At 43.7% G+C, this 144,179-nt stretch overlaps 2 protein-coding genes across 3 annotated transcripts; one reads left to right on the top strand and one right to left on the bottom strand.

Annotated features, from left to right (window-relative positions):
• Positions 1 to 51,486: 51,486 nt before the first annotated feature.
• LOC147443835 (ABSCISIC ACID-INSENSITIVE 5-like protein 5) lies at positions 51,487 to 117,924 on the top strand. 2 transcript variants are annotated; one of them, XM_086526631.1, is made up of 4 exons: positions 51,487 to 53,224; positions 53,515 to 53,586; positions 85,993 to 86,019; positions 117,506 to 117,924. In XM_086526631.1, the coding sequence occupies exons 1-4, from the start codon at positions 51,896 to 51,898 to the stop codon at positions 117,611 to 117,613; spliced, it is 1,536 nt and encodes a 511-aa protein (XP_086382757.1). In that variant the 5' UTR covers positions 51,487 to 51,895; the 3' UTR covers positions 117,614 to 117,924. The 2 variants fall into 2 exon arrangements, with proteins under 2 accessions (XP_086382757.1, XP_086382758.1); XM_086526632.1 differs by having other exon boundaries at positions 85,993 to 86,022; positions 117,510 to 117,924.
• Positions 97,833 to 105,284, bottom strand: LOC147443836 (uncharacterized). Its single transcript, XM_086526633.1, has one exon. The coding sequence runs from the start codon at positions 99,356 to 99,358 to the stop codon at positions 97,853 to 97,855; it is 1,506 nt and encodes a 501-aa protein (XP_086382759.1). The 5' UTR covers positions 99,359 to 105,284; the 3' UTR covers positions 97,833 to 97,852.
• Positions 117,925 to 144,179: the final 26,255 nt, after the last annotated feature.

The raw sequence follows: 144,179 nt of genomic DNA, 5'->3' as shown, positions 1-144,179 counted from the left end.
ACAGTGTATGTGCACCTTTTTTTAACATTGATATCGACCTCGACCTCGACCTCGACAAATTTCCTCGACACCGGCTTCGAGCATAGGTGTCTACGGCTATTCGCCTAGCCACTCCTGTTTGGCGACAGGGGACGACACCGACATCAATGATTTACTGCTCCGCATCGGCACATCAATTTTTGACACCATTTGTAGCACACCGGCTCGACATTCTTACACATTGTGGCGAATTCCTAGATATCTAACCTGACATCGATTTCACGCGGACAACTTTTTTCCGTGATCGACAATTGTGCTTGCCACACACACAGGTGAGGTACCTCTACCATAGAGGAGTGACACCCGGCATCGACACCAAGCGCACCAACTGCGCTCTACGGCATGGTTTTTCGCTATGACCTTTGGCGGCTATTCTCGCATAGCGACACCGACACGCAAGTTACAGGTTACATGTTACAGGGGGGTTTTTAGCTTGTTTACACAGCAAATTCTCGAGGTTTCCAAACAGAGTGCTTTCATAGGCGATTTGGCAGTCATTTTGACAACAAATTCTTTGCGGACAGATGCGTTGGCAGATGCATTTTTGTGTGAGCCCACCTAGTGCTATTTAGCTCTTTTGAGAGTAGATATCCCCGCACAGATCACTTTTATTGCATGCAGCAGTTCTTGATGCATGTTTGAGCGCGGTTCACTCATGTATGTTCAGTTGCGGACACTACCCACTGTACACGTGTGGAGCCATTTTTTGGATATTTTGGCAGTTTCTCCCGGTCGTTTTTGAGACTCGGACCGGAAGAGCCCTTTATGAGACTGTGGCTAGTCCATTTGTGTCTGCACTAGCCTTTCAGAGGGTCGATAGCGTGAGGTTTTCTTTGAGCTGGGGTGTGCTCGAATGTTGAGACACCTTCGGTGATATAGGTAGCTGGAGTTCCCCTTTACGGTACCCTCGCCATAGGATATGTATCTGGAGAGTTTTTTGTGCTCTTGACACTGAGTTGGTAGTCACACAACAATGGTTTTGTGCCGTAGGTACCCAGTTAGTGCACCTGGCACATTTATGTGTATTTTGAGTTGAGTTTTGACTCCTCATATAAAGGAGACTTTGCCCAAATTTTTGCAACTTCTCACCATAGTTTGGCACCTTTCAAACCCTCTTGTTAACCATGTCTTCTTCTTCAAAAAAGGAGGAGTATTTCATTTGCAAGTTCGATGGCAGCAACTTCACCATGTGGAAAGAGCGCATGAAAGATGTTTTGACAAACAAAGGCCTATCAAAACCATTGAAAGAGCGTGCAGAGGATGATGACTATACGCAAGCTCAGTGGGAGCTTTTGGATGCGAGAGACATGGCTACAATACGTCTACATCTAGCCGAGTTAGTGTTCTGCACTATCATAGGGAAGACAACAACCAAGGAACTTTGGGATAGCTTATGTTCAGTATGGGAGAGCAAAAGTGCATCCAACTAAGTTTTTCTCATGAAAAAACTTATGAAGCTCAACATGAAAGAAGGTAGCACAGTTTATGGTCACTTAAATGAGTTCAACTCCTTGTTCAGTCAGTTGACATCTTAGGGCTTTAAGGAGTTTGACAGTGAGCTAAAGGCTATATTCTTGTTATGCTCTCTACCCAGTTCATGGGACATCTTTTGCACAACCATTAGCAATTCGGCTTCGAATGGCAAGTTAGTGTTCAATGCTATCACATATGTGTTGCCCACTGAAGAAATTCGTCGTAAATCTCTCGATGGTGCTAGTCATGGAGATGGTGCTAGTCATGGAGATGCATATACGGTTGGCAGTTCAACAAAGGCAAGAGACCGTGACAGGAACAAATCCAAAAGCAAAAGTAGAGAGCAAAATCCTCGTAGTCCTAGCAGACACGGGAACTCAAGTAGAGACTGCAGTACCAAAAATGTCAAGTGTTACTATTGCCACAAGAATGGCCATTACAAAAACGATTATCGCAGTTTCCTAAGAGATCAGAAAAACATGCAAAAGGATAATATTGGCAAAGGCAAAAGTAAGGTAAAGTTTGACGAGCTCAATGTGGTTGAGTCTCCCATACCTACCACTACAATAGAGGATGCTCCTCCTCCAGTGATGATCATTATACCAACAAAGATTCTTGCAGAGGTGATAATAGATCCCTCAGATGTTCTCATTTTCACTTCAAATCTCACTCCAGATGCTTTGGTTGCACAGGATGAGGGTTATGCACAGAGTTGGATTCTTGATTCTGGTGCAAGTTTTCGTGTCACACCGCATAGAGAGTGGTTTTCCTCTTATGCATCCATGCATGGCATAGTCAAGCTTGGTGATTCCTATGAGCTTGACATTATTGGCATTGGTGATGTGAAACTTCAGATGCATAATGGCACTACTTTTGTGTTGCAGAATGTCAGACATCCAAGCTTACAAAGAGCTTGTTTTCTATAGGGCAATTGGATGATCTTGGCTACACTACAATTTTTGGTAATCGTTCTTGGCTGATCCGAAAGAACAACCTTGTCACGATGAAAGGTCATAAAAATGGATCCATTTACTGTATATTTGTTTTGAGTGTCGATGAACACTCTATCTATGTTGCCAAGCTGCTGTCTTCTGAGTTGTGGCATAGCCGGCTAGGGCATATTAGTCAAAAGGGAATGAAAACCCTGAAGGAGTACGAGCGGAAGTGCGACGCGAGAGAGAGAGTGTGTGAGAACAAGAGCAGGACGATATGGTGAACTCGCTCTACTGTAATGTGTAGAGCATAGTGAGTTCTTATTAGGTTTTTACAAAAGAATATGTGTACATACCTGGCGGCCCGCCCACTTACCTGGGCAACCACATTGGGCTTTATACCCCAACAACCTCCCACTTAAAGTCCAATGTGGTACTTTAAGTGTGAGAGAAGCTACTATACAAGCTAATATACAAGAGATGTAGAGAAGTGATGTACTACCCTACACCTATCTGCTTGCAAAAATGCGCAAAGCTCTCTGAGGGAAGTCCTTTTGTAAGTAGATCAGCAGGATTTTCTGTGGTGTGAACTTTGACAAGCTGAAGTTGCTTATCCTCGAGCATTTCCCTGATGAAATGATACTTCACATCCACATGCTTTGTCTTTGAGTGATAAACTGGATTGCGAGCCAATTGTATAGCACTTTGACTATCACAATATAACACAGGAATCTCTTCTTTGATTCCCAAATCTGTTACTAGTCGATTAAGCCAAATTGATTCTTTGCATGCCTCTGATGCTGCAACATATTCAGCCTCTGTAGTAGACTGAGTAACACAATCTTGTAATCTAGAACGCCATGATACTGCTCCACCAGCCAATGTAAAGACATACCCTGACGTAGACCTTCGGTTGTCTAAGTCACCTGCATAATCTGAGTCTGTAAAACCCTTTACACTTAGCTCTTGACTCCCATAGCATATACGCATACTCTTTGTAGCTTTTAGGTATCTCAATATTCCTTTCACTGCCTCCCAATGTTTCTTGCCTGGGTTTGACATGTATCGACTTACTACTCCCACTGCAAATGCAATGTCTGGGCGAGTAGCAATCATTGCATACATCAAACTACCCACTACAGGCGCATATGGAATCTTATCCATTTCAGCTTGTTCTTCCTTAGACACATGACAATCTTGTTTGCTAACTTTCACATATGGTGGCAATGGAACACTCAATGCCTTTCCCTTCTCCATATTGAAACGTTGCAAAACCCTGTCAATATACTCTGTTTGAGATAACCAAATCAACTTCTTTGATCTGTCTCTCTCAATGCGCATACCAAGTATATGACTTGCCTCACCCATGTCTTTCATGTCAAACGATTTTGCCATCTTTGACTTCAAAGCTGAAATTTCTTCCAAGTGCTTGCCAGCAATCAACATGTCATCCACATACAAAATAAGGATCAGCCAACTGCCATCCTTAGCCTTCTTTGTATATAGACAGTGATCGAACTCACTACGTTTGTAGCCTTGAGAAAGCATAAACTTGTGGAATTTATGGTACCATGCCCTCGGTGATTGTTTTAAGCCATAAAGACTCTTTAACAACTGGCATACCCAATCTTCCTTGCCTTTCTCAACAAACCCTTCTGGCTGCTGCATGTAAATTTCCACATCTAAATCACCATGCAAGAACGCTGTCTTGACATCCATTTGGTGCAACACCAAATCTAATATGGCAAACAATGCAAGAAAGCATCTCAATGTAGTCATCTTGACCACCGCAGAGAAGACTTCATCAAAGTCAATGCCTTGTTCTTGCTTAAAGCCCTTGGCAACAAGCCTTGCTTTGTACTGTGGCTGACTATCATGAGCGGTGATCTTATACCTGTAAACCCATTTACAAGGTAGAGCCTTTTTGCCCCGTGGTAATTTAACTAGCTTCCATGTCTGGTTTTTATGCAGAGCTGTCATCTCTGACTGCATGGCCAATTGCCAATTCCCGAAGTCCTTCATTTTCACTGCTTCCTTGTAACATGAAGGCTCATTGCAATCAGTCAACATGACATAGTTCATAGATGGAACAAACCTATAAGGAGGTCGCGTGACACGTCCAGATCTACGCACAATAGGTGGCTCAAGCTCAGCCACAACCTCTGGTTCCAATCTATCCTATCCTTGCTCCTCTTGAGCCCTGACATTTTGTCTTGCACGTGCAGGTCCATCTTCTTGGAAGACAACTCTTCTAATCTCCTCAACCCTCTCTGGTTTAGTATGATATTTGGATTCATTAAAGTGAACATCATTGCTGCGGACAACCTTTTTGGATTCGGGATCCCAAAGTCTGTACCCCATCTCACCAGAATTACCATAGCCTAGAAAGATTCACTTTCTACTCTTTGGCTCAAGTTTGTTCCTAAATTCCTTTGGAACGTGAGTATATGCCTCACACCCAAAGACTCTGAGATGCTTGTATGAGGGCACCTTGCCTGACCATACCATCTCTGGCACTGAATCCTTCTACAAAACCTTGCTAGGAGATCTATTTACAAGATGAACAGCTGTTGATACAGCTTCAGCCCAAAACGCATTTGGCAGCTGTGCATTAGACAACATACTTCTGACCTCTCTTGTATGGTCCTATTCATCCTCTCAGCAACACCATTTTGAGGAGGATTGTAAGGAGCAATAAGTTCACGTTTTATACCTTTTGACTCACAAAAGTCCTGAAAGGCCTTTGAAACGTACTCTCCACCATTGTCAGTGCGTAAGCATTTAAGCTTCTTGCCACTCTGATTCTCCACAAGTGTCACAAACGATTTGAAAACACTAAACGCTTCATCCTTGTGCTTGAGAAAGTAAACCCATACTTTCCTCGAGTAATCATCTATAAATGTCATAAAGTAAGAAGCTCCCCCTAGAGATAGGTTAGGCATAGGTCCACACAAATCACTATCAACAAGTGCCAACTGTGTATCTCTTCTACTGCTTCTATGCTTATGTGGCTGCTGTGTTTGCTTACCATACAAACAATGTTCACAGAATTCAAAATCATTAAATGAAAAGCTAGGCAAATAACCAGAACGAGACAAGATTTCCATTCCCTTCTTGGACATATGTCCTAACTGGCTATGCCATAAAGAAACGTTCGGCTGTTCGGTTACATTTATTACATTTTTAGAGACATTTGATACATAAATCATGTAAAGTCCTCCATACTTTACTCCATGTGCTACTGTCATAGAACCCTTGGATATCTTCCACATGTTCTGTCCAAAAGTGGTGACGTAGCCAGCATCATCAAGTAAACCTGTGCTGATCAAGCTCTTTGTAATTGCGCGAACATGTCTCACATTCTTCAGCGTGAAAGAAGAGCCATTCTGAAACTTCAATTGAACATCTCCAACACCTAAGATCTCACATGTCTGCCCATTGCCTAGCCGAACATGATCTTTAGTGGTCACATAAGAGGTAAACCACTCCTTGTTTGGAGACACATGAAGTGATGCCCCTGAGTCTATAATCCAGTCACTCAATGCATTTCCATCAGATGTTGTAAGAAGAGTTGAGTCCATTGTATTCTTCGAGAAGTAGATGTCTCCTGACACTAGACTGTCATCCTTTGCAACAACGTTTGTCACATTTATTTCTTGAATCTTCACTGAGGACTTGTTCTTCTCACTATGGTCTTCAGCTTTCTCTTTGCCTTTTTCTGCTTTCCATTCTCTGCAGTCTCTTTTCATGTGACCCTTCTTGCCACAATGGTAGCATTCTATGTCACTCTTGCCTTTAGCACTGCGGGACTTGCTACGAGACTGATTCATCTTTCCACCTTTGTACTTTTCATTGGTCCTTCCCCTGACAACTAAGGCTGTTCCTTTGCCTTTGTCCATTGTCTTTCTATTGGTTTCTTCAGTAAGCAGACTTCCTTCTACACCTGCTATGTTCAAACCATCTGGAGGTGCAGAATTACTCAAAGCTCTGTGAAAAGTGTCCCAACTTTTCGGCAATGTGATCAACAGGAACATAGCTCTAACAGGTTCATCAAACTTGACACCTTGAGCTGACAACTGACCGTAGATTGTGTTGAATTCATTCAGATGATTGGACATAGGTGTCCCTTCTTTCATCTTCAAGTCAACAAGCTTCTTAAGCCAGTATACCTGTGAAGCTGCACTCTGCTTCTCATAAAGATCACTCAGCTTTAACCATGCTTGATAAGCCGACATCTCGTTTGCTACATTGAAGTTAACGCTTTCTGCCAAAGTCAGCATAATGGTAGAAAGTGCCAATTCATCCATTTCGCTCCATTCATCTTCGTCCATATCTTCTGGTTTTATCTGCTTATTTTGTACCAACACGTGCCAAATCTGCTTCTTCCACAATGGGAAATTGGTTCCATCCAGCTTCTTGATATTGTAAAGAGGAGTGTCCTGTGATCCAGCCATAGCTACGCTTCACAGTAGTTTACTTTCCTGGGAAAAATTCGGCAGAGTTTCCCCTGTAAACTGACCTCTGAACCAATATCAACCTGTCAAATGAAGCAAGAAAGCTTCAGATTCTGCATAAATTTCGGCAGAGTCTCCTTTGTAAAATGGCTCTGGTGTACTCAAAAACAGACAAAAAAACAGCTCAAAAAACACTGTCTCTCTGACACTGTAAGCTGTGGGTAAACCTGTCCTGCACCTGTACTGTCTCTGACTGTCCTGTCACTGTCCTATAAGCATAGACTGCGACAATGCCTCAACGGCAGTAAAGCAAAGATGCAATCCCAACTGTCTAACTCACAGTCAATACATCCTAGCTGCCTATCTAAGGGTGCTCGAGGGATCGCTCCAAGACCTGTATCACCGAAAGGATCTCAACATTCGAGAATCCCCCAGCTCAATAAAACCTCACTCGACCCTCAACAAAGGCTGCAATAAATCTGACAGTACATAGACAACCCACAAAGTCATACATCCACAAATTTCCCACTATATGTTGTAACCGCTGCGGCGGTTGTTTGCTGCGTGACTCACAGCCAGCAAACCCTCAACAGACATACATCATCTCTGACAATACATCCCATGTGGAAGTACAGTCTGTGTGTAGATGCGCCCGTGTCGTATGTGACACGCCTCCAAGAACTGTGAGCCGTCCTTCGATGTGTAGACAACCACAAATCAACACTCTGGGAGTGTCGATATCCTCAGCACCTGCAGTCGTAGGCCGAAAACCCCAAATTTGCAGAGTCGGATCTGCACCCGCCGAGACCACGTAGTCGAAAATGGCCTGCGCAAGCCCTTGTCAAAGCCAAACGGTGACCGAGATGACCTCATAATGAAATTCTGAGCACACCAAGCCCATCGGGCTTGCCCACGAGATTTGGAGCCGTGTCTTCGCCTGTCGAATTTCACTCCAATCTGAGCTGGTGACTCTAGCCTCCTGCAGTGCTGCCCCGAGCCTCGATCTGAGCTCTGATACCAGTTGAAGGAGTACGAGCGGAAGTGCGACGCGAGAGAGAATGTGAGAAGAAGAGCACGACGATATGGTGAACTCGCTCTACTGTAATGTGTAGAGCATAGTGAGTTCTTATTAGGTTTTTACAAAATAATATGTGTACATACCTGGCGGCCCGCCCACTTACCTAGGCGACCACATTGGGCTTTATACCCCAACAAACCCTTCAACATTTTGGCTACTTATCTATGTTAGATTACACGAACTTTCCATTGTGTGAGCATTTTCTATACGGCAAACATACTAGTTTGACATCTTTGCCATTGAACAAGAAACTAGGCAAACCCCTAGATTTAGTGCACAGTGATTTGTGTGGTCCAATGTTACATAAAACTCTAGGGGGGCCAAACTACTTTCTCACGTTCATAGATGACTCTACCAGAAAGGTGTGGGTGTATCTCCTTAAGCGTAAGGAAGAGGTATTTTCTACGTTTCAAAAATTCCTCGCCATGGTTGAGAACCGATCAGGAAAAAAGATCAAAGATTTTTGCACAGACAATGGTGGAGAATACGTCTCCACATAGTTCAAGGATTTTTGCAATCAAAGAATCATTTATCAGCAGTTTACTGCTCCATACACACCTGCAAAAAATGAAATAGCTAAAAGAATGAATCGCACGATTCAAGAGCAAGTTATCTCTATGATGTCTATGGCAAAGCTTACTCCAGAGTTTTGGGGGGAAGCTGTTCTGACAGCAGTGCACATCATCAACGGGTCACCTAGTTCTGCTTTGAATTTCAAAATTCCATAGGAATTATAGACTTGGAGGACGCCAAGCTATGAGCATTGACGTGTATTTGGATGTGAGACATATGCACATGTGCACAAAGAACTTCATCGCAAGTTAGATCCTAGGTCACACAACTGCATTTTTATCGGCTATGGTCAAATGGAGAGATGGGCTATCGTCTCTAGCAATCAAAATCCTGCAAAGTCATTCATAGCTCACACGTGATTTTCAATGAATAAAAAATGCACAAGCAGCCCATGAAAGAAGTTAAGTACATACGTGTTCGTTTTGAGGATGTATCCTCTAAACAAACTCAGTACAGTAGTGTTGCAATTAATCCTCAAGTGCAAGATACTACTATTGCTTCGGAGAGAGCAAAGTCCAGCAGTCAGGCACTGAGACGCTCTGTAAGAGTATCACATGCACCCGAATGGTTTGAGCCGGGTATACACCACATTTTGGTCACTGACAGTGGAGAGCCAACCTGCTACAAAGAAGCTATACAAATGGACGATATCGTTAAGTGGGAGCAGGCTATGCAATTAGAATACAATTCGATTGTGGCTAATGAGACATGGAATTTGGTTGAATTACCAAAAAGAAAAAATTCTTTCCCTTGCAAGTGGGTATACAAGAAGAAGTATACAACAGAAGATCCCGAGCCTAGGTACAAGGCTCGTCTAGTTGCCAAGGGATTCAAGCAGCAAAAAGGTGTGCATTTCGATGAGATTTTCTCTCAAGTAATCAAGATAACTACACCGCATTGTGCTTGGCTTGGTTGTTATCTAGGACATGGAACTTGTCCAAATGGATGTGAACACATCATTTCTTCATGGGGATCTAGATGAATATGTCTAAATGAAACAACCAGAGGGTTTCGTATGTGAAACCCAAAAACCAACGAGGGCAAAATTGGTTTGTAGACTTAAAAAGGAACTCTATAGCCTCAAGCAAGGTTCAAGACAGTGGTATTAAAAATTGACAAATTCATGCAGTCTCAGGGCTACATAAGAAGTCAATAGGATCATTGCTTATACACAAAGAGGTTGAATGATGGTTCTTTAATCATCTTGATCTTGTATGTAGATAATATGCTTATCGAAAGCAAACAAATTTATGAGATCAATCAGTTGAAAAAGATGATAAGCACTTAGTTTTCCATGAAAGATTTGGAAAATGCCAATCACTTTCTTGGTATGCAAATCAAGAGAGACAAGCAACATGGAATTCTTAAATTATCTCAAGAAAATTACATCCACAAAGTCTTGCAACGTTTTAGTATGCAGGGGGGGAAGTCACTGAGTACCCCAATGCAAGCATATTCCAAACTTAGCAAGGAAGATTCTCCCAAGACAATTGTTGGGAAAGAGGAAATGGCAAATGTTCTATATTCTTCAGTGATTGGTAGTTTGATGTACGCTATGGTAGCCACAAGACCAGACATTGCACATACAGTGGGAGTGCTTAGTAGGTACATGGAAAACCTTGGCAAGAAGCATTGGGAAGGAGTGAAGAAAATCCTCACATACTTGAAGGGTACAGCTAGCAAGTGTTTACGCTTCAAAAACAATGATGCATCTATTGTAGGTTACACGGATGCGAATTATGCGGGTTGAGTGGATCGTTGAAGATCCACATGTGGCTATGTGTTCATGTTTACAGAAGCAGCTATCTCTTGGAGATCGTGTCTCTAAGACTGCACATCTTCATCTACCACTAAGGTAGAATATGTTGCTGCATCTGACACAAGCAAGGAAGCCATATGGTTAGCTCATCTAGTGGGAGATTTGGGCATTCACAAGGTTCTAGTACTACATCGTGATAGTCATAGTGCCATTGCTTTGGCAAAGAATCTGGTGTTTCACTCAAAGTCAAAATACATAGAGGTCAGATACCATGTCATACGAGATGCATTGGTTGGCAAGCGCATTGAGCTTGTCAAGGTTCACACTGACAACAACCCCGCAGATGCTCTCACAAAGAGCCTAGCCTCGGAGCAATTTACACCTTGCATAGAACTTATGGGTGTAGGATGAAGCCTAGATGATGCTTCATCAACTTTGTATAGACTAACTATACTGATGCCACTATTGACCACCATGACCTTCAAGTGGGAGGTTGTTGGGGTGTAGGCTAAGTGGCCGTGTGAAACCACCCTTAGAGAAAGTGAGAGAGTTGACTTACTCTCTCACTTTCTACTCCACTAACCGACAACGCTATGCAACTTCTCCTTCCTCCCCAATTCCCCCTTACACACCCTCCCTTGCTAGTGCACCTACGCACACACGCATCCGCAGACAGGCACACTCCACACCTTTTCTTTGAGCGGTAATAAAAACCTGCTCAATTGCACGCTATCTAGTCCTGTTTTTTTGGGAAAGTGACTCTTGCAACAACAATGTGAATAATGCATCAACTTGACAACCTTTGGATTTCCTTGGGTCATAAGTCTCTAAGTGTCAGCAAAAGTCTGGTAAGAATCTAGCAAAGCATCAAGAACAATTTGCACAAGGGAACTATCAGAAATGACTTCCTGCAAAATAAGTTGCTCATTGATATCCTTGACACTGACAAGAAAAGTGTCTATATCATCTTCCTCATGCATAATCTTTGACTCTAGCTCTTTATGCAACAATGCAATTTTTGTCTCATTGTGTCTTGCATAGAGACCAGCCAGGTATCCCAAGCCTGTTTTGCAGATTTTGCTAAACAAATTTGGGGAGTAATAGTGCACTTCATACACAATGCAATCATGCATGAGCCTGTGCATCTTTTACATCCCAAAAAGCTTGTTTAGCCGTATAGGCAAAACAACTCTAGTAGCAACAACCCTGACACCAAAACCTGCAACATCCTCAACATCGCCTACATCCTTGAAACTAGGACGTACATTAATGCCTTGCACAATATTCCAGACACCCTTTGACAGAAGGACATGTTCCATCATATAAGCCCACATAGGGTAATTGTCCCCATCCAATCTATCCTCAGGATCAAACATCTTGAACACATCTAAGTTGTTGTCAGCCATGGTAAATGCTACACCTGATGTGAAAATTGAAAACTTCTTGAAAAGAGGAGAAACGAAGCGGGAACAACATGTGTTATATAGCACAAACCGTAGAAGATTATAAGGGACCTGTTATGCAAAAAACGGCACTGACATAATTTTTGCACAAAATGAAAAAATAGTATGCATAGTACTACTTGTAGTAAAAACGGAGGCCAAAATGAGTCTAAATAAAAAGTTTGAGCAGACCATGCTCTACGAGCTCTCTCAGGAATATATGTCGACTTACAAACGCTCGCCAAAGCTCACAAAAATTGGAGAAAGTGAGCAGGCGTATCATAAAAACTAATGTCTAACCAACCCAAATGATTTTCTCATATTAAACTAATCATTTAATGTGGGAGAATAAATGGGAACAAGGGTTAGAATATAGGTATGTGCTTTAGATGCATCTCAGCACGGGACCAAAAGTAATGGGTCCAAACGAGAGATGGTCTATCAAAGAGCAATGCTAATGGAGCTTAAAGACCCTAGGGTTAGCTTCATTAAAGACTTCCAAAGGTTTGTGTTAAAAAGTCCTTTGACCTTAGGTAAGCTAGGGCTGAGCTTGAGGTGGGAACCCGGCCCAAGCTTGAGGTGCTTGTCATGCTTGATGACTAAGGTGCTTGAGGTGATTGTCTTGCTTAATAACTAAGGTGCTTGAGGCGCTTGAGGTGCTTGTTGTGCTTGATGACTAAGATGCTTGAGATGCTTGTCGTGCTTGCCGACTAGGGAGCCTGAGGTGCTTGTGGGAACACTACCCAGGCTTGAGGTGCTTTGTCATGCTTTCTGACTAAGGTGCTTGGGGGTATGGTGTCCAAAAAGTAAGATCCCATCCCTACAAGAGAGGGGGCGAGCCCTAAAGCTAGGGGGATGAGAGAGAACACACACACCCTCACACAAGGCAAGCTTGGTACAAAGAAAGCAAAAGGGACACTTGTCAAGCTCCTCCTCATGTTGCCTCATGATATGCCTTAAGCCTATTGGTTGCCTCCCAAGGGGTCCAATGACAAATTAGTTAATTTAATTAATTATTTTTTCATTTATCAAGTCTTCTCTCTCAAAGGGGAAAGGGGGACACTTGTCCCAAGACTAGCATGCCTTCTTGATATGCCTCTTGCTTGTGATTGGCTAGGCCTAGAGGGGTCCAATGAGCCTGAAGCATGAGCTACAAGGGGGGGTTGACCAAAGCAAGATAGGGGGTTGCTTGAGGGGTATACTCTCCCACACACACTCACACACAGCCTCATTGTGTGAAGTGCAAAGTGCAAGAGCTCCATGTCCTTCTCCAAGCAAGTAGAGAAATTGAGATCCTACACCAACACTCTTGGCTATGGAATGCAAATCCAACCAAGAGCCATGCTTCAATGCTTAAGCTTGCCATCTTCTCCATATTCATTACTATGCTATTATGTATGCTAGCAAGAAGAGTGATGATAAGTGAGGAGCTAATTCTTTCTCCTATGAAATGCTTCTTTTTCCTCTTCCCTACCCTCATTCCCTGCTAGCTCTCTCCACCTTCGAAGGTATTTGAGGTCTTGGGACTGAGGCTTGGGATAGTTAATGCTTTCCACAAAGTTTATGTTATGCTCGCAATGCATGAGGCTTTCCATCTTCATTGCATCACCTAGGTCTCAAGGAACACAAAAGATTGTATTGTACCAAGTCTCTCTTGATGGGAGAAACTATAATACAAATGACTATTGGAGGGGGGACCGGCTCCACATAAATCCGGTCCTCAACTATTGTCATGTTCTCCAAACTTTCTCTGTTGCAAAAGTATTGTTCATGTCAAGTTAACTAAATGCTATGTTTGTGTTACTACCATCAATTAAATTCACCCTCTATGCTCACAAAGTAATTTCACAAAAGTACTTTCTCTAATTTTCGCTACTCTCAAAGTTAATAGGCGATTTCCATTACAAGGCGTGTGCTAGAGCTGCTAACAACTAAGCTTTGGAGGACACAACCTTCTCTGATACCAATTGTTAGAATTAGGTTTGCAAGGCAACACACACATCTTGGAGAAGATGAAGGAAGCTCAAGGCACACAACAGAGAGTGTATTACTTAGTGTGCAATGGAAAGATGAGATAGCCCTAGAGTGATGGGCGTCTATACAATGAACCGGGGAAAAAACCTCCTAGTGAGGGAAGAAATGCCTAGGCGGTCCTAAGTGTGTTCACACACATCACTACCACATGTATATTGTAACATCCCCATTGTATAATCACAAATTCATTCCCTAGTTGGTTGATATAATAGAATCTCTCTCTCTCTCTCTCTCTCTCTCTCTCTCTCTCTCTCTCTCTCTCTCTCTCTCTCTCTCTCTCTCTCTCTCTCTCTCTCTCTCTCTCTCTCTCTCTCTCTCTACTTGTTGATCATAAGGAGAGGATAGTGATGTGAAGAGGAGGTGACGACTAGTAGTTTTTTGGGTCTAATAGCTCTAATGTCTAAATGCCTGGTGAAAAATTGGCTCTAGGGTGCTCATGATTGAGCAAACACCGTGGATCAATCTCTCTTAGAGCGCTTCCCAAACGACAAAAGTCTCCTCCTTGTAGTGATTTGAAACGATAATAAGAACGTCATACAACACCAGTGTTTCATATGCGTTTTGAAATGCAAGCTTTCCAAACAATCTTGGGAGATGTTGTGTTGGTATTTTTTGGAGGTACATGTGGAAAACATTTTAAAACACTATAGCCATCCATGACTAGCGACAAATTTTGGCCTCTTGTTAGCAATGTTTTGAAACACTAGAGCAGTGGATTGTCATTTTGTAAGAAGGTTTTGGAAAGCTATCAGAAGAGAATGCTTGAAGCTGCATTTTTTAAGGAGTGCTTGGCAATTGGTGACCGGTGTTGTTGGCTTGTCCTCAATATCAAAATAGCTCTATGCTTTTTAACACAAAAGGTGAACCACGTAAAGCTCGCGGCTATGGAAAGTGACCTCGCTAGTACTCATTTTGTTGCCTTCGGAGTCTCAAAGTCCTCAAGTGAGAAGAGGCTCAATTTGTTTTGGGATTGTAAAGCCAAAGGTAATTGCAATAATGCAAAAAGACGGCGGCAAATGCAAGCTTGATGAGCAGATAGTGTACGCTTTGATGTACGTGTCAAAGCTAGGAACTTGAAGGATCCTGTGCTGCGAAGAAAAAGGAGCCGTCGTCGATGCTGTGCTCAACCGCCTTGCTGCCACCGATGCGGCCACAATGCTGGATCTCTCTCTCTCTCTCTCTCTCTCTCTCTCTCTCTCTCTCTCTCTCTCAAGCATACACACACACACACACCTATGAGCACAGGAGATACAGATGGAGCAAGAACACTTCTTAGCTTACACCTCAGAGAATGAGGATTTTTAGGTCAAATGGACCTTTTATAAGAGTTTGGCCCATTCACACATGGGCGCCCACAGTGGTCGGTCGTTGCAAAACTACTGTAAAAATAAGATAGGTGGTGTGTCTCTTAATGGAAATCACCTACACACCTATTCGACCAACAAGTCTAGTCATGACTCAATCAAATAAATAATATGCATCCATCGAAGGTGATAGTGTTTCCGTGAGGGTTAACATCCCCCCTTCCTCATGTAGATTCCTTCCTCGGAAGCTATTGAGATGAAGCCCGATCATCGAGGTGGAAGAGCATCCGAGATTGAATGTCCTTTGCCTTCTTCAATCATTGCAAAATCAACCAAAATTGGCACAGTAACTGCATTCTCATATACAATTGAAAAGCATATGCAGTTGTAGGCAGACAAATTGATTGGTAACAGAATATAATTAAACAATTTGTCAGCAATAAGTATTAAACTATAATATAATCAAACGCATAAACAATTATAAAGGTAAAAAACTAAACAAGTTTGGGGTTGCTAATATAATGGCCGAAAGGCACTAGTGGTCAACTATTAATACCATGGGCACGCTTTTCAATTTTCTTTGGTCACTTAAACTGTTTAATCGCGCGAGAGCCAAGTATTTCATGTCCAAGGGCTGACTAGAGGCTGTACCTAGAGGACCTTGTAGTTAAGCTACAATAAAAGGAATTTCTCATAAAATCATCGCCTGACTTATTTCCTTTTCTTTGACCCCCCAAAGTCTTTTCACATTGATTCAATTTTGATGTGTGTGCTTATTTTGATGCCTTGGGTTTTTTGCTTTTCAAGGAAAAGCGCCCACACTGGGAACCTTTAGGGCTCTAGTACCATATGCGATACATGTGAGTGAAGTACCAAGTCAAGCTGGATTTCTCTTCCAACTTAAGATTTTACATTATGGCACTTTTGATTTTTTATTTATTTTTGTTCGTTTTAGCATTTTAATTTTGTAACTTTGGGGGGTCATATAACACTATTATCCTCCCTAGGCTCATCACACTAGTAAACTCCCTTTATAATACTTAAGCTAAAGGTCAATAGGGACTAAGTCACTAGAAAGCCCTAGTACATTGCACACGCTGCTGCCTAAATTGGATTAAAGAACCTAAAGTAACCATTGATTATTACGAAGGCATTCCCCATGGTATTAAGAGAAGATCTCTAACTCCTAACTTGGTTGAACTAGCGTAGTCAAACTGCTTGATTCTGAAACCTAGATAAGGGATTATGACAAAAAATTATATAGAATCTACTGTTTAATCTAAGAAAATGTGCGGAATATTATGCTACCAATCACATTTAAAGCAGACAAACATGGATGCAAAAACAAAGACAAGGGGAAATGCTAATGGTCAAGAAACACATGTTTGTGTTGATGATCGTGCTTGATTTGAAGAGTGAACGACAGAAAGATTCCATGAAGGTCCAAATCCTAACAACAACAACACGTTCCTATATTCACTAGGAAACCCAAAGAATACCTCTAGGAGGCACAACAGTGGAAAGATGCACCAACCCTTATTGAACACAATCAAACAACATAAGGAACCCTAACCTAATTATTTGCACTCCCCCTAGAGAGTCAAGGGAATAGGATATTGTAGAGGTTGGGAGGTAACCCTAAGGCTAAACCCCTATCCTCGTCATCATCAAGAAAAACGAAGTCATCATCCGTGAGACCATATGTGCCATCCATGTAATCATGTAACTCTTCCTCATCATTAGAGGCACACATGTTCTCTAAGAACATCATTAGACGTCTATAGTCATCTTGGTCAAGAGGGTAAGTTTGTGCAATCGAAGAGACGTCCTCTACTAAGTATGGATCAATCATGGTCAAGAGATGTATCAGCCATTCTAACTCCTCAAAATTCCTCTCACATGCTAGCGTATCTATCAAATCCCATTCACAAGTAAGCACCGGGTAGACTATGTGAAACACTTGTGCAAAGTAAAGAGGGTACCTCTCACCCAAGGTAGGAGTGGATAACTCTATCATACTAGCCATATCTGTACACACAAATAGATGATGGTTAGAGTGAAAATATTATAAGGGTCGTGTCAAAAGGTCGTGTCATTGTGCATAATGTGTTTCTATGATTTTGGGTCATGTACTAGAACTCGTAGGTTTCTAGATTTTTTTTTGGTGGCTCTTGCTCTTTTACTTCTTTTATTTTTGTTTTTTGTGAGTATAAGGCTTTATAATACATTCCCCAAGATTGGGAGATTGAGAGGTCAGAGAAGAAGGTTGAGAGGGGAGTGAGTGAATGATGAATGTCAGCAAACACTCCCCCCTTCCTTGAGTAGATCGTACCTTTTGGAATGATGTTGTCACCTTTTGAAACCAATTGTTCCAAGTTTTCTTGGGTGAAGACTTTGACCAATAGTTTTCGACCGCCCCCTGCATTTCATCTAGTTGCAAGGGCGGTAAGGTACTCTCCCACGAATTTATTTGCAACGTTGTTGTAGGTGGTGAACTTACAACGGGAGGTGAAAACTCTTTCTTGTTTGTATGGATATATACAATGGTAGGTGGAGGTTGTGTCAAAGCTTCTATTTCCGTATAGGAACTACATGAAGAGCAAGAAGCTTCATTCATTTTTTCTATGGTTGAGATGAGCGAAACAAGCCTTTCTCGCTTGGGAACCCATACTAGCTCCGGATCCGGTGTATAGTGTTTTGTGTTTTTTCCTTTCCCACAATCTTCCATCGGCCTTGTCGTCTCACAGGATTTGACTCACATGGGTCAGGTGACAGGTAAGAACACAATTTACGTTTTGGCACCCAAATTTGATCATTTCCTTGATAGTAGCCTTGGGCTTTCAATAGTCATTTAGGACTCCAATGCCACATTTTCTTACATTTCTGGGAGCAAGTGGGGCGTTTCTTAAAAGACTCTTGTTTTTTAGCATCATCCATGGTTGCTAAAGAAGCTTTAGGGACTCGTTTGTATGTTTTCTTCGCTATATTAGGGTGTGTCTTCTGTGTCTTAAGCTTTATTTCAACTACAAAAGTTGAAGATTTAAAGAGTTGGGCTATAGGGACATATGGTTCAACCTCCTGGACATGCATTGTTTTGGGTTTTATTTCCTCGGAAGTAATATGTCAGGGACTATGCTTGAGTGACAAGGCTAAGAGTTGGTTGCTGCATTGTGACACTCCCAGTCTGGGTATCAATAGTGCATTTGGTGGCTATCATCCACGTGCATCCCAAGTTTATATGACCGTCTATAGTTCCAACAGGCATGACCAAAAACTCTTGAGCTACAACCCCGTTATCATAATTGACAAAAGTATGCCAGAGACCAAAAATCATAGTTTTTTTCTTGTTGACACCCTTGACTTGGATAGTACTCTTAGACAGGGATGGCTTTCCCAACTGACACCACACTCCGTATAACTATAGATTATATTTAGCACCCGTGTCTAATAAGGCGTTATATAGCACTTTACATAGGTGCTATTTAGTTCAACATGGTATCTTAGAGATGTGTCAGAGTCCAACCAATCATCCTCTGTTTCAACGTGGAATGCATGTGTAACTCCAAGGTTGGTCTCTCATTGGCGTCTTATGTATTGTTGTTGCTCGTTAGCCTCAGCTTGAGCTTGTTTCTTCTTCAACTCTATCTGTGCCTAAGCTGCCTTTTTCTTATGGATGGCTTGTAGCTCCTCTTGGCTTAAAGGATCATAGTATCTTTTAAATTTGCTCCCATTGACGAATCCAATGGTTTCAACTCCATCAAGAGTCTCCACACGAATGGTTCCTTGTGGGGTGATTTCACATACTGTATATGGTCCTTTTCCTGCATATTTCAACTTTTTCTTCTCGTTTTGCACTCCATACATAAGGACTTTATCACCAACATTGATATCTTATGTTCTTTAGATGACGGTCTAACCATTTCTTCCTTCTATCTTTCTCCACAAGTGCATTTTGCACAGCCAATTGTCTTTCTTCATCTAATCTCTCAAGTATATATAACCGCTCAACTAAAGGGTTACCATCCCAAGCTTCTTATGAAGCTACATGCAGACTAGGAATTACAAACTCCAATGGCATAACTGCTTCTTGGCCATATACCATTTTGAATGGTGTACAATTAATAGCAACTTTGTAAGAAGTTCGGTAATCCCATAGAGCTGATGTCAGCTTCAAATATCCCAATCTGTGCAATGATTTTCCACTGTTTTGGTCAAGATAGAAATTAAGGTCTTGCTAGTGCTCTCAGCTTGGCCATTTGCTTGTGGGTAATATGGTGTAGACTTCTGGTGAGCTATCATGAAGTTTGTTGTGAGTTCCTTTATCAGTCCCTTTTTCAAATGAGTACCATTGTCACTCACAATTTCAAAGGGACAACCAAATCTTGTAATAATGTTCTCAAAGAGAAACTTAGCAGTTGATTTTGCATCAGCCTTACGTTTCGCCCTGGCTTCCACCCACTTTGTCACATAGTCAGTGGTGGCAGTGATAATATATAAAGATTAAGTGCTACGAGTTGTTGGACTAATTGGGCCTACAAAGTCTAAACCCCATTTTTCAAATGGTTGAGTCACTTTAACATGATGACAGGGCATCTTATCCTTTCGTTGTGTGATCTTGTAACGTTGCCATTCATCACATCCTTTTGCAAAAAGTGATGCATCCTTGAATAAGGTAGGCCACCAATAGACTAATTGCAACACCTTTCTAGTAGTTAGTTCTCTTGATAAATTTCCTCCGACTATACCCATGTGGGCTTCTTGCACTATGTATAAATACTCCTCCTCATGGGCACAACGTCTAACAATATTGTCCTTTCCTAGCTTGTAGAGAGTTTCTGCAATGAGAGAATAAGGTTCACGTTCTTTTAAAAGTTTTTGAGCTATATCCTTACGAAGCTCCTTGGGTGGAAAACCATTAACTAGAAAGTTCACAATCTTCTCACTCCATTCAAGCATGGTCTCGACTAGGAACAGGGAAGTATCGAGCAATTCATCATCAATTCCAGTAGGGCTTCACCATTGGGTATGCAAGAGACAAATGATCCGCCATGACATGTCTATTACTAGGTCTCACCACAACGGTGAAATCAAACTCGAGAAGAATTAACAACCATCATGTAATTCTTCTCATGAAACAAGGTTTATTTACTAAATACAAAAAGGCTTAATGATCAACATAGAAAACAAACTTGTTGGCAAGAAGGTAGTAGCAAAATTTCTTCACTGCATAAATCATAGCTAAACCTTCTGTCTCTGTAGTGGTGTAGTTTCTTTCAGCATCATTTAACTGGCAGCTTGCAAAGCTAATGGGGTAGTCCAGTTTATGTTCTCCTGGTTGAGCTAGAACACACCCAATAGCAAAGTTTGATGCATCAATATGTACATGGAAAATTACATTCCAAAAGGGCACTCGTAGAATGGGAGCTATTGTCAAGGTCTTTTTCAATGACTCATAAGCATGGTCACACTCCGCAGTCTAGTGGAACTCAATAAGAAGCTTGTACAAAGGATGAGCTATCTCAACAAAGTTTAAAATAAACCACCGGTAATAACCAACATGGACCATGAACCTTTGAACTTCTTTATAGTTTGTAGGTGCTGGCAATTCAGCAATGGCTTTAATTTTGCTCTCGTCTGTGGAAATACAACTTTTGGATACTATATGCCCTAAAATGACTCCATGTTTAACCCAAAATTGGCATTTAAAACGGTTTAAGGAGATGCGATACAATCTGCACTTCTCAAACACTTTTTTGTAAACATGATAGATGTTCTTTCCAAGAAGAATAAACACAAAGGTCATCTAAGAAAGCTTCACAAAACTCCCTCAAATATTCTCTAAAAGCAGTGTTTATTAATCTTTGGAAGGTAGCAAGAGCATTGGTTAAGCCAAAAGCCATGACACGAAATATGAACACTCTGAATTCAGTTATAAAAGCCGTTTTAGCTTGGTCCCTAGTGCGATTGTGGTTTGATTGTATCTAGAGTACCCATCTAAAAAGCTATAAGCTTCCTTTCCTGCAACTCTTTCAAGCACATGTTTTGAATATGGAAAGGGGTAATGGTCCCTCCTAGTGGCGGCATTGACCTGCTTAAGACCCACGCACACTCTAAGTTTTCCATTCTTTCTTGACACAATCACTATTGGAGACACACATTATGAGTGCTCAATAGGGTATATGACTCAGCATTTGACAAGCTTTTCAATCTCTTCTTGAACAATCTTTGCATACTTAGGATTCATTGGGTAGGGTTGTTGCTAGACTGGTTTTGCTAGGTTACTCATGGGGATTGTGTATTGCACCACGGAAGGTGGAACACCTTTCATATCATGATATGTCCAAGCAAATATATCTTTGAATTCCTTGAGAAGTTCTTTAAGTACATACTCCTCAGTCTCTGTCAGATCTTGGGCAATGAAAATAGGTTTGGACTCTTCTCCTAGGTCTGCTAACTCTATCTCCTTAACTATCACTGGACCGTCATAGACTCCATTGCTTCCATCAATAGGTTTTCTTTGAGCCTTGGTATACACAACCTTACGCTCCTCCGTGGTATAGGATTTGAAATGACCAGGTGCAGGGTGTAAGTCTGTGGGGTCTTGTTGTTCTCTGGACTGTGATTTCACTTCCGCTTCCTTTTGTTGTTGAGCTAACTCTCGATTTTGTCATCTCCTTACGGTGCGGCTCAAAATTTGGCTTCTTTGTAGCCTCTAGTTGTGCGATGTCAATGGGTTGTGGACTACATCACGTAACGCTTTGAAGGTATTCACCGTAGTTATCTACCAACTTCCAATGAGCATCACATGCCCCTATATAATTAAGCCATTTTGCAGTAGATTTCCTTTCATTTATTCTAGCACGCACATTTTCTCAATAACACCACCTCTTATATCTCTTACTCTTCTTGTCTAATTTTGATTATGATTGATCTCTAGTGAAGAGTCACTAGATGAATCGCTACTTGTGTCTTCTGCTCTCTTGGATAGATTGTTATCTAGGGTACCACTAGGCCCTGAATAGTTTGTCCCCACATTTGCATTAAGATTTAACTCAGATTCTTCGTCCTTAGAGTCAATTTCAATTGATGATTCTGACTCCGAATTGTGTGGGCTAAAGTCTTGTGAGACGCTACTGGTTCCAATGCGAGTGAAGCGTTCATCTTGTAGGTTATCAAAAGCTATATGCATTTCTTCTAGCATATTTAAGGGTACGAGTTGTGGCATTTCATCCCCCTTAGGTGTTACCCAGGTCGTCCCCCTATTTCCCCAAGTTTCTCTGGTTGCTGCTAGGTGGACCCAATCCACATTGTCAGACTCAGTCATCCCAGGTAGAACATCCATATTAGGAGAATCTTTCCCAACATATTGCAATGGGGCGAGTGAACTATGGTGTCAGATCTATGATCAATTATAAATATGTTGCCTAGAGGATGTGCTCAACCAGTTACAAGATCCACTTGAATGAGAGAATCTGGGAACTACAAGTAGACATGGTTCTTAGACCAGTTATGCACCATTTTTGCTTTTTCTCATGAAAGGTTGTCCTAAGATCATCTCAGATGACAAAGTGTGCTTAGAGAAATCTATAACAATGAAGGTATTTCTTATTTTGTGTCCAAAGACCTTGATCTTGAGATCTTCTAGCATCCCAATAGGTTTCACAATAGAACCATTGGCCATCTTTACTACTATGGTTGTGGTCCCAAGGTGAAGTCTTCCCATAGTTTCCCAGCAATTTTTAGTCACAATGCTAACCCCAACGCCACCATCAAGGATTCCTTTCATAGTTAATCCCTTGGTAGTGATTGGTATGGTCGCATTTGATTCATTGCCCTCAAAGTATTGTCCCACCTTGTTAACATGTATTTCTACAACAGGGTTCTCATCTAGTTGAGTTGTGGATCTAAGTGTTCCTCCTCTATTGGCATCTGCCTAGCTCCATCCATCTGTGCAAATTGTGGTAGCCCGACTTTCAATTCTCCATTGAGGAAAGCTGGAAGAGCTAAGAATAGCTCGGGGTCTCCATATAGTTTGGACATGATGGTGGTTCTAACTTTTGAAGCCATGAAATCCATCAATTGGCAATATTTAACGGCATCTTTTAAGCTTTAGTCCTTTGACATGGGAAAGATGGGATCTCCATTTATTCGATAGGGTTACGTAGTCCCTCTGTAAACATTCTTTCCAATAAGAAGTGAGTACGTCCACTTTCCCATGACTTTAAGTCATTTTCTTCTTGGATGACAGTAGGTATGGGTAGGGGTCTATAGACTTTGTGAGTTTGTTGTTGCATAGGGAACATTGTGTCTGTAATCTGGATCTGCCTAGGTATTGGCTCTAGATCCCTTTGAGTATTTTCTACCAAACTCTTTAATTGCTTGACTCGCTCGATCTCCTCTGTAGGGTTTGGGTAATTTCCTATCTTCTTCTTGGGTCCTGGCCATTGTAGCTCATGACGATCTTGGTCTCCATGGTTTCACCTGAATTAGAATCCTCTTCAGTGTCGTTCATATATATGTGGTCGCCAGTCCCTATGATGGTCTTTGAACTAGGGTCTGACTTCGGTGCTTTTTGTGATCTCTTCCTTCGTGTTTTCTTCTTCTTCTAAGATTGGGTAATCAATGCTGTGTCTCTTTCTTCAAGAATATAATTTCGTTTTTGGAGCATCAATCGTGTGAGTACATTTACTGGTACCATAGGTGTACTTTGTGATGGCTCCTCGATAACCTCAATCAAGTTTATGGCTTGATCTTCGGTGTGTATGGAATTTGGACATTGGGCAATCAAATGATCTATGCCACATCGATCATACATGAGTATGAGCATTGTAAACGTACTCGCTTGATTGGTTTGCATTAGTTTAGCATTCTTTTATAGCCTAATAGGACACTCGGCTACACGATGTGGACCTCCACACTCATAGCATTGAAGAGGTGGTCTCTTGGCAGTATATTTGATATTTTGGTCTCTTGTTGCAAGAGCATCTACTTGATAGACATGTTTGACTTGTCCACAATAGTCCTCCATGTAGTATTGTAGACTTTCTTTAAGTGCATCAATCCCATAGGCAATATTATGGTATATATCTTCCTCACACCTTCCAAACAAGCAATAGATGGCTCACAACCCACTTGATTCACAAAAGTGATTCTCGTGTGTGGCGGTTGCAGTCCTAGCACTAGAGGTGGCAAGGGTGTTGTTTAAACAACATTTTGGACCCTAGGGACCATGTGTTGTGACGTTTGTTTAAGAGGTGGAGCCGGCATCAATGCAGGCACTCGAAGTGTGTCCTTCCATGCCAAGGTTGGTCTATTGGCCATCGCGTGTTTAAGTACTATGCAATCCTTAGCTTGATGACCATACCTGCCATAGGCATTGCAATTTCCATTAAATGTTACTCTAAAAGTAGGGCGTTCATTGGTACTATGCGGACCATAGCAAATTGAACACCATTGTTGCTCCCTTCTTGGATACATATGATTGTTTTGTGGAGCATGATTATCTCTAAGACTCTCTTGAATGGCCTTGGTGACATCTGCTAAAGTCATCTCAGATATCTTTGGCTCCTTAGCAATAGGCTTTAGGGTCATTGGCCGACGCCCCGATGCTTGCGAGCTAGTAGATTTAGGCTCAACAGACACTCTTTCTCCTTGAATCATTAAATTATCCTCCAATTGGATCGCATTGGTGGTGACTACTTCCCAAGTGGTGATACCTCTAGATGACTAGACCATTGTAGATATCCTCATGTCGTAATCCCCTAATGAATCTATCAAGCAATTGGTTATTATTGAAGTGCTCATTTGGATTGCAACGATAATTCAAATGCTTCAAGAGACTAATAAAGTCTCTCACCGACTCTCCTTCCTCTCGTTGGGCTTTCTGGAGTTAAGAGGCTACACCCCAAAGCACTCCCTCTCGTATGTATTCTTTCAAGAACGGTCTCCTAAGAGTAGGGTAAATCGTTTTTTCTTCCACCCTTAGGGTTTTATACCAATCCCCACCCTTCCCACTTAAGGTCAGACTTAAAGCATTACTCTCATGTAGGTCATTGTGTTCTCCTAGGGAATCGCATATTTGCTTAAACGCTTCGATATGCTTTCTCACATCCCCATCTCCACTAAATTTTTGTGTGAGCTTGGGTATTTGTACCGCCTTACTTCTAGGCTCTCTATCAGACATGTTACGCATATTCTCAGCAATAGATCATTCAATAACTTTAGTAAATTTGCCAAGTCACCTAAGTGAGCAGGCATCGTGGGTGAAGGTTCTCCAGAAGACTACAGGTGGAGTAGGTATTGGCATTGGGCTTGGCACATAGGGAGACCTTGGGTTCCATGTTTGGTACGGTGTTGTGCCATGTGGTAGCCCAAAGTTCATATGTGTGGCCCTAGGCATAGCACTTGGCCTAACCGGCCATATGGGGATTTATCCCAACACCTCCCACGTAAAGGCCAATGTGACCGTGAGAGAGAAAAGAAAACCGTACAAAACCTATACAAGGCCATCACAAGTATGACCTCAGCCAACGCCCACAGGCTCACTGAATCTGTGTGCATCCAACTCTAATCGTAGAGAAAGTATACAGCAATCGACACCATACTCCTCACCAAAGAGGCACACATCCTTCTTGTATCTCACCATACATTGAAAAGTGCCCCTATGCTCAAGGCCAACGTAAGTCACTGCATGACTAACTGCTCCCACTGTAAATGCACCTACCACAAATGCAATCTTGTGTCTCAAGACGAGTATCTGGTACATGAGAGTCCCGAATGATGATGCAATCCTAGCAATATCTGCCAATTTGACCATCTTAGTCAAATCTGGCTCAGATTTTCACTCATGGAAATCACCCTGACACCCAAACTACGATCCCTAGAATCCATCCTCGTGTCCATCGCATGTCACATGCACACCAAGAGCACCTGTCTGTCCTGAACCCTGTGTGGTAAGAGCAATGCCTAGCTCTAACTCACACACGTCAGCCTCTGTCCTAAGCATATCCATGAATGAGTGAATCACGGTTGAATCCTCAACACTCAAACCATCCATATCCTTCATCATATCCACAAATGACATGCCCTGCTACACAACTATCTGCACAACTGGCTCATCATGCTCACAAACTGGAGCATCATGCAACCTATCCGCAAAGAGACATGCCTCGTCTCTCTGCATGGCTGCGTACTCACAAAGACTGTGTCGTCTCGTACGTGACGTACTCGCATCACATGAATCGTGCCAATACTAGCACCTCTCACTATGACTAGATGTCCACGATGCAATCTAAAACTGTGCTCATCCAGCACTACCTGGCATCTGTTGTCTCGTAACTGACTCACAAAGATCAAGCTCTACGTCAAACTTGGCACATGGCGTATGTTAACCACCGGTATCCACTTCTAGTAGTCATGGTCCGCGGGCTTGTCGATCCAATAGGAAAAGGGTAAGAGTGATTGTCGATGAGAGTTGCACTCTTACTGGAACATTCAAGGGTTAGTTGGCTAAGCATGGGTGCCCAAGTGTGAATGGGTGAGCTCATATAAAAGTCACCTAAACCTAAAAATCACTCATTCTCTCATTTGTGCAATTGAAGAGTGCTCTTGCTCCATCTCCATCTTCTTCTTCATCCCATTGTGTGTGTGTATGTGTGTGTGTGTGTGTGTGTGTGTGTGTGTGTGTGTGTGTGTGTGTGTGTGTGTGTGAGAGAGAGAGAGAGAGAGTGTGTGATCGAGCATTGCGACGGCACGGCGGCAAGGCGGTTGAGCGCGGCACGGCGGTAGCTCCCTCTTCTTTGCGGCGAGGAATCCTCCACAAAGGCGAGCGTAGGGAGGTGAGTGACACACCCTTGATCTCTTAAGCTTGCTAGGTTAATTTGGTTGTGTGATTGCAGCCATTTGTGGCTCACACACAGTGTACGGCAAGTCCCTTGCTTTGACACGTGCGACATATGCGCACATTTTTGGCACCGTTGCCGAGGAGATGCCCTGCACACTAAGCTCGAATAGCACTCTATGTTGCTTTGTGGTGCAATATGAGATGTAGGAAAGGTAGAGAAAGAAGGTGTGTGGCGGTTGAGAAGGATTTGCGAACTTTTTTGCTACAGTGTATTGTTGTCTGTTAAAAAGGTGCTATATTTTTTTTCTGCAATGTACTGTTTTCTGTTGATAAGGTGTTAGATTTAAGGTATTAGATCTATAATGTTAGATCTGTAAGGTACAGTAAGTAGATCTGTTAGTTAATTAGTTGTTGTAGTACTGTGTTAAAGAGTGTGTAACAGTAGCTCTGTTAGTTGCAAGTAGGTAAGTTAGGTGTGTGCGAGCGCGGCACGGCCGCGACGACCTTATCCAGCAATATATATTTATATTTATTTATTTATTTATTTAAAAGGAAGGATCGAGATCGAGAACATTCCAGAAGCCCAAGCCCAGGCTCAGGCCTCAATCACCCTTTGGACTTACTTATTTTAGCCTCACGCCTGAATAAAAATTGACCCTTTTGAGGACCATCGGAGCTTCGGATAACCGAACGCTGTGCTGTAAAGCACACCACGACCTCCTAAGCAATATGCTTGTTTCGAGCTATCACACACTCTAATCCAAAAACCGATCATAAAAAGACATTAAAAATATCAAAAAACGAGTGAAAATGGGTGCAAAACGCCTAAAAAATCAAGCGGTTAACCTTCAAGGGTATTCGTCGACGCTTGTAGGGTGCCAAAGGCACATGCATCTACGCTCTGGTCATGTGCTAGAGGCCAAGCAACTAGTGAGCACTTAGACTTACGCGGGTTCTCAATACCCACCTACCTTAGGTTCCAGGCCCTCGGCGGGAACCCAAGGTAGTACAACCCAAGACGTGGGGCATACCATCTAGCAATAACATGTCATATCCGGCACCGGCTATGCCTAGCACCTATGGACTTTGGACCACCACGTGGTACATCACCATACGAGGTATGGGACCCGAGGACCGCGCTTATGCCAAGGCCAAGGCCAAGGCCAACTCCCATCCCACATGTAGTTCGAGGAGCACCTGCACCTGTATCCACTATACCTGCTTATTTAGGAGATTTGGCAGAATTTTCTCAAAGCATCGATCGATCTATTGCTAAGAATACGTGTAACATGCCTGATAGAAAGCTTAGAAGTAAGGCAGTACAAATAGCCAAGCTCACACAAAAATTTAGTGGAGACGGGGATGTGAGAAAGCATATCAAAGTGTTTGAACAAATATGTGATTCTCTAGGAGAACACAATGACCTGCATAAGAGTAATGCTTTAAGCCTAACCTCAAGTGGGAAGGCTGGGGATTGGTATAGAACCCTAAGGGTGGAAGAAAAAACGATTTACCCTACTCTTAGGAGACTGTTCTTGAAAGAATACAAATGAGAGGGAGTGCTTTGGGGTGCAGCCTCTTAACTCCATAAAGCCCAATGAGAGGAAGGAGAGTCGGTGAGAGACTTTATTAGTCGCTTGAAGCATTTGAATTCTTGTTGTAATCCAAATGGGTGCTTCAATAATAATCAATTGCTTGATAGATTCATTAGGGGATTACGACGGATATCTACAATGGCCTAGTCATTAGAGATATCACCACTTGGGAAGCAGTCTCACCACCAATGCGATCCAATTGGAGGATAATTTAATGATTCAAGGAGAAAGAGTGTCTATTGAGCCTAAATCTACTAGCTCGCAAGGATCCGGGCGTCAGCCAATGACCCTAAAGCCTATTGCTAAGGAGCCAAAGATCTCAGATGACTTTAGCAGATCTCACCAAGGCCATTCAAGAGATTCTTAGAGACAATGGTGCTCCACAAAACAATCATATGTATCCAAGAAGTGAGCAACAATGGTGTTCAGTTTGCTATGGTCCGCATAGTACCAATGAATGCACTACTTTTAGAGTAAAATTTAACGAGAATTGCAATGCCTGTGGGAGGTATGGTCATCAAGCTAAGGATTGCATAGTATTTAAGCACATGATGGCCAATAGACCAACCTTAGCATGGACGGACACACCTCAAGTGCTTGCATTGATGCTGGCCCCACCTCTTGAACAAACGTCACAACGCATGGTCCCTAGGTCCAAAATGTTGTTCAAACAACACCCTTGCCACCTCCAGTGCTAGGACTGCAACCACCACATCCAAGAATCACTTCTGTGAATCAAGTGGGTTGTGAGTCATCTATTGCTTGTTTGGAAGGCTGTGAGGAAGATATAGAGCCAAATATTGCCTATGGGATTGATGTGATTGAAGAAAGACCACAATACTATATGGAGGACTATTGAGGACAAGTCAAACATGTCTATCAAGTAGCTACTCTTGCAGCAAGAGGCCAAAATATCAATTACACTGCCAAGAGACCACCTCTTCGATGCTATGAGTGTGGAGGTCCATCGTGTAGCCGAGTGTTCTATTAGTCTACAAAAGATAGCTACACTAATGCAAACCAATCAAGCAAGCACGTCTACAATGCCAATACTCATGTGTAATCGATGTGGCATAGATCATTTGATTGCCCAATGTCCGAATAATCCAAATGCGCCAAAGATCACACCATTAAACTTGATTAAGGTTATCGACAAGGAGCCATCACAAAGTACACCCCGGTATCGGTAGACGTACTCACACGATCAATGCTCCAAAAACAAAATTATATTCTTGAAGAAGGAGACACTGCATCAATTGCCCAATCGCAGAAGAAGAAGAAAACACGAAGGAAGATTTCGCAAAAAGCAGCGAAGTCAGACCCCACTTCAAAGACCAACATAGGGACTGGTGACGACCTTGTATATATGAACGATACTGAAGAGGATTCTGATTCAGCTAAAACCATGGAGATCAAACTGACCACCACTAAGAAAGAAACCAACAAGGAAGATCGTCATGAGCCACAATGGCCAGGATGATCCAAGAAGAAGATAGGAACTTATCCAAGCCCTACAAAGGAGATCGAGTGAGTCGAGCAATTAAGGATTTTGGTAGAAGATACCCAAAGGGATCTAGAACCATCACCTAGGCAGATCCAGATTATAGACACATTGTTCCCTACGTAACAACAACCTCACAAAGTTTATAGACCCCTAGCCATACCTAGTGTCATCCAAGAAGAAAGTGACTTAAAGTCATGGGAAAGTGGGCGTACTCACTTCTTGTTGGAAAGAATGTTTACAGAGGGACTACTTGACCTTATCAAAGAAAGGGAGATCCCATCTTCCCCACGTCAAGGGACTGAAGCCAAAAAGGTGTCGTTAAATATTTCCAAATTGATGGATTTCATGGCTTTAGCTGAGGTATGCTTAGCTCTTCAAGCTTTCCTTAATGGAGAACTGAAGGTCAGGCTACCACAATTTTCACAGATGGATGGAGCTAGGGAGATGCCAATAGAGGAGGAACACTTAGATCCACAAACCAACCTAGATGAAAACCCAGTTGTAGAAATACATGTTAACAAGTTGGGACAATACTTTGCGGGCGATGAATCCAATGCAACCATACCAATCACTACCAAGGGATTAACTGTGAAGGGAATCCTTGATGGTGGTGTTGGGGTTAACATTGTGACTAAAAATTTCTGGGAAACTATGGGAAGACCTCACCTTGGGACCACAACCATAGTAGTAAAGATGGCCATTGGGTTTATTGTTAAACCTATTGGGATGCTAGAAGATCTCAAGATCAAGGTCTTTGGACATAAAATAAGATATACCTATATTGTTATGGGTTTCTCCAAGCACCCTATGGCATCTGAGATGATTTTAGGACGTCCTTTCATGAGGGAAGCAAAAATGGTGCATGACTGGTCTAAAAACCATATCTACTTGCAGTTCCAGGACTCTATTATTCAAGTAGATCTTGTAACTGGTCGAGCACATCCTCTAGGAAACAAGTTTATAATTGATCATAGATATGACACCGCAGTTCAATACAAAAGAAAAGTTCCCACAATTACAATTATGAAGATGAAAACAAAGACAAGCAGCTTATCAACATGATTAAGTGTAATGGAAATGCCTATGAACTTTGAGAATAGCGGAATTAAGAGAATTAGAGTGAGAATTTTTGTGAGACTACTTTGAGAACAAAGAGGGTGAACTTAATTACCGGTAGCAACATAACCATTATACCTAATTAACTTGGCATGAACATACTTTTGCAAGAGAGAGAATTAGAGAACATGACAACAGTTGAGGACCCGATTTATGTGGAGCCGGTCCCCCCTCCATTAGGCTTTCGTATTATAGATTCTCCCATCAAGAGAGACTTGGTACAATACAATCTGTGTTTTCCTTGTGGCCTAGATGATGCAATGAAGATGGGAAACTTCATGCATCACAAGCATAACATAATCCTTTGTAAAAAGCATTAACCATCCCCGGCCTCAGTCCCAAGGCGTCAAACACCTTCAAAGGTGGAGAGAGCTAGTGGGGAATGAGGGTAGGGAAGAGGAAGAAGAAACATCCATATGAGAAATAAATATCTCCTCAATTATCATCACTCTTCTTGCTTATCATAGCATAAAATAGCATAGTAACAAAGATGGAGAAGATAGCAAGCTTAAACATTGAAGCATGGCTCTTGGTTGGATTTGCATTCCATAGTAGCCAAGAGTGTTGGTGTAGGCTCTCAACTTCTCAACAAGCTTGGAGAAGGAGATAGAGCTCTTGCACTTTGCACTTCACACAATGAGAGAGAGAGTGTGTGTGTGTGTGTGTGTGTGTGTGTGTGTGTGTGTGTGTGGGAGAATATATCCCCCAAGCTAACCCCTAGCTTCCTTGGTCGACCCCCCCCCTCGTAGCTCATGCTAGAGGATGATTGGACTCCTACAAGACTATCCAATCACATGCAAGGTGTATATCAAGCAACCATGCTAGCTTTGGGACAAGTGTCCCCCTTTACCCTTTGAGAGAGAGGACTTGATAAATGCATAATCAAATAAATAAATCGGCTTAATTACCATTGGACCCCTTGAGAGGCCAACAAATAGGCTTTATGCACACCATGAGGGCAACATGAAGAGGAACTTGACAAGCGTCCTAGTTACTTCTTTAGACAATGCTTGACTTGTGTGAGGGTGTGTGTGTTCTCTCTCTAGCTCCTTCAATGAGGGTTCACCCCCCCTTGAGTAAGGATCATGTTGACTTTTGAGAACACCTTGAACCCTTCAAGCTTGGGAAAGGAGTCTCACCTCAAGCTCAAGTCTATCAAGCTTGGAGAAGGTTCCCACATCAAACTGAGCCCTAGCACCTCAAGCACGACAAGCACCTTAGTCATCAAGCACGGCAAGCACCTCAAGCTTGGACCGAGTTCCCACCTCAAACACATCCCTAGCTTGCCTAAGGTTAAAGTAATTCTTAACACTAACCTTTGGAGGTCTTTAATGAAGCCCCAATGAAGCTAACCCTAAGGTCTTTAAGCTTCATTAGGTAGCATTGCTCTTTGACAGACCATCTCTCATTTGGACCCCTTTAACCTTGGCCCCATGTTGAGACAGATCCATAATCACATGTCTATATTCTAACCCTTGTTCCTATTTACTCTCCCACATTAAATGATCAACTCTATATGAGAAACTCATTTGGGTTGGTTAGATATTAGATTTTATGACATTAAGCATACTTTAGATGCTCAAGTCAAGACAAAACTAAACAACTCCTCTAAAAAGGTATTTTCGTTTATAAAGCATGATAGGAAAAATGATGTACTATGCTTCTCTCTTGGTTATCATCCTTGGAGGATTACTTTCAAGGAGAAAAGTTCACCAAAGGAGACAAAATCAAGTGTGCAATAAACCAAATGACGGAACGTGCTTCTCTTTGGTGGAATGTAACTAATTAATGACACAAAATTGAACAAAATTTCAAAGAATGGTAATGAATACTTTCTTCCTTCTCAATACAAAGAGAAAGCTAGACATGCATAGGATAATCTTCATTTTAAAACATGGGAAATTGTCAGACAGTACACAAACAAAGTTTGGCAAATTCTACTTGCTCTTCAAAATATCACTCTACTTTCAAATGTAAATATATTGCCAGTTTAGAGTATTTGCATGTTATCCATGTACATTGGAAAAAGCTACTGCAATGTTACCATATACATGTGGTAGTGATGTGTGTAAACACACTTAGGACCGTCGGGGCATTTTTACCCTTAGTAGGAGATTTTTTCCCTCGTGCATTGTATATACTCCCATCACTCTAGGGCTAACTTATCTTTTCATTTCACACTAAGTAATATTACTCTCTACTGTGTGCCTTGAGCTTCTTCATCTTCTCCAGGATGTGTGTGTTTCCTTGCAATCCTATCTCCAACAATTGGTATCAGAGCAAGTTGTGTCCTCTCGGGCATAGTTGCCAGCATCGCCAGCACCCATCTGCTCACTTTCCCAGATTTGGTTGAGCTTTGGTGAGCATTAGCAGGTCAACAAATACTTTGGGTAAGCTTGTAGAGCTTGATCTATTGAGTATTTTGATTCAAGATCATTTCAGATTCCATTTCCACTACAGCCAGTACTACGCAGACATTTTTGTCCTTTTGTGCAGAATTTTTATCAGTGCTATTTTTTGCATGATAGGTCCTTACAATCTTCTTTGGGTTGTTCTATATAGCACGTGTTATTCCCGCTTTGTTTCTCCTCTTTCTGACAGTTTTCACATCAGATGTGCAGGCACTTGCCATGGCTAACAACAACACAGATGTGTTCAAGATGTTTGCTGCTAAGGATAAATTTGATGGAGACAATTACTCAATGTGGTTTTACATGATGAAACATATTCTTGTGTCAAAGGGCGTTTGGGATGTTGTGCAAGGCATTGATGTACGTCCTGATTCTATGGATGTAGGCATTGTTGAGGATGTTGCAAGTTTTGGTGAAAGGGTTGTTGCTGCTAGAGCTGTTTTGCCTACAACTGAGCAGGCTCATTGGGATGTTAGAGATGCACAGGCTCATGCATTAATTGCGTTATCTGTGAAGCGCACTATTACTCCTCATATTCGCTCGGCTAAATCAGCTAAATAGGCTTGGGATATTATGGCTCGTCTTTATGCAAGTCGCAATGAGGCTAAAATTGCATTGTTGCATAAAGAGATGGAATCAAAGATTATGCATGAGGAAGATGACATGGAAAATTTCCTTGCTAGTATCAAGGATATAATGAGCAACACATTTCTATAGGCAAAGTCATTTCAGGAAGTTCCCTTGTGCAAATTGTTCTTGATGCATTGCCAGATTCTTATCAAGATTTTGCTAATATTTGGAGACTTATGACCCAAGGGAATCCTGATGTTGTTAAGTTTGATGCATTATGCACATTGCTATTGCAAACAGAAGTCACTTTCAGAAGAAAAAAAATAGGGCTAACATCGTGCAATTGAACATGTTTTTATTGTTGCTCAAAGAAAAGGATGTAATAGCAATGTAGCCACTTCGCATGGTTCTTGAACGAGTAAAAAATCACCTATTCCTAATGATTCTACTGGCACCACCTCGTCTAGGAATTTTGGCTAAAAGGTCAAAAAGAGGATGCATTGCCATTATTGCAAAGCTAATGATCACTTGATCAAGCAGTGTCCTAATTGAAGGCAAAAGAGGCCAAGAAGAAAGAGGCAGGTTCTACTACAAGTGCAACTATTGTAGAATATTTTGTGAAAGGAGATTGTGATGCTGAGGTACAAAGCACATTACATCACATCATGAGTTGTTTACCTCTCTTGAGGCTGCCCCTCATGGGAATACAGTCACTTGTGCCAACAATGCCTCTTATCCGATCCAGGGATTTGGAAAGATTGTGCTTATTGTTGCATATGGTAATTCTTTCACACTTGTTGATGCACTTTATGTACTCGAGATCAAGAAGAATCTTTTGCTTGTATCTACACTTGCTAGACTTGGTCTTGTTGTGAAATTTGTGGGTGACAAATGTAGAATTCATGATCTCAATTTTTGTGATGAAATTATTGCATATGGCATTTTGTGTTGTGGTCCATATAAGCTCACTTTGTATGACAAGTGTGGGAAGAATTTTGCACATGTGGATTCAAAGGTTGTTTCAGATGCAAAACTTTGGCATGCATGTTTTGGGCATCTGAACTTTACCAGTTTGCTACGTTTGCAGAAATATGATATGGTTGCTTCTTTGATGCTTCTTGAAGCACTTGTGAAGCATGTTTAAGAAGGCTGTATTTTGGGTAAGATGCAGTGTTTGAAGTTTCCAAAGGATGGTTGAGTTAGGGCCACATGCAGATTGCAACTTGTGCATAGTGATGTTTGTGGGGCCTATGCAAACTTTGTCCTTGGGCAATTAGCTTTACTTTGTGACTTTCATTGATGATTACTCTAGGCATGCATGGGTGTATCCGCTTAAAGCTAAGTCTGAAGTATTTATGTGCTTCAAATAAATTTTGGCTATGGCTGAAAATGTCTCTAAATGTACTATGGGCACCCTCTATTCAAATTGGGGGTTGGGGGGTATATGTCTCATGAGTTTAATGCATTTCTGGCTAGTCACGGGATAAAACACCGATGTACAGTGCCATATACACCTCAAAAAAATGGTGTTGTTGAAAGAAAAAATAGGTCTCTTATGGAGATGGCACGACGTATGGTCAAGACTCAAGCTTTACCACATTCGTTTTGACTTGAGGCCATCATGTGTGCTACTTATGTACTCAACAGGTGTCCTAGAGAGTTACATGAAACATTCTACGAGCTCCCATGCTTGTTGCTGCTGCCTGCACCCTCCCCTGCGCAACACCTGCACACCCACTCTCTCTCGCCATTACTCTATCCCCCCTCGTGCTGCCCTGCCCTGCACAACCTGTTGTCTTCCACCCAACACGTAGTCAACCCAGAGCCGCCCGCCCCAGCCCCTTGCACCTCAGCTTGCCACCTACCCCTGCCTCGCGTTCCCGCTTGCATTCACCCCCCCCCCCCCCCCCCCCCCCATCTCATTTCTTCGCACGCAGGAGTCTGTCTTTGCAGCATTCTGGGAGTTTCATGTCACTTTTGTCTTCCTCGACTCAGCAGCAGCAGACACAAAATAGCGGCTTCTGCTCCACCACAAAGGGACTCCACTGTAGCCCCCTCGCCCAACATCGCGGAGCCGACCCTTTAACTTGCTCTTTTGCCAAAAGAGCAAGCAAACTTGATGGCCGAAGTGGAGTGCTTGCAAGCCACTTTGGTTATCGGTAAGATCATTGGCACTCGGCCCAGTTAGGGCGAGGTTCAGGATTTACTACATGCCTGTCTTCTCTCCGATGTGGGCAAGATCACCGATGTCCAGATCCTCAGGAGAGGGTACTACAAGGTAGAGTTCAAGTCTACAGATATGACGACCAAGGTAATTTTGATGAGCCCAATCGGCATCCGAGCAGCTCGAGCTTGCTTCCAACGTTGGCATCATGGTTTTGACCCTACTACAAATGTGCTTGAGGAGCAGGCAGACTTGCCGATTTTGGTATGTTTCCCAGGCCTGAGGTGAGAGTACCTCCCCCTCCTCCCCAGGATTGGTTTCATGTTTGGGAGAGTTCTGGAGTCTCTGTGCACTGCAGCTTCAATTGTGGCCAAGGCCGCAGGTTTACCTACTGTGCGGGTTCTTGTTCCCGACACACACTCCCTATCCAAGGTGGTACTGCTGCCTTGGGTAAATGAGGCATGGATCAGACAAAGTGTGGAGTATTTGGGTCTCCCAAACCAGTGTTTCATTTGCAGGCAGATGGGCCATTTGGCAAAGACCTGTCCTCACAGGAGACCTCGACCCACAGCGCATGCGCAACCTCCCAAGGCTGAGCATGCCAAGCGGCCAGATACACAGGATGCACAGGCTGGTACCTCGACAGAGACCAGTGATCAAACAGCTGACGGTTGGCAACAGGTGCTTGGCCGCCATCGACAGGGGCGGGCTCGCCCCACTGCTCCCCTTGGTGGCCGACCTTCTACAACTCAGTAGCACTGGGTTCCGACTGGGAACTGTTTTGACCCCTTCAGTAGGACTAGCCTGAGGAGGATCCGTCCACTTCAATTCCTCCACCTTTGCCTCCTCCTCCCTCAGACACTGTCGCTTTGCCTCCCCCGCCTCCTCTCTCACTCTCCCCCCCCCCCCCCCCCCCCACCACCTCCACCTTCGCCTCTCGCCCCTCCTCTCTCCCCGATGGGGCCCACAACTGCATCTCACAACCCCTCCTCCACTCCTCCTGAGACACAACGAGCCGTGTGGCTCAAGAGGGACAGCCCCACGTGAGGGTACCTTTCTTGGTGGAGACTTCTCCCTTTGCAGCAGTCCCTAAAGGTTTGACTAGTTTCGACATTCGCAGATGCTGGGACTTCTTTAACTACAGCTTCACAAGGTTTGTGGGTGACTCTTCTCCTAACCTGGAGGAGGCTAGCTTTTGAGTACACATCCTCTTTCTTGCAGCTAGAGGCATTGAGGCCCTGGATAGAGTGGTGGGTTTCTCCTTTCCGCTGTGTGGTAGGGATCTCACAGAGTGGACCCAGCATACAGTCTTTGACTAGCTCCAGATTCAGGCTACTGAGTTCTCACACCACACAGGGGACTTAGCGGTTACAGATCTGGTGCAGACACTTTGGCCTCTTGCCAAGTTCAGTGTGACGCCTCCGGATGCAACGCATTGCAAGCACACTGTGGCGCATTTGTTTGTTGACACTTAGTGCCCTCCTTGTTATGTATTTGTGCATGAGGATTCTTGGATAAGTATGTAGCCCTTCAGGCGGCACGCTCACCTTCGGCCTGGGCAAGACAGTCACTTCTTTTGCGCTTGTTTAGAGGTCATTCAGATGTGGATTACTCCCCATCCAAACCGGCCTAAAAAATAGCGAGGTTGGCTGCGACAACATCTGTTTTCTCTCATTAACTCCATGAAGATCATCTCATGGAATGTACAGGGATTAGAAGGGCCCCAATTTCAGCGTCAGAGGGGTCGGCTGTGTGAGGAGATGCAGAGATTCCTTGTGAGTGGTGAGATTGACATTCTTATGCTACAAGAGCATCACCTTTGTGAGAGCCGCATTCAACGATGTGGTCAGATTTTGCGTGGTTGCTATGAGACGTTTTGGTCAGCTACATTTGGACCTGGAGGCATCCAGGGTGGGGTATGTATGACTATTGTGGACTCTTTGCAGCAGGCCATTGTGGACAGAGGGATTATTGTGTCAGGCAAGGCTTAGTGGATTACTATGCAGCTTCAAGGTTGCCTCATGGGCTTCCTGGACATCTACGGCGAGCGCACGTGCAGAGTTTTGTGCTCACATAGTAGAGTCTCTACCGCAGGCAGAGCAATGGTGCATTGGGGGAGACTTCAACATGTTGGAGGACCCCACTGACAGCATTGGAGGTACCCATAATTTTGTGCATGGAGTTGACTTGGTAGCTTGGGAGAGGTTATGTATGACTTTGCGGGTTTCAAATGTGTGGCAGCTTTAGCTTTGTGAGGCCACCTGACAGCTGTCTCGTTCGGATTGTAGAGTGGGAGGAGTAATCTATCTCGGATTGATCGTGTCTACACTAGTGACCACTTCTGTGACTTGGGTGGGACTGTTGGCAATTTGGCTGGGACTTCCTTTTCGAACCATGCACGAGTGATCCTTACAGTGATGACTGATAGGCAGAGGAGGGAGAGCACGATGCTACGCATCTCTGAGAGGGTCTTGCTGGACTTTGCGCTCAGAGAGAGAGTGGAGGCTCTTTGGACAAAGGGCTTAGAAATGCAGGATTCTCCTGCTAACAGAGTGGCCGCCTCGGAACTTGCTCAGCTTAGTCGACTCTTTCTTCATGAGTCTTCGGCTTGCGTGGCTGCAGCGATATAGGAGGAGCAGTGTCTCTTACGAGGTGTTGCTTCCTTGCAAAGGATGCAGGAGCAGCATCCAGACAATCCTTGGTTGAAGGAGCAGTTGTAGCAGGCTCGCCAGGAGCTTGTCAGCACAGAGGAGAGGCGCCATGAGTTTGCTTTCCATCGACACGCATCTCAGTGGACCCAAGTGGGTGACAGAGTGTCAGACGCTTTCTTTGAGGCAGTGGACCCCGGCATATGCATGCCAACATCAGTCAGTTGAGGAGGCCCGATGGGTCAGTTGCTTTAGAGCTAGAGGACATGTGAGCATTTGTTGCTACTTACTTCTATCGTGATCTACTGTTGGAAGAGCCTCAGTCAAAGTGTTAGGATGCATGCAAAGAGCAGGTGTGGGCACAGATGCCTTGTCTTGTGACTGAGGAGATGCGCCAAAGGCTTGAGCTACCTCTTCAACTAGAGGAGATTCACTCGGCTTTTAGCGCACTCCCCCATGGTAGATGTCCAGGTGAGGGGTTTAACTCCCATCTTTTTCTTGGAGTACTAGGACTTGCTTGGCTCAGATCTCTGCAGTGCTTTTCAGTACATCCTACACAGAGGAGAGATGCCTGATAGCATGAGTGAGGGCTTGATTTACCTCATTCCCAAGGAGGGTGGCTCCTTGGATGAGATTCGACAATGGTGACCCATCACCATCCTCAAATCATCCTACAAAATTCTTGCCAAGGCTCTGAGTTTGAGGATTCAGCCACTTCTTGAGAGCATTATACATGGGATAGAGAAAGGTTTTGTCAAGGAGTGTAGTATCGTTGACAATATCTTTACTTTTTGGGAGGCTTCTACCCTTGCGCGGCTCTGTGGTAAGGATCTGATGACTTCTTCTCGATTTTGACAAGGACTATGATAGAGTTGACTAGACTTTTTGGAGGGCACTCTACGCAGGATGGGCTTCTCAAATGCTTGGATAAAAGGTGTTTCACCTCTGTACAGACAGGAACATTGTCAGGTTCTTTTGTCAGGAGGTAGAGGTGATTGTTTCATGCTTACACATTCGGTCAGACAGGGCTGCCCTCTTGCCCCCTTCCTCTTTCTATTCTATGCGGAGGCGATGAGCAGGTTTTTGGTTTCACAGTAGGTTTGCTTACGTGGCTTAGCACTCCCTATTCGGGGAGATGAGCTACTAGATGCTGAGTTTGCAAACGACTCAGCCTTGTACTTGGATGGCCACGAGGACAACCTTCACAGGTGTGAGCAGGCTCTTGAGACTTTTTGTTGTGCATCAGGCGCACTGATCAACTGGAGAAAGACAGTGGCTTTCTCAGTTGGTAGTGCTCCTATGCCTGATTGGATGCCAAGTGAGGGTTTTGAAAGGATTCCCCCAGGGACTGGAGTTCGATACTTGGGCTGTCAGGTTGGCTTGGACTTGTCTCCCAAGCAGCAGATTTCTCCCCTGCTCTTGTCCATCAGGAGGAAGTTGTTACATTGGAGCTCTGCACGACTTTCTCTGGCAGGCAGAGTTGTAGTGGCCAACCAGGTGTTGTTGGCTACTATGTGGTACATCACTTCTTGTTGGATCTTTTTGAGTTCTTGCATCAGCCAGGTAGAGAGGCTGATCAAGAACTTCCTTTGGTCAAGGCGTGACACTCAGATAGCCCGAGCCAAAGTGGCATGGCAGGTCATCATTCTTCCTTCTTCTCAGGGAAGGTTGGGGATCATAGACCCAGCACAACAGAGCAGAGCCCTTCTAGGGAAGTTTATCGTCATAGGACTTCTTCGAGGAGGGGAGCGCTGGAAGGAGTTCTTGCTTCAATGGCTTAGTGCTAGAGTGCCTCAGGCTGGAGGCCCCTGGTGACCTTCGATCAGATGGATTTTCACAGAGATGCGCAAAGTTGGCTTGACCAGGAGACTGGAGGACCGCTTCACTGTGAGTCTGCTCCAATCCTGGGAGTAGCTGCGGAGAGGCCTGGAGTAGCATCAGCCTACTTGCACGAAGGAGCGCCTGAGACAGCCCCTTTTTTGGAACCCCATGCTTAGCACTGAGAGAGGCCACTTGGTTGGTAGTAGGCCTCATGTTTCCTGGGGTCCCATGGCAGAGGGTCCATCACGCACTTTAGGTGACTGGCTACAGTTTTCAGGCTTGTCTGAGGAGCTTCAGGGCATTTAGCTACAGAGCATGAGAAGGGTGCAAAGCATGTGTCAGGACATCTTAGAGGCAGTACCAGCCGAGTGGCTCACACCTCTCGAGTTAGCAGCGCCCAGATGGATGGGGGCCTTCATGCGACTGGAGGTTCTCATCTCAGTTTGGGCTTGTTCAGTGACTGTACCCTCCCTGTTTTTAGAGCTACAGGGTGAGGGACGCTTACACCCAGTTGCAGTAGAGGCCCAACATGTGGCAGAGTGTTGTTTTCAAAGGATCCAAGTGGTGGGCATATGCAGGAGGACTTGTGTCATAAATTATGACCCAGCAGCTCTTGAGACTGGCCACTTGAGATTGTGGGCTTAGGAGAGTTGTCCACTAGCACGAGTACAATGGGATCTTGGAGAGTGGTTTTGGAGGGACCCTTTCTCCTCAGCAGACCATACAAGTGTCCCTTTGTTTCAGTCCATTGTTCCACTGGGACACCACATACTGGCAGTGTAGAGAGAGGCTCGTCTTGTTGCAACACCGCATTGACAGGAGGAGGGTCTCACAACTGAGTTCTTGGCAGCTTTTTGGGAGAGGTTGTGGGACTCTAGACAGTCGAGGCGAGTCACTAGTTCCAGTTGGCTGGTTGCACACCGAGCTACAACACTTGGGAGATGGCTTGTACATAGTGGTCTCTCAACAGCATGTGCAGCTTGTGACCATCTTGTGGAGAGTCGGAATCACTGTCTTTGGGACTATCCTTTGGCAGAGCAGGTTTGGCTTCGTGTTCTTTGGTTGGCAGTACACTTGGGGGGCAGCTGCTTGGTCCACTCTTACGGGCCCGACACTTTAGTTTGAGCTATCCTCCACTAGCAGGATGATAGTGATGCAGGGGGATCAACCTACACTCTAGCCTGCTATAGAGCTTACTCCACAGGAGTGGTCCAGTGAAAGAGAGGAGTGTTGGGAGGAGCTCATCTGTAGCCTGGCACTCTGGTTCATCTGGTGGGCCCGCTGCTTCCGCATCTTTGAGGCTCGCCTTGTACCACCAGCAGAGACTGTTCGGGATCTTTGGCTAGAGCTGATCCATACTCTCAGAGGACAGTTTGAGAGACTTCAAGGCAGCTCTGACCGCATGCGAGAGCACAGAGAGGCTTTCCGTCGACTCTTGCGCCCTGAGCCTTTTTTCACCATGGTCCAGGGTGTGCTCAGATGGCACTACCGTCCACTTGTGTGGCTTTTCCCTCCTCCCATCTCTTGATTTAGCCTCATTGTACATATGCCATTTTTTCATTGGGAGAGTCTCCCCATCATGATTGTTATAGCCCTCTCTTGTAGAGGTGGTTGTAGCCCTATGCGCAGTTTCATTAACTAATAGAAGGATCTTTCTCTCATTAAAAAAAATAGGTGTCCTAGAAAATCTTTGCACTCTATGACTCCATATGAAGCATGGCATGATAGAAAGCCTTCTATTGATCACATGCGCGTATTTGGTTGTTTAGCTTATGATGTGGTGCCACAAACCGTATGCAAAAAATTGGATGACAAGGTTGTTAAATGCATTTTTATTAGTTATAGCACTAAAAGCAAAGGTTACAGGTTGTATCATCCAAAAATAAAGCGTATCTTGGTTTCATGAGATGTTGTGTTTGTGGAAGACTTTGTTCAACCCTTGTTGTCATGTACTACAGACAATAATGTAAGCTCACATGACATTTATGCCAGTTTATTGCCTCTTTTTTGTGGTGGAAATTTGAATCTAAATTCGAATGAGGCAAATATATAGCCTACAGAAGTTTCACAAAATCATATGCATCAACCTATTACTAATGCAGATATACATGATGTACTTGATGTGGAAAGGACTAAGAATGCGCACGCTAGAGGTATGCCAAAATGTCCGGTGCATACTTTGTGTGACAGTAAATTGGATGCACCTTTTTCTAGTCATTATTCAGGTTCTCACCATGCATTTTATGCATCAGATTGTTATGCTTTGGTTGTTTCTAGTTTATGTGATGTAGAGGAACCTCTGTCTTCTGATGAAGCACAAAATTCTAAATATTGGATGGCTACCATGCAATCAAAATATGATGCATTTTTAGAAAACAACACATGGACTTTTTGTGATTTGCCTCCTAGCAAAAAGGTAATTGGTACAAAGTGGATTTACAAGTTGAAACAAAACCCGGATACAGATTGATTGCTATAAGTCTTGACTTGTTGCAAAAGGCTATGCACAACAGAAAGCATAGATTATGAAGAGAATTTTTTCCCACTTGTCGTATGATTACTGTGCATTTTCTATGTGCATTGGCATTACATTTTGGATGGGATGTACATCAATCAGATATTGTTATTGGATTTCTTGAATGGTGATATATTTGAGGAAGTTTATGTGACGCAGCCTTGCAGTTTTTTCATTAAAGGGCAGGAAGATAAAATGTGAAAACGTAAAAAATCTTTGTATGGGTTGAAGCAATCTCCTCATGGTTGGTGTGAGAAAGCTGACACTCATTTGGTTAAAAGAGGCTTTCGTAACAGTCCAGCAGAAAGCACCTTGTATGCAAAGCGTGTGGGTGATGTACTTCTCATTGTTGTTCTTTATGTTGATGATTTGTTGATCATTGGACCAAATGAGATACATATTGCTAAATTTTAGGCTAATTAGAATGCTAATTTCAAGATAAAAGATTTTGGGATGTTGCATCATTATTTGGGCATGCAGTTTAAGCTGTGTGATGGTGGTATTGCCTTGTGTCAAACAAGTTACATAGAGACATTGCTATGTAAGTTTGGACTTGAGGACTGCAAACCTATTGCTACTCCCATGGAAACAAGGTTGAAGTTGAGTCTTCATGATGTTGGTGATCATACTGATGTCACTCTTTACCAGATGCCTTATTTATGTATGAAATACAAGGCCGGATATTAAGTTTGCAGTCTCAAACGTCAATAGATTTATGCATAGCCTAGGGTCTAAGCATTGGCAAATTGTCGAGTGGACTTTTCCCTATTTGAGTGGGACATTGCATCTTGGCTGGTTTTTTATCCCAAGGGGGATCATTGCCACTAGAGTTATATGCTTTTTCGGACTCAGATTGGGCTAGTTGTTTTGACACGCAAGTGTCCACAAGTGGTTTTTTTTTCATACTTGGCAGTTCATGCATATCATGGTTGAGCAAGAAGCAACCTACTATGGCCACTTCCAATTGTCAGGCTAAGTAGAGGGTAGTCTTCACAACTACAGTTGAGTGTGTATGGCTTAGACGCCTTATGAGTGATTTGGGTGTTTGCCAGGACACTGCCAACATCATATAAAATCATACTTAGAGCACATTAGGAGTTGCAAGGAACACAATTTTTCATGATCGCACAAAGAACTGTGAGGTGCATTATCACTATGTCAGGAGAGACTCTCACCAAGAGAGATTAGCTTGGCTTATGTGTCAACACAGGAAAACCTTGTAGATCTGTTCTCAAAGGCATTGCCTCCATAAGCTTTTCGCAAAGCTTTGGGCTTACTCCCTTTTGTGAATTGATCATGCACTCAGGGCATGGCACTTCCCTTTACATTATGTGCCAATGATTGTTCATCGCATCACTCCCGTGGGATATATGTTACCATATGCATGTGGTAGTGATGTGTGTGAACACACTTAGGATCACTCGGGCATTTTTTCCCTCACCAGGAGGTTTTTTCCCCCATGCATTGTATATACAACCATCACTCTAGGGCTAACTTATCACACTAAGTAATACTACTCTTTGTTGTGTGCCTTGAGCTTCTTCATCTCTCCAAGTTATGTGTGTTTCCCCGCAACCCTATTTCCAACTTGCTTAAGGTAAATATTCAACCTCAAAAGTGCCACCAACCAGAAAGAGTTATCCTTCTTTTCCACCACGATGTATAAATCCTACTACTCTTCATCCAAAGATCAAGGACACCAATGGACAAGGGTGGATGCAAAACTCAATCAATATCAACCACATTCAAGCAATTCCAATCAAAACGGTTTTGGGCAAAGGAGGGTAAATAGCAATGGTTCAAGTAACGCTTTTAAACCTTCATTTGTTCCTTTCTTGAAGTCACAAAACAAGGCTCCACAAAGTCAAACAACAACAATAACATCAACAAGAATAACGGAAAAGTTGATATGCACAACATGGATATGGATATCAACATTGACAACACTTTTGATGATAGAAATCAAGAACCTCAAGGTAACTCAGACTACCAAGATCACACATGTACTCCTGCTTCTCAATTACATAGTCTCTTACATATGCAAGTTATGTGAGTGCGTGAATGCGATGCGAGGGTGGAGAGAGAGAGAGAGAGAGAGAGAGAGAGAGAGAGAGAGAGAGAGAGAGAGAGAGAACACAAGATGTGGGTGGAGCAGCTCACTACTCTGTGTGTGTGTGAGAGAGAGAGAGCCCCTTATTCTTCTAACTAGTAAAGAATAAGGTGTGTACAAGTAATGGGCGGTCGGACGTCTCTGACGCGTCCGCGACTGAGGTAAGAGGCACACTGCCTTTACCCCAACAATCTACCACTGAAAGACGAATGTGCCAATAAGTGGTACTACAATAGGACCTAGTAGTATGTATTGTAGGTAAGGGAGAAAACTCGTCTCTCTATTTTTCATTATGCGTTTAATCACTAGGCAATCCTTAGCTTAATGGCCATACCTACCATACACATTGCAAGTCCCATGCTCTCTATCAAGCGTGCTACGCATATTTTCAACAATAGATTGACCGATATCTTGAGCAAATGTTACCAAGTCACCCAAGGGAGCACGTATAGTGCAGAGATGCTCCCGGGATTGCATGTGGAATGGGGTTTGGCATATGGGAGATCCTTGGGTTCCAAGCTTGGTATGATGTTGCACCATGTGGTGACCCAAAGTTCATATGTGTGGCCCTAGGCATAGCAGACGTAGGATGTGACATGTTAATGCTAGCTGGTATGGCTCCACTAGAATAAGGGCTCGGATAGGGTGGTCGTGGAGCATAAGTTGTCAAAACAATTAGGGGTGTAGGAGCTACATGGGCATGAGGACCATGTATATATGATTGATATACACTTGTAGGTATTGTTGTAGGCACTGTGCTACTAACGAATGAGGTCCATGGTGTACTTTTTTCCATGCTCATTACTGGGATATGCATAGTATCCATAGTGTCTTCAAGGGAAAGATGAGATAAATCTGGAGAGTAGAGGTATGGAGAGAGCTTTTTGAGGGAGCTTTTTTTCTTCATTTTTACTTGCAGTAGCAAAAATAAAAAAAATCTCCCTTAGAAAGGTCCCTCAGAGAGAGCTTTTGGAGGGAGCTTTCTCCCTTCTCTCTCTCTCTCTCACTATATATATATATATATATATATATACTCATGAGGTGAGCGTTAGCGCTCATCTCATGAGCATGATGGAGATGGAAAGAGAGAGAGAGGGAGAGGGAGAGAGGGGGGAGATGGTAGATATATATATATATATATATATATATATAAATTCACACACACACACATAACTATATGTATACACACACACAGAGATATATACACACACACACACACACACACACACACACACAAGGGAGAAAGCTCTCTCCATGAGGGAGCTTAAAAAAAAGCTCCCTTAAAAAAGCTCTCTCAATTCCCATCCCCAAATTTGAAAAGGTAAAACTATTGCTTGTGGGCTTAAACTGTATCGAGACTCCAAGCGAAACAACATATGAAAGATCCATGGAACTTATTCAAGGAGTCTCCATTTGTGATAGGGTCGGTTGTTTGGCCTTTTTCGTATCCAAGAATCTCGTACGAGCCATCGGAGAGATGTTAATTCCCTTGTTTTGCCTCTCCAATTGGACAACCCCATGGATGACATCACAGACCATCCATTGCCGCTCCTCTAGACTTATGGCACTAGATGTGGATTGTACAACCTCTAACCAACCCACATGGTATGTGTAGCCCGTGTACAAGTCGGTCAAAGTCTCGGTTTGCAGGTCATACTCCCAATTTTCATTGACCCCCTCTAAGCTTGGCGTGTTGGAGGTTCCCCTTGAAGTGGAGGATTGAGCTCCTTATGGTCTAACTCTGAATAAATTGCTAATTTGGGAGCACTCGGTTGCTTGATTGGCACGATTGTTATCATAAGAAACTTTGCTTTCATGGCTCGGCGTTGTTCAATTATACGTAGGCTCTCAATTTCCCTCTCTCTAGCTGCCTGCATATATCATTCGACCTCTTGTACTTCAATAAGACTCCTTCCATCGAACTTTAGAGGGTGATGGCTTGGTAGGCTCTCTAGTGAATGCATGGGATAGGATATCGACATGGACACTCTTGGGGAGTAGGGTCTACATGAGAAGTGAAAGGCGAATCTATCTCCCCGTCGCCTTTGTTTACTTCACTAGCTGTAGGCTCCGAATGAGTGACTCGATTGATGGTTTTCATTAGGTGGCTAAACACACTAGCACTTGGTTGTGGGGCCGAGACAGGTACGTTTTGGTTTGTATTTTTTGGGTATGGGGTAGGGTGTCCCTCCATCATGTCAAAATCAGAGGAAGAGTCACTAGCCACTGTGATGTGTGGGTCTTAGGTTGCACTACATTGGGTCCCAGCCGAAGGCTCGGAACCTAACGTGGGTGGATAATGGGTGCCTTTGTAATTTGAGGCACTCTCTAATTGCTCAGACTCTAGCACTCGTCCAGAGCGTAAATACATATGATGTGCGTACCCTAAAAGTGTTGACAAGTACCCTTGCCACTAGCGATTTTGATTGTTTTAACTTGATTTTTCTTGTTTTTTCTCATGTGCGTGATGTGGAATAGGTCATGTGATAGCTCAAAACGAGCGTATCGTTTAGAGGAATGTGGAGTGCTTTACATCACACGATTCGACTATCAAAACTCTTGTAACCCCCAAAATAGTTGATTTCTACTTGGGCGTGTATGCACAAGAGGGAAAGTAAAGGAAACTAGTGGAGGAAAAAGGTGAAGTCTAGATCCCGCATGCTTCCTTTTGCCCTTGAGAAGTGGGGTATACATATAACATGAGACAAATTATTCCTTCACTTGAAAGGAAGCTATGAAGGACCCTACTTCCTATATATATAAATCAAGACCGAGGCCGGAGCCAAAGGGGCTCTCTGTTTTTCTCGCCAGTGCCTAGTTGGAGTTGTTTTTTTTTTTGTATGTGTCAATTCAAAAATCCCAACCAGTTTGCAAGGCATTTCTGTCTTTTGTTCGTTTTTGTTTCTTGGGTTTCTTTTTTTTTTAAAAAGTTGACCTCAACAAGAACGTATATTTACTGAAATACATTTGCAAAAAAACTGAAATTACCACGCCTTAACAAAGATTTGTAGAAAACAGAAAATAGTCGATTATTGAAATACAAATAAACTATGAGTAGAAATGCTAAATAAGAATCGAAACACAAGACAACATATTGGGCATCAACCATCCCCCTCAGTCAATATGAATGAGTATTCGCCTTCCACATCTTTATTCATCTCATGGAGCATGAATTACAATACGATAAATATATGAAAGATAAGAGATCATAAGCTACGTAATCAAAAGAGTGTATCCCATGATTTAGAGATAAAATTAGCATAAAAGGAGACAAAAGTGTATCTTTTGTAGCTTAGCTCTAATCGAGATTTTGATGGCTCTGTTGGCTTCGAAAGGGGGGTTAAACCGCAGGTCACATGTTCATGATACTTTTAGAGCACTCGTCTTCCTCGTGGAGGGTCAAGTAAAGTGTAGTGTGTACGATGACACAGTTCTCTTTCTATCTTCATCACTTGCATTGCATACACACACCCAAAATAGAAATGATTGCTTTTCACTTAAACTCTCAAAATAGTAGGTAAAGGAAAGCTCTATCTACATTGCTTTTTTTGAATGGTTTTTGAGAATAAAACACAAGCAAAATTTGATAAAATATCCAAAAGTAGTAATAGTGTAGTCTTCCCCAATGTCCTAGTTGTGGAAAATACTCAAGAGGGAACTTCCATCATAATATTCTGAAAGGAGAAAACCAAAAAGGTACATGCAATCCATCTATCAAAATATCTACAAAATTGAAAGAGATCTTTATTAGTTGGCCCTCTAACAAAGACAAGAAGAGCATGACAACAATGAAAAGCAATCGCCTTTTACACTATTAAGAGAGAAAAAACCTCAATCAAGTATTGCTCTAAATGATGCAATGAATAGTTGTTAAAGGGTGAAACTCACTTATCAAATACCACTGAACAAAGGCCAAACCTCAGCATCAAATTACCACTGAATGAACAATCAAAGGACAAACTTCAAGTATGAAATACCACAGTCATTAGCTAAAGGGCAAACCTCAAGTAAAGAAGAAAAACGTTTAGCTTTTAGAAGTTTGATATGCTTCCATAGGATGAGAGCAAAAAAACCGCTTTAGCATTTACTTTGCACTTCCAACGCCATGATAATACTTGTGATGAAACATACCACTGGGTGTCAAAGTGTCTTGATGGCCTATGATGGTCTCACATACAAGAATTCAAGAATTTTCTTCTAAAAGGGATGAATCATCAATGATAGGGTGATGGTAGAGAACCTTTGAAAGGACGAAAAAGACGTGTGACGTGTTTTGAATTTTTCAAGAGGAACCAAAGAACTAATTGAAAGAAATTAGCATTGATGTGATTAGTGCTTTTAAAGAGACCATAATACTGTGGTACGGGCTTAACAACAGGACTGGACTCTACGCTCTTAAGACGTCTCTTTTTAATGCGAAGGATCACAAAATCTCCCTCTTTAAATTTGTTAACTTTATGTGTCATCCTTATTATTATTATTTGTATTCAATTATGGATCGGGCTTGTCAGTCCCGTAGGTCTATAGTCTAGGGCTGATGATCGTTGATGAGAGGCACACTAGACTGCACACTAAACTAGTTTAGTGCCAATTGGCTCAATGTGGGCGTCCGTATGTGAAAGGGATGGACCCGACCCATAGATAAGGTTGTAAAACTGATTTTTTAAATCATTCTAAACGTACGAAGCTTGCTCTTGCCTTATCTTCTTGTTATGTCTGTCTGAGAGAGAGAGAGAGAGAGAGAGAGAGAGAGAGAGAGAGAGAGAGAGAGAGAGAGAGAGAGAGAGAGAGAGAGAGAGAGAGAGAGAGAGAGAGAGGGGGGGGGGGAGAGGGAGGGCATATGTGATCGAGTAGCGGGAGTACGACGGTAGCGAGGAGGGTGGTCAGTAGCGTGGCGGCTTCTTCCTCTTGGCACGCACACGGATTCTCTCAGCGACAGCAGGTAGGAGGTGAGCGACCCACCAATCTACAGTCGTAGAGCTTGCATGTATGTGCAAGTTGTGTGCTTGCAACCCTGTGGCTCGCACACGGTGTTTAACAAGTCCCCCAGCAACAACTAACACTTTTGCCACCGTTGCTGGGAAACTTCTCTACGCCAAGCTCCAACCGCAACATGCATGCTGTGTTGAGGTCATTTTTTACATGTTAGAAATGTTGGGAAGTGGGTGTGTGTTGTTTGTGTGTGCATATTTGGATACGATGATATCAAACAGTTTGCTGTTTTTGGTTAATAATTTTTATGCTTCATTTTTGTTCAGTGTTTGTGTTGAAAGTGTTGGTAGATATCAGGAAGCCAACTCTTAGCCCCCATTGTATAATCACTAATTCATTGCCCAGTTGGTTGGTTCAACAAAATCTCTCTCTTTTTCTATCTCTTATGCTTTCCCTCCCCTCTCATTGTACGCTTCCGCATAGTCAACTCTGACAATTTTCCCTTATTTTATTTACACTTCAAATATAAAACACTGCTCCCTAATGTGTTGTGTCTTCTTAATCTAGCTTTTAATTATGGTGATTTATAAGGACATACTAAATACCATCTACATATACATGTACATATAACAACAAACAACAACAACAACACACACACACACACACACACATCAATACACACATTTCTTTATACATAGTATTCATATGCATTTTAGTGTGCATACTTGAAATATATGGGGGTTTTCATTTATAGTACACCTAGAGCACAATGCTCTAGGAATTTGTGTGGCGAGGCTACTATCCTCGCATGGCTTGCATGATGTGTGCAGATTGTAGTCTTTGATCAACAGTTTTACTGCTGGCGGGGCGCTGGTGTGACCGGAGTCTTCTAAATTAGCACAATACCGTAATATAAGGTGGTGTGCGTTCATTGTCATTGGGTAATAGGAACGAGATTAAAGAAAAGCAAGGCAAGAAAGGAAGAACTGCCAGGTGTCTCTTTGTAGAAGCAGCTATTTTACAACATGATGGAGACAAAGATTCAAGTGAGACTTTTACAGAGTTGCCACTACTCGCGCTCAAAGGCTTTCTCAGGTCGCCATCGCCATTTTCTTGAAAGTTCCAAATTGCAGAGAAGAACAGTGTTCTCTTGTTCTTTCATGGGTAGGCAACTGCACTCCCCTCATTTTGCCTAGCTTTTCACGTGCGCATTTTCAACAACGGCCGGTAGCTTATCAGGAAGCTTGTTTTCAGTGCCCACGTTATCTGCGCGTTAGGGTTTTTTTCAATTTGATCTTCTGAAATGATTTCCCCTTCTCATTGTTTTTAACTCCAATTATTTGGCATGGCACGGCAGCGCGCCTGGTTGACAGCGTACTGTGCAGATTTTGGAATAGTGCGCGACCATTGATGGTTAAATTTGCAGATTTTGTGCAATACTCTTAGATTTCTCATAGCAGAAGACCTTAAACGTTTTCATCCGGGAGTGGCTTTGTTGTATACTCCACAGTAACATTATAGACGCATTTTACGCAACTAGCAGATCGATTGTGATAAACTCACTAGCTTTGCCCTAAAAATGGCCTCTTCGAACTATGGGAACCCTGAAACACCGCTGCTCAGAGGTGGGAGCTCCCTCTATTCCCTTACTTTTGAAGAATTTCAGAATGTTTTGGGAGACCGAGGCACTAATCTAGAATCAATGAACATGGATGAATTGCTCAAGAATATCTGGACTGCTGAGGAGAGCCAGGCTATGGCAGCTGCGATGAATTCTGTTGAGGGGCTTAATGGTGGCCTGGCCTCCCAATTTTCCTTACAGAAACAAGCCTCCCTGTCTCTTCCAAGAACTTTGAGTGCCAGAACTGTCGAGGACGTTTGGAAAAGCCTACAGCCCCAACAGCCTGGTGCAGAGGCTGTTCCGAGCAGCATTAACCATCAAAGGCAGATCACCCTCGGAGAAGTTACATTAGAAGATTTTTTGATGAAAGCTGGCATTGCTAGGGGAAGGCCACCCCTGAACCATGTGCCCTCTAAGCAAGTGCCCAAGTCTGAGGTGTTACTGCCCTTCAATCAAGTGCTCAAGTCACCCACCATGCATAATGCAGTGCCCTCCAGTCAATTACATCACGGTCCCAATATTCGACCTCCAACTCCTTCCAATTTTATGCATGAGGTACTCACAGGCCAGACATTTTCGTCCTCCAATCAGATGCATGCCCCTGCCCAGCAACAGGCACACCCTAACCCAGCAATTGTCGGTCTTGGCAGAAATAGGAATACGGCGTTTCCCTTTGCAAGAGCCGATGGAATAAGTCAAAATGAGAAACATCAAAGTTGTACTAGTGTGTTGAACAATTCTATCCCAGCTACAGTAGACACACTTATGTGTCCACCCTCTTCAAATGGAACACGTTTTGATGCCCTTAATACAGGTTTGCAGGGACAACAAGGTGATTGGGTGAATAATAGCTGTCTCACGTACCAGAGTCAGCAGGGTCCACAACCTGTGCAAGGGAAAGACATTGTAGACACTACACATAGTTTTGGGAATTTTTCAAATGGTACTAATCACCCACTGGCAGACGCCTCTGCAGGGCAGTTGTCTCCTTTACATGGGGGTCTAGGATCTGTTCTAGGAACAGGAGGTCTAGGCATGAATCTTGGAGCTAACCCAGGTTCTACCAGAATAAGCTTTGGAGCAGGTTCGCCTCTCAGCCCTGCTTTTGATGAAGGTAGCCCTGGGACCAGTAATTTCTCATTGTCATTGATGACTGACTTTGGGAATGGGCAACAACAAAGGAGAAAAAGGTGTGCGGAAGCCCCGGTAGAACGGGTGATTGAAAGGCGCCAACGAAGGATGATAAAGAACAGGGAATCTGCTGCTCGCTCTCGAGCTAGGAAGCAGGTACTATCGATTGAAGTGATCAGACATTTATGTTGTGAAGTGCTAGTATGGATGATAAATGGCTACCGAGTATGCTATAAGATTTTGGAGTAGAGAGGGCTAACAAACCAACAATGTCTGCTCGCTTTAATTATAAAAGGCAAAGCTTATGTGGTCTGGAGTTCTCCTGGTTTCTTCCTTTTGCTTTTGAGCTTAATTTTCCTTTCAAACTTCTATCAAAATTGCAAGATCTTTATTGGCCTGGATAAAACTCCTGAGTATGATCAAAGCTAAAGCTGCAACTTTTTCAGGCTTATACTGTGGAGTTGGAAGCTGAGGTTTCTCAGCTAAAGGAAGAGAATATGAAACTTTTACGGAAACAGGTATGCAATCTGTATGTAGGCTTTGGGTATGGTTTATGAGTGATTTTGTGGTTTTAGCATACTTGATGCATTAGCAGGGAACTTTTTATGTTTCTATGGTGTTGGTGCATGTGGGTGCACGCACGTGTGTGTGAAACGGCAGCAGTTGGAAAGCAATCTATCTTTCAGAGAGAGAGAAAAGAAAGACAGAAAGCTTTGTTAACGTCTTCTCGAGGTGGAAGTGGACCTAGGAGACAGAATGGTGTACATGGATCCTCAAGGTATCCCAAAAAAAGGACAAAAAGCGCTGAAAATTAGCCTGCTACATTATAAAATAGGCTGACATGTGGGTGTGTGCATGTGTATGAGGAATGAGGGGGAGAGGAGCTCTAACTTTAATGGATGCGGAACTATATGCATAGGGAAATACAACCATGATATACAAAGGACTAGCTAGCTCCTCCTGTACCAAACTGGAGGTGTATTATGGCATGCATCCGCAGCATAGCAGCAGGGTGCGAGAAGGCCCGCCCTCTGTCTAGTGACTAGTCTGCTCATGTCATAGCCAATCTCCTAGATGGCCTTGTGATCTATGCTTTGGGTCTGGTATCCTTGTACTGTAAAGCGCCTAGCGCTGCCTATGGGCTTGGAACAATTTCTGCCTGTTGTAGCTCGATCCCTCTCCGAACGTCGGTGGGTGGAGCTGGGGCAGCTTTGTAAAAGAGGTTTGTGACCTGTGGTCGTTGCCCTCCTCTAGTGGGTGTGGGTGAATGGAGGAGAGTCTCCCTGCGTCTTTGAATCTTCAGTAAGAAGTGGGCTGGATGAGGCAGAGCAGCCCCCGGATAGATCTCTTGAAGAGGTTACCAAATCAGGATTGGGAAGAGGCTGTAGAGAGCTCAGGACCAGCCTAAGGTGCCCTAAGATATGTGAATTCAGCAGCCTTTGGACTCTTTGGAGATCCAGTCGCGCAGGTGCCTCTTTCAACAGGTTCTATTGGGGGTGAGTATCTTCATTTAAATGAGGAGTTGACTATTCAGCAGGTTTTGCATAACCGACAGATGTTTCGAAATTCGATATCCAGGATCTCGCCTGCCCATTACTTTGCGTGTGCTCCATGGAGCTTTCCAGATGTTTCTTTGAGGAGTGGGCCACTATGTGTGTTATGCGCAGCGGAAGCGAGTGTGTGCTCAGAATTAGTGCTCAATGCGTACTCAAAATTTCTTTCAATGAATGGGATAAATTTTTTTACGTCATGAGAGTTGTGCAATAGACTTGAAAGAAGAGAGGGTTTGAGAGAGAGAGAGAGAGAGAGAGAGAGAGAGAGAGAGAGAGAGAGAGAGAGAGAGAGAGAGAGAGAATGAAATGAAATGTTATATTAACAATTTCAAAAGCCCAAAATGACCTATGAGACCAGAGCGTTACAATGTGGTGGATCTGATACAAAGTCGGTAACAAAATGAAATGACAAAATGATGAGAAAGAAAGAAAGAAAGAAAGATTTTTAACGTCTATGTCAGGCCGAAATCGGCCTATGAGACAAATCAAATGTACATGGTGTGTATGTCATCCGTCTATCGGAAAGACAAATGAAACAAAACTGATACAAAACTGAACTGAATGTAGGTAGTGGAGTATCTGAGGAGGGATGGAGCTCTATCTCTAGGGGTATATGCATGTCTATATGCTCAAGTTAGTACAATCATGAGAATGCATCAAGCTATCTAGCTCCATCCTGTACTAATGGGGGGATGTAAGATGTGGTACATGGGCGGGTCTGGTGCCAAGGCTACCCGGATGAAAGCTGTCGGGTCGGCCCTCATCTGAGCCACTCGCTCCTCAGTGGCACGGCGCTCCTGGGCTCGGATCTCCTCGATCTGTCGGTGGTGGGAGCTCGCGCCCCTGTAGCCTGTGACTCGTGGTCGTCGTCTAGCTCGGTTCACCTCCGCCTGTGGGAGTGTCACTCCCCTCTGAGTGTCTGGTGAGGGAGGGGCGGAAATCCTCTGAAAGAAGTCTGTGAGCTGCGACTGTCTCCCCTCTGTCTGTGTAGCTGTGTGTGGCTGTAGTAGTGTGTCCCAATGGCTCTGTATCTCTAGTAAGAAACGTCCGAGCTGTCTCTGATCTCGAGATTCCATGATCTCTCGGAGAGTGGGCTGTCCTCTGAATAAGGCCTCATACTTGCCTCTGATCTCAGTGTATGCTCTGCATCTACATACAAAGTGCTCCTCACTCTCCACCTCCTCTGTGCAGGCTCTGCAGACTCGCTCCTCCCTGGGAACACCAGTATGTCTCCCGATCTCAATCTCTAACCTGTGTGAAGCCACTGTCTCCCGATCTCAATCTCTAACCTGTGTGAAGCCACTCTCAGCTGACCAATCGCCACCCGTGAGCTATGTGGCATATATGTGTCCATGTAGCGTGGTCTCTGTATGAACCCCCCAGACAATATGGTGAGAAACTGGTCTCTGTAATCTGACATCCTCGTCCCCAAGCCAGGTGCCTCCCAGACTCTCCTAGTGTATAGCTGCCACAGATCCTGTCTCAATACCAAGTTCCTCTCACTGCGAGAGAGGTGAACATATGGTGAATGGGGGTCGTACTGGAATGGTGGTAGGCTCTCCATGTCAAGACCGTGTCCCTCAAACCATGCTCTGACCTGTGAGTACCATGCTCTCTCATGCCCATTCTCTGATAGCTGTATAGCTGCCTCAAATGCTCTACGAGTAAGTCTGTCAGGAGGTAGCTCTCTCATCCTTTGGATGAAGCAAACTGTCTGGAATAGTGCCTCTACAACCATAGGTGGTGTGGCGAGCTCGGCTCTAATAATGTCATGTGGCACTGTCTTCTTGCTGCGGAGCAAGCGTGAGATCATACATACCTGTGGTCTCTCAAGCTGTGTCCACTGGTTAGCTGTCAATCCTGGTGCCCATACTGCCGCCGAGTACATCAAGGCCGGGGTGACTAAGGTGTCGAAAAGCCACCCCTTCGTGCAGGGCTCGTGAAAGTGTGCCTGGTGGCATCTCCGCTCTAGCATGGCCAGAGCTGCATATCCTCGGGTGAGCCTGTCAAGAGCTGCATATCCTCATAGTGAAGGGTCCTGGTAGGCTGGTGAATGTGATGCCAAGGTAGACATAGGAGGTGACTACATCAACCTGTCCTCCTGCTGCTGTGAAGGTGGCGGCGCTCCTCACTGCACTGGATGTGTGAAAGATCATAACCTTGGTTTTGCCAAGGTTCACAGTCAACCCCCTGTGTGTGCTGAATTCGTCCAAGGCCTCAAGATGGCGTTGCAAGCCCTCGGGTGACTCTGAAATCAACACAATATCATCAGCATATAACATGATGTGGACCGGAGTACCTGCCAAGTCGCTCCCCTCTCCCCCTGCTCGCAGTATGTAATCGGAGATCTCGTCGATGTAGAGCCCAAAGAGTGTCGGGGAGAGTGGGCATCCTTGCTTAACACCAATGGTGCTAGCAATGGTCTCTGAAAAACCGCCTGGGCAACGAACCCGACCAGTCACCCTCTCATAGAGAACATATATGGCCCAAATCATCTTTGTTGGTACCCCAATGCTGTGAAGGCGCTGGAAGAGTCTCTCGCGTGGGACTGTGTCAAAGGCCTTGCGGAAGTCCACAAAGCAGCAGTAAAGCCTCTTCTTCCGCGCCTTTGCCCCATCAATGAGGCAGCGCAGAACGAAGATGTGGTCAGTGGTGGAGAAAGCTCGTCTGAAACCTGCCTGGCCTGGAGCTCGTAAACCCTCGATCTCTGCGTAGCAGCTGAGCTGTGCCTCAAGTACTGCTCCATATAGCTTGGCCATCGTGTGGCCAATCATGATAGTCCTGTAGTTCCCTGGGTCCAGGGTGTCGCCAGATTTGTGGATAGGCACTATGGTGTGTTGTGTCCACTCCTCTGGGAAGCCTTCCCCTATAGCCCGGTTGAAGACATGTGCAATCAACGGGGCTATAGTGGAGGCCGCATAAATGATGTGCTCACTTTGTAATCCAGTATGGTCAGCTGATCGTCTGTGCTGCATGCGGCGTATGGCTCTCTCTACCATCTTTGCTGTAAAGAAGGAGGAGCACGTGGGGCGTGGCCCGTGTGGCTGTGGGATAGGAGGCTGCCCTGGCACCTCATAAAGTCGCTCTGCATAATCATGCCATATCTGTGGATCCTCAATAGCTGTAGGCGGACGTGGCTCGCGCAGGGTGCGCCATGCCGTCGCGCTATCCATGCTCATGAATAGGCGGTATAGCTCAAGCTCCTGTGCCTCTTCGAATGCTCGTCGCTTTTGGCGTGTCAGCGTCTTCATATGCCGTCTGGCCTCTCTCTCTGTGATCTCTCCTAAGGCTCGCCGTGCACGGAGGCGTCGGTATAGCTCTCTGCACTCATCATCATACCAGCGGTTCTGAGGCATAGTCCCGGGGGGGGGAGTGCGTCCTGTGTGAGTGGTGTGTGGAAAAGAGCTAATAGCTGAAGTGTGAAGAATGGAAGAGATATGTGATGTGAGAACTGAGAGTGGTGTGGATGGGTGGAGGAGGCATAGGCCATGTTCGACCTTGGCCGAGTAAAGAGAGGCTAGCTCATGTGTGAAATGGATGGTGATGTGTGGAGTGTGTGCTGTGGAGCTGTGTGGGATGGTATCTCCGGTGATGGAGAAAGAGAGGTATGTGTGGTCGGCTCCGATGGGTATGGGTGGAATGGTGAAGGATGTGATAAGGTGTGTAGCCTCCCTGGGTCCCAGAATATAGTCGACTGTACTCCCCCCTCCCTCTGCAACTCCATGTGGTATACAAGTCAGGCCCCCTGAGGTGGGCCACTGGACCATCCCGTCATAAATAACGAGACGGTGCTGGGAGCCAAGTCGAAGTAGATGTCGTCCGTAGGCTGTGACTGGAGCTCTGTCTGCTGTATCTCTCATAGTAGCCTCCTCATCTAGAGTGTGTAGTGCCTCTGGGTCCTCATGGTCATATGCCTCACACTGCTCACTGCGCGTACGAGCATTGAAGTCTCCCATAAGGAAGACTTCACCCAGTGTGGAGTACTCCATAATCTCCTCCGTGAGGCATGCGTACGGTGACTCCTGCTCAATAGGGGCAAATCTGGAGCCTGTGGGAGCAAAGTAGCAAAGGGCAATGTAGACGATCCTGTCTCGTGAGAGCTCGAGGCGAATCCACATGTAGCGGGCCTGTGGGTCCCGGGCAACAATCTGTAGTCTGCTGTGAAGCCCCTGTCTAAATAGTATGGCCACTCCTCCTGAGCCGCGAGTGGTGTGCTGGCGCATACATCCCTGATGTAGAGACTCCCATTGGAATCCATGTATCCGTGGTAACCCTCTCTCCGGGCTCTCGTGTGTCTCTGTAAGTAGAATGATGTCTCGACCTCTCATCACCTCCTCAAGTCTCTCTGGGTGTGTCCATAGGTCTCCATTGCAATTCCAAACCGTGACATGAATCTCCTCGTGTGTCCCACAGGCCGCGAGTCCCTATGCGATGGTCTTGCCATCAATGATAACCCTACCATCTCGATATACTGCCTTCTTCCCTTCTTTGCGGGCTTGGTGGACTCGAGGCATGCACGCGCGACGGTGATCTTGTTGCATCTTTGTGAGGTCATCATCAAGATAAATCGGGGGGCCTTCTATCCCTCTCAAGATGACCCTCTTTCGGAGGAAGGAAGTTCGAGACTCCTCGGAGGCGAAATGGAGGATGAGAGCTCTCTTCTTTGGATCTTTGCCGGCTCTCCAAACTTTGGAGAAAGGGATCTCTTCTTCCTTGTATCCCACTTTCTTGCATAAAGCTTTCCCATCGCTCTCGGGTGTAGACCCTTCTTCTTCTTTGATGCCGGTCACTCGCACATTGAGACGGCGAGCTTGTCGCATCTTCTCCTCTTCGATGGTTGTGTGCACGATGAGTACTTCATCTTTTTGGGCTTCCTCTCTTGCTACCTTCTTGATGTTCTTTTTGACCACTTCGACCCATCCTTCTTTGGTGGCCTCTAATTTGTCCTCAATGCTTGCGGTGAGGGCTTTGGTGATCTCCTCCTTGAGGGCTTCCTTAGCCTCCTCTTTAATCTCTCCTTCCTCGGGGGTGAGGGATGTGATGGAAGCATGAAGGAGATCGATTTGTGCCTTCATCTCTTCTTGCTCTTTCCTCCATCTCTCCCTCTCCTTCTCGTTCTCCCGTTCCCTTCTCTCCTTCTCCTCTTTGAGATTTTGGATTTCCGCTCTCATGTCCTCCTTCTCTTCGTTCCATAGCTTGATGAAGGTGGCTTTCTCCTCCTTCCATATCTCTCTCTCCATCCGCCATTCTTTCATGTCCTTCTCCAGTTGTGCAAGCCTCTTGTTCGTGAGTATGAAGGTTGTCTTCGTTGTCGGCGTCGGCGTCTTGATGATGGGGGAAGACATGGTTGTCTTCGTAGCTACCCTCTCTTCATATTTTGAAGAAGAGGGGAGAAGGGGAAGAGAGCACTCAACGTGTGTGTATGTGTGTATGTGTGTAGTGTGTGTGTGGGTATGTATCCGTGTGTGTGTGTGTGAGAGAGAGAGAGAGAGAGATGGCTGCGGGTACGGCAATAAGCAAGACGGTCAGAGAGCAGGGGGCAGCGGGCAGGGGATGGGGATGGGGTGTGTGTGTTCAGTGGATGGGCTGGAGGTAGCGCGTTGGCCGTCTTGGCGTGCAGGCCCCAGGGAGCAGCGCACCGGGGGGGGGGGGCAGCGCGTAGGAGGGAGCAGCGCGCAAGGGGGGGGCAGCGCGTGCAGGAGAGAGAGAGAGAGAGAGAGAGAGAGAGAGAGAGAGAGAGAGAGAGAGAGAGAGAGAGAGAGAGAGAGAAGACTAACACCAGTTGGGGTCCCAAACCCCCCTCCAAGGGCCCCCCTCTCTATTGCTAGGGAGGTATTTGCTTTAGATTGCACAAATGCTGACACAATGGTCCTAGATGCTACTGGGATCTTGGTAGATGCTTGGATCTGCGAGGCTAAGGCTGGAATGCCAATACGCTAGGGATTCCGGCTGAAAAACGCTGGCTGATGATGGGCTGAATTTTAAAAACGCTGGCTGATTTGGTGCAAAAATGCCAGAGAGGTGTTGAGGTATTGTGTGTACTGACTTATGGTTGAGAAGTGACCCCTAGGGTCACTTATATATGGGATAAAAACTGGGTAGGGCAATGCCACTTAAAAATCCCACGATTTCTAAATGATGCAAAAATGTTACTTATCAATAAGTTGATGAACTATAAATAAGGGGTGATTCACATGCAGATAAATACCTAGGCTGGGTACTAATGCAACTGTATGGGAACACTCCCCAATGCCTACATGTAGCAGACATTGGCTATGCTTATGTGCAATCAGAGGGTATGCAATTAATCTAAAGTGCCTGGATATGAATGTCCTGCGTAGAGGCTCATAAGGGTGCGAGAACACTTCCTAGGCTGTCCTAAACCCTAGAAATGGGAGTTAGCTTGTCCATGTGCACATAGGGCTAGATGCGCATGTGACATCTCTCTACCTTTTCAAGGTGAGGTATTGGTACCGAGTTGCATGGCTTCCGTGTAGTCCGCCAACAACTCCGGGGAATCTGTGAAGAAATCTTTATCGGCCCACTCTAGTGCGTGGGTGTTGCGATACTTGAACTTCAAAAAGGAGTGCAATGCTTGCTTCTTTGGGTTGTGCCGAAGCGATGCACAATAAGCTGCTCAAGCTCCATGCCTTCAATTTCGTCTACAATCTTGTGTTCGTCCTCTTCAAGAATCTCCTATGGGAGATCTCCTTGAAACAACCTCAACCACAATGATTGGAAAAGGACTATGCTTCCTAAAAGACTGTGGATGGAATGCAGATGAAAAATGTGGGAATCTGTGAAGAAATCTTCGTCCGCCCACTCTAGTGCGATACTTGAACTTCAGAAAGGAGTGCAATGCTTGCTTCTTTGGGCTGTGCCGAAGCGATGCACAATAAGCTGCTCTAGCTCCATTTCTTCAACTTTGTCTACAATCTCGTGTTCGTCCTCTTCAAGAATCTCCTTTGGGAGATCTCCTTGAAACAACCTACAACCTGAGAAGCATTTTCTGCATGATTGAGATTTAATTGTTAGTAAGGATGATCAAGCCTTCAAGTGGCTCTAGTTTGTAGCGAGTACACCTTGAATGACCGTCAAGCTCGATGTTTCCAGTCTTGTGAGCAATTTGGTGGTTTGATTGATTATGTTCCTACTAAAGCTAACCCAATTGCAGATACGATCAGTCACGAAGGAAATATCTTGGCTCTCAAGTCGAGGCCCACAGTACCCATTCAAGGAGTATCTTTTGTTCGCATGAATAGTCATTATGCATTTTTTGAGTCTCTCATTCGTGACGGTCTCTTGTATTTTCTTCACCGTCTTTGTGTATTACCTTTTCAAAGGAAAGCCATATTGCACGATGCACATGATTCACTCACAGATGAGCACGGAAGCATGAACCGCACCTTAGGAAAGGTAGAAAGTTTGCATTCAAGGAATACACAAAGTTTCACCATGGTAGGTCATGTCAATAAATTTTGCATGCTCATTCCTTGGCAAGACACACTCACCCCAAAAGCACTAGCACGATTGTCCATCAAGCATTGGTATTTCCCTTTATGGTTTGCGAGAGTCGATAGTTTTAGGTAGAAAGGTCCAGTGAGAGAGAGAGAGAGAGAGAGAGAGAGAGAGAGAGAGAGAGAGAGAGTTTTCTTTCCAATTAACTTGTGGATCAAAATTTTTAAACCACTTCATGCCAACATCCAGATAGTGAAGAAATGACAAACTTAAGACGAAATCCTATGTTTTGAACTAAGACTGTGTCACAAAGACGGAAGTGTAAACTAACGTTTAAATGAAAATCTTATATTCAAGAGAACTGAGAACTGAGAGAAAAGTTTGACACTTCATTGGGACCAGAAGATGGGTTGGTCCCCCCCATAAAGAGAATATATTTATTACTAATGGAGAATCTTTACAAGCACAGGAACGGGACAAACATCCATCCTCAATTCTTTCTTGTTCTATTCTTGCTATTGACTGAGAAAGTGTACCCACTCTCTATGTGCTAAGAGGAGTCTCCTCTTCTGTGAGACCTTTTGAAAGTTCTAATTAAAAGAGTCTATCTTCGAGAGTATCCTTGGAAGCTCTCATAAACGAGAGTCTATCTTCCAAAAAGCCTTCTCGAAAGCTCTCATAGAGAGAGAGTGAGAGTCTGTCTTCCGCTAGCTGGTTCCTTAATCATTCATGCAATGAACACAAGAGAGAAAACTTGCTGTAATTTTCTGCACATAATTTGAAATTCTTACCTGTGCACGTTCTAATGCTGAAACGGAGGCCTTTCTCGCGATGGAATTGCGTCAAACTTTGTGTATGTGTAGGATAAAGAGGGAAAGGAAAACTGAAATTCTATGTGTAAGGTGCAGCGGAAGTGAATGTTGAACTTTGCCTAAGATGAGTGCTCCGAAATGTGCTCAAGGTTCATTTTACTTACGGAAGGGAGAGCCTTCTATTCCTTTAGTGAGAGAGTGCAATGGACACAAACAAAGTGGTGAACACTGTGAATGAAGGTGTTGAGACTGAGAGATAGAGAGAAGAATACGACACTAGAATGTTGCCACTCTCTACGGCGAGAGCGGTCTACTATTGATTGCACAAATCTCTACAATGCTTGGACTTGCCGACGATGTCTACGACGACGAGACGGGCTGAAACTGAAAACGCTAATGGCTGAAATCTGCAAATCTTTATCTGCTTAATTCTGACTCTGTGTTGGTGACGACGACGATGACGACGCGCTGAAAACGCAGATGTTGAAATCTGCGTTTTTCGGGCTGAAATTGCAAACTTCGCGGGATCTGACCGTGCGGCGAGGATCTGCTGTGGGAAGGTGAGATCTGCGAGGTTCGGGGTCTTTCCTGCGGTGTGCCTATGCTGAAAACTGAAAACGCTGTTGTTCTTGATGGTCTTGTCGCGATGGAACTGCAAAACGCTAAGGGCTGAACTGCAATTCAAAAACGCTGGGGCTAAATGTCTTCTTGCGAGGGGAATCTGCTAACGTTGGGGCTGATCTGCTGTGGTTCTGTCACCAGGCTGTTGCAATGCAAAAACGCTAGCTGATCTGGTACAAAAACGCTAGGCCTTTTGGTGAGTGAAAACGCTAGAGTTGTCGCGGGGGGGGGAAGTCTTACTGAGAAGTTGCCTGATGAACACCGGGTTCCTGCTGCAGCCTGCCTCTTCTGCCAGAAAGTGCTAGCGCTAGGTTTTTCTATATACAAACTTAGTAAATTTGCCCTACCTAGTTTCCAACAAAAGTCACTTAAAAATAATAAGTGAAAATGTCAAAAATAGGGAAAATAGGTCTATGCACTGTAGAAATGCTCTTGATTGGTTCTGATTGTAATCTGATGATCATGCTGTGTGCAACCAAAGGATATGCATCTAATCTAAGTGTCTGGACATGCACGGTCTGCGAATAGACTCACAAAGGTGCTAGATCACTTCCTATTCTAGACTGACTTGACTGAACCGAACCCTGGTCATGGTGTAGCTTGTCCACGGACACATAGGGTTGGATGTGTCACGTGACATCCCCTCCTTTTCAAAGTGAGGTACTGGTACCGAACTGTATGGCGTCGAGGGAGATCGCCAACAGGGTCTGGAATCCTGGAAAGGATACTTTGCCGGCCCACTCTGATGCGTGGGTCATGGGATACTTGAACTTCATAGAGGTTTGCAACGCTTGCTCCTTCAATGCTTCAACTTCGTCGAGAGTCATGCGTCTACCTTCTTCAAGAATCTCCGAGGTTGGAAATTCTTGAAACCACTTCCAACACAAAAACATGAAAATACCCATTCCATGTAAAGTGAGTGGAAAAATTCTTTTCTTCTTTAAAGCTTGTGCATGCAATGTAAATGAACATAGAGACGGAGTGCCAAATCGTTCATCAAACACATGCAAACAGTGGGGTCGAATCTTGACTTTCTGATCTAAATCAATCAACTGTCGCAAATCACAATGGAAATGCCTATGCTTGATGCTCAATCTTTCTTGTGCTCTTTCGGATACTGTGTCATGCCAAGGAAGAGACATGAAATGTGAATTCCTTGAATGCAAACTTTTCATCTTTCCATGAGTAATCCGCATACATCCGTGCTCATTCATGAGTGAATCGTGCTCAATGTACAAAAAGGGATCACATAAAGACGCTGACTAAAATACAGGAAACGGTCACGAATGAAACACTCAAACAATGCGTGCTGACTAATCAGTCATATAAATAATACTTCCTGTGAGGGTTCTGTGGACCTAGGCTCAAGGGCCAAGATCGGTTCTCCCTGAGGGGGGTCTTTGGACCTAGGCTCGAGAGCCAAGATCGGTTCTTCCTGATTGGTCGAATCTTCCTGTGGGGGTTTGTGTGGACCTCGACTCGAGAGCCAAGATTGGTTCTTCGTGATTGATCGAATCTACAATGAGGTTAGCTTCGCTAGAGAAAGTATCAACTAACACGTCATTCTTGTGAACAATTGTCACAAATTGGTGACGTGTCAAAGCCTAAAGAATGGAGCCAACTTGCAAATGCTGGCCGAGGGGCCTAAACCCTAAGAAGATCAAGTAATAGAAGAAGTCCTACCAACTTATGGGGACCCCGTTCGATGGGGCCCCAAGTGACGTAAGGATCAAAACAAAGCAGGACCCGCACACACGCAAAAAAAACTGATGACGTGGTAGATTGTACGGATTTCTGCGTTTTGTGCTGGCTAATGATGTGGCAGGCTGTACGGATTTCCACGATTTACGCTGGCAGCTTTTTGGCTTTGCTTTTGGACCAGATGCTTTTGAGTTTGAAGACTGTAAACTGCTTTTGGGGCCTAGGGCCTTTAAATATGAGGTTAGGGATCATTCTCTAGCATGCCCTGGAGAAGGTGCAGAGTCTGGAGTACCGGCTTGTACTATGTTGATGCAATATAAAGAAATACTGAAAGGGGTGCCAAGGTTTGGGGCTAATACTTTTTTGGGGTGGAATTCTGCTACTCCGTGTCGCGTGTCGTCTCTCGCTCTCTCTCTCTCTCTGAGTTCAATTGTTATTAAAGTGCCAAATGTCTGTTTCAGTCCGTTCTTTTCTATTGGCACGTGGTGTTGCCTGTCTTGTGACAGTGATATCAGAGCCAGGTTTCGATCCTGGGACCTGTGGGTTATGGGCCCACCATGCTTCCACCGAAACCATGGGCGAATATAACCAAAGGTTTCTCGACGTGTACCTTCCGGTGTCCTCCTTTAGATCTGTTCCCTTGGAGGCCCAATGCGAGCGATATACCATTGGACTACCATCACCATTGCAGGAATATTGTCTATCCAAGCAAGTCTCTACCATGCAAGAACTTATGGACCATGCAGCGGTCGGCTACAAACTGATGAAGGAAAAGCTAGAGTTTACCACAGAACAATCTCCGGCCACGAACCACAACTCTCGCCAACAAAGAACAAATTCTCGAGAGTCTCGTGAAAGTCAACCACCAAGGCCTTGTTTGACGCCTCAATAACGAGACACCTTACTATAAGAAGGCCGATGCTTTGGATGCTTTCAAACAAGTTATAATCATTCTAATTGTCCCAAACGCAGTGATAGACCAGAGGAGCTGACGCCGGCACCAATGGTCGACAGAACCCCAACGCCTCCTCTTGCGATTACAGCATATTTGCAAAACAACTCAAGTTAGCTCAAAAATTTCTGAGGGACATTCCGAGGGACAATCAGTTTGCTCTTTTTGTTAAGAAGTTAGCTTCTCCTTTCGGCTCTTTTGATCAAGGAGTTAGCTTCTCCTCTGGTCCAGATCGGAACTCTTGATATTCCGGCGTAGTAAAATTAGCCATTACACCCATACCGTATTGATCTTCCACGGGTGTCTTGATGCACTAAAATTACATACCCAGGCAATCTCATCCAATTAGGAATATTCAGTGGTTGGCACATCACAATGCAACACAAATGCTTACATATGCATGTTACAAGACATAGAAACATAAAGTCGCCGATGAACACTCCTCCCGCATAACCTAACAAGGTCCGGGCCGGGAGATATTCAACGACTCTCTCATCACTCCTCCCGCATAACCTAAAAAGGTCCGGGCCGGGAGATATAGAGGTCTTTTACAACCAAACGCCCCCCAGACCGCAGCCTGCGTCGTTTGGAAGTGCTGAGAGTAACCACTGCTCATACTTCTTAATACTTCTCCCTCATAACCATCCAGGTCCGGGGCGGGAGTCACAACAACAATTATTTTACAAGCATACAACCAAACGCTCCCCAGACATCCCGTCTGCGTCGTTCGGAGATTCAAACAATAGCAAAAAAACATTTCTCAAAATCACCAATCATTGAAACTAGTATTAAAACCAGAGTCAAACATTTCAAATCGGCACCAAGACAAGTTCAAAACAGATACCATCCATTTCAAACAATACTTTCTAGCTATAAAGAACAAAAAACAAGTAGAGAGTTCATTCGAGGTTTTGTTCGCACAACCGAACTTTAAGGACGACTAGCTTGTCCTTCTGAATCACGATGATGGTTTGGTTCTGAACCTAAAGAGTCGCATCATTCTTGTCGTGCCAAGGCATGCCCAAGAGAACGTCGCAATTGCCCAACTTCATGATGTGGAAATCAACTTTGTCATGATAATTTTGAATAGTCACGGGAAGAGCACAAATGAGCGGTACCACTTTCTGAGTTTGCCCTGTGGCTAGCTCAGCTTCAATTTCTCCACCCTCTGCATCATAATCAAAGTGCATCTGCTTTAAGAATTCTGGATGAATGAAGTTCTCTGTAGCTCCGGGGTCAAAGAAAATAAGGGCTTTGAAGCCATTGACTTTGCCATCTGCTCGACACAATTCATTTGGGTTTTGTTGACCATTGGTGCGGGCGACCGCAACAAGCAAAAAAAATTCTTATGGTTCTTTCCTTGAGTGATAGAGAACACTATCAAAGCTCTGATACCAATGTAAGGTGCAGCGGAAGTGAATGTTGAATTTTGCTCAAGACGAGTGCTCCGAACTGTGCTCAAGGTTCCTTTTACTTACGGAAGGGAGAGCCTTCTGTTCCTTTAGTGAGAGAGTGCAATGGACACAAACAAAGTGTGAACACTGTGAATGAAGGTGCTGAGACTGAGAGAGAGAGAGAGAAGAATACGACACCAGAATGTTGTCAGAAACCCTCTCCGAAGGCCCCACTCTCTATGGCGAGAGCGGTCTACTATTGATTGCACAAATCTCTACAATGCTTGGACTTGCCGACGATGTCGACGACGATGACGAGACGGGCTGAAATCTGAAAACGCTAATGGCTGAAATCTGCAAATCTTTATCTGCTTAATTCAGACTCTATGTCGGTGACGACGACGATGACGACGATGCAACGACGACGCGCTGCAGATGCTGAAATCTGCGTTTTCCGGGCTGAAACTGCAAACTCCGTGGGATCGGACCGTGCGGCGAGGATCTGCTGCGGGAAGGTGAGATTTGCGAGGTTCGGGGTCTTTCTTACGGTGTGGTGTGCCTATGCTGAAAACTGAAAATGCTGTTGTTCTTGATGGTCTTGTCGCGATGGAACTGTAAAATGCTAAGGGTTTAATTGCAATTAAAAAATGCTAGGGCTGAACGTCTTCCTGCGTTGGGAATCTGTTAACGTTGGGGCTGATCTGTTGTGGTTCTGTCGCCAGGTTGTTGCAATGCAAAAACGTTGGCTGATTTGATGCAAAAACGCTAGGCCTTCTGGTGAGTGAAAACGCTAGAGTTGTCGCTTGGGGGGAAGTCTTGCGGAGAAGTTGGCTGATGAACACCGGGTTCCTGCTGCCTCTTCTGCCAAAGTGTTAGCGCTAGGTTTCTATATATACAAACTTAGTAAATTTGCCCTACCTAGTTTCCAACAAAAGTCACTAAAAAATAATAAGTGAAAAATGTCAAAAATAGGGAAAATAGGTCTGCACTGTAAAAATGCTCCCGATGGGTTTTGACTGTAATCTGATGATCATGCTGTGTGCAACCAGAGGATATGCATCTAATCTAAGTGTCTGGACATGCACGGTCTGCGAACAAACTCACAAAGGTGCTAGATCACTTCCTATTCTAGATGACTTGATTGAACCCAACCTTGGTCATGTTGTAGCTTGTCCACGGACACACAGCGTTGGATGTGTCACATGACACTATGAGTGCTCTTCTGAAAACTGCCCTATTTGAGATGATTGGGGGACTGAAAACAAAGAAATTGCAGCCACTACGCTTAGGAAGGGAGCGTCTGTTGGAACTTCTCTTGACAAGGCTTCTCAAGAAGGTGGCTATGGTTGTGAGAGCCCTTGTTCTGGACAATGGGGGCTCAAAGCTACCACATATGTCACAAGGGGCTGCTCTCAAGCTCTAATGGAGAGCTCCACCGCATAGAGCACGCTCACATTCTGCGGGGTAGGAGCACTGCCAACCCCTAAAGAGGGAGGGGTGCTGCTCTTAAATAGACAGGAGGGAGAGAAGCAGGCGTTAGCAGATGAGAGAGAGAGAGAGAGAGAGAGAGAGAGAGAGAGAGAGAGAGAGAGAGAGAGATTGCATGAGTAAATGTGCCAATTTTTAAAACCCTTCAACTTTTAAATTTTAAAAGTTCTCAATTCACTTTAACAATGTGCAACTAACTCACAAATGTTAATAGTAATTCTTTCCATGAGAACATCAAAAGTTTCCCGACACAATGCCGCAAAGGCACTTCTCTTGCATTACCTGTTCACACTTGTGCGGCCACTTGCCCGAGCATAAATAGTGAAAGTTAATTTAACTTGCTTATCCTAAGGCCTTATTAAAAATAATGAAGGCTACTGTTCTAAGTGTTAAAGTTTAGGCATCTCAAGTGAACTGCCCAAGTGATCCCATTATTTAGTTTGGCTTTTAGGTATTTATTTTACTTATTTGTCAAAGCTTGGGTAGGGCAATTCATTGGGATTGCTATATAAGCAACCCCTTGCCTCCATTTGTATACACATTCAGTTTTTCATTGCCAAGGTTGATTGGTTCAGGAGACTCTCTCTCTCTCTCTCTCTCTCTCTCTCTCTCTCTCTCTCGTGCTGACTCCCCTTGGTCTCTATGCTTCTGCATCGTCGACTTTGACGTGGTATCAGAGCAACTCAGTGTAGCTCAGTGATTCAAGAGCCTTGGTGGAGGTGCGTTGCTTGAAAGAAGAGAAGAACCTCGAGAAGTATCCCACTGTCGCTGTTCCACGCGTTTTAAAACGCTGCCCAAAATCGGCACCGAAATCTCCCCTCGCGTTGGTGTTTTGAAATGCTCCTGCTGGCGCCCTCTACTGTCAGAACCTGCCCTGTTGACAGCCCCTTACCCGCCTGCGTTTTGAAACGTTGCTGTGCAGCGGCACCGGAACGCCCCCTCTTTGCTCTTCTGCGTTTTGAGACGCCAACGGTGCCCCCTCCCCAGCCCTTTGTGCGATAGCGTGTTGAAACGTTGCTCCCTTGCCTTGCTTAACGGTGACGTTCCATCCCATCCAGCGTTTTGAAATGCTGCGCCAAGACAACGAGCCCCGCGACCCTCCCTTGGCGACGACCTCCTGCCCGCCGACCCCAATGTTTTGAAACCCTGTGCCAAGGCAGCAAGCCCACAGTGCCCATCCCCGGCCCCCTCTTTTTGCCACCGTTTTAAAACGCTGTTTAGAGAGGTTAGGGGCAGTTCTCCTTGGGTAGAAGGTGCATTTGCCGGCGACCGCTTCTGTGGCGTGGCGAGGTGACAACCAAGGTGCAAAGAGGGAGAGGTTTGGTATTGTCTCAGTGGCTTGTACGAGATCAGTACGTATCAGTACCAGTACCCCATGCCAACAATCCCTACCAAGTACCCACAATACAATGTCACGTGACACATCCAACCCTGTGTGTTAGTGGACAAGCTACAACATGATCAGGGTTCAGTCAGTCCAGTCAGTCTAGATTAGAAGTGATCTGGCACTTTTGTGAGTCTATTCGCAGACCGTGCATGCCCAGTCACTTAGAATAGATGCATATCCTCTGGTTACACACAATATGATCATTAGAATTCCCATCAGAATCCATTAGAATCAGTTAGGGGAATTTTCCAGTGCATTTAGCCTATTTTCCCTATTTTTGGTATTTTTCACTTATTATTTTTAAGTGACTTTCCAACAAAAGTAGGTAGGGCAATTTTGCCAAGTTAATATATAAGGAAACCCAAGTTAGCATTTTCTGGCAGAAGAGGCAGTAGGAGCACATGCTCAACAGGCACCTTCTCAGCAGAACCCCAATAGGAACCCCTAGCGTTTTATATCCCCATCCTCGCCACACATCAGCCTCAGCGTTTCCAGTTTGCATCATCGCCATCATCAGCAGATTGCATAGCGTTTTTGCATACTATCAGCAGTACCAGATTCCCAAGCGATTTCAGCCTCCCCATCATCGCCATGATCCCAGCATGCTAGCGTTTTTACTAATGCTACCATCGGCCCCCAGCGTTTTGGTTTTCAGCCTGATTTGAAGTAGAACAGCAGCGTTTTCAGCCTTCTTGGACAGCAGACAATTCAGCCCTAATTGGTTGCAGAAGAACCCAAATTTTCAGCCTTAAAAACGCAGCCAAAACAGTCATTTTCAGCCACCGAAACAGTCCCGAAATTCAGTAGTTAGAAGACCCCATATTTCAGCCCTAAAGTCGTCGTCGTCATCGGCATAGTCCCAGGTTGCATCAATTCATTGCATACGCATTGTACCACTTTGTGCAATCATAAGTAGACCACTCTCGCCGACGAGAGTGGGGCCTTCGGAGGAGGGTTTTACAACGTCTCTGGTGTCAGAGCTGCACCTTACATTGGTATCAGAGCTTTGGTAGTGTTCTATATCACTCAAGGAAAGAACCACAATAATTTTTTTTTGCTTGTTGAGGTCGCACGAACCCAAGTTCGCTTGGGCGAGTCGATTCCTAATCGTGTTTTGTTGAAGAGTGACAGGAATCCCAAGAAAGAAGGGCTTGTCTAGCCTCCCGTTGTGTCTCTTTTCACTCATTGAGAGCGGACCGTGCACTTAGCGGCCGACCAATCGACATGAGGTGGGAAAAAGCAACCTTGGCGTGAGCGCAAGGCCGCCAAGGGGTGCGCCCGCGGAAAAGAGTAGAACTCGGGTGAAGAGAAGATCCTTCTCCAACACGGTTTGCAAGCGAAAGAAAACCTCAAGAACCTCAAGAACCCAAGAACCCAAGACTCTCTAGAATCCAAGTTCCTCGTTAACTTAAGAACCAAAGATCATAGTGCATGGTCGTCACCCGATGCGGAATGGATACTTCGCATATAGGTGATGAGCATGAGAGAGGCGGCGAAGATTTCTCCCCACCAGGAGATTTTTCCAACCCTCCCTCTTCGCCATCTACGCCACGAGTTGTACTAACTCCTATGGAGATGATGGTCAAGTCAATGATGGAGATGATGCTGGCACAACAAGAAGCGACTCGCATTACAATGGAATGAAATGAAAGAAATGCAATACAACAACAAGAAGCGAATCGAGTTGCCTTGGCACAACAAGAAACCAATCGCTTTGCTTTCGAACGCGTGCGTGATGAAAGAAATGACCGAAAAGCAGAAAGGGGGGCCGAGCGTGCCGCTCAAAGAGAGCTATGCACTCAAGAATTGCTTCGACAAGTGCTAGCCTCGAAGACCGAACCACCCAAAGATCGTGGGAGTTCCTCAAGTGGTGCAAGCCACGATGCGGATTCCAACCATCCAGTCACAGAGAAGTTGACTTTCAGTAAGTATGACGGTAAGATGGATGCTACGGTTATTCATTCTTTGTTGCATCAATTTAATGCTTATTTTGCGACAACTAAGAAGACAGGAAATAGCAAGGTTTTGACGGCAGCTATGTACCTTGCCGGTGATGCCATTAATTGGTACCAGGCATGGCAAGAGGCACAGCTAGCCGCACACCAAGAGGAAGCAGACGGATTCACGCCCCTTTCCTTCGATTGGGCTGATTTCCAAGACAAGCTCAAGGCGCGGTTTATGCCACCTCAGTACCTCGCACGATTGAAGGACGATTGGCGCTCTCTCAAGCAAAATGGTATGCCAGTCATATCTTTTTCTAATTGTGTTTTGCAGCTAGGTACTCAATTACGAAAATCGGATGATGAGCGCAAAGAGGCTTTTCTCTTTGGATTGGACGAGTATATCAAGTACGATGTCGAGGTTTTCGATCCAATCGATCTCAACAAGGCGGTAGCGATTTCTCTCGCACAGGAGATGAAGCACAACAAGGGAAAACCTAAGGAGAACAAGACTTCCACAAGTACCTTGCAGACTTCTCAGAACGGTAAGAACAGTAACTCTTCTAACCAATCTTCCAACAGTCTCTCAGAAAAGAATTCGTCCAATGAATCTAAGGGTAAGGCTAACACAATTGCTAAACCTAAGCTTACTCTAGATGAAAAGGTAGCACAAGGAATTGTAGGAGGATACATCACGTCAGAAGAGCAAAGCACTTATTCTAAGGAAGGTCGTTGTTTTCATTGTCACATTAAGGGTCACATAAAAAGAACATGTCCTAAGCTTGAATCGAATGAATCTAAAGAATTTACAGAACCCACTTCATCTGTCAATGCAATTAATGATAACACGAGTGTGCCCCAAGTTTCTCAGGACCCTCCCATTGATGATTCTCTCATTAAATGTTATGGTCGTACGTCGGGGCACCGTTTTGTCATATTGTTTGACCCAGGTAGTATGCATGATGCGATCAGTTCCTCTCTTGTTGAGAAAGCCCGCCTCGAAGTTAGTCCGAGATCTCCTATCGAGGTCTCTGGCTTTCGTCCCGGTATGGACGCTCTCATCACGGAGGAGTGCCTTGATGTGTTGTTTGCAATTCAACAAACTGCCTTCACTAGAAGATTTGTTGTTTCTCCTCTCTCGGGATGTGATATGATTTTGGGCATTCGATGGTTTCGTGATAATGACGCTCTCATGAAATTTGCGGCTAACACTATGACTCTCAATGCCGACAACGATTCGCCTATTGTCCTTCATGGAGAGGACATTGCTCATTCTCCATCTCTCATTGCTAATATGTAGGACAAGATTGAAAGGATTCAGGAGAAGGAGACTCTCTCAGTCTCTTTTTCTCCAAAGCATGACACACAGGATTTACATGATTGTGAAAAGCATGATGATTTGGATGATAATGATGAGCATGATGATTTGCATGATCAAGATGCGATTTCTCACAAGCATGATGAGTTGCATGAAGAAGATGTGATTGTTCACAAGGATGATGTGTTAGTGGCTGCTTTTTCTAGCGAAGCTAACCTCGTTGCAGATTCGATCATTTACGAAGAAGCAGCGATCTTGGCTCTCGAGCCTAGGTCCAAAGAACCCTCACAGGAAGTATTATGTGTTCGCATGATTGATACGCACGCATTGTTCGAGTGTTTCATTCGTGATCGTTTCCTGTATTTTAGTAAGCATCGTTATGTGATCCCTTTTCCTAGGCATGACATATTGTATGTTGAACACGTTTCTCTCATGGATGAGTACGAATGTATGCGGATTTTTCGTGAAAAGCTGAAAAGTATGTATGTAAGGAAGTCACATTCCATGTCTCTTCCTTGGCATGACACAGTTTTCGAACGAGCACATGAAAGTGTGAGCACCAAGCATGGGCATTCCCGTTGTGAATTGCCACAGTTGATTGCTCTAGATCATAAGAGAAAGATTCGATCGCATTGTTTGCATGTGTTTGATGAACGGGTTGTCACTCCGTCTCTATGTTCATCTACATTGCATACAGTCTTTAGAGAAGACAAGATTTTTTCCCTTCACTTTACATGGAATGGGTATGTTCATGGTTTTGTGTTGGAAGTGGTTTCAGGAATTTTCAGCCATGGAGATTCTTGAAGAAGAAGGAAGCATGACTCTAGACGAAGTTGAAGCTTCGAAGGAGCCACAAAGGACTTTGTGTCGCTTTCGGCGCGGCCCAAAGAAGCAAGCGTTGCAGACCTTTATGAAGTTCAAGTATCGCACGACCCACACATCAGAGTGGGCCGACGAAGAGTCCCTTCCAGGATTCCGGATGCTATTGGCGATCTCCCTCGACGCCATACAGTTCGGTACCAGTACCTCACTTTGAAAAGGAGGGGATGTCACGTGACACATCCAACCCTATGTGTCAGTGGACAAGCTACAGTCACGTGAAACATCCAACCCTGTGTGTTAGTGGACAAGCTACAACATGATCAGGGTTCAGTCAGTCCAGTCAGTCTAGATTAGAAGTGATCTGGCACTTTTGTGAGTCTATTCGCAGACCGTGCATGCCCAGTCACTTAGAATAGATGCATATCCTCTGGTTGCACACAATATGATCATTAGAATTCCCATCAGAATCCATTAGAATCAGTTAGGGGAATTTTCCAGTGCATTTAGCCTATTTTCCCTATTTTTGGTATTTTTCACTTATTATTTTTAAGTGACTTTCCAACAAAAGTAGGTAGGGCAATTTTGCCAAGTTAATATATAAGGAAACCCAAGTTAGCATTTTCTGGCAGAAGAGGCAGCAGGAGCACATGCTCAACAGGCACCTTTTCAGCAGAACCCCAGCAAGAACCCCTAGCGTTTTTGATCCCCATCCTCGCCACACATCAGCCTCAGCGTTTCCAGTTTGCATCATCGCCATCATCAGCAGATTGCATAGCGTTTTTGCATACTATCAGCAGTACCAGATTCCCAAGCGATTTCAGCCTCCCCATCAGCGCCATGATCCCAGCATGCTAGCGTTTTTACTAATGCTACCATCGGCCTCCAGCGTTTTGGTTTTCAGCCTGATTTGAAGCAGAACAGCAGCGTTTTCAGCCTTCTTGGACAGCAGACAATTCAGCCCTAATTGGTTGCAGAAGAACCCCCATTTTCAGCCTTAAAAACGCAGCCAAAACAGTCATTTTCAGCCACCGAAACAGTCCCGAAATTCAGCAGTTAGAAGACCCCAGATTTCAGCCCTAAAATTGTCGTCGTCATCACCGTCGTCGTCATCGGTATAGTCCCAGGTTGCATCAGTCCATTGCATACGCATTGTACCACTTTATGCAATCATAAATAGACCACTCTCGCCGACGAGAGTGGGGCCTTCGGAGGAGGGTTTTACAACGTCTCTGGTGTCGTATCTCTCTTCTCTCTCTATCTCTCAGTCTCATACACTCGCACGCACAGTGTCCATTCACTTTGTTTGTGATCATAGCACTTTCCATTAAGAACGGAAGGCTCTCCCTTCCATAAGAACTAAAAGGAATCCTTGAGCACAGTTCGGAGCACTCATCTTGAGAAAAGCGCAAACAATCATTCCGTTGCACCTTACATACAAAGCACCAAGTACCTGCAGTACCCGCAATACCAAGCACCAAGTACTCGCAGTACCCAACACTTAGCCTCTCAAGTACCAAGCACCCACCGTAGGTCCCCTTAACATCTACCGCAATACCCTTCAGTTTCTCAGTAGTACCAAGCATCTGCATCAAGTACCCATTACCATCGCAGCATCTCATCATTTAGCATCATTGTATCAACATTTGTGCAAGTAATAAAGTAAGTACTTGCTTTGGCAATAGAGCAAGGGGCCCTTGAGGTGATTGGGACCTGACATGCAGTGTCGTCTCTCTTTTCTATCTCTTTGCGTCTCGTTCATTGTGTTCATTTCAGTTTCTCTTTTTCAAGTGAAGTGAAGTAACCTTGTGTTTGTGCGGAGTACTAGATCTGAGCTAAATCCTTAAACCACCTAACACCCGATTTTCCAATCACTAAAGCTTTAGGGTATTTTCTGCTATGGTCTCCCTGAGGTGTTCTAGCCTGCATTTAGGCACACTTGAGGCCCTAGAACTACTAGTTCTATTTTGATTTGCACATAACTAATTAGATAATTATTTCTGGTAAATAAATTTATTATTTACAAAAATTATTTTCTAGTAAACAAATTAATTAATTAGAAAGACTGATATTGTTATATCCCTCTTGGTTCTAAACAGTTACCTCAAGTGTAGAGCGTCAACATAACTGTGCAAGATGTCTAGGTAATTCTTGAGATTTGACTCAGTCATCCACTTTGCAGCTAAAGGGGTGTAATTTTTAAACTTGACTAAATACTTGCGATGTGATCTCCCGGACTTTAGTTGTCTCTCTGAGTGGTATATTATCTGTTCCGGCTGAAGGATTTCCTCAGTCTTATCGACTTCTGGAGGATCTTCTTGTATTGGAGCCACGGGAGGAGAACCAACATATGGTCATGGATGCGCCACATTATTGACTTTATCTGTGATTTTGAAAGGGTCGTAAAATCTATTGGAAAGTTTAATAGCTTTTCCTTTTCTGTCATTCTTTTTCAATCTAGCTTTCTCAAACTTAAGTAGGACATATTGTCCTTTTTCAAGATTGAGATTCCTTCTGTGCTTGTTTGCTTTTTTTTTTTCTCTTCTGCTTCTCTTGAGAGCAAAGATTCGCTTGTTTTACTTGTTGATAGGCGGTATCAATATCATTCACAAATTCATCTGCGGCAAAGATGTTTTCTTTGGTAACTAAAATAGGAAGTAAAAGTTGCTTCCCATAGATAATTTCGAAGGGAGCTTTACCAGTTGAGGAATGTATGGTATTATTATGCGCAAACTCAACTAATGGTAAGTACTGTTCTCATATAGATCGTTTTTTTGAAACATAGCACTTTGAGAAGGTCTAAAACAGCGGCATTAGCTGTTTCTCTTTGACCATCTATTTGTGGATGATAAGTTGATGAAAAATCAAGCTTAGTTTCCAAATTTTCAAATAGTGCTTGCCATAAACTAGTCATGCGAGGATCTCTATCGCTGACAATAGTTTTTGGCATTCCATGATGCTTAAAGATCTGAGCTAGAAATATTCTAGCCATGTGATCAGCTTTGATTGTTTTCGTAACGGGAAGGAAATGTGCTTGTTTACTATCTATAATAGTCCAAATTGCATCATTTCCAGTCTTTGATTTTGGAAGGTCTGTAATAAAATCCATGGCAATACTTTCCCATGGTATGTTAGGTACACAGAGTGGATGAAGCTTGCCATAAACTTTTATGTCCGTCATATTTCACTTTTTGACATTCTAAACACTCACGGACATACTTTTTAATGTCTGCCTGGAGTGTTGGCCAAAAGAGAAACCTTTCTAGAGCATTAGTAGTTGCCCTTTTCTGTCCTCCTTGCTCGAGTCAGAAGAGCTAGAAGAACTGTCAGACGAAGAGGAAGAAGAAGAACTGGGTAATCCCTCAAAGCGTACACGTTCCTTCTTTCTTGCAGATGCAAAAGAAAATTGACGGCCCAAATAACCAGGGTAGTCAGTCCCCTTCTTGCGCTTTTTCAGTTGCTTTTTGGATTGATTGTTTGCGTCCAAAAGCCAATTGATCTGAGTCTGAACCACCCCTTGAAGTTTTTGTTATGTAAACATCCTCGGAGAAGGAGGTTTCTTGATTGCCGGTTTGATGGCTTTCTGCCACTGAGTGTGCACTTCAGCGATGGATTGCCGAGACAAAAATTTTGCAAACTGAGGATCTTTGGCAAATTTAATCATCTGCTTTGTGCACTCGTCAACCTGCTTTCGACGTTCCATCTCTTGAAGTTCGTACTGAGTAGGCCGAGGTGGCCCGTACTCTTTCTCTGTTAATTCGGTTGAATCTTCTTCGTGATCTCCTCTTGCATCAGCAGATGCAGAAGAAGTTGACTGATTCGTTTCGGAATCCATAAGCGTCGCGAAATAAGGGGATCCGATTTCTCGGTAGAAGAGAAATCGGCCGTGCTCTGATACCACTGTAACAAACTTGGACACCCGAAGTCAAGATTCTACCGCGACACAGCAGAGATTCACTTTAAAACAGTTCACAAAAGATGACACGGCCCGGCGTAGTTCTGTGCCAAGAGGTATTGACCCCAAAGATTGGTGCCCCTTTCGATATTTCTTTTTATATTAATCTGTGCGCAAAGTACAAGAGCGAGTGCTCACTCTAGTCTCTGCGTTCAGATCCCCAGAGAAGTGAGTCCCTAAGGCTTATTTATTCTTACAAGGGATGCCCCAAAAGTAGAGCCCCAAAATCAATTAACTCAAAAGCATTAATCTCCGAAGGCTCTGGTCTTTAAAAGCTGCTAAAAACAGCCATCGTAATTTACGGAAAATCCATACAATTGTTAACGCTTTTTACGGAGCGTCTGTACGTTGCCATTTCAGCATGTTAGCGTGTTCTGTGGAGATCTGCCACGTTAGCTTGTCGGTGCATTTTACACGAATCTGCCACATCAGCCTGTCGTGTTGTGTGTCCGGGGGCTTGCCGCCCACGTCACCAGTTTGTGACATGGATAGAGACACCAAGGCGGTTGGGCTGTAAATTGAGATCTTGAGCAAGTTGAGTAGAGATGAAGCTATCCGGGCTATCCGTATTGCGTAGATCAAACAATGTACGTGCCTGCTGGTTGTTAATGTTGCCCATGCCTTTGGAAATGATCTTTCTTTACCATCCTTTGTGGTAGAGTGTGCACATCTGGTACTGCATTAGAAGAAGGGGGCCATGGGGTTCTAGTTGTAAGTGGGACAACCTCCCTTCATGTGTCCAATTTCTCCATACTTGAAACATCTCCCTTCACTCATATAGGTTCTCAATTCTGTAGGAGAGAGATATTTCCCTCTTAGGCTGATTAGGTATTGCTTTTGCAACTGAGGCGGTTCTTCTCTTCTTTTGAGAAGAAGTAGAAGTCGACTGATTGTTAAGAGCTTTCTGCTTGGCATTATAAGTGCTTTGTTTCAGCTTCTGAGAGTACCTTTATGGTGCAAAGCGTCAACTATGCGAGCTGATTCCATAAGTATTTGTAAATTGCTTCGTGGATAAAGCTTCATAGCCTTTTGCAAGGCATCATGCAACCCAACTTCAAACTTCCGCGTCTTCTCTGAATCTTCAATCTTCTTGAATGGAGTAATTTTCAGAAGAACGTCCCAAAACTTATCCATATATTGTGGAACAATTTCGTTCTCTAACTGAGAAAGTCGGTACCGTTCTTTCTTTACTTCTTGCTTAAAATATGGAGGAAGGAATTGAGCATAGAATGCCTTCTTGAAGGTAGGCCAATCTTGAGGTTTGCGATTTTCCAAGATCAGAGTCAGCCACCAACTGCTGTATGTGTATTTCAAATACATACTAACATGGCGAAGCTTATACCTTTCTTCAAAATTTCCTTTTGCAAATGCTACTTCAAACTGGCGGATGACAGCTAAAGCTTTGTCGTTATCCCGCCGTCCATTGTAGGAATTAGATTTTACATCCTTATCCCCTGACTTGAAGGACTTCTGCTTGCAGTGCTTCTTGTTTTGATGCTCCTTCTTTCTATGTTTAGACTCCTTGTTGATAGGGGATCTTTCCTTTGACTACACTTCCTATTGTTGTGGGTCTTCGATGAACATGTCCTCTGGAGGGACTATGTCATCCAAATCCTTCATGAAAGAGAACTGAGGAGAATCAGGAGGATTTTGTTCTTGAATCTTTGGATTCAACCGCACATGACGTACTTGAGCATTCTTTTGACTTTCATGAATGCGGGAGGTCTGACTTTAATGAATGCGGAAGGTTCGAACTTGATCTTTTGGAGGTTCTTGTGTTTTTGGAGTTCTTCTGGATTTCTTCCGACTTTAACTGCACTTTCTCCTTTTTTTTCCAAGGGTATGGAGAACTTTCTAAACTTCTGGATGGGAGAGAGCTTTCTGCAACTTTGTCTTTTGCTTCTAGAAGAGAGTGAACTTTGCCTCACGTCCTTCCATTTCTGCAGTCTACCACGAGTCGTCAATCTCTTAAGAAAGAGAGAGATGACCCTCCTCTGATACCACTGTCACAAAGATGGAAGCATAAACTAACATTTAAATGAAAATCATACATTCAAGAGAACTGAGAACTGAGAGAAAAGTTTGACAAGGGACGGGCAACGTAAAAGGGGGGCAACAAAAGAAAAATCCAGCAAAGAAGCCCTTTGTGAAAACGGCTCTTGAAGCGTCACAGGGGTCAGAAAAGGTCAACAAGGACAAGGACTCAACGGAGACTTCTAGAGCGCAGGCAAAGAAACAGTAAAGGAAGCCATTTGTGCGTAAGTCGCTCGAGGAAAGGTCTTGATGGCTAAGAATAAATGCTTTATATTCGAGTAACCTGGTCACTTTTCTACAGATTGTCCACAAAGGAAAAGACCAGCTGACTCAGATGATAAAGAGGACAGGCTAGGGAAGAAGCCCAAGCCCACGGCAGGTTTAGTGCCAAACATGGTGGGTGATAGGCCAAGCACGGATGCCAGCGAGTTATGCAAAACATGGTGGGTGATAGGCCAAGCACGGATGCCAGCGAGTTATGCAAAACATGGGGTAAAGTTAGAGACAAAGCGAGACTTATCTTCTTTGATCCAGGTGCCAAAGCGAACTTTATCTCACCAGAGTTAGCTATGAAGCTGGGCATCAAAGCTGAAGAGATGGGATACACGGTAGAGGCAGGGTTTGCATGTCCTGGCCACTCAGAGTGTGTTACTCCCATCATTAGAAAGCTGCGTCTGCATATTCAGTCGTATGTGGACACATAAGAGTTTTATATCAGGCCATTGGAAGGGTGCGATGCGTTGTTGGGAATTCCGTGGATGTTCCGAACACATGGCGTGCTGGATGTCTTCGACAAAAAGATCACCCTTCAACATAGGGGCAAAAACCTCATGTTTTGGATGTAAAGCTCAAAGGGGAGGCTGCCCCTATTGTATCTACTTCGGCTATCACTTCTGTAATTTTAGGATCATCTTTTTGCGTACTTGATTTTTGCACGCGATGTTTCAGATAATTGTCAGTCAAATTTATCTGTGTAGATAAAGAAAGGTAAGTATTTGTGCGAGAAGTTAATGAGTGTTTTTCTGATTCATTACCGTCACAATTGCCGCAAGAGAGGCCTGAGGACCATGCGATAGTTTTGGTGCCAGGGTGTAGCCCACCAAACAGACCTCCCTATAGGGTTAGTGCGGCTCAATAGAAAGAGATTATGGGCCAAGTAGAGGAGCTTCTAGAGAAGGGGTTGATTCAGCCTAGTTCTTCACCTTTTTGATGGCGCTTGGCGCATGTGTATTGACTACCGTGCATTGAATAAGAATACCATCAAGAACAGGTTTCCTATTCCAAGGATTGATGATATTCTTGACCATTTAGAGGGTGCTGCAATTTTCAGCAAGATAGACCTTAAGACTAGGTACCATCAGATTCGTATAAGGCAAGAGGATATGCACAAGACTGCGTTTAGGACGACATTTGGTCTCTTTGAGTTCCTAGTGATGCCATTTGGTCTTACAAATGCCCTGCTACGTTCAATAGGATGATGGACCGGATTTTCTGCTCGCATCAAAAGTTTGTTGGCACATTCTTTGATGACATGATAGTCTATTCGAAGGAGGAGCATAGGCGTCACTTGACCATTGTGTTCGAAGAGTGACGCAATCACAGGTTACTTGTCAATCCTAAGAAAAGTGTATTCTTCTTGGAAGAGATCCACTTTCTTGGCCACATAGTGTCAAAGGATAGTGCAAAGGTTGAAGCTATTAAGGCATGACCAGACTTGAAGACTATGCACGATGTTCGAAGCTTCTTGGGATTGTGCTCATACTATAGAAGGTTTATCACGAATTTTGTAGAGATAGCAAAGCGGTAGGCACCAGGGTTGTTACAGCCACTGCCTTTTCTGGATAAGCCATGGGACAACATTGCTATGGATTTGATCTTTGATCTTCCAAGAACGCCGACAGGGAATGATGGTATATGGACCATTATTTGCAAGTTCAGCAAGCAAGACCATTTTATTCCTATCAGGAAGAAGATAAAATCTGACCAGATGGCACGGTTGTTCATGTACAATGTGTTTTAAGTACCATGGTATGCCACAGTCGATTGTCAGTGATGGTGATCCTCGTATTACGAGTTTGTTTTGGAGAGGATTGTTTGAAAACATGGGCACTAAGCTCAAGTTCTCGTCTTCGTTTCATCCACAAATTGATGGACAGTCAGATGAGGCTATTCTATTGTCTTGGATCTGCTGAAATGTTACGTGTCAGATAATAAAGGCAAGTGGGAACAATATTTGCCTATGCGTACAACAATACTGTGCATTCGTCCACAGGCAAGGCACCTTTTGAGATTGTTGAAGGTGGCAAAAAGGTTCCTCCCATATTGCATACAAAGGACAAGATCTTTGAGGCAGATTGAAATGTTGAGAACATGGATGAAATGTATAAGAAAATCAAAAGTTGCTTTGGAAAAGACTCAGGCAAAGTAGAAAAGGGCTGTTGATTGTCACCGTCGTGAATTGCTGTTTTCACCTGGTGATTGGGTACTCTTACAGTTTGAAAAGACAAGGTTAAAGAAGATGAAGGGCAAGGAAAGGTTGTTTCCTAAGCTTAGCATGCGTTACTATGGGCCTTTTCAAGTACTTGAGAAGATGAGTGATGTTGCTTATAGCACACTTGGAAGATTCATAATGCGTTTCACGTGAGTCTTCTAAGACCCTTTGTGGGTGATGTGCCAAAAGATATGCCACAAGAGGATCGGCCTGAAGTTGATGAACTTGATGAGATCTTGGTACCTGAGCAGATGTTATCACATAAAGAAAGAAAAGTAAAGGGACAAGTTGCAAGACGATATTTGGTGAAGCTGAAGAACTATCCACCTATGGATGTAAAGTGGATGGAAGAGCATGAACTGTCGGTCATCAAATGTTTTGCAGCTTTACCTTGAGGCCTTTGGGTTACAGCCTACGTATGCTCCAACCCAACGTGTGCAAAGGAGGGGTAATGATGGAGCTAGCACATCAAATGTACATACGGATTCAGTGCAATAGAAGTGTGCATCGCTCTTCAAGTGTTTACCATATTATGCTCGCTTCTACCATAGATGGAAATGACAAAAGTATGAAGGTCTCATTAAGTCATTTGTATCCATGTGCTATGACCTTTCTTGCGGGTACATGCGAGGATAAAAGTGTGCTAACAACACAAGATCATCAAGGCATTTATATATGGCATGCGATCGATGAAGTTTGCGATTTCAAGAGGGGAGTATGTCACGAGGACGTGGCAACTTGCTAATTATTGTCACGAGGACATGGCAAGTGTTAACCGTAGTTGCTGGTTTCTTTTCGATGATTTTTATTTAATTTTTGGGACCCTCTTTTTGAAGTTGCAAATGGCCGGAAATTGTATGGCCAGTGTGAAAAGGTCGACGACCGAGAGTTTCACCCGTAGACAGGAAGGCCTTGTTGCCACGAGTTGGTCAGGCCGACTGACATTGGAACCCGAGCAATAAAAGGGTGTCTAGGCTCAGCTCAAAGTCTTTTAGGCCCCCTCGCTACACCTATAAGTTCGTGGGTACTAGGAATTAACTCTAAAGAGACAAACTAGACACATGGCGGCTCGAGAGCAGCTTTCCCAATTTGCATGAAGAGGGGGGCGCCCAAATGAGAGAGGAGCCTGAATTGACTTCATTAAGGGACTACAGAGTGTGTGTGAGTAGTTGGTGCAGGTGATGAAGCTTTAATGGAAAGCTTGCCCTCTGTAGCGCGATGATTTTCTCTTGTGCATCTCTCTCTCCCCTTTGCACATATGGTAATGCCCCACTAGTTGGGCTCCTCAGGTGACTATGTACAGTTGTGGGGGTTTTATGCGCGTTTGCCAAGGCAAGAGCCTTTTGTACAGGAACTGGATCCCCATAGGTACACACAGTTCCATCGCGAGGGATTGCAAAAACGGAGAGTTTTCTCGTGTGAAAACTCGTCCGTTTCAAAGGGAACTGTCCCATTGCGTGCGGGAGCACCTGAGACACGCGTAGGCTTGCTTGCTCCGCCCAATACGATCCAAAACAGAGAATTACAGCCTGCTGTGTTTTTCTGCAGGTTTAGTGTTTCGCAGTAAGATTGCAGGGCAATGCCAGGGGAGCCTCGGGAAAGCCTTGGGATGCGTAAACAGGGCTTTGGGCATCTGAGAGGGACAAACAGGGAATTACAGCACGCTGAAATTGACCTGCAGCTCACTGGAAAGCTTCCAAACTGCAAGGGAAAATGTCCTTGATGTGTCCTTTTGACCTACAAAGGTTTTGCGTCGTTATGTTGGCGAAATTGGGTATAGCCATGGACAGGTTTGGACAGCTTGGTGAGAGTTAGGTAAAAGTGTTCGGATCGGTTTTTGCAATAAGAATAAAGAAATATGGAAAGGGGCGTAAGTTTTTGGGGCCAACAGGTTGTCGACGTCCTCTTGGAGCGCTCTAGCTTGGAGGCCGTGTCCATTTGAAGTGATAATTCTAGCAACGGGTTTTTATTTGCAAAGTTTCTCTGTGTCCTAAAGTCTAAAGTTTCGGGTAAAAGCCAAAGTCTACCGCCCTACGGGCCAGTTTCAAAAGCCTCTTTGCGATCCTCATCCGACTTATGCAATTGAACACCTATCTGCAAAATACAATTAGAGAAACACATAACGGGAGTTCCATTTTTCTTAAGGCCTCGCCAATTTTCTTTCAATCGATCAAGGTATTACGGTGGCATAGCCTTGAGCTTGTCTTGGAAGGTGACCCAACTGGAAGACAGTGGCTCGCCATCAGCGGCACTATCAAGGTAGTCGGCCGTCTGTGCCTCTTGCAAAGCCTGATGCCAATTAATGACATCACCTGAGAAGTACAAAGTCAGAGGTTCTTCTCTGCTCAGTGCTCTCAGCAAAACTGAGGGAAGAGAGCCTCTAGGTACAAATTTATAGGCCCTAGGCCTTCTCACAAACAGTATATGAAAAGCTTCAAATCTCAAAAGCATCTGGTCCAAAAGCATGGAGCATGAATCGCGGGTTTCCGTACAGTCTGCCACGTCAGCCAGCCAGTGTGTTTTACGGACCTGTAGGCTGTCGTACAGCCTGCCATGTCAGCGCAAATTGCGGAAATCCTGCCATGTATGCAGTTGCACACCTTTGTCTTTAATTTTCTTTGTGTCCACATGGGCCCCATCGGACGGGACCCCCATAAGTTTGGACAACTTATAAAATTGGTAGGGGTTCATAAAATTAACACATGCCACGTCATCAATTTTGTGACATATTAAGCGTCTTCAAAAGGCCAAAATGACATATGAGACCAAACCGGTACAATCCTGATGAATCTGATACAATGTATAAAATGAAATGAAATAAGATAAAGACTAAATGGCTACTATCATGAATCTAAGTAGCTCAGAGCTGTGTAGCACGAGAGAGAGAGAGAGAGAGAGAGAGAGAGAGAGAGAGAGAGAGAGAGAGAGAGAGAGAGAGAGAGAGAGAGCACATGGGTGAGGCGTGGTACATATAATTGATTGCTATCTACGTTTTGGGCAGGAAGAAGAAGCTGCAAGAAGGAAAAAACAGGTATGCCTGAAATTACTTGAATTAAAGAGAAACTACAGTGTAAGGTTGGGCATCTCAAGGAGGCTGGCCCTTGTGTGTTGCTTGTAGACTGTAGTGTGTTAATTCCTTGCTTTTGTGTGCACTGTTTTAAGGAAAGACAACAGTTTGAGTAATGTGGTTTAGTCGTGGTAAATGCATGGTAGTCAAAGAGATCTGTGTATCTTTGTCAGGACTTGACAAAGATACCTGTGTGTTAAGTCAGGACTTGACTTAACACTAAGGTTTGCAAGTTTTCGCATGTGTATGTGGTACATAAGAAGGGGCCACAATTGTGGCCACCCAGGGGCCCAAGAAGGTATTTCATAACGAAAAAAAATCAGGTGAGAAATTACAGCAAAGAAGCCCTATGCACACATATACACAAAGCCCAGCCCTGTCTATGAAAAACACAAGAGAGAGGGCAGGAAGAGAGAAACTTTTGAAAAGAGATTGATGCAGAGAACTCCAGGAACCAGAGCTACATGGAAGTTCGGCCATGCTAGAGGGAGAGGAGTGCAGAGTGGGGGTTGAATTTTTCTGAACCTTAAATTACTCCTTTGCCTTCTGTTTTCGGTTTTCACACAGTAATGTTTGATAAAGTGATGATGTTTAAATTCACTTATATAATTAGAACTTGTCAACTGCTGTCAACTTAGATCAGACCATGCAAAAAGACAAACTGGCATGGATACAACCTGTGCTTTCTTGACCATCCTTTGCAAATTTTACATGGGTTGATCCAGCGCGCTCTCTAGGTGACTGGCTAGAGTTCACAGGTTTGTCACAGGAGGTGCAGGGTTTCCAACTGCAGGGCATGAGAGGGGTGCAGAGCATGTGTCAGGACATCTCAGAGTCAGGTCCAGCTGAGTGGCTCACGCCTCTCGAGCCAGTAGCTGTCACAAGACGGGCACCACGTGCCAATAGAAAAGAAATTTGGACTTTCATGAGCAACACTCCACTTTTGTTTTAAAGGAAAAAGACTCTTCCACAAGGGGAAAATAATGTCAAGACAAGGGTCCTAGATTGAGTGTTAAGCTTCTTGAGAGTAATTGAGGACTTGGAAGCACACGTAAGGTCATAGTCCTCTTTTATATAGGTAGGCCTATATAGAAGAGGATAGGATCTATTTATTGTCTTCCTCAGAGTATTTTGAGGGCAAGGTCATCGTCCTCTTGGTCAAGGCTCTACACAAACAGACTGCTTCCACTCCTTATTGCTCACAAAATGATTGTCATGGGAATTAATCAATTCTTTTGAACAATCCTTAGCTCATGAGGTGGAACTGTGAATACTAAAAAACCTACTAACACACATCAATGTCTGCTCTTTCAAGTGGTTCGAGTCCTCAAAAAACTAATTGGAATGGTGGCTGAACATAAGAGCTATCAATAGATCGGTTTGTAGGCTACTCGCCTTTCTCGTTTGACTATTGTGAAAGGTTCACCATACCAAGGTAACAGCTTTGAAAGTGGCACAAGGGACGTCCAGACGAAGGTTCGTTTTACTTCTCTCAAAGGGGCTATGCAGAATTTTAATTCTCGTGTGCTCGCCCTAGAAAACGCAGCCTAGTCAACAATTGTGTGCTTTTTCGAGAGCGAGACATAGTTTTGGCAATTGCACACGCAAATTACTGCATTTGTACGTCCACAGAGTGGACGGCAACAATATACTGTATAAGATCACTCATTCCTTTGGAGAGGAGAAAAAGTGTATGAAATTGGCAGTGTTTAGCTGTCTTCATCAGTGGACCACATATTTTGATTTACATTGCTCACTATCTGCGTAGCAAGGGGCTCACCTAATGGTGTGACAACGAAAAAGACTGCGATGTGGGCTGATTTTTGCATGAAGCTTAAAAAGGATTTTGCAAACATTGATTCTTTGAAGGCTTATGCCAAACTACAAAGCCTTTTGATGAAGACTTTTGCATTTGACAAGTTTAATATTGCCTTCAAGGAGGCGATGACCTTTTGCAAAGTTGACTCAACACATTCTGTGCATATGTATTTGCTAGGCTTACATGAGGATTATCGTTGGGCTCTTCTTAAAGATAAAGCCCCAACTAATGTCAAGGAAGGTGTGGCTAAAGTCGGTACTACTTACTTATTTATCCTTCTAAGCAACCTTGCTCCTCAAGCCAAAAAGAGTTGGGAGTTTGGCTTGCACGTGCCTCTGAGTGCTATTTATGGCTGGAACTTGTTGCTGTTTCTTTGGTCTTTTTTTGTACAACGACATCCCATTCTATATCATGCACATTGCCTCTAGGATTGTGCTTAGGCTCTCGCAAGTATACTCCTGCATCTCGATTGACGGTTGATCGCTTGTCCTTTAAAAGTTGTTTGTTGTAGCCTTCCAACCACTGACTACTAAAGCACAAGTTGAGTCACTATCATTTTGCCCCTTATGTATTGCCTTGAGAGGATTCGGGTCCTCAAAATCAATGCATCTGCTGCTGGTCCATGTACCTGACCTCCTAAAAGAGAACTTGTGCCTTGAAAAATTATCTCAGTCCACGTCAATGCTTCCTTGTTGTGATGAGGCAAAGGCACGGGCAAGGATAGTGCCAAGTTCATGGTTGATGATGTTATTAGTTTGGTAGATCATCTTGTACAGCTTGTAGAAGCTGGCGTGTATAACCGGCCTGTACAACGTAGAGGGCTGGACTATTTCAATTACCTGTTAACTTTACACAGAGCACTGAGAAGGGAAGAGAACACAGTTGCGTCCAGCGACTAGAATGTCACTGCGCACACGAGACCGACACCCTGCAGGCCCCAAAGACTGGTGCCCCTTTCGGTATTTCTTTATTCAAATTAAGGTAGACGATCCGACCACTTCGCACAAGCTTTCACAAAGCTGTCCAAACCTGGCGAGGGCTGAAAACGCAGGTTTTCGACCTGATTTTGGTAGCATAATGGCGCAAAAACCCTTGTAGGTCAAAAGCACCTTTTTAGGACAGATTCCCTCGCTAACTGGAAGCTTTCTGGTGAGCTTTCACAGAAATTCAGTGGGTTGTAATTCCCTGTTTTTCACTACCGGGTGCCCAAAAGCCTATACACGCATCCCAAGGCTCTCACGAGGCTCCCCCGGTGTTCCCTTGCAGTTTAGGTGCGAAACCCTAAACCTGCAGAAAAACACAGCAGGCTGTAATTCGCTGTTTCGGATCGTTTTTAGCGGAGCGAACACGCCTACGCGTGTCCCAAGGGCTCCCGCATGCAATGGGACAGTTCCCCTGTGAATTGGACGAGTTTTCACGCGAGAAAACTCTCTGAACTCGCAATCTTTCACGATGAAACTGTGCGTACCTGTGGGGGATTAGCAATTAGCTAATCCGGTACCTGTTCAGAAGGCTCTTGCCTTGGCAAACGCGCATAAACCCCCAGAACTGTACATGTTCAATTGAGTAGCCCAACTAGTGGGGCATTACCATATGTGCCAAAGGGGAGAGAGAGATGCACGAGAGAAAATCATTGCACTACATGAGACAGAGGAGAAGGCAAGCTTTCCATTAAAGCTGTAGACCTGCACCCACTACTCACACACACACTGTAGGTTACTTATGAGTCAAATCAGCCTCCTCTCTCAAATTGGGCACCCCCTCTTGCTGATGGAAGTGGAAAACTGCACCAGGAGCCGCCATGTGTCCAGTTTGCCCCTTTTGAGTTAATTCTCTAGTTCCCACTGAGTTATAAAGTTGTAAGTGACTTTCCGAGTGGCCCAGATTTCATTTGGTGCACACAAGCTTCCATACTCATCAGAATTCAGTGCTAACTGGCCCGACCAATCCGAGACCAATTGACCCAGACTCCCGCTGTGAGAAACCTATTCGGCCGCAGCCGTTTCACACTGGCCATGCAATGTCCACTTGCACCTTTTCAAGGGTTCTGAGGAAAACAAGTAAAAATAAAAATAAATAAAAATATCTAGTACTTATTTACGGAAGGCAACAGGAAAAATACACCTCTTGGTGACACACCCCACCCTTGAAATACTGCAAGCGACCTCGCTTGCATGCCAATAATACATGTAGTATCTCCTGATATCACATATATTCTATGATGGGAATCCAAGATATACATGCTTCCGAAAATGTAGCGTTGGACGATTAAACAATCCCACCAACCTGGCTACGACACATATATCAAGCATAGAAGCCTTCTAGTGTACTCTGAAGCACAAACTTCTGTAGCTAAATTATGTATGGAAAGAGTAGATACAATTGCTTAACTACTCTCTTGAGCATCATGAACCATGCTGTTGCCTTGCTCCAAAAAGGCTACATCAAGTCACTGTGGGTTCCATCTGAAAGGCTTCAAGATACAATTGCAATAGCTGAGGTGAATCAAGCAATTCAGACTCTTCCATCCATTTGGCATCCAATGATGGATAGTTCTTGAACTTCACCAAATAGCGTCTTGCAACCTTTCCTCTAACCTTTCTTTCTTTATGTGCCAATATTTGTTAAGGAACAAGGATTTCATCCAATTCTTCCACTTCGGGTTGTTCCTCATCAAGCATATTCTCTGGCACATCACCAACAAAGGGTCTTAGAAGGCTGACATGAAAAGCATTATGTATTTTCCAGCCTTCGGGTAGCTTCAACCTGTAAGCTACATCGCTGATCTTTTCTGAAATCTGAAAAGGACCATAATATCGCATACTGAGCTTAGGAAACAAGCGTTCCTTGCCTTTCCTTTTCCTTAACCTGGCCTTTTCAAAGCGCAAAAGCACCCAATCACCAAGTGAAAATACAAGTTCACGACGGTGACGATCAATAGCTTTCTTTTGCTTAGCCTGAGTCTTCTCAAGAGCAATCTTTATCTTCCTGTATGTTTCATCCATATCTTGCACATACTTGTCTGCCTCAAAAATCTTGTCCTTAGTCTGCAAAATGGGCGGGACTTTCTTCCCTCCTTCCACTATCTCAAATGGTGCCTTACCTGTTGACGTATGCACAGTGTTATCGTAAGCATATTCAACCAATGGAAGATGGTGTTCCCAAGTTGCCTTGTGCTCTGACACATAACATTTGAGCAGGTCCAAAACAGTAGAATTTGCCTCTTCTGACTGTCCATCAGTTTGCGGATGAAACGAAGAAGAGAACTTTAGCGTAGTGCCCATGTTCTCAAACAATGCCTTCCAGGAAAGACTCGTCATACGTGGATCCCTGTCACTGACAATTGACTGAGGCATCCTGTGGTATTTAAAGATATTGCTCATGAATATCTTGACCATGTGTACTGGCTTTATCTTCTTCCTCACAGGAATGAAATGGGCCTGCTTACTGAACCTACAAATGATAGTCCAAATCCCATCATTGCCTGTTTGCGTCCTTGGAAGATCAAAGATAAAGTCCATTACTATGCTTTCCCATGGCCTATCTAGGATCGGCAATGGCTGCAACAATCCCGGTTGCTTTTGTCTGTCAAATTTGACTTTTTGGGATACTAAGCATGATCTTACAAATGTGTCAACACCTTGACGCAAAGCTGGCCAATAGAAGAATGCCTCAACCACTTTCACTGTCGCATCAATTCCACGATGCCCAGCATAAGGTGGAGTGTGACTTTCCATCAAAATCTTTGGCCGTAACTGTTTAGCAACGCATAACTTTCCATGCATCATGAGAAAGTCATTCTTAAGCATATAGTGCTCATGATGTTGCCCATCAACAAGCTGGTCATAGATCCTTGCAAAATCTGAATCTTCAGCATATTGTGTCTTCATTTCGTCTAGTTCACAATGGTACGGAATTGACACTGCTGAAATTTGGGGCTTTCGTGACAACGCATCAACCACCACATTCTTTTTCCCTTGCACATGTACAATCTGAAAATGGAACATTGACAAGATGTTTGCCCATCGCATGTGCTTCTCAAACAACTTCGTCTGTGTGAGAAAATATCGCAACGTTTGATGATCCGTTTGGACAACAAAATCAGCCCCTAGCAGATAGTGTTTCCAACTAGTGAGAGCATGAATCACTGCCAGCAATTCTTTCTCATAGACTTGCAAGTTCCTTTCAGTCTTCAAAAGAATTCTGCTCTTATATGCGACTACTCGGCCATTCTGCATTAGTACTGCACCAAGACTATGGCCACACGCATCACACTGAACCACAAAAGGTTTTGAAAGATCTGGCAAAATGATTACCGGATCTGAAGTCAGCTTCTCTTTCAAGTGTTTGAACGCTAAAATTTCCTTGGCTGTCCACTTGAAAGTAACTGCTTTTCCTTGTAGTGCATGGAGTGGAGAAGCAATCTCAGCAAAATTTCGGATGAACCTCCTGTAGTAGGAACATAAGCCTAGAAAGCTTCGAATGTCATGATCTAATTGCTTCCACTTTAGCGGGATCCATGCGTACCCCATCCTTTGAAACAATGTGCCCAAGGAAGTGAATTTCTTGCAAAAAGAATTCACTCTTCTTCGCATTAATGAGTAGCCTGTTCTTACGTAACTCATTGAAAATTGCAGTCAAGTGATCCCTATGCTCCTCTTCAGACTTCGAATAGACAATCATGTCATCAAAGAAGGTACCCACGAAGTTTCTATGTGGTCTAAAAATTCTGTCCATCATTCTATTGAACGTGGCAGGAGCATTTGTGAGACCAAATGGCATGACAAGAAACTCATAGAGACCAAATGTTGTCCTGAACGCAGTCTTATGGACATCTTGTGGCCTAATGCGTATCTAATGGTACCCACTCTTTAGGTCTATTCTTGTAACCAATGACGCTCCCTCAAGCCGATTAAGAATGTCATCTATCCTCGGTATGGGGAACCTGTTCTTGATAGTATTCTTATTCAAGGCGCGATAGTCAATGCACATGCGCCATGAACCATCCTTCTTCTGCACTAAGAGTACAGGCGAACAAAAAGGGGATGAACTGGGCTGAATCGGCCCCTTCTCTAAAAGCTCGTTGACCTGACTCATAATCTCTTTCTGCTAGGCTGCACTAACCCTGTATGGTGGTCTATTCGGTGGACTCGAACCTGGCACAAGATCTATAGTATGATCCTCAGGTCTCTCAGGAGGTAACTCCCCTGGCAAAGAGTCCAAAAAACAATCATTGAAACCACTCAAAAAAGTTGACCTGTCTTTATCTAAGGTAGACAAATTAGATACAACTTGAGGTACTTCTTTTGCAAAGATCAAGTACGCAGAAAGATGATTCTTTATTACAGATGTAATAGCAGAAGCAGAAACAACTGGAACAGACTCGCCTTTAAGCTTTACATCAAGGACATCAGTCTTTCCTCTATGTACAAGGGTAATCTTTTTGTTGTAAGTATCCACCATAGCATGCAACCTGTAACACCATGGGATACCCAGTAACACATCACAGCCCTCAAGTGGCATAATATGAAATTCTTCCGCATCCACATAGCTCTGAATGTGCAGACGAAGCTTTCCCAAAATGGGAGTAACGGGCTCTGAATGACCTGGGCATGCCAAACCTGCTTCCCTTGTCATACCCATCTCCTTTGCACGAATGCCTAACTTTGATGCCAATTCTGGTGATATGAAATTTGCACGGGCTCCTGGATCAAAGGAAACCAGCACTGTCTGGTCTCTAACTTTGCTTCAAGCTCTGCACAGCTCCGTGGCATCTGTGTTTGGCTGGTCTCCAACCAAATCTGGAACAAGTCCTGCACTTGGCTTTGGCTTCTTCCCTTTATGGTCTGACTTGTCATCCTTATCCTGCGACTTCTTCTGTGGGCATTCATTTGCAAAATGTCCTTCCTATTCACAAATGTAGCATTTCTTGGCCTCCCTAAGAGCTTTCCTTTCTTCAAAGGTTTTGCAAGAAAAATGCCTTTTTTGTCCTTGTCCTCGTCCCGAAGAAGACTTAGACTGCTTCTTGGACGTATCACCTTCTTCAATGTAGGGCTTCTTTGTGGGAGGCTCAGAAGGCTTTGCTGCAACATTGCCCTTGGCTGAAAACTGTTTGCCCTGGGACCCTTTCTTGTGGCTATTAAATCCATCGGAATCTCCTTTCGACAGATTGCTGGCCACTCTTGCATTCTCTATCAACTGAAACATATTCATGACAGTAGTCTTTGTGCAGTAGTCCCTGATTTTCTTGGGCAATCCGCAACAGTACGTCTCAATCTGTTCTGACAATGGTACAAACCTGTAAGAGGTGACTGGCAACATCGCGGCCCAAAACTTTTTACTGTACTCTTCCAAGTTCGCACACTGTTTCGTGCCATTCTGTCATCACATCCACTTCAAAAGTGTTCGTCAACCATGCAGGCGCAAAAAGCTGTTTGAATTGGACTCACGTTGTTGGGGCTTGACCCTGGTTCAACAATGCGGTCCACCATTGAAGCGCATTCCCTTTCAAGAAAGTGGCAGCCTTGCGTATCTTTGAAGATTCCGTGAAGTTTCCTCCAGCATAAGCTGCATCGAACTGCTGTATGAAGGTCAAAGCCTTCAATTGATCCTCAGTTCCTCTGAAAGTTTCAAACTTCACTCCCTGCCCACCTTCCTTGTAATCCTTAAGCTGACTCAAAGGAGCCACATTATCATAAACAGGTGCCTGTAACAGGGGTGCTCCATGATTGTTCATTCCAGCACTTGCATCAACTGTTTTACCTGTGGTATCTGCATTTGGTACGTATGGCTGCGAAAAACCAGCCATACCAAATTGTGTTCTTGGCACTCGAAACTGGCCATAGGCACCCGAAAACCTGGTTGGACACCCATGTTCGCGTACATAGGGCTACCCATGCCTGTTTGCATTGTCCCGAACACATTCCTTGGCATATAACCTGTGGAAGGTCCAGCCATAGCTTGAAACACTGAACCACCTCCAAAATAACCAGGATAAGTATTAGGTAATGGAAGTGTCTGATGCATAGCGTGTTCATTACTCCCTTGACCATTCACAAACGGTTCCTGTCCAGCTAAAGCAAGTTGCTTTGGATCATCGGATACCGCATGGGATTTCCCTCGAGCATCATGAGTCCTCTGCGCATTGGAAATCTCCTTTTCCTGCAACGGCTCAGTCATGCCCTGTGTAGGAGGCTGAAAACCTTGTGTCGAAGCCTGTAAGAACTCCTGCATCCTTGGGTTGTTAGCCAACTGCTGAAACATGTCCATGCAGCAACGCAGTTGAGTTCTAAACAACCTGTCCTCTTCTTGAAGAGTTGAAGGAACTTTCTCCGTGCCATGTGAGGAAGATCCCTCTTCAGGTACTTGGTCTCTCTTCTCTGCCATAACGACAAGCTCTGTGTTGCTTTCACCCACAACAATCCACGGTGCACTTTTTGAAGAAAAAGTGACTATCCCGTCGATGGAACCATATAACCGGCCTGTACAACGTAGAGGGCGGTACTATTTAAATTACCTGTTAACTTTACACAGAGCACTGAGAAGGGAAGAGAACACAGTTGCGTCCAACGACTAGAATGTCACTGCGCACACGAGACCGACACCCTGTAGGCTCCAAAGACTGGCGCCCCTTTCGGTATTTCTTTATTCAAATTAAGGTAGACGATCCGACCACTTCGCACAAGCTTTCACAAAGCTGTCCAAATCTGGTGAGGGCTGAAAACGCAGGTTTTCGACCTGATTTTGGCAGCATAACGGCGTAAAAACCCCTGTAGGTCAAAAGCACCTGTCTAGGATGGATTCCCTCGCTAACTGGAAATTTTCTGGTGAGCTGTCACAGAAATTCAGCAGGCTGTAATTCCCTGTTTTTCACTGCCAGGTGCCCAAAAGCCTGTACACGCATCCCAAGGCTCTCACGAGGCTCCCCCGGTGTTCCCTTGCAGTTTAGGTGCGAAACCCTAAACCTGCAGAAAAACACAGCAGGCTGTAATTTGCTGTTTCGGATCGTTTTTAGCGGAGCAAACACGCCTACGTGTGTCCCAAGGGCTCCCGCACGCAATGGGATAGTTCCCCTGTGAATTGGACGAGTTTTCACGCGAGAAAACTCTCCGAACTCGCAATCTTTCGCGATGGAATTGTGCGTACCTGTGGGGGATTAGCAATTAGCTAATCCGGTTCCTGTTCAGAAGGCTCTTGCCTTGGCAAACGCGCATAAACCCCCAGAACTGTACATGTTCAACTGAGTCAAGGTGGTACCAAACGTACTGTACGTGGCGTATATGTACGTACTGTACGTTGTTCCGTACAGGAAAAAATTTTATGTATGTAAAAATACGTACTCTTGGTAAAAAACCGCAAAATACTCATTTTCTAGGACTTCTCCAATATAAATCAAGAGAGAAGCCAACAACTTATAGAGACATTCAAAGACATGTTTTACAAGACAACCACATACTGTGTAACTACTGCAAGAGACTTAAAAGTTAAGACGACATTGATAATTGAACAAGAACATCAAGGCTCAAGAGTCAAATGAGATCTGAAATAACAATGAACACACTAATGTTGAAAACATCAAATGACAAAGTACCATAGGTGATAGCCTACAAGGCCCACGCCATAACAAAAGGCTCATCAGCCATCATAACTGAAACCATCCTACTCAAAAAGTCTATCTATATAGTAGTAGATACTAGAAAGCACTAAATAGCTAGCTCAAAGCTAGCACATCATCCATGTGATGGCCCCATCGTCAAAAATCATCATCAGATGCAGATGAAGACTCTGTTGAAGAGACCAAGTCCCCATCTGTCAGGACATTGCCCTCTTCGTCGTACTCTGGCTCTGCCATCACGGACATCTGTGCCACATGTAGATCATCCTCTACTGCCTCTGTCGAAGCCTCAATGAGACGAACAGCCTCGTTTGCCCGTTTCCGAGAAGAACGAACAGGTAGCTTCCCTTTACGAATGCTCTCTCTTCGAGCACTATCTGGGTCTGGATCATGCTCACGTAGAGGAATAGCCAAAGCTCGTGCGCGTGACCTCGTCACACGCCGATCAACACTCTCCAACTCCCTGTGAAGCAGTCGAATAATCTCCTCTTGCTCATTTCTGATTTGCGCCTCCACCTCCTCTATAGCAGCAGGATCTGCCACCATCTTCACCTTGGTTGGGTCCGCCTGTTGAGAAATGAAAACAAAGGAAATATTATTTAGTATGTACTAAGTACTCAATGGCCGAGTGTATCATGATTCATGACTCAATCATTCATGTGAAAATTAATAGTAGACCTGCTTGGGTGTTCCCAAAGCGTGGTAGGCTCGCACAAGCCTCATATTTGCTCGGCAATAGACTAACTTCTCTAGTTGAGAAGTGCTGAGACGATTGTGGATCTTCGTATGTATCAAGGAATAAGCGCTCCAGTTGCGCTCGCATGCACCAGCCGAGCAATCCTACAACAATGAGCATTGAGATTTAATATATGGCAATAGTAAGTACTAAGTACATTGTGCAAAAACTGTAAGTCTCAAGATTCTCAATTACCTGTAAAAGTACTCGTAAAGCCAGATGTGTAAGCGTTGGAAGACCTTGTCTCCCATAATTCTGCCACCATGTAAGAGGGAACTTGGTAGCCTCTGGCCTCAACACCACAGCTCTAGCAAAGGATGGTCCTAGATTGTTCATGAAGCTGATCATCTCTGCATCAATCTCCAACTAATCGTCCATGTGGTACATCATATTGATGTAATCATCCTTGAGCTTTAAGAGAGTCCTCTCATGGAAAAGCTCTGGCGTCTTGTAGAAAGGATGAAGCAATGCAGCCATCCCGTGAATGGGACGACTCATGAAAGTCCATCTCCTTTCTACAATGGCCATGATGTCATCTCGGCTGAAATTTTCAGCAATAAAACAAAGTTGAATTGGCAAATTCAAATGACAACAAGTCTACTAGAAGATTTCAAAAGACAAGTACTTACCAGGTCTGTGTCAGAGACACGCACTCTGTAAGGTGTCTCTTCATCTCCATGAAGAGATGATAGACTAGGCCCAATGTAGAGCCCTCCATGTCTGTGACTCGAAGAAGCACATACACTGGCTGCAATGCCACTGTCAAACTCTGAACCTGTGTCCAAAAGGACTCATCGAGCACCCGTCGCTGTATGTATTTAGTGGGCTCTGTCTGCGAGTGATGCATCAATCTCCACTTCGGGTCCACGACTGTCTGGAGAAGTGGATCCCTCAATTTGAAGAGTCTCTGTAGCACTAAATACATATAAGCAAATCTGGTCTTTGAGGGTCGCACGATATCAAGTGTACTGTGGCTCCTGAAGATAGCTAAAGCTTGATGTTTCTTGCGGAAAAAGGTGGTCATCTTAGTGGCATCTGTAACAATAGGCAATACCCAAGGCAACTTGCCTATATCCTCCATAAGTAAGTCAAGACAATGCGCAGCACATGGAGTCCAAGAAATCCGAGGGTAAGCTGCCTCGACCATTTCACCCATAAGTTTACAATTTGAGGCATTATCAGTCACAACCTGTACCACATTATCCTTCCCAACCTCATCTATAGCTTTCTTGATGTGCCCAAAGATAAACTCACCACTGATGTGCTCTCCGGCCTTGCCTGCATCCACAGCGCGCAAGAAGTATGTGCCAAGACAAGACGACACAAGAATATTAATGATGTGCCGCCTACGAACATCACTCCAGCCATCTGATATGATGGTGCACCCAAACTGTTGCCAACCGGCCTTGACCGGGACCAAAGCCTTATCTATCAAAGCCTTCTGCTCATCAAGCATTGTAGTGCGCATCTTCTTATACTCCACCCCTGACCATGAATCTGTGTGACCAACATCAACTATAGCCCGGACCATCCTCTTCCATTGCTCAGTCCTCAAAACATTGAAGGAGATGTTGCACTCAATGAGAGTACGCGCAATCTCCATCTCAGCCACCTTTTGACGCTCCTTCACCCAAGAGAGAGAGTTCACACACGAAGGCAAGGTGCTTTGCCTACGTGCATCCATATCACCTCGATCTTCCTCCTCCTGCACAACTCGAGCCCTCTTTCTACTAGAACCAGCAGTGGGATGATCCTCTTGAACCTCGGAAGATGAACCACCAAAATCCCCAATAAGAGCATCATGAAGAGCATCCTGTGTGTGCTGGCTACCTGTATTTTTTTTTGGTGTTGGTACTTCGGGAAAATTCTCCGCAATCAACTTGTCCCTAATATCTTGTGGAACCTTTTTGCACCCTCCACAATTGTTGGTCGTGCCAATGCCCGTCAGATGCTTGACGACACGAGAAATTGTACTCGTGAGCTCAAAATTACAGTACTTGCATTGCCATCGTCGAGTGCCGGAACTCGCTTGGCCTGGAGTGTTGATAATGCGGATGACATTGGTATGCTCCTTCCAGTACGGGTTGCATGGCTTAGGCATGATGAATCTGTCGCAAACAATAAGACACATGCGACACGAGTGAGACAAAGAGACAGAGAGACAGAGAGGGGGAGCCCCGGAGCCTGCAATAGAACTTGGAGAAGAGAGAGAGAGAGAGAGAGAGAGAGAGAGAGAGAGAGAGAGAGAGAGAGAGAGAGAGAGAGAGAGAGAGAGAGAGAGAGAGACTTTACCTGCACAGTGACACTTTGTTTCTCTGCAGAGATAATTGACTGCGTTACTGGTTTTCTGCAACCCAATGCAAGCGCCTAAAAAATAAGGCCAAAAAACTGGTCGCCTGGGCCTAGCGAAACCCTCATGCTGGAAAGGGGGCAGAATTTAAAAAAAAAAAAAACCAGCACTGTACGGATCGATCCGTACGGTACGGATCCGTACAGATCACCCGTACGGTACGGAAAGGATCCGGACGTACGTGTTGATCCTACCTTGAACTGAGTAGCCCAACTAGTGGGGCATTACCATATGTGCCAAAGGGAAGAGAGAGATGCACGAGAGAAAATCATCGCGCTACATAAGACAGAGGAGAAGGCAAGCTTTCCATTAAAGCTGTAGACCTGCACCCACTACTCACACACACACTGTAGGTCACTTATGAGTCAAATCAGCCTCCTCTCTCAAATTGGGCACCCCCTCTTGCTGATGGAAGTGGAAAACTGCACCAGGAGCCGCCATGTGTCCAGTTTGCCCCTTTTGAGTTAATTCTCTAGTTCCCACTGAGCTATAAAGTTGTAAGTGACTTTCCGAGTGGCCCAGATTTCATTTGGCGCACACAAGCTTCCATACTCATCAGAATTCAGTGCTAACTGGCCCGACCAATCCGAGACCAATTGACCCAGACTCCCGCTGTGAGAAACCTATTCGGCCGCAGCCGTTTCACACTGGCCATGCAATGTCCACTTGCACCTTTTCAAGGGTTCTGAGGAAAACAAGTAAAAATAAAAATAAATAAAAATATCTAGTACTTATTTACGGAAGGCAACAGGAAAAATACACCTCTTGGTGACACACCCCACCCTTGAAATACTGCAAGCGACCTCGCTTGCATGCCAATAATACATGTAGTATCTCCTGATATCACATATATTCTATGATGGGAATCCAAGATATACATGCTTCCGGAAATGTAGCGTTGGACGATTAAACAATCCCACCAACCTGGCTACGACACATATATCAAGCATAGAAGCCTTCTAGTGTACTCTGAAGCACAAACTTCTGTAGCTAAATTATGTATGGAAAGAGTAGATACAATTGCTTAACTACTCTCTTGAGCATCATGAACCATGCTGTTGCCTTGCTCCAAAAAGGCTACATCAAGTCACTGTGGGTTCCATCTGAAAGGCTTCAAGATACAATTGCAATAGCTGAGGTGAATCAAGCAATTCAGACTCTTCCATCCATTTGGCATCCAATGATGGATAGTTCTTGAACTTCACCAAATAGCGTCTTGCAACCTTTCCTCTAACCTTTCTTTCTTTATGTGCCAATATTTGTTCAGGAACAAGGATTTCATCCAATTCTTCCACTTCGGGTTGTTCCTCATCAAGCATATTCTCTGGCACATCACCAACAAAGGGTCTTAGAAGGCTGACATGAAGGTCTTAGAGTGGCCCAGATTTCATTTGGCGCACACAAGCTTCCATACTCATCAGAATTCAGTGCTAACTGGCCCGACCAGTCCCAGACCGACCGACCCAGACTCCCGCTGTGAGAAACCTATTCGGCCGCAGCCGTTTCACACTGGCCATGCAATGTCCACTTGCACCTTTTCAAGGGTTCCGAGGAAAACAAGTAAAAATATAAATAAATAAAAATATATAGTACTTCTTTACGGAAGGCAATAGGAAAAATACACCTCCTGGTGACAGCGTGCAAACTCTTCTTGAGAAGCACAATGTGGAAACATCTTTGTGTGCTTGAGTTGGGGTAGCCTTATGGCTCGTAGAAAAAAATTCTCACTAGGGCTTCACTCCTCAAAGAATCTCTAGCTGCTCAACCTTTGATGGATCCTTCCTGGTGCACCGAGCATGTCCATCTATCTCCTCTTGGAGGGAGACTTCCACCTTGTGATAAGTTAGAGCCTTCCCTTAAAGAGTCATTTGAAAACCCTCATATTGAGCGTAGAATTCATATACTCGTTCATACCGCAATACTTGTTTAAAGCTAGCTAAATGGTCATATGGGTTATGTCAAGTATATGCTTTAGCCCTTACTATATTTGTATTTAGCAATCGATGTAGCAGATTATGAAAAAAAAAAGTTGCCGACTACTAGTCCGGAGAGGGGCCTCTCAAAAAAGCACCCGGTTTCCAACAAAAGTCTTCCAAATTCCAGTTGAGACTTTATTTCGACACCAATCCTCATGGTGTGCAAGAGAAGAAGAAAGCTAGGAATGCAACCATTGCAGATGTAGTGAAGAAGGGTGCTTGCTTTATATGCACCCAAACAGGCAGTCAAATCAAAGACTGCCCCACCAAAAAGACAAAGAAACCGCAAGGCTATCCTTTGGTACACATCCATGAGATCTTGGATAACTTTGATCTTCAAAGCTGAAAGCCATCATTTAGCGTACAACTCATGTACTAATTGTATTTCTAGAACCAAAGTGTTTGATAAGCATGATCTTCAAAAGATCAATGGTCACGATGGATGAAAAATTGTAGAGAAACTACACATGTGGATGCGGGACAGTGACCATAAATATCGCGTGAAAATGTCTTGTGGTGAAGATACCGATGTATGGAATCGGATGGTTCGTGATGTTACAGACTTGGACACCCCAAGTCGGAAATCTGGCACGACAGACGAGAAAATCACTTAAAATACTTCACAACTTTATCGCACTTTAAAATTAGAGTCACACGGCTTGGCGTAGTTCCGTGTCCAGAGGTATTGGTCCCAAAATGTGGCGGCCCTTTCGTTATTTATTTTTATAGTAATGCTTGAGAAAAGTTACAACTTTTGCGGGACCACTGCTCTCAGACTCTGCATCGAGATGTTGTGTAGAGTGAGGCTCCAAGGGATTTTATTCTTACAAGGGATGCCCCAAAAGCATTTAATTCAAAAGCAGTCACTTCCAAAAGCATATGGTCCCAAAATTGCCCCCCAAATGCACCCAACGCAAATTGCGAAAATCCGTACAGCTTGCCACATGGCACAATCAATGCATTTCACGGAATTTCCGTATGGTTGTCCACGTAAGCATGTCAGCGGATTTTCCGGGCCTCTTCGTACTGCCACGTCATCAATAGTCCGTACATCAGTTTTTGACATCAACATTCACTTCCGCAGCACCTTACATTGGTATCAGAGCTTTGGCAGTGTTCTGTATCACTCAAGGAAAGAACCACAAGAATTTTTTTTGCTTGTTGCGGTCGCATGTAACCTTAGACCTCTTGGGCGTGTCGATTCCTAGTCGTGTTTTGGAAGAGTGACAAGAAACCCAAGAAAGAAGGGCTTGTCCAACCTCCCCTTGTTTCTCTTCTCACTCATTGAGAGCGGACCGTGCATTTAGCGGCCGGCCAATCGACGTGAGGTGGGAAAAAGCAACCTTGGTGTGAGCGCAAGGCCGCCAAGGGGTGCGCCCGTGGAAAAGAGAAGAGCTCGGGTGAAGAGAAGATGCTTTTCTAACACAGATTGCAAGCTAAAGAAGAACCTCAAGAACCTCAAGACCCTCAAGAATTCAAGAACCCAAGAACCCAAGACCCACAAGAACCCAAGTCCCTCGTGAACTTAAGAACCCAAGACTTCAGTGTATGGTAATCACCCGAAGCGGAATGGATACTTCGCATGGAGGCGATGAGCATGGAGATGGCGAAGAAGAATTTTCCCCGCGAGGAGGTTTTTCCGACCCTCCCCTTCCCCATCTACGACAAGGATTGCACTAACTCCTATGGAGGCTTGACAAGATGATGATGGACAGGAAGTTAGAACGCGAAGCAAGAAAGGCAGAATTGGCTCGTGAACTTGAAGAAAGAAAAGCAGAACTGGATCGCGAGCACAAAGAAAGAATGGCAGCCATAGAGCGTGTGCACTAGCAAGCGCGCTTGGCGGCGGAACAGAGAGCCCAACACATGCAAGAGTTGTTCCGACTCTTTTCTAGTTTGCAAGCGCAGATTGACAAGAATCAAGAGAAGGAGACTCTCTCAGTTTCTTCTTTTCCAAAGCACGATAGACATGATTTGCATGATAATGATAAGCATGATGACTGTATGATCAAGATGTGATTATTCATGAGCATGATGATTTGCCGGATAATGATGTGATTCTTAACCTCATTGCAGATTCGATCAATCACGAAGAACCGATCTTGGCTCTCGAGTCGAGGTTCCAAGAACCCCCACAGGAAGTATTCTGTGTTCGAATGATTAGTCAGCACACATTGTTCGAGTGTTTCATTCGTGATGCTTTTCTGTATTTTAGTCACCGTCCTTATGTGATCCCTTTTCATAGGCATGCCATATTGCACGATGAACATGATTCACTCATGAATGAGCACGGATGTATGCAGATTACTCAGGAAAAGCTGAAATGTTTGCATTCAAGAAATTCACATTCCATGTCTCTTCCTTGGCACGACACTATATCCGAAAGAGCACCAGAAGGATTGAGCATCAAGCATAGGCTTTTCCATTGTGATGCCACAATTGATTGATTTAGATCAGAAAGTCAAGATTCGACCCCATTGTTTGCGTGTGTTTGATGAACGATTTGGCACTCCGTCTCTATGTTCATCTACATTGCATGCACATTCTTTAAAGAAGATCAGTCACTTTACATGGAATGGGTATGTTCATGTTTTTGTGTTGGAAGTGGTTTCAGGAATTTTCATCCTCAGAGATTCTTGAAGAAGGCAGACGCATGACTATAGACGAAGTTGAAGCATTGAAGGAGCCACATACGACTTTGTGTCGCTTTCGACGTGGCCCAAAGAAGCAAGCGTAGCAGATCTTTATCAAGTTCAAGAATTTTTCACGAACCACGCATCAGAGTGGGCCGGCAAAGAGTCCTTTCCAGGATTCCAGACACTGTTGGTGATTTCCCTCGACGCCATACAGTTCGGTGCCAGTACCTCACTTTGAAAAGGAGGGGATGTCACGTGCACATCTAACCTTGTGTGTACATGGACAAGCTACTTCATGACATGGGTTCAGTTCAGTTCAGTCAGCCTAGATTAGGAAGTGTTCTGGCACTTTTGTGGGTGTGTTCGTAGACCGTGCATGTCCAAACACTTAAGAGTAGATGCATGTCCTCTGGTTGCACACAACATGATTATTAAATTTCTATCAGAACTTATTTTTCCTATTTTAGCCAATTTTCACTTATTATTTTTAAGTGACTTATGTTGGGAACTAGGTAGGGCAATTTTGATAAGCAAGTACATAAGAAACCTAGCGCTAGCACTTTTTGGCAGAAGAGGCAACAGGAACCAAGTGTCCAACAGGCACCTTCTCAGCAAGACCCCTCCCCAGGCAATCAACCTTGCGTTTTCAGCCACAGACCAAAGATCAGCCAACGTTTTCCAACCGTTTTGCAACTTGCAGATCTACCTGGCGTTAGCAGACCACAGCAGGACACCTAACGTTTTGCATTTGGACAACATTCAGCCCTAGCGTTTTTGGATCAGCAAATACCCAGCGTTTTGCAGATTCTTCGCGACAAGACCATCATTAGCTCCAGCGTTTTCAGTTTTCAGCATCAAGACACCGCATTAGAAGTCCCAAACCTCGTAGATCTCACCTTCCCGCAGCAGATCCTCGCCACACGGTCAGATCAACGAGTGTTTGCAGATTCAGCCCGGAAAACGCAGATTTCAGCATCTGCGTTTTCAGCGCGTCGTCGTCGTCGTCGTCATCGACACAGTCAGAATTCGGCAGATAGAGATTTGCAGATTTCACCCCGTCTCGTCGTCGTCCTCAATCATCGACATCGTTGGCAAGTCCAAAGCATTGTAGAGATTTGTGCAATCAATAGTAGACCGCTTTCTCCATAGAGAGCGGGGCCTTCGGAGGAGGGTTTGACAACATTCTGGTGTCGTATTCTTCTCTCTCTATCTCTCAATCTCAGCACCTTCATTCACAGTGTTTATCCACTTTGTTTGTGTCCATTGCACTCTCTCACTAAAGGAACGGAAGGCTCTCCCTTCCGTAAGTAAAAGGAACCCTTGAGCACAGTTTGGAGCACTCATCTTGAGCAAAGTTCAACATTCACTTCCGCTGCACCTTACATAGCGCTAGGCACCTAGGCAATCAAAGAACTTTAGCATTGGTCAAACAATATTCCTATTGGTCAAGGATGCACTCTTACATAGTTAGCTATGTGAAGAAGTGCACTCAGTGTCAGATCAGTACGGCAGAGCGCCTTAAGAAAGCCGACCTTCTACAACCATTAGAAATCTCTGATGCCAAGTGGCATGGTATTTCTATGGATTTTATAGTTGGTTTGCCAAATACTAGTTGTGGCAATGATGTCATTGGGTCTTTGTTGATATATTCACAAAAATGGCAAAGTGTATACTAACAAAATCGACAGTAAAAAGTTATGAGGTGGTAGTTATATTCCCTTTATTAGCTATATGGCTTGCCTGTGGAAATTTTCAGTGATTAGGACACCAAGTTCACTGTATGATTTTGGCGGGATAGATTTGTTCACCTTTAGGCAAAGTTGAGTATGTCATCCTTTGATCATCACGAGTCTGACGAACACACCGAAAGGACTAATTTGACCTTGGAAGACATGTTGAGGGCTTATGCCTTTAATAGGCAAGAAGGTATCTTCGGCAATTAGAGTTTGCCTATAATACTAGCAAGCATTCTACTACTCGATTTGGTCATTCCTGTTGAAGTATGGATTTGAGTCTAAATCCCCTATTGCTATTTCCTTAGCGAAAGTCAGATCTCCAAGCTCGTGATTTCTTGTATAATATGCAAGAAATGCTTGAATTGGCTAAAGATAGTATAAGAACATCTCGTGACCGAGTCTCTACTTATGCTACTCAAAAGAGGTCTCCAAGGATTGTAGATGTGGAACAATGGGTCTATCTGAAGATACCGAAAGATTCCAAGACCATGCGAATTAGAAAGCATGATAAGCTTTCAACTAGATTTTGTGGTCCATTCTCGATCACAAAGAAAATAGACCCTACTGTCTATAAATTGGCTTTGCCTTGCATCTATTATTTCACGTCAGCCACCGATAGAGTAAAACCAGTCAAAGCCGACACTGTTGAGCCTATCAAGAAAATGTTTGGGAAGATATCCAAATTGAGCAGAACTAGAGGCTATTTTAGATCATTGTACCCGTCATTTGTGCCGATGTGCGTATGATGAGTATTCAATTGAATGGAAGGGTCAGTCTGAAAGGTTTGCTACTTGGGAATTAGTAAAAGCATTGAAAGCTGAGTATGCCTACTCCATTGATGAGGACATTAATGTATGGGGGGCAGTATGTTATGTTCCCATCACAAGGGAGAGGGCCTAGTCTATGACACCATCTGGATGAGTGTCTAGTGTCCAAACAGATATAATGTGAACCCGGCCAGTGTGGCCGGTCATTTATAAAAGGAGGCCAAGGCTTCATTTGTAGATGATGACCTCCAACATGTGCTCTCTCAGTATGATGTGTTTCTTTCCCAACCAAAATCCATATGCCCATGCCTTCTAGTAGTTCGTGAGGATGAGTGAGTTGGTGCGTATCTACAAGTGACTGATCGTGTTGCAATATCCTTACTTTCCTTTTGAATATCCGCAAGCGGTTGCTTTGGATCAGGGTCAGATGGCTGCACCATATTCCTGAAGACTCCCCCGATCGAAACAGACGGCTGAGAAGGTTGCTGGTTGGAAGCTCTCGTACTTTCTGGTGCCGGAGGAGGAGGTACCGCTTGGGGCATTAGAGGGGGTAACATGTAGCTCAAAAATTGTTGAAAACTTTGCAGCATCAGAAGATTCTGCTGAGGATGCCGCGAAAGAATGTCGTGAAGCTCGTTGAGCAGAAACTGCAAATATTCTGCTGAATCCCTGAATTCCAAGTCTTGGGTTCTTTATGCCTTATGCCCTGTAAGACACAATGATGAAGACGGGAGCGCGCCCGATGCGCGATGAAGTAAGGGTGGGAGTGGCTAATAAGTCCGGGGTCGAAGCACGAAGCTAAAGTTTCCAATGAACTTTTAAAAGTGCAATCTTGCTCTGTCTCCTCCTTGGTAGGACCGGTGTGCTTTCAGAAAAGCACACGCCTAATGCTCTGATACCACTGTCACAAGACGGGCACCATGTGCCAATAGAAAAGAATAGACTTTTAGCACTTCAATGACAATTGAACAGAAAGAGAGAGACGACACGCGACACGGAGTGGCGGAATTCCACTCCAGAGAGTATTGGGAGAGTATTTCTTTATATTGCATCAACATCGTACAAGCCGGTACTCCAGACTCTGCACCTTCTCCAGGAAGCATGCCAAAGAATGAGCCATTAGCACATATTTAAAGGCCCTTGGCCTATGAAAAGCAGTTTACATGAAAAGCCTTCAAACTCAAAAGCTTCTGGTCCCAAAAGCAATGTCAAAAAGCTGCTAGTGTAATTTACGAAAATCCGTACAGCCTGCCACGTCATCAGCCAACGCAAAACGCGGAAATCCGTACAGCTTGCCACGTCATCAGTCAACATAATTTTCGAAAATCTGCCATGTCATTAGCAACTACGCAATTTCTTGTGTGTGTGTGTGTGAATCCTGCTTTATTTCCTTTATGTCACTTGGGGCCCCATCGGACGGGGTCCCCATAAGTTGGTAGGACTTCTTCTTCTGTTACTTGTTCTTTTTAGGGTTTAGGCCCCTTGGCCGACATCTGCAAGTTGACTCCCTTCTTCAGGGCTTTGGCACGTCAGCAGTTTGTGACTCTCTCAAAAATTGGGGCCCGCTCTTCATGCTAGACTGTCAAATTCATCTGGTGCCGCCATGTGTCCACTTTGCCGCTTTTGAGTTGATTTCCTAGTACCCACCAACTTTTAAGTGTCACGTGGGGCCTAAATGACTTTGAATTGAGCCTAGACACCCTTTTATTGCCCTGATTCAATGCCGACTGGCTCAACCATCTTGTGGCGACCTGCCCTTCATGGCCACACAATGTTCGACCGTTTGTGACTTCAAAAAGAGGGTCCCAAAAATCAAATAAAAATCAATGGAAAGAAACCAACAACTAAGGTTAGTGGTTGCCACAGCCTCTTGACATGCCGTGTTTCCACAGGATGAAAAGTTGAATTCCACCAAAAGTACTAGGACTAGAAGGTGCTTTTGGAGGTAGTATTGGAGACTTATGACCTTCTCTTGATGGTGCACGATGAGATTGAGCGAGCAAAGGCACCTACAAATGAGTCTCTTTCTTACAAGGAGTTGAGAAGCTTGTAGAGCTTCAATGGACTTGGGATCGGTTCAATGCAAGGATCTGGTCTTTTATCTTCCTCGATTGTACGCAATGTGCACTTGGTTATGTTCAGAGTATGACTAATCCTCGAGTTATCTTGAACCACTAGGAGAAAATTTATAATATGATGATGCTTATGAAGAGAACTCACCTGTAGGTTTAATTGCGCAGTATGGACCCTCGGCAGTTGGAGTCCATGAATGATCACATTGAGAAGATGCAAGTGATGCAGCAAGTGATTCTTCAAGCAGGGAAGCTAATCCCTTTGGAGATAGGGCTATAATCTTGATAACTGATTTGACTCCCGATTGCAGTGCTTTTTATTTAGCCTTTATTACTTCGGGGAGTATCGATGATTTGACATGGATGAGCTTGTTCCCATGGTGCTGGACCAGGAGGACTAATTATGGAGGTTGGGATCCAGAGGGGGCTCTAAGGCTCTTGCTGGAGAGTCGTCCAAGAAAGGAAAGTAGAAGCAAAAGGCACATAAGGATAATACTGTTGCCCTTGATCCCCGGAGTCATGATAGAAACTCAGTACGTCGAACTTTGTGTTGATGTATGCTCATGTGTGTGTGCGTGTGGTGTGTTTGGGAGCATATGTTAGTACCTAGTTCTACACCCACTATTGGGCACTGACGACGTTAGTGGGGATGTCGTGGTATTTAGTCAATACTATGCATGATGGAGCTGATGGTTATATTGTCTTGTGGGTGACTACCATGGGTCTATACCTTGCACTTTCCTTTAAGGGTGAATCTAGGCTTATCCTGGATTCATCTAGGTATATAATATTGTTGGTACTGGTGAGAGATCCAATAAGGAGGTGATATGTCACAAGTGTGGGGAACGGGGGCATATTCAGAGGAATTACCTGAAGAAGTCAGATTCAGATTTGGAGTCCAGTGAGGCAGCTTCTATTGCCCCCTGTTGCGTCTTTCACACACTTTGTTGACATACCTTCATCTTCATGAATGACTCACAGACTTGCAGATGGATAGCACTCTTGACAAATTTCTTTCTCTGCACGAGCCTATCTAGTCTTTGGAGGACTGTGTGGTAGACGAGTCAAAGGTTGTACATCTTTGTGATACTCAAGCCCGGGACTTGTATGTTGGCTTTTGGCATTGTGAGGCGGACTTTGGAGTAAGATGGCTAGACTAGTTCCTAGAGGAGGCGTGGCCAATCCCCAACTTTTGCTATAAATGACATTCCTCATGGCATGGTGTACAAGCATAATGCTCTAGCCTGTATGGTTGAATCAGGTTCTATGGACCTAGCGGACATTGATGGTGGTTTCAAGAACCCACTTGTTGCCATTGGTGGATAGGATTGTCTATCTTGGTGCCTTATGGTATTTTGTAGAGAGGAGTGCTTGATGCAGTGGTAACTGGATCTGTAGATTCGGTTGTCACTCTTGGAGGCCCCAAATTCTTGGTCTTGTTGTGTTCCGAGGATTTGAGATGGGGTGTTAAGAGTTTTGGAGGTCGTCTCTTGGGTTTCCTTGTCTAGATCTTGTGAGTGAGGGCTTCTTTGTGGCTATGCCTGGCCTTGTTAGGCTTTTCCAGATTCTAGGCATATGGGGGGGGGGATTTTCCATATTTGGTCCAATCGGCCGCTAGGGCACATTTGGTGACGCCCTATTTTTATTCCTTGTTTCCATATTTCTGAGTTTTGAGGGTCATGGCTTTTGATGGAGTGGGTGAGGTAGATTTTGTGCTCACCTATATAGGGAGGAGGGGGCCGATCCCTTTTGGCATTGTAGCATTTGCAGAGCTTTTACTCTCTTATGATAGCATAGTTTGCTTTGCAAGGCTTGTCCATATTCTCTCTCTCTCTCTCTCTCTCTCTCTCTCTCTCTCTCTCTCTCTCTCTCTCTCTCTCTCATTAGCCTTTGAAACCCATAATCAAAGAAAGTTATGAAATATTACATATCTTGGCTTTCCGATTGGAAGATTACATAATTGGACAGTTGTTCTTGTGTTTACGGAACCATGATTGATTAGACATACTTCTATTTCGAAGTGGGGAAGTATGAATGGCCATTGACATGCTTGAAAAGCATGAAGGACTATATCATCTTACCTTATTGGAAGAGAGGTATAGATGGATACAAGTATATGGAACGGATGGAATCTACCTTAGGCACACACAATAAAACATGCATGATGATTTGCATTGAGTGTTGTTTTGAAAATGCTTGAGCATTAAGTATTCTACTCGAAAAGAGCTTTCATTTGATTCCCATATTGATATTTTTGTCATCAGTTCTCGGCTGATTCTAGAATGTTCTAGAAGCTTCTAGTCAAGGGCTAGAAGAAGTCTAAAAGGAGAATTTCATGCGTAAGGACACTTGTCAAAGACAAAAGGCAATTCACTTTTTCTTTGTTTCAAAAGGCAAGACACTTGTGCCAAGACACTTGAGACATGTAAGGACACTTGTCAAAGACAATTTATCTTTTTAAACAAGTGGCAATACACTTGTGCTAACACTAACATATAACCTCCTTATTCAAGCGGCAAGTTTATCTATAAAAGCAGCCCTTTTCCAAAATTTTAGAGATCACCTCATGGCTGAAATTACTCTCTAATTCAGCCCATGGGCGAATCTAAAGGTCGAGGCTCAAGTATTTTTGGAAATGGGCCGGGTCTAGATGGATGGCACTAACCATCGGCGCTTCATTTTGCTCTCCCAACTGACCAGTTGCAGCCTTTTGCTTCGTTGACTTTCAAGAAGGTTGCCGACTCTCACCGTCAGGTGATCGATTTCAAGCGTTTGGTGGTGGACATGAAACTAGTGGTCAATCATATTGAACTTTGCCTACGACTCTGCTAGCCTTGTTCCCACGCTCATCCGGTTTGAGTTCAAGGCCCTTGTGGGTCTCCATTTATGACCGCCCTCCGAGAACAGCGCCAAAAGTCTCCAAGGCTTCAAGCCCATGTTCCCACCAATAGCCCAAGCATAAGCTCCAATGCGCTTCATGCAAGCTCTAAGGATTGGTCTCACCAAGCATAAGACCCCAGGCTTTGTTCAAAGAAGCAAAGTATATAATTTTTTTTGAAGCCACTACCAAGCTGCGTTCAACGACAACAAATAAAGAAGTAATTTGTGGTGAACTTTTTCAAAGGAACTCCTCTAGTTCACATTACAGTGGTTCAATTGAGACCTCAAATTGTGCATCTTTACATTCCTCTTTGCACACGATTATCCTCACATAAGGTGACATCATTCTGATAACAAATTGTACCAGAGCTGATGAAGCTTGGATCACCTTAGAGAGACATTTTGGAGCTATTGCTAGACATTCTTAGATTGCATAAAAAATGAAACTCTATGGATTGGTCATGGAGCTAGGGAGGATGTGTCCTCTCTCGTCAATAGGCTCAAAAGCATTTGCACATAACTAGCTTATCTCAATAGCCCTGGAGAAAATGAAGACCAAGTTGCTGTGTTATTAAATGTCACGTGCACATGGCTCTATGTGCCACGTGGACATGCTTCATTAGCTTCCAGAGCCAATTTTCCATCTATCCCTAGATAGGAGTGTCTAGAATCCTAGGAGGATTAGTATTGGCAATTGTGTGCGTCTTTCGCAAGACCTGCATGTCCGAACGAGTCCTTTAGATTAGGTTTTCTAGTTTTGGAACCTTCTTGCATAAATGGATTATACAAGCGTTTTGACAGATGTTATTACAGTATGGTGGGCATCTAGCATGACGTGCATGTAGTTTTAGGTTAGAGGAATCCAATGAGCCATTCCTCGCGCCAATCGGAATTCGGGTGGGCAGATGTGCGACAGTTTCACCCAGAAACTGAGCCAAAGTCAAGTTTAAATCATTTTTATGGTTTATTTTTATAACTTTGTCCTCAACTTTGCCCTATCTAAGCCTTAAAAAGTTCTTAACCAGTATCCTAGCCTATAAAGAGAGCAAGGGAGCCATTGATTTCAATCAGAGGAGCTAGCACTAGCAGATTAGATCAACGTTTTTGCATCAGCCTTTACCCAACGTTTTGCTCCACATTTGCAGAAGTCCAGCGTTTTCAGTTTTCAGCTCTCCCCCTCACTGGAGTTCGCGTGGATCCACAAAAAGTTGTCTTCCTTGATGTGGTCCGAGACTTAGGGAGCCCATTGAGCCTCTTGTCGGCCATTCCCTCGCCGCATTGAGTGTTCCCATTGTTGTCCATCAGCGGCTTCATCATCATCTGTGTGCTTTACACGACATATTGGCTGATTTTCTGCAACCAGCTTTCAGCCCTTGTTTCCTCTCACATCGGGAGCGCAACTCAGCCCCAGATCTACCCCTTGGTAGTATGCACGCTTGACCACCTAGACATAAGAAATCCTAGCATGGATATTTGCAGTCATAACTTCTTCGACATGACAGATCGCATCATTGAAGACGTGCATTAGAAACATGAAGATGTTGATGGCGAATATCAGTATTTGTGAGCGGCCTATGACAACAAAGAAGGCGCCATCCAAATTAGCCTATTAGCTTTGAAGTCTTGGCATTGTTTGCACAACTATCTCTCCCATTTGCTTGGAGAAGTCCATCATTCCAGTAGAGGCATTGCATCGTCATCGATCTGTACACATCTATGGCAGCACATCAAGTCCACATCATCTGCATCTTCGTAGCAATCGATGGCCATCAATTAGGAGCCAAAGGGTTCCAATCTGAGGCAACCGCCGTCGGACTTTGCATTCATCGTGAGCCTACATTCGCAGCCACATCCGTTGCAGAGATGAGGATTCATCTAGAGCTTCCATCATACGACAATCTAATCGAAGCCCCAAGAGGAGCCTCTATCTGTGAGGAGTTATTTGGCGATTTCATAAGACATCATACAGATGACTTGCCGTGGTTGGTGGGCATGCCAAAGGACATGCATCTTCATCTCCCATTCGGCGTTGCTCTCGCCAATCTTCGCGCGTAGGGGAAGCATCTTGGCATAGGCTAGCTGGTAACATTCGTGGGTACGAGCGTTTGCATATCCAGCCATTCGCTCTACGAGCATCCATCCCGTTTGCAGTTTGGTTCACACCATCTGAGTTGGGGCCGCAAAGGCTGGCTGATAACCAACAAGGGAATTGTTTATGTAGGAGGCAGTCCTGTGTCTGCGAGTAGATGTATCATCACCATCCCCGTCTTTTGGACATTTTCACATCACCCGAGGAGCCTCTCTCTCAAAAGTAGCTGTGGAGGACATTATCTAGAAGGCCATTCATTCGAGACCATCTTATGGCATGCATGGAGTTCGGTACCTGTACCTCACCTTAAGCAAGAGGGGATGTCACCTGTAGCGGAAGTGAATGTTGAACTTCGCTCAAGATGAGTGCTCCAAACTGTGCTCAAGGGTTCCTTTTACTTACGGAAGGGAGAGCCTTCCGTTCCTGTAGTGAGAGAGTGCAATGGACACAAACAAAGTGATGAACACTGTGAATGAAGGTGCTGAGACTGAGAGATAGAGAGAGAAGAATACGACACCAGAATGTTGTCAAACCCTCCTCCGAAGGCCCCATTCTCTATGGCGAGAGCGGTCTACTATTGATTGCACAAATCTCTACAATGCTTTGGACTCGCCGACGATGTCGACAACGAGACGGGCTGAAATCTGAAAATGCTAATGGCTAAAATCTGCAAATCTTTATCTGCTGAATTCTGGCTCTATGTCGATGACGATGTCGATGGCGACGATGCGACGACGACGCATTGAAAACGCAAATGCTGAAATCTGCGTTTTCCGGGCTGAATCTGCAAACTACGCTGGATCTGACTGTGCGTGCGGGAAGGTGAGATCTGCGAGGTTCGGGACTTGTTCTGCTGTGTCTAAATGTTGAAAACTGAAAACGCTGATGCTAATATTGGTTCCGTCGCGCTAAATCTGCAAAACACTAGTCTTCCTTGCTGATCCAAAAACGCTAGGGCTGGTTGAATCTTGCTGCAAAAATGCTAGTGTTTCTGCTGGTCCTGCTGTTGCCGGGCTGTCCTTCAAATGCAAAACGCTAGGGCTGATTTGCACTGCTGAAAAATGCTGGCTGTTCTTGGCTAAAAACACTAAGTCTCCTGCCGAGGTGGTCTTGCTGAGAAGGTGCCTGATGAACACAAGGTTCTTGCTGCCTCTTCTACCAGAAAGTGCTAGCGCTAGGTTTTCTTTTATATATGCTTGTCAAATTTGCCCTACCTAGTTCCCAACAAAAGTCACTTAAAAATAATAAGTGAAAAATGTCAAAAATAGGGAAAATAGGTCTATGCAGTGTAAAAATGCTCCTGATGGAAATCTGATGATCATGCTGTGTGCAACCAGAGGATATGCATCTATTCTAAGTGTCTGGACATGCACGGTTTGCGAACAGATTACAAAAGTGCCAGATCACTTCCTATTCTAGATTGACTGAACTGAACTGAACCCTTGTCATGAAGTAGCTTGTCCACGTGCACATAGGGTTAGATGTGTCACGTGACAGTGCACATGGCTCTATGTGCCACGTGGACATGCTTCATCGACTTCCAGAGCCAATTTTCCTCCTATCCCATGTGATGTATCCTATGTGGAAGGTGAGTTGGAAAGTACAATCAACCCATTGATGTGTAAGGCTTAGCATAAGCCACCAAATGTGCTTGCATGTGTGACATTTACACTACCTTTTCTAGCTCTACAAAAGAGCTCATGCTGTGCATACTTCAATGGATAATAATCCAGCTGCTTTTGCTGCCATATTTTACTCTATGCATTGGGCCTTAACGAAGTAACTCTAATTTAGTATGATTAAGTTATGAATGGATCTGTGGTATATCCACCCTAATCCATATCATTGTTGGAGTTCTTACAAATCTGGAGAATCAAAAGGAGTACCAAGCTAGAACGCGGCGAATCATCCGATGCCAAGTGATGATGACCAAAGTGGAGGCTGCACTTAAAAGTCGCGCATGGAAACTGCAGAAGATGGCCAAAAGACGAAAGAAGTCGCAGAATAGGATGAATGGAAAGTGCCAAAGGTGAGCATATCATAGCCCATCGGCTAATGGTAAAGCATGTAGAGAGAGGCAGAAGAGAAGTACCCTAAAGTAGAACGCTCTAACAAAAGGAGAAAGGCTACCGATGTCGAGAAGTAATTGCAACACTCCAAGGAAATGGCATAGGAGGATGGTAAAAGCAAATGAAGAGGCTAAAGGAAAATCCCCTCAATTGATCTCTTGACCAAGGCATTGGGAGTAGAAGGGGTAGAAGCTTTCCTGTCCCAGGCAAACCATCAACATCTGCATCTTTGCGACGATCATACCGTCTCCACTAGCAACTAGCTTTTGTATGTCTAGGTCTTCCACAATAGGTACATGTAACATTAGGTCGATTTTGCTGGGTAGTGGTACAAGTTTGACCTTGCAGAGTAACTCCACAGTTGCTGCAGGTGATTCAGCCTCTCATGAGGTGGCCTATGTGGTGGCTGCTCTGCATCCTCAACATGCCATCTCATTGCTCGTTTGTGAACAAGAACATATAGACTTTGCATAGTGATGTTTTCATCCCAGGTACGACTAGTTGATATTGTGTTAATTCTCTCTCTCTCTCTCTCTCTCTCTCTCTCTCTCTCTCTCTCTCTCTCTCTCTCTCTATCATGGTGCATATACCCGATCAACTATCTTATTTTGTACTAATCTTTCCTATTTAATGCTTCTTTTAGTGCTAGGCTTCATTATGACCGAGGTTGCCCTGCATCTCTAGAGTTATGATAGAAACTCTGTACGCGGATCTTTGTATTGATGTATTTGTGTGTGGGTGTGTAGGAGCATATATTGATATGGAGTTCTACACCCACTATCGGGCAGTGACGAAGTTAGTGGGGATGTCTTGGTATTTAGTCAATACTATGCTTTGCCTGAGGCACAATTGGTGCATAAGGTTCCAAAAATTATTGTAAGAGATTACAATAATTTCTTTAAAAATTTATCAAGATATCAATCTGGGGCGGTTCTGGGAAGCGCTTGTAGTCGCTTTAATGCTAACCTTAAAGATGCTTTGGGTTGTCATATGTTTATATGGTGTAGGGAAAGAATTTGCAGTGTCCTTTCCCCATAGTGCAAGCAACCCATCGGCAACTGGTAGAGGCTGAGAGCCATGGGGAGCTGCATTGTGAGGAAAGGACACTGCAGATCCTTTCCTGGCCGACAAGTGTCGGGGGGAACGAGGCCCTGCTGTGTCCTCTCACAAGACGAGAGCAGGAGTAGGTGATAGCCTGTCTGCTGAGTTGGCGACCAGAGGATGTTTGCAGCAACTCTGACTTGCACTGACCTGGCCTGCAATCATTGGAGGAGACAGGCGATGATTATGGCTGAGCAGCAGCAATTTTCATTCCGAGCGCTGAGCTGCCATGCAATGGTTGGCAATGATAAGAGCTAGAATTCCGGGTGCTGACTTAAGACACTGCAAATTGGCCTGCAGACTGTCAACTGCACCTCTAATGGTGTCATGCATCCGGAATCTCTGCAGGCTGATTCTGTCCAGTAATGGGGGTTGGATGGATGGCCAGGATGGCCTGCCCCTGCCCCCCGACCTTGACAGTAAGGTATCACATTGCCAAAATTTGATGCTTAATACTCTTCCAGTACAAGGTCTATGAGTATAGAGTCGATGGCACTGTGTGAATCGTTTTGTTTGCCCATCCAAGTAGGAAGTTTAAAGTTTGTGTGATGTTGGATTTTGAACAAGTAGCCACACAGAAGTAATTAGTGTTTTCGATGTTTACAGATACTTGCGTTTATGCCGGCAGCGGGCAATGGAGCTGGATACAAAGGTCGCTCTCTGAAAAGGACACACACAGGCCCATGGTGAAAGGTTTTGCAGCTTCATGATAGCAATTTATACCAGTTCAGTAGGAAAGAATGTCCACCTTTGTGAACTGTGGAAAAGAGGGCATATACCAAAACCGAAGGTTCAAGGTTTGGGTCAAATCATCTTGGAGGCGCTAGACCTCCATCGCCTTAAGATCGCTTCATGTGATCTTTTTGTACCATAAAAACAAACGAGGGCTGGTGAAGGATGTAAAGTTAACCATACAATCTTGTGCAATATTTAGACGAGGTTATGTATCTGCATGATAAGCTGTTGTATGTGAGTTGTTCTCTTCTATACAAAGTTGATTTTTCTAGTCATTATTGACAAATTTTAGGTCCACAAAAGAAGCAGATCAGAAGGATATTGTTCTGAATAGTAAGCTTCTTGTTTCAATTTTAGTTAATGGCACATAATGTTATGTGGAGTTAAGTTTTTTCCATTATTGAAAAGAGATTGAAATAGATAGCAATCTAATTATTGTAAGAGATTAAAATAGATATATGACCACATCCCAATCATGTGATTTGATTCCCTTTCCGAAAAGGTTATAGCCCGCGTACTATAGGTGGGTTGACCAGACGGATTTTTAAGAGGAGAGAGTGAGAGTGGGAATATGGCTAAGGATCCAGGTAAGGAGAATAATCACAAGAGGTGGAGGTTGAGAAAATATACACGCTCACAGTCATGCACTAGTTGTGCTTCATAGTGCACTTCTCTTCCACATTTTCCACCATAATCTTCATATTTTGCACCAAGCATTTCACGTTACTCCTCTCTTCAAGCACTATAGCTATAGATATTCAAAGAAGCTGCAGAGCTCAATTTTTATTAATTTTTTTGGTCTTTTGACATTCTAAGCCTCCTCAAGGCAAGGCGAGTAAGATTTATACAATCCTTGTGATATGTATATAAACTAACTATAGGGAGGCATATAGTTGTACAAAGGACCGCAATAGCGCAAAGGGGCCAATAAGGGGCCGGGTTTCCTGTACTAGATCCATCCACCCCTAATATCGAATAAGATTTTGTGCCAATTGGGGTACGACATTTCCCCAATGCTAGTGTGCTTAGAGGGGTGGTGATTAAATTTTGGCCGTCAGAGCATGGATTTGAGCCTTGCTGTCACGTTTGTCCTGAATACCCCCTTGATCCGTCACGCGATTGGACCCTCTTTTTGTTACACAGATTCGGTAGCAACGATCATTCTCCGCCAATGGTTGACCATCCGCGGCGCTCATTTCATTGCGAATAGCTGCTAAACTCACTGTTCGTTTGCGCCATTTCAAGCTCGAAACAGTGCTCTCTGGAATTGGTCACAGAGCCTAGGTGGTCCGCTAGTGGGGGTTTTACCCTAGGTCAAAAATTGAAGTTGCTAAAATGGGTATCCACTATCCTTGCGGTGATATTCTTGTTGGGTATAATGTTTCTAATTGGGTTGGTTACACGGAGATTCAATTCTTGCTATTGTTTTCTACAATGCTCTTATATCTCAAAAACGGAGAATAAATCTAACATGTTGGGACAAATCTATAGCTTTAAACATAAACAAGGTGACACTGTGAGAGATTGAGCAAGTAGAATGAGACCATATGTTGCAAGGTGCCCATATCGAGAGATTCCGAAACAAGAGAGACTTCTCTTTATTCTTGGAAGGTCTTCTAAAGAGAAACTTCATGCAAGTTTGCATGTGGTATGAAACATGTCACATTAGAGGTTTGTATACTTAACCGATTGATTTGGGAGATAATTGCAAGATTTATGGAGAAGATGCTCTAGAAGCTGATACAAGAAGTGATAGGATGGTAGTTTCCATACTATGGCTGACACACCTACTCAAATGGATCAGGTAGTAAACCCCTGGTTGAGTATGAGAAAACGATTAAGAAGGTGAATCGAATGATAGAAAATCATTAGAGACAAATGCCATTGAGAGTAGTTGGTCAAGGACCTCCTCAAGGGCAACAAATGGTTTGGCAGAAACAACGTAAATGGTGTGCCAGGTGGACCAACCAAGTGGCTATTATAGGCCTAAGTATGGAGAGAATGTGCAGTATCTACCCATGAGACCACAAGGACAACCAACTTATATGTATCCTCCAAATGTTTTTGAAATGCCTAAGCCAACAACATGGATGGACAGACCTACACGAGTGGATATGGTAGTAACCCCTCGTATGAATGAGTATGAGAAAACGATCAAGAAGATGAATCAAATGATAGCAAGTCTTTAGAAACAAATGCCGTTGAGAGTAGTTGGTCAAGGACCTTCTCAAGGGTAACCAATGGTGAAAAAGAAACAACCTAAATGATGTGCCATAGAAGGCAAGTGCACCAACCATGAAATGCATGAGTTCTACTATAGGACTCGGTATAATGGGAATGTGCAATATATAACCATGACACCACAGAGGCAATCGGCCTATATGTGTCCTACTAATGTTTCTCAAATGCCAAATCCAACAACAGAGATGGAGAGACCTCGGCCTATCCTAAAACAACAACCTCCCTTGCCTCGTGGGCATAATATTGATGCAATCGAAGGAGCAGGTAGAGGAGCAAAAAATAAGTTATTCCCTATGATAATGCCAACTCCTCTATGGCTTTGGAGGAAAGCCGTCACATACTTGTACCTATGGAGGACCAACCCTATTATGTGCCCTTTGAGGTAAACCCAATTTATTCCAAAGTGAATACCACAATGAGACCTCCAGCTCTCCTAAGCCACAACCAAGACGAAGGGCAAGGGGTTGCCATAATTATGGGCTCATGATTACTGATGAGAACGAATGCTCTAAACTTGACTGAAACTTATTGCCTCCTACGGTATATTGTCAAGATTGTGTGAGAAAGGGAGGTCATTTTCTGAAGTTTTCCCAAAGAACGCTAAACATCAAAACAATTGAGTTGTTAAGGGTAAGACCACATGTGGAAAGAGCACCATAAAAGTTTAAGGGATATGGGAATCAAGGGTCTAAGTCAATAATTGATAATGAAAAATCCAAACTAGAGCGCTTTGTTAGCCTGCATGACTCCAATTTGGAGATAATAGGATCTCTTGGTGAGGGAGGCTATAGGCAGGTATTCAAAGTCAAAAGGAATCATCAAAGTAACAGCAGTGGCGAGTTAGAGCTGCTACCTTGCGGGGCAAATCATATCATGGCCTGCAAGATCTTGGTCAAAGAGCTTTCTGCTCATGAAACGCACCGCAAGCACCAACTTCGATTGGTTGGGGCAGAGATCCGCATCATGCGGCGCCAATCCACTCATGTGGTCACAGCAGTAATGCCGCTAGTGAGGCTGCGTAGCGTGCATCTGACAGATGGCAATGGGAGGCCCTGCGTACCGATGGATTTGTGCGAAGGTGGAAGGTGACGTGCCATGAGGGGGCGTTGGTGGTGAAGGCCATGGTCACCGCTCTCAGGTTTTGCCACGAGGAGAACGGAGTGTTGCATCTGGATGTGAAGCCAAATAACATTCTGCTGCAGAGGAGAGGGAGGCTGGAGATGGCTAATCTAGCGGACTTCTGGCTGGCGATAGGCCTAGAGCTGCCTGTGCTTCTGGGAACCTGGCTTTTGACGACGTAGTTTTTTTTAAGGTTTTTAGCCACATGGGTTAATGAGAGCGCAGCATAGAGATTTTGGCTCCTACACTAACGAAGTAAAGAAAAGTCTCCAAGAAAGGGAATCCAACTAGTTCTTCAAAACTAAATATGAGACTAGTGTGATGCTAAAGAGGGCAATACATTTCTACCTTTGTAGAGTATGCTGGGGTAATATATTTTGCCATATTGGAAAATGGATTTGGTATTTGCCATAGATGCTAAACAAGTTTGGAAAAACTTGCTATACGAAAAACGTGCTTTAAACTCCAACAAGCGGATGGACATGTAGAAAGGCTTTCTAGAAAAAGTAATGGTCATTTTATGTGGTATTGACGATCGACATGCCTTTGGAATTGTAGATTTTGACACAAAATCAGACTATGAGATCATCTTGGGGAGACCATTAATATATTGGGGGTATAATTACTTATACCTTAGACAAGATGAGTCGATCATTCGCGTCAACTTGGCATATCATTCTTATTGGGATGTATCTAAAACACCCCTAAAAGAGTTTAACTCTATATCAACCGATGACCCAAAGCTGCCTTCATTGTGGAATGCCAAAACACATCTCTGGATGTGTGGACCATTTGAAAAGGATAGCTTTCTGAGAGAAGTTGTATCTTGGATAGGGATGTGGTAGGTGAAGCCCACATACCACAGCCAATCCTTGATCACCTCTTTGAACCCTTGGAACGGACTTAAACCTTGACAACTTTGGATGTATACATCAACGAGTGAACTTCTACAAAGCTTTGCAACAAAGATGGTTATGACATAATTCCAATGCAAATGGTGTCCATAGAAAGTGGAGATTGATAGTGAGTTTAAGGATGATATCAAGAATGTGAAAAGGTCCACAAATAAGGAGATACTAGTACAAGGATACAAGATGAAGTTTCCATATGTGATCCAACTAAAGGAGAAACCTCTAAGGCATTTTAGAATGCTACAGACCAATTTGAGTGGAGTCCAATGACCATGAGTGGTTATGACTTTGAAATAGAACATGTACGAGCATGTATGCTAGCTAGGTATTGGAAAGAGAAGTTCTTGGAATTTTGAAACCAAAGGCTTAGATGACAAAGACATCATCGGAAAAAACAAGAAACAAAACAAAGGTTTAAAAGACCCATGCCAAATGTGAAGGGGATAATGCAATACCTCATGCTAGACAATGCACAAGATTATGTAAAGGGAAAAATTAGCTTGGTGTTATTTTTCTCAAGCACATGAATCTAAGATGGAGAAAACCAATGTCGACACTAAAAGAAAAAATTAGCTTGGTGTTATTTTTCTCAAGCACATGAATCTAAGATGGAGAAAACCACTGTCGACACTAAAAGAAAAAATTAGGTTGGTGTTATTTTTCTCAAGCACATGAATCTAAGATGGAGAAAACCAATGTCGACACTAAAGGAAAAAATTAGCTTGGTGTTATTTTTCTCAAGCACAGGAACTTGAGATGGAGAAAACCAATGTGGCTGATTCAACACGGCCTACAAAGAGAAAGTCTCCTTCGCCACCAAAGAAAGGTAGAGCCACCAAGGGTTTGGATGTGCAAAGAAAAGGGATCACAAGAAGAAGAGCCCTGCAAAGAAGATCCGTACAAAGAAGAGCCCTTCAAAGAGGAGCCATACAAATAAGAGCCCTTCAAAGAGAAGCCATACAAAGAAGAGTTCTACCAAGAGGAAGAGCCCCACCAAGAAGAAGAGCCATGCAAAAAGAAAAGCAGATGCAAAGGGCCATCCATTCCACTCACCATTGAAGTTCAAGGTTCAAAAACGTCATGTAGATAAGAACAGTAAGGGGGAGGCACCTGGCTCACCTTTCAAACTACCATTCATGTTGCCAAAGAAGGTTGTCGAACCTCAATTGACACAAATATAACAAAAAGGTAAATACAAGGGTTGAAATGAACACTCAAAGAAGGGGGGATAACTAACATGAAATCAAATTAGGGGAGACAGGGTTATACCATGAGTGCTACATCACATTATAAGAAATACATCAGTAAAGACTACAAAATAATAGTACAACAACCAATGTGTGAGCTACAAGAACTTGCAAAATCATATGACATTCCTAAAAATACGAAATAAATCAACTTGGCTTACTCAGGTGAGGAACCAAAGCCATTGTACATTGCCATTGACGTGTCTCTAGAAGAGGGAAAAGATTTTGATCAAGAATCTTAAGGAGTATAAAGATGTGTTTGCATTGTCATATAAGAATGCAAGCTCAAGAGAGCAAGGGTGTATCACTCACTGCCCTACGCTCGCCTTCGTGGAGGATTCCTCGCCGCGAAGAAGAGGGAGCTACCACCGTGTCGCGCTCAACCATCTCGCCGTCATCGTACCGTTGCAATGCTCGATCACACAGACACACACTCTCTCTCTCTCTCTCTCTCTCTCTCTCACTCACACACACACACACACACACACACACACACACACACACACACAACGAGATGAAGAAGAAGATGGAGATGGAGCAAGAGCACTCTTCAATTGCACAAATGAGAGAATGAGTGTTTTTTAGGTTTAGGTGACTTTTATATGAGCTCGCACATTCACACTTGGACGTCCATGTTTAGCCAACTAACTCTTGAATGTTCCAGTTAGAGTGCGCCTCTCATCTGCGATCACTCTTACCCTTTTCCTATTGGACCAACAAGCTCGGCCCGGGCCCACGGTCCAGGACTACTAGAAGTGGACGCCGGTGGTTAACATGCCCCCATTCCTAATGTAGATTCCGTCCTCGAAATATAACAATGCAACATTGATCCACGATAGGAGAACCTGTAGCAGAAGAAAAACAACATTGTGAAAGCTCAAAGACAGCATGTGCAAGCGTGCAATAAGTGAGATGCATACATGATATTCTAGAAAATGCAAAAAAAATATTCATGAATTGTAACATTGCCAACTAGAACAAGCGTAGTACTCGAAGGAAATGCAATTGAGTTAAGGTCTATTAGGTTGACTCTAAGAGATACACAAGAGCTAGGGCTAAAATAAGTACTAGATTGACCAACATTAATTAAAAAATATCGACTAAAGAGTAGTTAATCCTAGGAATGCTCGTCGGGTCTAAAGACTATGGATCTTGTCACTTATACCACTTAAGTGTGATCAACATAAAATATAAGGAAGTTTGTGCTATTTGCTTTCTCTTTTTTTTTTTTTTTTGTCTTAGTTGTTACAAGTAGTTGGGGGATTCGAGGTCTCAAATACCAGCAGCTGGGTGACTCGAGGTCTTAAATACGAGTTTGAGCATAAACTAGCTGAGAGACTCGAGGTCTCATATACCAGCATCTAAGAGATTCGAGGTCTCCAATACCAGTTTGAGCATAAACTAGCCGGGAGACTCAAGGTCTCAAATACCAACTTAACACATGGACTTCCACAACACAAGTCATACTTAGGTGAAATAAGCTAGAGAGAACTATATCCTCATAGCCTAAAACATTACTAAAGTTACTACAATTATTAGACTATTTAGGAATTAAAGTCAGCAATTAAGTGGCATAGTTTAACCTAAGGTCATGATACCTACTTAAAGCCAACTAATAGACCAAACTCAAAGAGAAGAACAAGGTACTATAAGTTTGACAAAATTATAGCATCTAAATTGGCAATGTCACAACTTCATAAATTTTATGCATTGTTAGAAACTCAAATGACAAGATGCAAACATGTAACTGTGAAAAGCATAGATAAAAAGAAGTAGTACACTTGATATAATGAAAAACATCCGTTGTAACATGTAAACATCTATTGTCGTTGTCCTTCGAAGGCATCCTTATGTAATACAAACTGCATAATAGTCACCACCAAACATCCACCTTCTAAAGGCACATCAGTGGAAAGAGGTACCAACCCTTATTGAACACAATTAAACAACATAAGGAACCCTAACCTAATTATTTGCACTTCCCCTAGAGAGTCAAGGAAATAGGATATTGTATAGATTGGGGGGAACCCTAAGGCTAAACCCCTATCTTCATCATCGAGAAAAATAAAGTCATCATCCGTGAGACCGTATGTGTCATCCGTGTAATCAAGTAAATTGTCTTCATCATTAGAGGCACCAATGTTTATTAAGAAGGTCATTAGCCGTCTATAGTCATTTTGGTCAAAAGGGTAGGCTTGTGCAATGAGAGAAACGCTCTCTACTAAGTATGGATCAGTCGTGGTCAAGAGACATATCAGCCATTCTAACTCGTCGAAATTCCTCACATGCTAGCGTACCTACCATATCCCATTCACACGCAAGCACCGGAAAGACCATGTAAAACACTTGTGAAAGGTAACGAGGGTACCTCTCACCCAAGGCAGGAGTGGATGACTCTAGCGTACTAACCATATTTGTACACACAGATAGATGATGATTAGAGTGCAAATATTACAAGGGTCATGTCGAAAGGTCGTGTCCTTGTGCATAATGTGTTTTTATGATTTTATGTTATGTATAGAATTCGTAGGTTTTCAGATTTCTTTTTGATGGCTCTTGCTCTTTTACTTTATACTTTCTATATACATTCCCTAAGATTGGAGATTGAGAGGTCAGGGAGGAAGGTTAAGAGGAAAGCAAGTGAATGATGGATGTCAGCAAACACTCCCCCTTCCTTGAGTAGATCATACCTTTTGAAATGACGTTGTCACCTTTTGAAACCAATTGTTCCAAGTTGTTATGGGTGAAGGCTTTAAACAATAGTTTTCGACCGCCCTATGCGTGTCATCTAGTTGCAAGGGTGGTAAGGTACTCTCCCATGATTTTATTTGCGACGTTGTTGTAGGTGGTGAACTTACAACGAGAGGTGCAAACTCTTTCTTGTTTGCATGGATATGTACAATGGTAGGTGGAGGTTGTGCCGAAGCTTCTATTTTTGTATATGAACTACATGAAGAGAAAGAAGCTTCATTTGACTTCCCTGATCCTGAGCTAGATGGAACAAAATCGTTCTTTCTTCGGTACCCAAACTAGCTCTGGAGCGAGTGTGTAGCATTCTGTGATTTTTTTCTTTTCATAAATTTCAATTTATTTTGGAGCTACGGGATTGGGCTCACATGGACCAGGTGACAGGTAAGAGCACAATTTACGTTTTGGTACCCAAATTTTATCATTTCCTTCATAGTAGCCTTGGGCTTCCAATAGTTTTTTAAGAATCCAACACAACGTTTCTTCACATTTCTTGGGGCGAGTGGTACGTCTCTTACCAGGCTCTTGTCTTTTAGCACTAGCTATGGTCGCTAAAGAAGCTTTAGGGATCCACTTGTATGTTTTCTTTGTTATATTAGGATGGGTCCTTTGTGTCTCAAGCTTTATTTCAACTACAGTAGTTGAAGCTCTAGAGAGTTTGGCTATGGGGACATATGGTTCAACCTCTTGGATATGCAATGTTTTGGGTTTTATTTTCTTAAGAGGCAATATCTTAGGGACTATGACTTGAGTGGCAGGGTTAAGAGTTGGTTTCTGCGGTTGTGACACCCCGAGTCCCCCAATCAATAGTGCATTTGGTGGCTATCATTCATGTGCATCCTAGGTTTATATTACCCTCCATAGTTCCAACATACATGATCAAAAATTATTGAGCTACAACCCATTGTCATAACAAACAGAAGTGTGCCAGATTCCAAAAATTGTAGTTTTTTCTTGTTGACACCCTTGACTTGGATAATACACTCAACTGGAGGTGGCTTCCCTAAATGACACCAAACTCCATAGGATAACAAATTATGTTGAGCTCCTGTATCCAATAATGTGTTATATAGTACTTTTCCATAGAGGCTATTTAGCTCAATAGGGTATCGTAGAGGTGTGTCAGAGTCCAACCAATCATCCTCTGTTTCAACGTGGAATGCATGTGTAACTCGAAGTTTGGCCTCTTGTTGGCGTCTTATGCATTGTTGTTGCTCTTTAACCTCAGCTTGAGCTTGTATCTTCTTCAATTCTGTTTGTTCCTTGGCTACCTTTTTTTGATGGATGGCACGTAGCTCCTCTTGGTTTAAAGGATCATAATATCTTTTAAATTTGCTACCATTGAAGAATCCGATGGTTTCAACTCCATTAAGAGTCTCCACACGAATGGTTCCTTGTGGGGTGATTTCACATACTCTATATGGTCCTTTTCTTGCATATTTCAACTTTTTCTTTTCGTTATGCACTCTATACATAAGGACTTTATTACCAACATTGATAACTTTGTTCTTTAGATGACGGTCAAACCATTTCTTCCTCCTATCTTTCTTCACAAGTGCATTTTGCACAGCCAATTGTCTTTCTTCAAATCTCTCAAGTATATATATGCGCTCAACTAAAGGGTTACCATACCAAGCTTCTTGTGAAGCTACACGCAGAATAGAAATTACAAACTCCCATGGCATAACTGCTTCTTGGTCATATACCATTTTGAATGGTATACTACTTTGTAAGAAGTACGATAGGCCCATAGAGCTGATGTAAGCTTTAAATCCCAATCTGTACGATGAGCCTCAACTATCTTTGTCAAAATGGAGATAAGAGTTTTGTTGGTACTCTCAGTTGGCCATTTGCTTGTGGATAATAAGGCGTGGACTTATGGTGGGCTATCATGAAGTTGGTAGTGAGTTCTTTTATCACTCCATTTATAAAATGAGTACCATTGTCACTCACAATCTCAAAGGGACACCAAATTTTATAATAATGTTCTCAAAGAGAAACTTGGCAGTTGACCTTGCATCTTGTATCGGCCTTACGTGTCGCCCTGGCTTCTCTCACTTTGTTATATAGTCAGTGGCAACGATAATATATCAAGATTGAGTGCTACGAGCTATCAGACTAATTGGGCCTACAAAGTCCAAACCCCATTTTTCAAATGGTTGAGTCACTTTAATAGGATGTAAGGGCATCCTATGCTTTCGTTGCATGATCTTGTAACGTTGGCATTCATCACATCCTTTTGCAAAAATTGATGCATCCTTGAATAAGGTAGGCAACCAATAGCTTGATTGCAACACCTTTCTAGCTATTAGTTCCCCGAAGAAATGTCCTCCAGCTATACCCATGTGGGCTTCTTGCAGTATGTATAAATACTCATCCTCACGGGCACAACGTCTAAGAATATCATCCTTCCCTAGCCTGTAGAGAGTTCCTGCAATAATGAGAGAATAAGGTTCACACTCTTTCAATAGTTTTCGAGCTATGTCCTTACGAAGCTCTTTGGGTGGAAAACCATTAACTAGAAAGTTCACAATCTTCTCACTCCATTCAGATATGGTCTCGACTAGGAATAGAGAAGTATCAGGCAATTCATCATTGACTTCAGTAGGGGCTTCACCATTGGGTATGCGAGACAAATGATCGGCCATGACATGTCTTTTACCAGGTCTCACTACAACGGTAAAATCAAACTCAAGGAGAATTAACAACCATCATGTAATTCTTCTCATGGAATAAGGTTTATTTACTAGATACAACAAGGCTTGATGATCCACATAGAAAACAAATTTGTTGGCAAGAAGGTAGTAGCGGAATTTCTTTACTGCATAAATCATAGATAAACCTTCTCGTCTGTAGTGGTGTAGTTTCTCTCGGCATCATTCAATTGACGATTTGCAAAGCTAATGAGGTAGTTCAGTTTATGTTCTCTCGGTTGAGCTAGAACACACCCAATAGCAAAGTTTGATGCATCAATATGCACATGGAAAATTACATTCCAATCGAGTACTCGTAGAGTCAGAGCGCTAGTCAAGGTATTTTTCGATGACTCATAAGCATGGTCACACTCTGTGGTCCAGTGAAACTTAATAAGAAGTTTGTACAATGGACGAGCTATCTTGGCGAAGTTTAAAATAAACTGTCGACAATAACCAACATGGCCCACGAACCTTTGAACTCCTTTATAGTTTGTAGGTGGTAGAAATTTAGCAATGGCTTTAATTTTTCTCTCATCTATGGAAATCCCATTTTTAGACACTATATGCCCTAAAATGAATCCATGTTTAACCCAAAATTGGCATTTGATTTAAGGAGATGCGATACAATCTGCACTTCTCAAACACTTTTCATGAGCATGATAGATGTTCTTTCTAAGAGGAATAAACACAAAGGTCATCTAAGAAAGCTTCGCAAAACTCCCTCAATATTCTCTAAAAGCAGTGTTTATTAATCTTTGAAAGGTAGTAGGGGGATTGGTTAAGCCAAAATCCATAACACAAAATGCGAACACTCCAAATTCGGTTATAAAGGCTGTTTTAGCTTGGTCCTCTAGCGCAATTGTGATTTGATTGTAGCCAGAGTAGCCATTTAAAAAGCTATAAGCTTCCTTTCCTGCAATTCTTTCAAGCACATGTTCTGAATATGGCAAGGGGTAATGGTCCCTCCTAGTGGCGACATTGACCTTCTTGAGATCCACGCACACTCTAAGTTTCCCATTCTTTTTTGGCACAATCACTATTGAAGAAACCCATTCTGAGTGCTCAATAGGGTATATGAATCTGCATTTCACAAGCTTTTCAATCTCTTCTTGAATGATCTTTGCACATTTAGGATTCATTGGGTAGGATCGTTGTTGAACTGGTTTAGCCATGCTATTCATGGGGATTGTGTGTTGCACCACGGAAGGTGGAACACCTTTCATATCATGATATGTCCAAGCAAATATATCCTTGATTTCCTTGAGAAGTTCTTTAAGTACACACTCCTCACTCTTTGTCAGATCTTGGGCAATGAAAACAGTTTTGGACTCTTCTCCTGGGTTTGCTAACTCTATTTCCTTAACTATTGTTGGACTGTCATAAACTCTATTGCTTCCATCGATAGGTTTTCTTTGAGCCTTTGTATACACAACCTTACGTTCTTCTGTGGTGTAGGATTTGAAATGTTCAGGTGCAGGGTGTAAATTTGTGGGGTCCTGTTGTTCTCTGGATTGTGCTTTCACTTCCGAATCCTTTTGTTGTTGAGCTAATTCTTGATTTTGTTGTCTCCTTACGGTATGCCTCAACTTTGGCTTCTCTGTAGCCTCTAGTTTTGCGATGTTGATGGGTTGTGGACTACACCACATAATGCTTTGAAGGTATTCACCCCAGTTATCTACCAGCTTCCGATCAACATCACATGCCCCTATATAATCAAGCCATTCTGCGGTATATTTCTTTTCATTTATCACATGAAAGGACGTCCTAAGATAATCTCAGATGCCATAGTGTGCTTGGAGAAATCCATAACAATAAAGGTATTTCTTATTTTATGTCCAAAGACCTCGATCTTGAGATCTTCTAGCATCCCAATAGGTTTAACAATAGACCCATTCGCCATCTTTACTACTATGTTGGTCCCAAGGTGAGATCTTTCCATAGTTTCCTAGAAATTTTTAGTCACAATGCTAACCCCAACGCCACCATCAAGGATTCCCTTCATAGTTAATCCCTTGGTAGTGATTGGTATGGTTGCTTTGGATTCATCACCCTCAAAGTATTGTCCCAACTTGTTAATAGGTATTTCTACAACATGGTTCTCATCTAGGTTGGGTTGTGGATCTAAGTTTTCCTCCTCTATTGACATCTCCCTAGCTCCACCCTTAGGGTTCTATACCAATCCCCAGCCTTCCCACTTAAGGTTAGGCTTAAAGCATTACTCTTATGCAGGTCATTGTGTTCTCTTAGAGAATCGCATACTTGTTCAAACACTTCTATATGCTTTCTCACATCCCCGTCTCCACTTAATTTTTGTGTGAGCTTGGCTATTTGTACTGCCTTACTTCTAGGCTCTCTATTAGGCGTGTTACACATATTCTCAGCAATAGATCGACCAATAGCTTGAGCAAATGTTGCCAAGTCACCTAAGTGAGTAGGCACCGTGGGTGAAGGCGCTCTAGAGACTACATATTGGGCTTGGCGTATAGGGAGCTGTTGACCACTGGGTCAACAACACAACATAACTCAAGTTTCGTACCAAAGTTTTATCTTTTGCGAGTTATGAAATGCTACGGATTATGTCTATAAACGTCATTTGTAATGAGTAGTTATTCTAGTTTCAGAAGCCGGTGTGCAATGGCACTTCCAGATTGTAAATACAAAGCCATTTGACCCTTTCAACCCCATTTTTGGTAAAAGGGGACTTTAATCATAATCAAAACTTTAGCGCTGCCGTCTACTGTGTGTGAGAGAGAAAGAGAGTGAGCGTGAGCTTTATCCTCTCGCTACGCCCGGCTCGCTCAACACATTGGAGATCCGATTGCACCATTGCTGTAGGCTCGAGGAGAGCGACGCGACAATGCCAAGCATTCCACGCGGGACGAAGTGCACACGTCGACGCATCTACGAGCTATTTGTGGCCGTAAGTGTATCAAACGATGTTTGTTTTCTGTGTGCTGGTAGTAGTCTATAGAATCGTGGCGACATAAGCTACGCATAGGTACTCATAAATTTCAGTTTCGGGCACTTTCAAAATTTTGCTCTGTCATCCTACGCGTTTTTCGCAGATGGGTTTAGAGTGAGGGTTTTGAGTGTAGAAGCTTAGGGACAGGTGTATCCTAGTGAGGGGATGGTGTTCCTTAAGTTTCGTACGAATCTGACATGATTAGGTGAGCTACCTTCCGTATGTGTATATGTGGCTAGGTGGTGTAGTTGAGGGCAGTGAGGTTCTTGATTGTGGTATAGTTGGCTTTCCAGAGTGTTGTATGTGTAGGATGGTCTCAGCCTGACAAGCTAAAGAGATTTCCTCCGTGTGCCTATCGTGTCATCTGTGTCCTCGATTGACATTATGTTGATCTAGGTAGTGTTTGCATGCACTTCATGGGTGTGTGAGTCGCTCCTCCAACATTGGCGCTGTTACCTGGGACACAAGGACCTAAGTAGGTTTCCTACTAACACTCGTGTGATAGTTGCTTGATTTAGTTTCGGCTAAAGAAATTCTTAAGTGGATCCGGAAGAGGATATTCCGTGATCAAGTTGATATCCAGGAAGCGTGTGTCTTGCCGAGGGTCTGCGACTAGATAGGTTTAGTTAGGATCTGTGGATTAGAGTAGTTGTTGGTGGTCGAGTGATTTGTGAGGTGATAAAAGCGTTTACTAGTCCGTGTGTGGCAGTGAAGCGTTTTTCTACTCATAGATACAAAACCCCATATGATTTGTAGGAGTAGCTTTAGGTAAGTGATCCGATTCTCATCTAGAGCTATTCAGCACCGAATTATTTGCTAAAGTGCTTGATTGCATTTGAAATCACGGAAAAGTGTGCTTTTGAGGGTAAAAATGCATTAAACAAGCTTTTGTGGATATTTTTGTATGACTGACTGATGTTGTGCATATAAAAGAGCATTTGTAAGGGTTTTGTGAGGAAAACCTGCAATTCTGTAAACATAGACATCCTACGCGTAGGATGTCTCAAGGGGGTTCTGGAGACCAAATTTGAAAATTCTGACTGCACCAGTGTGTTCAGAAGGGGGGGTTTACCCTACGTATACATTGAAACTAGAGTTTTGACCAACTTTTGACACCCAAAAGACCAAAGACGAGTGTCAAAAACGCGAAAACAAGAAACTTAAGATTTTGAGCACAATTTTGCATAAAAACTGGTAGGAATGCTTGAAAAGTAGTGCTCAAGACTTGGGGATGCCTGTGGATGAATTCTGCCAAAAAATTTCTTCAGTAGACATTCTACGCGTAGGATGTCTACAGGGTGATCTGGGCATTTTTTGAAAATATGAGGTTACCAATGTGTTCAGAAGGTATGTTTTACCCTATTTTCACCTGGAAAGGGGAACTTGACCATATCTTGACAAGATAAGACCAAAAGATGAAAATTGCCAGACATCCTACCCAAATTGTGTCCAAGGCCTAATTTTGAGACCAAACCATAGGATGACTCCATAGGCATGTTCTAAATGTTGTATTGAGTGCATGTGATAAATTTCATCTCATTTGGGTCAGTGAAAGTGAAGATTGAACAGACTTTAGCGTTTTTGGACAGACAAAAGGCAAGAATAGCTAGTTTTGGGGTCTTTTGACATCCAAATTAAAATCTAAGCATAGCATTGGGTTGCTAACATCAAGGGGAAGCTGTGGCTCAAGTTTGAGGCAATTCTAAGCACTTAGACATCCTACGCGTAGGATGTCTTCTCCATGATTTAGCACTCCAAATCAACCTCTGAGCATACCACAGTGATCAGCACCTTAAGGAGAATCTTTGGTCCAAGTTTGGGTTCATTCTGAGCAAAAAGACATCCTACGCGTAGGATGTCTACTGCATAATTCTAAAACCAAAATTCTATTGTGACCATACCATGCTGTCATATAGCCTTAGATAAGCCTCCTAGGAAAATTTGGTCCAATTTGGAGTTGATTTGACTTAGGAATTCGTCAGAACAGACATCAGGCTTTTGGAACAGATTCTTGATCATTTGACCAACCTATAGGTGTCAGAATCAAAAAGTAAAAATAGCTGTGAGCTTAGCACATCAAGGGAAAGTTACAGTGCAAGTTTGAGCTTAAACAGAGCAAAACGACATCCTACGCGTAGGATGTCTCAAGGGTCATAAAGTGGTCAAAATTCTACTTTGGCCATATGGGGAGGTTCTAAGTGTCTCAAGGATTCCAGAAATTTTTTCAAAAGTGAATTTGGACCTTGTTTGGCCTATTTACCAAGCGAAGACAAGAATTGTCAGACATCCTACTCTTGGAGTGCACAAAAAGCTTATGCAACCCAAATCTTGACCTATTGGCATCCAAATTCAATTTTGAACATACCATTGGGTTGCTGAGCACTAGGAGAATCTTGGGATCAAGTTTGGACAAAATCTGAGCAGTTAGACATCCTATGCGTAGGATGTCTCTAGCTTGATTTAGGACTCCAAACCAACCTATGAGCACAACACTGTGATCAACACATCAAGGAGAAGCTATGGTGAAAATTTCAAGTCATTCTGAGCAAAAAGACATCCTACGCGTAGGATGTCTCAAGGCCATTTTTAGGTCCAAATGAAATTCTGAGCGTACCATTGTGTTGCTGGACTTAAGAGGAGTCTCTGGAACAAATTTTGTTAAATTTTGAGCATATAGACATCTTACGCGTAGGATGTCTTTAGGCCAGTTTTAGGGTCCAACTGTAATTTTGACCATACAGAAGTGTTCACAGTGTCACAGAGATCCCAAATCTTCTTTTAAAATTGAATTTGGACTCATTTTGACCATTCTAAATTGCATTTCTCTGTTTTGGCCATAACTTTCACAAACGGTATCGGATCGGAAAAGTTTTTATATCAAAATATAGCCTGAGAGCGACTCTACATATCTTAGAGCAAAACTTGAACTAAATGTATGCCCTCGGAAACCATTTAGGTCAACTTTGAAAAAAATGTCGTTTGAGGTCTCAAAATATATCCGCAAGTTAGGGGTGTCTAAAAGCGACAATTTGCAAGAATTGTGACGAAACGGTTGCGGTTTTGGACATAGTTTCGACTTTTCCCTAACCAAAGAACTTGAGCACAGTGGACTAAGTCTACTTGAACCAAGCAAAAGCTCTTAAGCCCAGAAATCATGTCTACCCTAGATTCAAACGCAGCTTACACAAGCTTGGAGATCCCGACGATAGAGGAATATCCTCTCACAATGGATGTTCCAAACTTGCAATTGATAAAGATCCATCTTGTTGAGAGAGTTTGGATGATTGGTCATGAGAGTGAAGGACTATATAGATACATTGACGACAATTAGGTCAATCTTTATAGGTGCTCAGATCCATACCTAGAAGAGATAACGGATTACAAGCTCTTATATGTCTACACATACGGAGTCGACTGTCAATGGAGATATAGTTGTCGACAAGTATGGACAAGAATACAGAGTTGTAGAAAGCACAAATCCACAGACTGTATTAGAAAGAGGTGGATATTTGGTCAATGAAGGACCACAAATGCCTCCATCAAACACGAGAATTCCTATAGGAATTCCAAGAAGAGAGCCACGAGGATTCCCTTCAAGAGTGATAACGAGAGAAGGATTGGGAGAGTCTCTGGTTAGACTTGTAGACAATCGACGAGTTAGACCATCCCAAGTCCAGAAATGGGTGATCACGTAACGGCTTTTAGAAGAGTGATTAGAGCAGAGGAAGTTTCAGATTTTGCGACACAGTTTGCGGGATTTGGATTGGCTCTAGAAGATGATGCAGCTACATGGTTCGACTCGGTGGAAAAATGGGATTTTGAGACCCTAGATGAGCTGTTTGAGGAGTTTATTGAAGAATTCTCGCCAAAAGGCATTGCTCACAACACGGTCTCGCGAATCCATAGATTCAAACAGAAAGAGAATGAATCAATACGCAAAGCATCATTATGGCTCAAGAGATATGTTAAGCTCTGTCCGAGAGCGGAATGATTTACGCAAGCACGATTGATGCTGATCTTTATCCAGGGAATGAGACATGCGGGCCTTCAGAAGGATCTGCATATGATAAGGAGGATGACGTTAAACGAGTTGATCAAAGAAGCTCTTTATCTAGTGGATAACTGTGAGGCATATAAAGAAAAGGACTTAAAGAGTCAAGGAGATGACACATCCTCTCAGCACAGTGTTTCACAGATAAGTGAGTCCATTCCCAAGCCAACAGTACCTATTGATCAAGAAAAGCTTATCGACGACTTGGTCAAGAGGTTGATTCCTCTTGTAAGGTATGATTCGGGAGAGCCGAAGTGGTGTGAAATTGAGAGAAAATGGACGAACCATACGGGGGAAGAGTGCTATTATAGCATGGAAAATGCTAGGGAGAGGTATGTACAACCTGTTCCAAAAGCACCTACTCCACCTGGATACATTACGGGGAATGCGCCAGGACCAGTAGGAGTTTTAAGGCTGCCAGGTGCTAGAATGCCGGTAGACATGAGATACATGCCAATGATGGAAGCATCAAATAAACCAACGCCAGTACCAGCTACAATGTGGTATAGCAACCAAAGTGAGTACTACCCTTCGGAGCACCAAAATGTGAGAGAAACACATGGAGTGGTGAGGCCGGTACAACCTCCACCTCCTGGGTTTCAATCGAAAGAAAGAAGGTATGAAATGGACGAAAGGACATTGCGATTCATTGCAAATAGCGGCTTATCTAGGTCAAAGCTTGCTTATAGCCAAGAGGAAATGCTAAAAGAATCTCCTCAACCAGAGATAGATTGTCACAAAAGTCGTGACAACCACTTGGTCAAACAATGTCCTCATACGGAGATCACTGAAGTAAATGCCTATTGTCTTGAGTATGGCATCACTCACTTGATCCCCGATTGCCCAAAAAAACCAAACCAAATTAGGAAAATAACGACAAATGTATAAGGGATTGTTCAGCTCCCTAGTAGCTCAGAAAATGAAAATTTTGTACCAGTTCAAGTAGTTACGAGAGCACAAGCTCAAAAGAAAGCTGATGAGAATCCAGAGACAAAGAACACGAAAAGTGACACGAGTCCAAAGACAGATAATGGACCAAAGACAGACGCACCTAGTCAGAAAACCAAGAGCAAACGAAATAGTTGGAAAGCTAGAAAGACTAGGATGAAAGCACGCAGGGAACGAGAGCAAAAATCCCTAGCTGAGAAGCTTACCGAAGCTGAGGAGAAGATAAAACAACATGAGGAAAAGGAGGCACCTTCTCTTACACAGATGGTTAAACCTCTAGTAGAACCATCCACGGATGAGAAACCGAGAAGTGCTAGTTCAGGAGGATCTGTGTTGGCAGAGAAGGTTAATGAGACATTAGATGCCCTCTTGAAAGCCTATGATGTGAGGCTAAAAAACAACCAAACCCAAGAACACAGGTGGATGACATATCCCTATGCGGAACTAGAAAAGCAAAGGTTTGAAATGTGCCAGAAAATGATTCAAACAGCCCAAGCTTTACTAGAACCACCAGTTGCAAAACCTGAGGATGTGATCCGTGTCATGCCTACATAAGTAATCCCACCAAACCAGGAACTAAAAGAGCCAGATTCTAGTCATGAGCACAGAACAAACCTCAAAGACCCAACATTAGAACCAAGGATAGTACTGAATACCACGGATAACTCTTCCGAGGGATTTCACCAAGGTATACCTGAGGATTGTAAAGAGACAGTCTTGACGAATTGTGGAAACAAGTCAGAGAGGCCAACGAAGCCATTGACCTAAGAAGACTAGTATGACAAGACTGGTGATGAACGAGGAGTGTTTCTACCACCAATAGAGGAATTTGAGACTGGATCTCAAATGAATCTAGACGTGAAATCGTATTGGGGCGACAAAGGATCTATACAATCTATGGATAGTCAACCCCATTTGCTAAGAACACTACCATCCTACATGGGAGAGTACGAGACCAAGTCAGATGTGGTTGCAGTCCCATCACAGAGACTATCTCCCAACAAGGCCATCAATTCAAAGGGGCTAGTAGATATTCTATCTACCCCAGTCACTTGTACAATAATGTTAGCCGAGTAGCTCAGAATAAGACCAAACATGTGGGCTAATGTGGGTAAATTTCTAGAGAAATTTGGTGTAAAAACCCCAATGACTCAAATTGAGGAAGGCATCAAAGAGTTTGAAATGCCTCAACAAAATACTAGGTGAGTGCCATTAAACAAGGTAGGCGAGTATTACGAGGGAGAAGATGGAAACACCACCCTTCCTATGGAATTCAATGGTGTAAAAACCATGGCAATCCTTGACAGTGGAGCTGGTGTGGCCATTGCAACCAAAGAGGTTTGGAAAAAATGGGGAAAACCTGCCTTGATATCCACACGAATGACCCTAGAACTTGCAGACGGACACAAGGAAAAGCCCCTAGGACTGCTAGAAAAAGTACTTGTTACTTCTTGTGGCATTGAATATGAATACACTTTTGCTGTTGTTGACTTTGGCAAGAAGAACAACTATGACATCATTCTGGGAAGACCATTCATGTGACAATTGAAAATGGTCCAAGATTGGGGTTATGACCATATATACCTGAGATATATGGAAATCATAACAAAGATAAACTTGAGGGACCATCGCTATAGGGATGTGACAAGAACACCGGTTGAGGAGTTTGATTCTGCCACAGTAGCAGGATCAGAACTTCCAGCTTGGTTAGGTAAGCCTAAAGAAATGTGGATGTGTGGAGTTTCACAATGTGGTAGCTTGAAACTTGAGGAATGTATCCTAGAGCGGGTTATAGAGGATATGGACTATATCCCAGAACCATTTCCTGAAGAAGAGTTAGAGTCTTTTGGATGGGAACACATCTTGGCTACTCTGGACGTGTGCGCCATGGAGGATGCTCCCACAACAAAGTTTTGTGATGAAAAGGGCTATGATATCGTTCCTTATTTTGCAGTGAGTGTAATCCATGAAGACGAAGAGAACTAGACATCAACAAGCTCTTGACATAAGGAGCAAACAAAGAAATGTGGAGAATCAAAAGATGAAGAAGACGACGAGTTCTATGACTCTGTAGAACACTTCGAGCTTCAAGAAGATCAACGACCCGGGAATCAATGTCATCGCTACACGAATAAAGTGCATCAAAAGTGGATTCCAAAGTTTTCGGTGAAGACACAGCCACCACAAGCATCCTCATACATGGCTCCTAATAAGGATGCAAAGACCCAGGTAGGAGGAATACGACCAAAGCAACGAGCTAATAATGCTCTAATCAATGGGCTAGCAAAGTCCTCCAAGAAACTACCACCCACGAGAAAATAGACAGTAACTTTCCACTACCAGCCAAAAAATCAAGGGAAAGTACAAGAAGTCAACCTTGCTGAGGATAGTAGCGATAGTGATGAATCTTACGACATCCCCTATCATCAACTCAGGCCATCACTATCACCAACCCCTTCAGCAACAACCATGGCAGGTCAAAAGAATAGGACAAAAATAGATATGGATGAAGAAGACAAAGATCTCTAATGACAAATCACAAGATCCAACACCAAAACAAAAACAAGGAAAGCGTGCACGAACGGGTAAGAATATCACAAAATTGCAAGCTTTCACAACTTAGGTTTGGGCTCCAAAGAAGTTGATTCAAGCACAAAAAAGTCAGGAATGCATTTGGATTTCAAAACAACCACAGTATCAACTTTCAAAGCCTGAATCCCGTCCCAAACCAAGCGTACAAGGGCTGAAGCAAAGACCACTGTTGACTCACACAACAAAAAGGTGGATCCCAAAGAAGTCTCTTCAAACACAAACGAAGCACGGGCAAGTATGGGTTCCCAAACGAGCGTCAGCAACAAAACAGCCAATAATCGCAAAGAAATGGGTCCCAAAGAAGAACAACAAAACTGCTGTTAGTGCATCGTCACTTGAATTCTTACAATTCTTTCTACGATTACAGTACAGTTAGAAGAGAGCAAGCCGCTTCAATCAAGCAACGATACAGGAGCTTCAAAGACCATTACATTGCTTAGAATAGGAAGCCTCGCCAACAAATTCCAATAAGCAAATTGCTTATACACGCATCTTGCACAACATAAATCTTTTCCATGCATTGACTGTGTATGCATAATAGGGCTACATTATAAGGCCTGCATAGGCACAACTTTTAATTGCCCAAGCACAACACATACCCTTTGCGATACCCTGTCGTAAAGGATGACTCCAAATAGGAAGGGGGGAGGCATTCTGAATGCGGACCTAACATTATGACGATTAGAGGGCAATGTTTTGTGAGATGCATTGAATTTTTGCGTTTTATTGTGATAATTTTTTGACGAAATGTAGAGTATATGCCCTCATAGTAGTGTTACAGAGGAGTATGGGGGCAAAATCCATATATGAGCCCATAGGGACATGTGTATAGTGTACATAGCATTTAGATTTCTATTTGAATGATTTTCTTTTGTTAAGTTTTTTTAAAGATTTTCTTTGTTATTATTAAGAAAAAATAAAAAAATCCATAATCCACATGAAGGAAAGACTGACGAGAGGCCTGAGCACTACAAAGAGAAGAAGGGACAGGAAAACGATGAAACTTCCCGAAGTATGTCTCAGCAGCCACTACAACAGCCGAAGAACTTGTCACAAAGCAGTGTCAACATGCAACCGACAAGTTATACAAGTCAGAGTCGAGTAGCTAAGCCACAAAATGAGTGAGGTGTTCGTCCCAAAGCTTCAAGTAATATTCTGTGTTGTCTAAGTGTCTTAGCTATTCTAGGTACTGTTCAAGCTGGAAGAGTTGAGCATATTTACGTTGTGTCACTCATGCTGGTATAGGTGAGCAAAAGAGTCGAAGTCTAAGTACTTAAGTCTGGTGAAGTGAAGGAGAAGGTCCAAAAGACACTCATGTACTGAGCACATTGAGATACGAGTGGAGAAACTTCTACATCGACAACTCTTTTTGGAAAGGTGGAAGCTATTGAGACATCTTTTGATGTCACATGTGCTACATTTATTCCTCGAAACACCCATCACCTCCTTCTTTCACATTGCATGCTTTTGATGACAAATTTCTCATATGCATATAGAGTGTCCCATAATTGGCACTTGCATCAGGTACTCTTTCCGTGTTTTACCCAAGCACTCATCTTTCATGAACATGTACTTCACGTTCAATTGCTCAACTCCAATAAGAGCGTATACCAAAGGCATTTTTTTCCCACCGGGTTTTTTCCCTTTGGTCATCCAGGTTTTAGACCCTAATCTAAAGACACCTATCACCATCCTCTTGTACATATTCCTTCTACATCAACAATAAGGAAATGCTACTCAAATCAATTGACAAATGAATTGGAGCACCAATTTCAGATCATAGCATACTTCTCCTCAATAGAATGGCCTACAATGACAAAGCAGCAGACAACACTAACAACATGATTGCACAAGAACAAAGAAGTCCCCAATGAAGAAGAGCAGACATAAAAGTAATCAGAGGATCTCAAAAGATGAATGGTTATGATGATAGATGTCCGCTCTAATGGATCATAGTTCTTGTTGTGGTTCGACAAAGTTACAAGCAGTGCAACAGATGAAGCCAAAACGATAGCAAAGAACACATCGCCATTGACAATCAGGTCATGTCGGCGACGACATGAACGCGGAAGGGGGGAGTGTTGACTGCTGGGTCAACAACACAACATAACTTAAGTTTCGTACCAAAGTCTTATCTTTTGCAAGTTATGAAATGCTGCGGATTATGGCTATAAACGTCATTTGTAATGAGTAGTTATTCTAGTTTCAGAAGCCGGGGTGCAATGGCACTTCCAGATTGTAAATACAAAGCCATTTGACTCTTTCAACCCCATTTTGGGTTAAACATAAGGTAGCCTTAGTATATAAGGTACCTAGGTCATTTTGTGAAAGGGGGACTTTAATCATAATCAAAACTTTAGCGCTGCCGTCTACTGTGTGTGAGAGAGAAAGAGAGTGAGCGTGAGCTTTATCCTCTCGCTACGCCCGGCTCGCTCAACACATTGGAGATCCGACTGTACCATTGATGTAGGCTCAAGGAGAGCTACGCGACAACGCCAAGCATTCCACGCGAGACGAAGCGCACATGCCGACGCATCTACGAGCTATTTCTGGCCGTAAGTGTATCAAACGATGTCTGTTTTCTGCGTGCTAGTAGTCTATAGAATCATGGCGACATAAGCTACGCATAGGTACTCATAAATTTCAGTTTTGGGCACTTTCAAAATTCTGCTCTGTCATCCTACGCGTTTTCCGCAGATGGGTTTAGAGTGAGGGTTTTGAGTGTAGAAGCTTAGGGAGAGGTGTATCCTAGTGAGGGGATGGTGTTCCTTAAGTTTCGTACGAATATGGCATGATTAGGTGAGCTACCTTCCGTATGCGTGTATGTGGCTACGTGGTGTAGTTGAGGGCAGTGAGGTTCTTGATAGTGGTATAGTTGGCCTTCCAGAGTGTTGTATGTGTAGCATGGTCTCAGCCTGACAAGCTAAAGATATTTCCTCCGTGTGCCTATCGTGTCATCTGTGTCCTCGATTGACATTATGTTGATCTAGGTAGTGTTTGCATGCACTTCATGGGTGTGTGAGTCGCTCCTCCAACAGGAGCCCTTGGGTTTCACGTTTGGTATGGTGTTGTGCCATCTGGCGACCCAAAGTTCATATGTGTGGCCCTAGGCAAAGTAGACGTTGGATATGACATGTTAATGCTAGCCGGTATGGTCCCATGGAAATAAGAGCTTGGGTGTTGTGGTTGTGGAGTATAGGTTGTTGAAACAATGGGAGGGGTAGGAACTACATGAATACGAGGACCTATAGGTGTATACGATTGGTACACACTTGTAGGTACTGTTGCAGGCATTGAGCTACCATGTAGCGGTGCTTTACTAACAAATAAGGTCCATGGCATGTTTCTTGGCATGCCCATCATTGGGTAGGCATGGTAGCCATGGTGTCATCAAGGAAAAGATGAGCTAGCCTTGGAAAGGTAAAGCTATCACTTGTGGGCTCAGACTGCATGCGAAACAACATATGGAGGATCCATCGGACTTACCGAGGGAGTCTCCATTTGCGATAAGGTTGGTTGTTTAGCCTTCCCTCTATCCAAGAATCTCATGAGACCCGTTGAAGGCATGTGGATCCCCTTGCTCTGTCTCTTTAGCTCAATAACCCTATGGATGACCTCACAAACTCTTTGTTGTTGATCCTCTACACTAGTAGCACCCCTTGTGGATTGTAGGACATCTAACCAACCCACGTGATAGGTGTGACATGTGTATAGGTCGGTTAGAGTTTTTTTTTGTAGTTTGTACTTCCAGTTCTCATTTAGGAACGCTCCATTTAGGATTGAGGTGCTAGGGGTGTCTTTTGAACTAGATGCAACATGGCTCTCTATGGGTTGACCCTTAGTGGTCGCTAATTCAGGAGCACTCGATTGCTCTCCTAGCAAGGATATTGACATAGGGGCTTTTGATTTAACTCTCTTCATTGCTCCACCTTGCGTAAGCTCTCCATTTCCTTTTTCCTATCCGCAATGATATATCAGTCAACCTCTTGTACTTCGGCAAGGCTTCTACCATCAGGTAATATTACCTCGGAGGGGAATAGCTTTGAAGAGTCAGAGGGTGCAGTGAATGGAGTATTCACGTGCACACTCTCCAAAAGCATGGGATCTACGTTGGTCATGAATGGCGAATTTACTTCCCCACCCCCCTCATTTACATCGTTAGCTTCATGTTCGGAGCGAGTGGATCTACTTAAGGTTTCCTTCAAGCAGTAAGCACGCTCGACTGGTACCGTGGGCCTCTGGCATGCATGTCTTGGCTTGAGCTATTAGGATTAAGCATTGGGTAACGCTTCATGACATCGTAGTCAGAGGAAGAGTCACTGGACGCAATATGCAGGTCCTTAGTGATACTACCTCGGGTCCCTCTTGAGGGCTCGAAACCTAAGGTAGGTGGGTATTGAGAACCCGTGTAAGTCGAAGTGCTCGCTAGTTGCTTGACCTCTAGCACATGACCAGAGCACAGACGCATGTGTCTTTGGCACCCTACAAGTGTCGGCAAATACCCTCGATGGTTAACCGCTTGACTTTTGGGCGTTTTGCACCCTGTTTTCACTCGTTTTTTGATATTTTTGAATGTCTTTTTACAATCAGTTTTTGGATTAGAGTGTGCAAAAGCTCAAAACGAGCGTATAAATTTTTTTAAATGGATAAGGCGCCATGGTCACGCCCCACATGCGAGCGCACACACACACCTAACCTACCTACTTGCAACTAACATAGCTACTATTACACACTAATAGAGTGCTACAACAACTAATTAACTAACAGATCTACTTACTGTACCTTACACATCTAACATTATAGATCTAATACCTTAAAGCTAACACCTTATCCCCGACAGAAAATAGTACCTTACAACAAAAAATCTAACACCTTATTAACAGAAAACAGTACATTGCAGCCAAAACAAAGTTCACAAATCCTTCTCAGCAAGACACACACTTTCTTTCTCTACCTTTCCTACATTTCAGATTGCACCACAAAGCAGCATAGAGTGCTATTCGAGCTTAGTGCAGGGCATTTCCTC

Source organism: Adiantum capillus-veneris, chromosome 13, assembly GCF_014529385.1.
Source record: "Adiantum capillus-veneris isolate H3 chromosome 13, ASM1452938v2, whole genome shotgun sequence".
Lineage (NCBI taxonomy): Eukaryota > Viridiplantae > Streptophyta > Polypodiopsida > Polypodiales > Pteridaceae > Adiantum > Adiantum capillus-veneris.
This window is presented reverse-complemented; position numbering and strand designations above follow the sequence as displayed.

Coding starts and splice junctions, on each gene's coding strand:
- LOC147443835 (XM_086526631.1), top strand. CDS start 51,896: ATGGCCTCTTCGAACTATGGGAACCCTGAAACACCGCTGCTCAGAGGT. Junction 53,225..53,514: donor GCTCTCGAGCTAGGAAGCAG/GTACTATCGATT, acceptor CAACTTTTTCAG/GCTTATACTGTGGAGTTGGA. Junction 53,587..85,992: donor TGAAACTTTTACGGAAACAG/GTATGCAATCTG, acceptor CGTTTTGGGCAG/GAAGAAGAAGCTGCAAGAAG.
- LOC147443836 (XM_086526633.1), bottom strand. CDS start 99,358: ATGTGTCTTATTGTTTGCGACAGATTCATCATGCCTAAGCCATGCAAC.